The following is a 144,179-nucleotide window of genomic DNA, read 5'->3' as shown; positions in this document are numbered from 1 at the left end:
AGAAGAAAGAAAAATACAAATTTGGTTGCAGTGGAGACAGTAAGAGAAACTTTCCCAGTGCCACCCCTCTCTCAAGGAAACACTGACATGGACTGATTTATCAGGAAGTGACCTCTCCCACAGGGAAATAGGAAAGTGGTGAGTGACAGCTTAACTATACCAGTTGGGTGGAATTCAGCTGAAGAAACCCATTTCTCCCCCATCAATACCCACAGTACTAAGGTGGAAGCTCTAAAACGGGGGTGGGGTGGGGTGTAGGGGGATAAGGGGTGGCGGGGGAGGGAACATATTGAGAAAGAGGCAGATATGAATTTCAAACAGTGTTAGATTGTGCTCAGCAGAAAGTCCACCCACAAGCCTCTGGGAGTACCACCTCTGGAGATCTCTCTATTAGGTTCGGGGGCACCCCAATGCATGAAGTGCTAAACTCACACCTCCCCCTTATCTGCAACCAGCTCTTTGTGCATGATCAGGAATCCACCTGGGAGAACAAGGGAGCTGGCTAAGAAAACAGGCCAAGGTTGGTGGGCAAGGGGCAGACCACAAACTGGAACTATAGTGCCACCTGATGGAAAAGATGAGAGGTTTCCAATATCCAGCAGGGTGAATTATAAGAACCAGAGTAGACATAAAAGCTTAAAAATTCATCCACGAGAGGGAACAAGAAAAGTGAGGCAGATACCCTTTCACAGAGAGAGAGAAGAAAAAAGAAAAACCCTCAGATAATAACAACACCATAGAACATAACACTCCATCTGTTGAAGGAAAAGGGCAGAGTTAAAGGTGTCTGCTACTTCCAATGCAAAAGCATAAGCACATAACTAGAAAGAATATGAAAAATCAAGGTAATATAGCATCACAAAAAGAAAATGATAATTCTTTTTATTTTTTTTAAAGATTTTATTTATTTATTCAACAGAGAGAGAGATAGCCAGAGAGGGAACACAAGCAGGGGGAGTGGGAGAGGGAGAAGCAGGCTTCCCGCTGAGCAGGAAGCCCGATGCGGGGCTCGATCCCAGGACCCCGGGATCATGACCTGAGCCGAAGGCAGACGCTTAACGACTGAGCCACCCAGGCGCCCCGAAAATGATAATTCTTAAGCAAACAAATTCAATGACACAAAATATTGTGATCTAACTGATAAAAAATTCAAAATAGTTGTTATGGTCTTGAATGAAACACTTCCACTTAGATATTTGGACTTTTTTCTGTTGTAAACCTTCAATTAATGTCTATCTTCTACCAAAAAATTGTAAGTTCTATGACAGCAGAAGCCATGTTGCTTTTGTCACCCTTATATCACCCAGCACCTACAATGTATGTGATGCATAACTATGTAAAAATGAAATAAAAATCGAATTACCTTTAAAATATGTATATGAATATATTATTAAAATTAATTTCACTTTTTTCCTCTTATCTTTTTAATGTGGCTATTAGAAAATATTAAGGGGAGTTAGGTAGGGGGAGATGGGTGAAATAGGTGATGAGCACTGAGTGATGTATAAAAGTGTTGAATCCTTATATTGTACACCTGAAACTAATATAACACTGTATGCTAGCTATACTGGAATTAAGATTAAAAAAAGAAAAATAAATTTAACAAAGAAAATTAAATAACCTTAATTCTTTTTAAAGGCTGTTATGAAGAAACTCAACAAGCTACAAGAAAACTCCAAAAAACAATTCAATGAAATCAGGAATAAAGTATATTAACAAAATGAGTTCTTAAACAAAGATATTAAAATTATTTGAAAGAACCACACAGCAATTCTGGAGCGGAAGAATTCTATGAATGAGATGACAAATGTAATACAAAGTGCCTGTAGCAGGGCAGACCAGGAGGAAGAAAACATAAATGACTTGGAGAATAGGAATTTTGAAATAACACAAATAGAAGAAAAAAGGGAACTAAGATTTTAAAAGAGTAAAGAAAGCCTACAAGAGCTATGGAATTCCATCAGAAAGACAAAATAATAATAATTTGGGTTCCAGAAGGAGAAGAGAGGGGAAGTGGGCAGAGAGTCTATTTAAAGAAATAACAGCTGAGGGGACTTCCGGGAAAGATGGCAGAGTAGGAGGATTCTAAGCTCACCTCTTCCCTCAAATACAACTATATAACACCCACATCAGTGTAAATAACCCAGAAAACAACCTAAAGACTGGCAGAACAGATTCTCCACAGCTAAATGTAGAGAATAGGCCACATCTTAGAGGGTAGGAAGGGTGGAGATGTGGTAGGGAGCTAAACAGTCCCATGGGACTGTCTGCAGGAGGGAGGGATGCTGCAGGTTCAGAGAGGGGAGAAGAGCAACACCACAGGGGGCCCACACGGGGAAGATGAATCCCCATAATATTTGCCTTTGAAAACCATAGGGGTCTAATAATCAGTGGGGCTTAACACCTGGAACTTTAAAAATCAGTGGGTTCAGCTCTGAGAGAGCTGGGAAGTCAGAGTCCCTGCCCTTGAAGAGATAGCACGACAAACAGCCCCCCACTAAGATGCAGCAGACCTGCCCCCCCTCCAATATGCCTTTGGCTAGAGCCCATCCAAAGCAGTGCCACAAGCCCGGCAGTGTGCAAACAGCTCTGACAGGGGTCAGCACCACTCCAAAGTGACTCCTGCCCTGGGAGAGGGAAAGATAACCACCCAGCAATCCAACTTTGGCCCCAGCAGTGGGTTGGGGGCAGACATCTGCTCTGACTGCAGGACCTGCCCATCAACAAATGCTTCTCAAGGTACAATACAGGGAAAGCACCTTGCAGTTTGGTGCTACTTCATCTCTGGAAAATGCCTGGTCTGACACAACTCAAGCCCAAGGTGGCTCAGACTGACCCACTAATGACATAGGGACCAGACCCTGCCCACAACAGGCAAAGATAGCCATTGCAGATGACTGGACTGAAGGCAAATGCAGTTCAGCCACACACTGGGTGGCTCCACACATAGGAGACACCCCTGAAGCACCAAGTTCTGGTGAAGGGGACATTCCACTGTAGGGCACTACAGGAACTCTTCATAGAGCCACTACTTTCAAGAGCAGGAACATTGCTGACTTTCCTAACACACAGAAACAGACACAGACATTTAGACAGAATGAGGATACAAAGGAATATGTCCCAAATGAAAGAACAGAACAAAATCACAGCAAGAATGCTAAATGAAATGGAGATAATAATATGCTTGATAGGGAATTTAAAATAATGGTCATAAAGATACTTACTGGACTTGAGAAAAGAGTGAAGACCTCAGTGAGACCCTCAACAAAGACATAGAAAACATTAAAAAAAAATCAAAGATGAAGAACTCAATAACTGAAATTAAAAATACACTAGATGGAATAAATAGTAGACTAGAGAAAGCAGAAGAACCAATCAGTGAACCTGGAGGACAGAGTAATGGAAAGCAATCAAGTTGAGCAAGAGACAGAAAAAGTAATAATAAAAAATGAAAACAGACTAAGGGAACTCTGTGACACCATCAAGCATAATAACATTCACATTACAGGGGCCCAGAAGGAGAAAAGACAGAAAAGGGGGCAATTTATTTGAAGAAATGATAACTGAAAATTTCCCTAAACCGGGAAAGAAAACAGAAATCCAGATATAGGAGGCACAGAGAGCCCCAAACAAAATCCACACCAAGAAACATAGTAATTAAAATGGCAGAAAGTAATGATAGAGAATTTTAAAAGCAGCAAGAGAAAAGAAAATAGCTACATACAAGGGAAACCCCATAATCCTATCAGCTGATTTTTCAGCTGAAACTTTGCAGGCCAGAGAGAGTGCCATGACACATTCAAAAGGGAAAAACCTGAAGCCAAGAATACTCTAACCAGTAAAGCTCGCATTCAGAATAGAAGGAGAGATAAAGAGTTTCCTAGACAAACAAAAGTTAAAGGAGTTCATCACCACTAAACCAGCCCTATAAGAAATGTTGAAGGGAACTCTTTGAGTGAAAAGGAAAGACCATAAGTAGGAGTAAGAAAAGTAGAAAGCACAAAAGCAGTGAAAGGCAGTAAAAAAAAAAAAAAAAAAAAAAAAGTAAGTATATCTATAAAAATCAGTCAAGGGATTCACAAAATAAAAGGATGTAAACTATGACACCATATACCTAAAATATTGCGGGAGAGGAGTAAAGAATGGGTTTGAACTTAAGCAACCATCAACTTAATTTAGACTGTTATACGCATAAGATGTTATACATAAACCTAATGATAACCACAAATCAAAAACTGGCAATAGATATGCAAAAAATAAAGAGAAAGGAATCCAAGTATATCACTAAAGAAAGCCAGCAAACTGTGACAGAAGAAAGCAAGAGAATAGAGGAACAGAGAAAAAATACAAAAACAACCATAAAACAAGTAACAAAATGGCAATAAGTACATACCTATCAATAATTATTTTGAACATAAACGGACTAAATGCTCCCATCACAAGATATAAGGTGACTGAATGGATACAAAAGCAAGACCCATCTATATGCTGCCTACAAGAGACTCATTTCAGAAACTAAAGACACATGCATATTGAAAGTGAAGGGATAGAAAAGCACTTACCACACAAGTGGAAGTGAAAAGAAAGCCAGGATAGCAATACTTATATCAGACAAAACAGACTTTAAACAAAGACAGTAACAAGAGACAAAGAAGGACAGTATATATCATAAAGGAAACAATCCAAAAAGAAGATACAACAATTGTAAATATTTATTCACCCAGCATGGGAGCACCCAAATACATAAAGCAGCTAATAACAAACATAAAGGAAGTAATCAATAGTAATATAATAATAGTAGGGAACTGTAACACCCTACTTGCATCAATAAATAGATCATCCAAAATCAACAAGGAAACAGTGGCTTTGAATAACACATTATACCGGACGGATTTAACAGACATATTCAGAACATTCCATCCTAAAACAGCAGTATACAAACTCTTTTCAAGGACACATGGAACAGTCTCCAGAATGGATCACATAATAGGCCACAAAACAAGTCTTAACAAATTCAAAAAGATCTTAGTTATACGATGCATCTTTTCTGACCACAACCCTATGAAGCTAGAAATCAACCACAAGAAGAAATCTGGAAACAATATAAATATATGAAGGTTAAATAACATGCTACTAAACAATGAATGAATCAACCAATAATCAAAGAGGAGATCCAAAAACACATGGAGAAAATGAAAAAGGAAAACACAACAGTCCCAAATCTTTGGGATGCAACAAAACTGTTCTAAGAGGGAACTTTATGGCAATACAGGCCTACCTCAAGAAGCAAGAAAAATCTCAAATAAACAACCTAAACTTACACCTAAGGAGTGAGGAAAAGAGGAACAAACAAAACCCAAAACCAATAGAAGAAAATAATAAAGATTAGAGCAGAAATAAATGAAATAAAAACTAAAAAACAGTATAGCAGATCAATGGAATGAGGAGCTGGTTCTTTATTAGGATAGTGTATTAACCACTCAACTATAGTTCAAATATTAAAAGAAAATAGTAGTAAAGTTAACTATAGCTACTATAAATTATTAACAAAACACAACATAAGAAGAGGGAAATTGTGACATCATTAATACAAACACAAAGAGTAAAAGGCTGAAGCCTTTATAGGTGATTGAAGATAAGTTGTTATCAGTCTAAAATGTTATCAGTCTTATCTATAAGATGTTTTATGTAAATTCCATAGTAACCACAAAACAAAAACTTAGAGTAGATTCACAAAAGACAAAGAAAGGGGAAACAGTATACCACCATGAAAACCAATTGACAAAAGTGGGCAGAAACAAAGAAAAAGAAACAATGGAAATATAAAACACTCAGAAAGTAGTTAATAAAATGGCATTAATAAGTGCTTATATATCAGTAATTATTCTAAATGTAAATGGATTGAATTCACTAATCAAAAGACACAAAGTGACTGGATGTATTTAAAGAAAGCAAGACCCAACTATAATCTACTAACTATAAGAGACCCACTTCAGAATTAAGGATGCATTTAGACTCAAAGTGAAAAAATAGAAAAAGATATTCTATGAACAAAAGAATCAAAACAATAAAATACCTAGTAAATTTAACCAGGGGAGTGAAGTACCTGTAGAATGAAAACTGTAACACTCTACTGAAAGAAACTGAAGAAGACAAAACAAATACAAGGACATCATGTGTTTATGGACTGGAAAAATTAATATTGTTAAAATGTCCATGCCAGCCAGAGCCAACTACAGATTCAGTACAATCCCTATAAAAACCCCAATGGCAATGTTCACAGAGAAAAAAAATCCTAAAATTCATATGGAACCAGAAAAGACCCCAAAGAGCAAAAACAGAAGAAGAAGAAGAAGAAGAAGAAGAAGAAGAAGAAGAAGAAGAAGAAGAAGAAGAAGAAGAAGAAGGAGGAGGAAGAAGAAGGAAGAAGAAGGAAGAAGAAGGAAGAAGAAGGAAGAAGAAGAAGAAGAAGAAGAAGAAGAAGAAGAAGAAGAAGAAGAAGAAAGAAGGAAGAAGAAGGAAGAAAGAAGAAGAAGAAGAAGAAGAAGAAGAAGAGGAAGAAGAAGGAAGAAGAAGGAAGAAGAAGAAGAAGAAGAAGAAGAAGAAGAAGAAGAAGAAGAAGAAGAAGAAGAAGAAGAAGAAGGAGGAGGAGGAGGAGGAGGAGGAGGAGGAGGAGGAAGAAGGAAGAAGAAGGAAGAAGAAGGAAGAAGAAGGAAGAAGGAAGAAGAAGAAGAAGAAGGAGGAGGAGGAGGAAGAAGGAGGAAGAAGGAAGAAGAAGGAAGAAGGAAGAAGAAGGAAGAAGGAAGAAGAAAGAAGAAGAAGAAGAAGAAGAAGAAGAAGAAGAAGAAGAAGAAGAAGAAGAAGAAGAAGGAGAAAAGAAAGAAGAAGAAGAAGAAGAAGAAGAAGAAGAAGAAGAAGAAGAAGAAGAAGAAGAAGAAGAAAAGAAGAAAGAAGAAGAAGAAGAAGAAGAAGAAGAAGAAGAAGAAGAAGAAGAAGAAGAAGACGACGACGACGACGACACCCGGAAACATCACACTTCCTGCTTTCAAACTGTTACTACAAAGCTATAATAATTAAAATATTATGGTTCTAGCATAAAAACAGACAGACCAGTGGAAGCAAATAGAGAGCCCAGAATTAAATCCCTACATAGACAGTCAATTAATATTGATAGGGGAATCAAGTACACTAATGAAGAAAGGATAGCCTCTTCAACAAATGGTGCTGGGAAACCTGGAAAGCCACATACAGAAAAATGAAATTAGACTCCCACCATCACCACTCACAAAAATTAACTCAAAATGAATCAAAGACTTAAACATAAGACTTGAAACTAAACCCCTAGAAGAAAACATGAGGAAGAAGATCCTTGACACTGGTCTTGGCAATGATTTTTTGGATAAGAAATGAAGAACACAGGCAACAGGGACAAAAAAAAATTAATGAAGTGGGATTGCATCAAATTTAAAAGTTTCTGCACTGCAAGAGAGACAATTGATAAAATGAAAAGGTAACCTACAAAACAGAAGAAAATATTTGCAAACCATATATCAGATAAAGGGTTAATATCCAAAATTCATAAAGAAATCTTATATTTCAATAACAAAAATATAAAATATCCAATTTAAAAAGTGGGTGAAGGAACTAAATAGACATTTTTCCAAAGAAGACATCCAAATGGCCAACTTATACCTGAAAATTGCTCAACATCACTAATCATTAGGGAAATGCAAATCAAAACCACAATAAGCTCACCTCACACCTCTAAATATAGCTATCATCAAGAAGACATGAGATAACAAGTGTTGGTAAAGATGTGGAGAAAAGAAAACTCTTGTGCACTGTTAGTAGGATTATAAACTTGTTCAACCACTAAAGAAAATAGTATGGAGTTTCCTCAGAAATTAGAAATATCATATGATCCAGTGATTCCTCTACTGGATATTTACCCAAAGAAAACAAAACCACTAACTCAAAAAGATATATGCACTCCATTACTGACAATAGCCAAGATATGGAAGCAACCCCAGTGTCCATCAATAGATGAATGGATTGAAAAGATGTGGTATGTGTGCGTGTACACACACACACACACACACACAATGGATATTAGCCATAAAAAAGAATGGGATTCTTAATCTCAGGAAACAAACTGAGGGTTGCTGGAGTGGGGGGTGGGAGGGATGGGGTGGCTGGGTGATGGACATTGGGGAGGGTATGTGCTATGGTGAGCGCTGTGAATTGTGTAAGACTGTTGAATCACAGACCTGTACCCCGAAATAAATAATACATTATATGTTAATAAAAAAAAAAAAGATAGTGGGAAGGTAAAAATGAAGGGGGGGGAAATCAGAGGGGGAGACGAACCATGAGAGACTATGGACTCTGAGAAACAAACTGAGGGTTCTAGAGGGGAGGGGGGTGGGGGGATGGGTTAGCCTAGTGATGGGTATTAAAGAGGGCACATATTGAATGGAGGACTGGGTGTTATATGCAAACAATGAATCATGGAACACTACATTAAAAACTAATGATATAATGTATGGTGATTAACATAATAAAATTTAAAAAAATGTTTTGGGGAATTCAGATGTAAGCTATAAGTTTTCATACAGTAGTTTGTCAGTAAGTTTTTAGTGACTGAAATAAACATTTTAATCCAAATGGTTCTGCCTTAGTTTCATTATTATTTTAAACTTATTTGAGGTTTACCTCTTTCCTTATCTATGGTGAAGGTACTGCACTAGAAGACCTTAAGAGCTCATCTACATTAATTAGCTATGAATCTATTTCTATTTTCAGTCATCATCGAGTGAACATTCTTAACAACTACCGTATTATAAAAACTAAGACCAAACTGATTATGGAATACAATTACTTTATTTGATTAATGAATCAGAAGACATTTTGGATATTATAATAAGCTTTCCAATGAAAACAAACCCAATTAAAAAAAAAAAGAAAGAATGGGGCCTTGCCATTTGCAAGAACATGGATGGACCTAGAGGGTATTATACTAAGTGAAATAAGTGAGACAGAGAAAGACAAATGCCATATGATTTCACTTATATGTAGAATCTAAAAAACAAAACAAAAATACAGAAACAGATCCATAAATACAGAGAACAAATTGGTGGTTGCCAGGGAGGAGGGCAGTGAGAGATGGGCAAAATGGGTGAATGGGAATGGGAAATACCTCATGGAGATAAAATGTACAGCATAGGGAATATAGTCAGTGGTAATGTAATAACACTGTAGGGTGACAGGACAGATGGTAACTACATTTGTGGTGAACATAGCACAACATATAGAGTTGTCAAGTCACTGTTGTACACCTGAAACTAATGTAACATTTAAAAAGATACTGTTAAAATAATGCAAACATAAGGTACAGAATGGGAGAAAATATCAGAAGCTCATGTATCTGATAAAGGACTATCCAGAACCCAAAAATAAAATACTTAAAACTCAATAATAAGAAAACAAAAGGTTGAAGGTTGCTAAGAGTATATCTTAAAAGTTCTCATCACAGAAAAAAAATTGTAAGTATGTTTGGTGACAGATGTTGACTAGACTTATTGTAGCAGTCATTTTGCAATATACACAAATATCGAATCATTGTGTGGTACACTTGAAACTCACATGTTATAGGTCAATTATACCCCAATTTTTTAAAACGTAAAGAACTTAATTTTTTAATTGTAAAATATTTGGCCAAACATTTTAATAAATAATATATATATAAATATAAAACATATATAAAGATAAACTAAGTATATTTTACGTAATAATAAGAATAAAGAAGATAGAACTAGGATATCAGCAACATGGTGGACTAGGAGGTCCAACCCAAACTTCTCACAAAAACAATCATTTAACAACTACTCACAGATTAATGAAGATCTGGGAGGGATCTGAGTACAATTAAGAAGCTGCAGTAACCCAGTGAAACACAAAAACACAGGTTGGCTGCATAGTGAAGTTTAGGAAGCATTTTACCTGGCCACTTCATCTGCCAAGCCAGTATAACTTGGCACCAAGAGATTGCCTCAGCCATGACTTTCCTCTGCAGGGGAAAGGGAGAACAGGAGAACTCGAGCAGCCTTAGCCACTGAGGACCCTGGCAGCTCTTGATGTTGCTATACCTATCTGAAATCTTCATTGTCAAATAATTCCTCAGTCTTTACTGATGCTGACCCCAGCTGACAGAGCTACCCAGAGCCAGAACCACTACTGCACTCCTGAACCCAGGGACTGCTATGCATCCCCAGGGTCAGAGATATCATACCCCATCCCTCAGCTCTGGTGCTTCATACACACACTATGGACCTGGAAATACTGCACTTACCCCTGAAACAGACAACTTCCCCCTCACCCCCCACCTCCAGAACTGGTGCCCTCATGCACTCCTGGAAGCAGTGTCTTCAGACCTAGTACTGGACCCAGTACTGACCCACTGTCATGCACACCACCTAGCCAAGGCCCTCATGGTCACTTGCAGGGGGTCTTTTCCTTACCAAAGCCAGTCCACAAAGTCTGAAAGAGGTGACTGTTACTTCAAAAGTAGAGACACCAACACAAGGCTACAGAAACTTGAAAAAACATTAAAAGGAAACACGATGTCACCAAATGAACACAATAAATTTCCAGTAACTGACCATAGAGAAATAGATTGCCTAAGAATTCAAAATAATTGATTTAAAGAAGCTCAGTGAGCTACAAGCGTACATGGAAAGGCAACTGAATGAAATCAGGAAAACAATACGTGAACAAAATAAGTTCAGCAAAGAGAGAGAAGTCCTAAAAAGGAACTAAACAAAAATTCTAGAGATGAATGAAACAAAAATGCAATAGAGCTCTTCAACAGCAGTGAATCAAACAGAAGAGAGAATCAGTGAACTAAAGGATATATTTGAAATTATCCAGTCAGAGGAGAAAAAAAAATTAAAAGAGGGAAGAAAGCCTATAGGATTTATCAGACATTAGTAAGAAAAACAATATACAAATTATGGGAGTCCCACAATGAGAAGGGAGAAAAAGGGCAGCTGCTTATTATAGAAATAATTACCCCCCCAAAAAAGTCCCAAATCTGGGGAAGAAAGCAGATATCCAGATTAAATAAGCCCAAAAGATGCCAAGTAGGTTGAACACAAAGAGGTCTGTAATGAAACATATTGTAATTACATTGTCAAAAGTCAAAGACAAAGAGAATGTTAAAAGCAGCAAGAAAAGAAATGGCTCATCACATATAAGGGACCCCTGCCCCCATAAGACAATCAGCAGGTCTCTAAACAGAAATTTTGCAGGCCAGGAGAGGGGAGGAAGATATATTCAGAGTACTTGGCAAAGCCATCTTTTAAAAATGAAGAAGAGATAAGTCTTGCCCAAACCAACAAAACTGAGGAAGTTTGTCACCATTAGACCTGCCTTACAAGAAATGCTTAAGCGAGGTCTTCAAATTGAAGTGAAAATACACTAAAGAGCAATGCAAAAGCATATGAAAGCATAAATCTCACGGGTAAGATAATTATATGAACAAATACAGAATACTATAACTTTGTAATGATAGTATGTAAATTACTTTTACCTCAAATATAAAAATTAAAGGATAAAAATATATTAGTGAATACACAATATAAAAAGAAAGACTCTCTGAATAGAAGAACACAAAATGTGTTGGGAGGAGAGAAAAAAATGTAGTGTTTTCGTATAAAAATTAAAATAGATGGTTATAATGACAAAATTTTTATGCAAATCTTGAGGTAATCACTAAGAAAAAAACCTATAATATATACACAAAAGATACAGAGAAAAGAATCAAAGCAAATCACCACACAAAAAATATCATCAAACAACAAAGGAAGCTAGTAAGAGAGGAAGAGAGGAACAAAACCTCTCTAAAACAGACAGAAAACAATTAATAAAATGGCAATAGTAAGTTTCTACCTAACAAAATTATTCCTTTGAATGTAAATAGATTAAACTCCTCAACCAGAAGACAATGGATAAAAAACAAACAAACCGGGTTGTCAACGTCTAGTACGTTGGGGTCCCTGGGTAAGGGTCTACGAAATCACCAGGACACAGGGGATGCAGAGCAAAGGCAGCACTTGAAACTGCATACTGCCGTTTATTTCTCACGTAGCTATATACTTGCAGAGATCAGATAAACATAACAATGTATACTTAAAGTATCAAGCCAACATCCGTGAAGTGAAATATACACGAAATTCAATAAGAACAAAATACATCCTGTTTATGCTTGCAGAATAAAGAATTCTCTTAGCCATCCTTCCTTTGGAGACAACATGTTCTTTGTCTTTAGAAAGAACACTTCTGATTAGAAAGACACACTTTAAGCGAGGCAAGAGCCACTTCCTGCTGATCCAGGCATTTAGAACTTGCAACATGAGATAAGGGGAAGAGAACATTTTCTCCTCCTGGCCTAGGCCTGCCTGGCCGACCTTAACCTCAGTGCAGTCCTCAAATGACCCTGGCCTGCAAGGGGCCTACAAGCCTACATCATCTCACCGGGTGCCTGGGTGGCTCAGTTGGTTAAGCGACTGCCTTCGGCTCAGGTCATGATCCTGGAGTCCCAGGATCGAGTCCCATATCGGGCTCCTTGCTCAGCAGGGGGTCTGCTTCTGCCTCTGACCCTCCCCCCTTTCATGTGCTCTCTCTCTCTCATTCTCTCTCTCAAATAAATAAATAAAATCTTTAAAAAAACAAACAAACAAAAAAAAAAACCAACAAATAAACAAAAAAAGATTCAGTGCTATGCTATCAGAGACTCACTTCAGATTTAAGGACACATATAAGCTAAGAGTAAAGAGGTGGCTTAAGATATCCTATGCAAATGGTAACCAAAAGAAAGCAGGGGTTACTATATTTATATTAGACAAAATAGAGAGTCAAAAACTGTCTCTAGGGACAAAAAGGGTCAATTCAATAAGAAGATATAACAAATACACACACACACACACACACACCACCAGAGCTCCTAAATACATAAAGCCAATATTGACAGATCCGAAGGGAGAAAAGAACAGCCACACAGTAACAGTAGGCAACTACAATCACCTACTTTCAATAATGAAGAGGACATCCCTACAGAAAATTAATTATTAAACAGTTTATTTGAATAACATTATAGACCAAATAGACCTAAGAGACATATATAGAACCTTCTACCCCAAACCAGCAGAACACACAGACTTCTCAAGTGCACAAAGAACATTCTCCAGGACAGATCACACGTTAGGTCACAAAACAAGTTTTAACAAATTTAAGAACATCAACATCATTCCAAGTATATTTTCTGACCACAATTTAATAAAACTAGAAATTAAGAAAATAGGAAAATTTTAAAATGTGTGGACACTAAACAACATACTGTCAAACAACCATTAGGTCAAAGAGGAAATCAAAAAGGCATTTTAAATATATCTCAAGATTGATGCAAATTAAAGCACAACATACCAAAATATGGGGTGTGCCTCAAATGCAGTATTAAGAGGAAGTTATATAACAATAAATGCCTACATTAAAAAAGAAATATCTTGAATAAATAATCTAACCCTACACCTCAAGGAACTAGAAAAAGAACAACTAAGCCCAAAATTAGAAGAAGGAAGGAAATCATAAACATTAGAACAGAAATAAAAGAGAATGGAAAAACAATAGAAAAAAATAACAGAAATAAGACTGTTTTTTGAAAAAATAAACTCAGTGATCTTTTAGCCATGTAGGTAAAAAAAGAGAGAAGATGCAAAAAAAATCAGAAAAGAGGAGACATTATAATAGATGCCTCGGGAAAAAACGATCATAAAAGACTATTATAAACAATTATATGCCAACAATTAGATATTCTAGAAGAAATGGATATATTCCTAGACACATACGACCTATCAAAAATGAACCAAGAACCAAGAAGAAATAAGAAAGCCTGAGAAGACCAATAACAAATAAGGAAATTGAATCAGTAATCAAATAACCACCCCGAAAAAAAAAGCCTAGGACCAGATGGTTTCACATGTGAATTCTACCAGATATTCAAAGAAGAATTAATACCAATCCTTCTTCAGTTCTTCCAAAATATAGAAAGAGAGAACACCCAATTCATTTTATAAGGCCAGCATCAACCTGACACTAAAGTCAAACAAAAAAATCACAAGAAAACTAGAGGCCAATATCCCTGATGAACACAGATGCAAAAATCCTTAATAAAATACTAGGAAACGAAATTCGGTAGTACATTAAAAGGACCAAATGTGATGACCAAATGGGATTTATGCCTGGGATTCAAGATTGGTTCAAAGTATGCAATCAATCAATGAGATATACCACATTAATAGAATGAAAGAAAAAGGCTATATGATCATCTCAATAGACAAAGTATTTGACAAAATTCAACATCTATTCATGATAAAAACTCTCAACAAAATAGGTATATAAGGAATTTACCTGCACATGATAAAGCCGTATATGAAAATCCCACAGTGAATATAATCAATGTGGAAAAACTGAAAGCTCTTCCTCTAAGACTTGGTACAAGGAAAAGATACCTCCTCTTACTACTTCATAGCACTGAAAGTCCTAGCCAGACCAATTAGACAAGAAAAAGAAAGAAAAGTTATCTGAATCTAAAAAGAAGTAAAATTATGTTTGCAGATGACACAATCATAGATGTAGGAAACCCTAAAGACAACGATAACAATAACAGGAGCACCTGGGTGGATCAGTCAGTTAAGCATCTGACTCCAGGTTTCAGCTCAGGTCACGATCTCAGGTGAGTTAGATTGAGCCCTGCTTTGGCTCCGCACTCAGTGCGGAGTCTGCCTGAGATTCTCTCTCTCCCTCTGCCCCTCCCCCCACTCTTGCTTGCTCTCTCTCCCTCTAAAAATAAATAAAATCTTTTTAAAAAATAACAACAAAAACTGTTAGAATGAATAAAGCAATCAGTAAAGTTGTGGACTACAAAATCAGCATACCAAAATCAGTCATATTTCTATATACAAACAATGAATTGTCTGAAAAGAAAATTAAGAAAATCTCATTACAATAGCAACAAAAAGAATAAAATACTTAGAAATAAACTTAGAGGTGAGAGACTTGTACACTGAAAATTAAAAACACTGATGAAGAAAATTAAAGAAGACACAGGTAAATGGAAAGACATCCTATGTTCTTGGATTGAAAGAATATTATTAAAATGTCCATAGTACTCAAAGTGATCTAAAGACTCAATGCATTCCTACCAAAATGCCAATGCCACTCTTTACAGAAATAGAAAAAAAAAATCCTAAAATTCATATGAAGCCACAAAAGACCTTGGATAGCCAAAGCAATCTTGGAGGAAAACAAAACAAAACAATAACAGCAACAACAACAACAAAACAAAGAGGGGGGACACAGTTCCAGATTTCAAAATATATTACAAAGCTACAGTGACCAAGACAGTATTGCACTGGCATGAAAACAAGAAAACAGACCAATGGAACAGAATAGAGAGCCCAGAAATCAATTCTTAGTTACAAGTATAATACAAACTAGCACCAAAATATCATTAATGATCATTTGTAATCCACACATATGGTCAACTGATCTTCAGTAAGTGTGCCAAAAACACACAATGGGGAAAGAATAGTTACTTCAATAAACAGTGCTGGGAAAACTGGATATCCACAAGCAGAAGGATGGAAGTGGTTCCTTATATCACACCATACACAAGAAATCAAATCAAAATGGATTAAAGATTTAAATGTAAGAACTGAAGCCAAAAAACGAGAATAAAACATAGGCAAAAAGCTTCCTGACATTGGTCTGGCAATGTTTTTTTGGATATGACACCAAAAGCAAAGGAAACAAAAGCAAAAAGAGACAAGTGGGATTACATCAAACTAAATATCTTCTATACAGAACAGGAAATAATCAACAAAGTGAAAGGCAACCTACGGAATGGGAGACAGTATATGCCAACCATATATCCAATAAGGAGTTAATGTCAAAATTTTATAAGAACTCATAATTCAATAGCAAAATTAAAATTGGGCAAAGGACCTGAATAGGCATTTCTCAAAAGAAGACATACAAATAGTCAATAGGTATATCAAAAGGTGCTCAACATCACTAATCATCAGAGAAATGCAAGTCAAAACCACAGTGAGATATCTCACACCTGTTAGAATAGCTGTTAACAAAAACAAAACATAATAAGTGTTGGAGATGATGTAGAGAAAGAGGATCCCCTGTACACTGATGGGAATATAAACTCATACAGCCTTATGTAAAACAGTATGGAGAGTCCTCAAAAAATTAAATAGAATTACCATATGATCCAGCAATCCCACTTCTGGATATATATTCAAAGAAAATGAAATCAGTATCTCAAAGAGATATCTGTGCTCTCATTCATTGAAGCACTATTCACAATAGCCTCAATACAGAAACAACCTAAATGTTCATCCATGGATGAATGGATAAGGAAAGTTACAATTACACACATACACACATACAGACACACAAGAATATGATTCAACCTTAAAAAAAGGAAACCCTGTTATTTGTGATAGCATGGATAAATGTGGAGGACACTACACTAAGTGAAATAAGCCAGACAGAAAGATAAATACTGCATGATCTCATGTATATGTGAAATCTAATATAGTCCAACTCATAGAAGCAGAGAGTAGAATGGTGGTTCTCAAGAGCTGGAGGGAGGTGAAAATGGGGAGATGTTCAAGGGGTGCAAAGTTTTGGTTATGCAAGACCAATAAGTTTTGAAGATATATCTTCAAAGGGACTATAATTAATACTGAACAGTATACTTGAAATCTGCTGAAAGAGTAGATCTTAAATATCCTCACCACAAAAAAGGAAGGAAGAATTGAAAGGAAGAAAGGACAGAAGGAAGGAAAGAAGAAAAGAAGGAAGGGAGGGAGGGAGGCAGGAAATAGTAACTATGTGAGGGGATGGACATGTTAATTAGCTTGATTGTGGTGATTATTTTGCAACGTATATGCTTATCAAAACATCAAATTGCACACCTTAAATATATACAATTTCTATTTGTCAAATATATCTCAATAAAGCTGAAGGGGGGAATAAAATGAGTTGTAAAGAAAAAACTGTTTAAAAAGAAGAAAATAAAGAGGTTGTATTAAAGGAACTTCACCAGGGGTGCAACTTCAAGCATAGAATCTAATTGTATTTTAGATTCAAATGCCTCACCAATTTTTTTTAACTATAAATATGGCATGTAAGCTCATGTTAAACATCATTAGTTACTAGGAAAATACAAACTAGCACCAAAATATCATTGCATGATAATTTGTAATAAAATACCTGACTCCAATTTTGATGTTTGATTGCTAAGAGCTTTCAAGCCCATCTTTTCCTCTTCCCTACAACTGGGAAAGTGAATTTAAAGACAAAAACCCAAACAAGACAGGTGTTCCCAGAATTAGTGCCAGCAGGAAGTTTACACGACACAACCACAGCCCATCTAGAGAAACCTTCACCCCAACTCCACCCCTTAACATGCACTAAAACCCCAAGCCACTCTCCTTTTCTTACCCTCTCAAGCTAATTTTAAAGCAGCTTAGGAAGCCTGCCCGGGTCTCCTCAGAAAGTCTTATTATGTGATAATCCTTTTCCTACCTCCTTGTTCTGTCTGTGTGTGACACCATCAATTGTGAAATCCAAACCAAACTTTAGCTGGGGGTCCATCCTACCAGTACCAGATGACCAAAACACCATTAGAGTGGCTAACATTAGAAAGCCTGACTATATTAAATGTTGGTGTGGATGAGGAAGAAGTGGAGCCAACACATATATGAGAAAGGAATATACAACTGATTTGGAAAATAATTTGTCAGTTTTTTACTAAGCCAAATAGACATTGACCATATGACCCAGCAACTCTACTCTTAGGTATTTGCCCAAGAGAAAAGAAAGCATACATTCAAATAAAGATTTGTACATGGAATGTTCATAGCAGCTTTATTTATAATAGTCCCAAACTGGAAATGACCCAAATAGTTCATAACATGGAATACTATTCAGTAATTTTAAAAAAGGGGGAACCCTCTTACACTGTTGGGAATGCAAGCTGGTACAGCCACTTTGGAGAACAGTGTGGAGATTCCTCAAAAAGTTAAAAATAGAGCTACCCTATGACCCAGCAATTGCACTACTGGGTATTTACCCCAAAGATATAGATGTAGTGAAAAGAAGGGCCATATGCACCCCAACGTTCACAGCAGCAATATCTACAATAGCCAAACTGTGGAAAGAGCTGAGATGCCCTTCAATAGATGAATGGATAAAGAAGATGTGGTCCAGATATACAATGGAATATTACTCAGCCATCAGAAAGGATGAATACCTACCATCTGTATCAACATGGATGGGACTAGAGGAGATTATGCTAAGTGAAATAAGTCAAGCAGAGAAAGGCAATTATCGTATGGTTTCACTCATATGTGGAACATAAGGAATAGCATGGAGGACATTAGGAGAAGGAAGGGAAAAATGAAGGGGCGGATATCAGAGGGGGAGAGGAACCATGAGAGACTATGGATTCTGGGAAACAATCTGAGGGTTTTAGAGGGGAGGGAGGTGGGGAGATGGGTGAGCCCGGTGATGGGTATCAAGGAGGGTATGTACTGCATGGAGCACTGGGGTGTTATATGAAAACAATGAATCATGGATCACCACATCAAAAACTAATGATGTGTTTATTGTATGGTGACTAACAATAAAAAAAAGTTTATGAAAAAAAATTAAAAAACTGAACAGGTAATAAATGTAAAAATATGGATGAATCTCAAAAAAAATGTGCAGATTAAAAGATGATGAGTACATACTGTAATTTCCCATTTATATATCTTCTACTTGCAAATATCTACAGTGATAGAAAGCAGGAAATGGTTGCCTGGAGACCAGGTCGGGAATGGAACAAAGGTGCTGGTTGGGTGGGGGGGAGACACAGGAGGAAGGGATTGCAAGGATGCAACATGGAACTTTTGGAAATGATAAATATATCCAGTATCTTGATTTTGGTGATGGGTTCATGTCTATATCAAAACTTATGAAACTTTACACTTAAGATGTGTGCAGTGTTTTATATGGAAATTGTTCCTCAAATAAAAAAAAAAGATTGAAAATTTCACCTTGAATACTTGTTGACAGAAAAGAGTTCTAAGGATTGTGCTTTGGGGCATTTCTTGGATGTCCCCCAACAATCATTCTAGGTATTCTCTTCAATTTTCTCCTGTTTTTGTTCTTTTTCTGAATCCTGTCTTCCTCTTTCTTGGTTTGCTCCCTTATGTTATGGAAGACATCCTTCAGGAGTACTGTGAGAAAGGACACTTCCATAAAATTACCTCAACAGTATGTATGTGACAGCTTGGGTAGGCACAGAATTTCGGGTTAGAATTCCTTTTCCATCAGAACTTGGAAGGCATTGGCTATTACCTTGTTTCCCTTTTTGCTGTTAAAAAGATCAAAGCTATTCTTATTCCTGATAATATTCCTTTGTAGGTATACATTGTTTTTTGTACTGATCTTTCCTTTTCTTCACTCCCTCCATCTCTCAGGAGGCCTGTAGGATTTTCTAATTGCTTCCATCAAAGTTTATGATAATGTGCTTTAGGATGAGATGGGTTTATCCATTTTGTAAACACCTTTAACCTGAAAACTCATGTCCTTCAACTTTGGCAAATTTTCCTAATGATTTTTTTCCCCTTTTTTTCCCTTTCAATGGACATTCTAGTCTTCAGGTTTTGGACCTACAGCTTTTGCTCCTTTAATTTTACCTTTTCTTTCTTGTTTTTTTTTTTTTTTTTTTTAATCTTTCTGAGCAATTTCCTTAACTCTACGTACCAACCCTTATATTGAGTTTTAAAATTCTATTATATTTCAATTTTTAAGACTTTTTTTTGAGTGTTTATATGTATATGTATCATTTTGTTCTTTCATGGATGCATACATACCCTTCTTTCTACAGGCCTGTTAGGGAAAGTTTCTCTGAGGTGTTCTTCCTCCTGGGTGGGGGTATGTTCTATAAATCAGTTTTGGTTTCTCCCACTTAGAAGTGTTTCTCAGATACCTTGTGTATTATTTTCCTATTGCCGAACAAATTACTGCAAACTTACTGGCTTAAAACAGCACAATTGTGGAGGTCAGAAGTCTAAAACAAGGGTGGCAGCAGGGCTGCATTCCTTGTGGAGATCTAGAAGAAAATGTTTCCTTGTCTTTTCCAGCTTCTAGAGGCTACGTACACACCTTGGCTCATGGCCCCCCCTTCCACCATCCTCAAAGCCAGCAGTGTATCATCTTTAAATACCTCTGATTGCATCATCACATCTTCTTCCCTCCACCTGGCCCTTCTGTCTCCCTTTAGTAAGTGATTATATTGGACCAACCTTGTGATTATATTAGGTCCAACCAGATAATTCAGAGTAATCTTCCCATTTCAAGACCTTTAATTTAACCACATCAGCAAAGTCCCTTTACCATGTAAAGGAACATAATCAGTTTCTGGAGATTAGAATGTAGACACGGGGCCATTATTTGGCCTACCACATCTAATAACCTTTGTTTACTGGTGAGTCCACCCAGTCTTCATCCTTTCACTGCTGGTCCTGAACACAGGTACTTACAATGTAAGATAATGATTAAACTTTCACACACACACACACACACACCCACATACCCACAAAAGACAGAGATTTTTCCAAATATATTAATTTTCTGTTACTGTATAACAAATGACCACCAATTTAGCAGTTTAAAACAATGTATTTATTTTCTCACAGTTTCTGTGGCTCAGCAGTCAGAGACTGATTTAACCGGTCTTCTGCTCAGGGTCTCAGAAGGCTCAATAAAGTCAAGACGTTGTCCAGGATGTGGTCTCACCTGAGGCTTGGGGATCCTCTTAAAAGTTTATTCATTCATTATCTCACAGTCTCTTCTTGTCTGGAACTGAGGTTCCTGATTTCTTGCTGGTTGTTGGCAGGGATAGCTTTCAGCTCTCAGAAGTCATTTTTAGGCCCCAGCCATGTGGCCCTCCACAACATAGCAGCTTACTTCTTCAAAGCCAGCAGGAACCTCTCTCCAGTCGGCTAAAGGATCTTAGATCATATAACATAATCACAGGCATGATGCAACCATCACCTTTGGCATTTAATGCAACCCAACCAAGAGAGTGACTAGTCCATCCTATTCACGGGTCTGATCACACTCAAGGGCACAGGGCGATACAGGGTGTATTCTCCAGGGGGTGGGAATCTTGGGAGCCACAGCAGAATTCTGCCTACAACATCATGTATTAATTTTGAATTTTTCTTTTAGAAAAAGAAGTTTAAAGATTTAAATGGAAGCTGAGCTCTTAAATTCTTCTTGGTATTTTTGTATCTTAACACATTTAAAACCAGGGCTAAAATGTGTGTGTGGTGGGGGTTGGGGGGAGAAAGTAATTTACCGATTACCAAATATATGCTGACTAGGGTGCTAGATTCCTTTACTTTATAGTTTACTTCCTGTCTGAGAAAAGAACAGCATTTGAACCACAGGGGCACTAAAAAAAGCATGTAGTCAAATCAATTATTAGCATGTTCTTAAGGCTTTTAAGTATAGAGAAGAAAATTAGACAATGATAGTAACTGTCATTAAGTTGAAAGGCTAAAACTAGTACTTCCAAATTTTCCTAAATGAGTGACTGAGCATGCTTTTGATGGTTTTGGAAAACAAATACTCCACATTACCCGGCATAATGAACTTTTTTTTTTTTTTTAAAGCAAAACAGATTTTAGTTGCACAGAATTAAAAACAGACTGTAGCTTATGTAACCAAACTTAATGGCCTAAAATATCTTCTCCTAAATCACGCTGGACAGATTTTATTAATCTATGAATAAAATTTACTCCAGGATGGCACTGCACATATTTAATCATAGTCAAATCTTTCTTCATCTAGAAGATCAAATACAGCTAATATTGCTTGGAAAATAAAAACTACAAAGGACTTCAGAATTAAGAAACATTTTAAACCACATTTAAATTCAAATATTGCTAACCCGACTTTCATCCTGAAGCACCAAGGGGAAGTTTGAAGTACGGTCTTTGTGCAGAGCAATCAAGATAAAAACATCAAATAATTTCAGTTTTCAAAATGGTTTTATTAAATATTTAAAGACCTGTATGAAAGTCTTTGGTAATACAGTAAGTAATGTTAGAATATACGCAGCAAATCATAAACACAAGTTGAAAACCAACTCAAAATAATGATGGCTATTTTTAATAGTTCTGTTACTACACAAACCCAGGCTGATGAGATAGCTGAAAAACAACAAATATGAAACGGCCAAACATCAGAGAAATAACTGACTCATAATAATATAGAACACCTAAATTATTTCACTGATGTAAAAATGCACTGAAATGTTTGTGTTCACGAATAAAATATCATGATAATAACATATGCTTGAAGTTCAAAAGAAAATTTCTTCTTATAAAATCATAAAAATTTTAAGAAGCATTTTGGCCAAAAATACCTCATTCTTGGTCTCAATCCAGAGAAATATTTTGGAAAATTGGAAGAAAAACTATTTCATAGTTGTTTGAGGTGTCTCAAGACGGTTGGAAAAAGAAGATATTTTCCCCATTCTTATTTGGGCATTTTGCACGCATTCACACATGGCATAAATTTAAACTTTGAACTGGCATGTACAAAATCCTGTATGAGGAAATCACAGTCCAGAAATAAAAGCAATTTCTGAAACACAGCACGAAAGAATATTTGCAGTGCCCTGTTTCCTTACTAGTGAATTTAGGCATTCACTGCAGACAGGTGTCACACTGTTACCCAAAGACCAAATCAACACATGTTGGTAAGTGAGACAGCATTTGGAAGCTCCTTACAAGGAAGCAAATGAAATGAAATGAAGAGTATATATCATTTCTATAAGGTTAAATATATATATATTTAATAAATATATATATACACATATATATATACACACACACACACATATGGGGATGGGAAGCTGGAATCACAAAGAATTCAATGTAATGGCACACTAGGTAATAAACACCAACTCTGAACACTAAAAAGGGTGGGTAAAACCGAGGGCAATTACTTGAAAGCATCCAAATGCCAACAAGCCAGTGAAAAATTACAGGACAGTGGAAAAGTAAACGTACACAGGTAAGCCCAGCATCTGGGGCTACTATTCTCATAGGGACATCTGCTGATGAGGCAAGCTGAGCAGGGCTTTCAAAAGACTCACAGGAAAGGGGACAAAAAGTTCAGGGCTTATCAAGGAGAAAGGACTCTGGTAAAGGCTTCTGGCTTTGGATGGGGACACACTCTGAGAGTAAAGAGTAACTAGAATCAGGAACTGAATCCAACTTCAAAATCTCAAGCCCTTTCTTGATTTAAGGTGATTCAAGATCCTAAGTACCCCTACCTGCCTTCTGAAAGCAAAACTAAATCAATTCTGAAGGAAGACACCAATCTCCCGGAAATAATCTCTCCTCTCTCTCACATACATTCAATGTCAACACACAAAATAACAAGTAGGTGTACTAGGAGAGAAATCAACATCATGAAAAACAGAACCACAGCGCAGCAGATATCCAATTATCACACACAGACTTTAAAGTGACTGCTTAATACAAGAAAATCAGACAAGACTGAGAATTTTCTCAGAAAATTAGAAAAAAATTTTCCAAGTACCAAGTAGATATTCTAGAACTGGAAAAAAAAAACCTACTAAAGATGATAATTCAGTGAATGGGTTTAAAAAATTAGATATAGCTTAAGAAAAAAAATAGTAAACTTTAACACAGTTTCAGAAAGAAATATCCAGAATGAAGATGGGGAAAATGAGAGAAAATACAGAATAAAATATGGTTGAAAGTTTTCTAAAACTGACAAAAATTATTTTTAGGTCATTAAGTTAATGCTGAACAACTCCACAGTACATAATTATATGTGCTGACATATCCACACAATCCATAATGTGGGAAACTTCTTAAGACAAACCATTATCTTCAATAAATTGCAAGTAAGGAGAGAGATGAAACAGAAACCTAAAGGTTAAAGAGACTTCAGAACCAGACCAACCAATCACAGTATGTGGACAGTAATTGGATCCTGACTCAAATAATCGTCCTTGGGAAAAAAACAACTGTAAGATCTGTCAGACAACTTGAACACTAATTGGATGTGATGATATCAGAACAAGTATCTTTTGGAGATACATATTTACAGATGAAATAGAATGATTGAAATTTGCTTAATACAAACAGGGCAAGTAACAGGGTTATAAATTAAACACAATTTGCCATAAGTGTTGAAATAAGTGATAGATTCATGCAAATTCATTGTACTTTTCAGTTTTTGTTCAAAATTTTCCATAATAAAGTTTTATAGACTTATTTTGGTACTCTTGATCATCTTTACTATTTACATGTGCATTTTAGTTGGTTCTGTGATCTTTGTCTTTGCTTTTGCCTATTACTTAGAGATTTGTAGACCTTATTATGTATTGGAAAAATTAGCCCTTTCTCATTAGTTGCCAGAATTCTTCATTTTGTTTATGGTTGTTTTGTGGCATAGCTTTCTGTTTTAAAGTGGTCAAATTTATCAATATATTCTTTTATCAGTGTATGTCATACTTAAAAAGACATACTTCCCTACTTCACATTTATAATGTTCATCCACGGTTTCTTTTAGTACTTTCTGATTTCACTTTTTCCGCCTCTATATTTAAAGTCTAACTCATCTGGAACTTATAAGAGTGAGAATGGGACCAAATTATTTTTTTTTCCATAGCTATCAGCTGTCCCAACACAAATTACTGAATAATCCATGTTTCTACTGATTTGAAATGCTGCGCTTAGGTTACTGAATTCTGTTTCTGGGCTATTTCATTGACTTGTCTATCGCAAACCAGTAGCATTCTGTTTCACTTACTTACATCTTACATTGTAATAGTTATTTACCAAATTAAAAAATTTCTCCTAGCTATTCTTGTATGATTATTCGAGATATACTTCTGATGATTTTCACATTTAAAAATCCTCATAGAATAAATATGAGTAAAACTGCTACCCTTATACTAAGCCTTTCTAGTCAAGAACAAAAACCATTTTTTTCCAGTAATTCAAACCTCTCATATCTCTTAGTAAGCAATGTGTCTTGATTTATGGTGTCTGGTACATAGTAAACATGGTTACTGAATGAATGACTCTATTGAACCAGTATTTGGGGATTGAGTATCATTATCAGAAAAGCCTGAAAACTTTAAGAAATCAGTGGAGCTTATGAACAGAATACCTTTTGGATGTTACAGAAAAATCCTAACGAATTAAAACCTTTAATCGGTATCTTTTTTGTACACCTGTACAAAAATTTTCATGGATATTCAGAATGACCTTAAAGCTCTGTACAATTCCAAGGTATCCTGGGCGCCTGGGTGGCTCAGTTGGTTAAGCGACTGCCTTCGGCTCAGGTCATGATCCTGGAGTCCCTGGATTAAGTCCCGCATCAGGCTTCCTGCTCGGCAGGGAGTCTGCTTCATCCTCTGACCCTATCCCCTCTCAGGTGTTCTCTCTCTTTCATTCTCTCTCTCTCAAATAAATAAATAAAATCTTAAAAAAAAAAAAATCTTATAAATTCCAAGGTATCCTCAGAACCACAACAAACACATACACATAATTTCATATTCACTTACCGTAACATGTACTCTCTTAAATCCTACTCATTTGAAAATTAACAGTTTAAATGGGTAGCTAAAGAAGGAAATCATTAGTTTAAAAAACAAGCTAATAGACTATTGCATTAAATTAGGAGAGGTAATCAAGACATGAACTAAGCTAATGGCAACAGAAAGAGAAAAAGATTAACCAAATAAAGGGGAAAAAACAGACTCTAAAAGGATCCCAGCATTTGAGCTGTGGTGGCAGAGAATAATAGCACTAACCACAGAAATAGGCAAATTATGAGGTTAGTCAATTTTAAGGAAGATGATAATTTTAACTTAACGCAGGCTGAATTGGAGGTGAGGAGCGACAAGGCAAAGTCCAGTGCACAATCAAGACCAAGTACTAGCAGGTGGGGCTGAGACAATGATTTGACAGTCATGCCCAGAAGTGATGATGAAGCTATAGAAATCAGTGTTATCTGAAAACTGTTTATTTGAACCCATCTTACTGGTTAACAAAAGATAAATGAAGTGCTACTGCTCACCCTTATTCTAAGTGTAGTTACTTCTTTAAAAAAAAAAAAAAGGTAAATGATGGTGTGTCTGGGTGGCTCAGCCGGTTAAGCGTCTGCCTTCAGCTCAGGTCATGATCCCAGGGTCCCAGGATCAAGTCACGCATCTGGCCACTAGTGTGCTCTCTCTCTCAAATAATCTTAAAAAAAAAAAAAGGTGAATGAGTAAAATATAAAAATATGCAAAAGGTATTATGGTTCTCTTTTTAAAAAACTCAATTACATAAAGTTAAAGGAATCCAGTCAATATTGATAACTGAATTTTATAATCAGTAATGCCAAGCAATCAAGCAGGGAAACTCCAAAGATATTTACTGTTGGGTCTATTAGAGAATGGGAAAGAAGGGGATGTGAAGGAACATTATCACATAAATCATTAACAAACAGCCCTTCTAAATCACCAAAATTAATTGTTAACGAAGAATAGCAAGTTGAAGCTTGGCTCAAACACTGGCATCCTTTAAGACTCTTGTTTTCCCCCCTTTGTTTGGTTTAATCTTTTTCTATTTCTGTTGCCATTAGCTTAGTTCATGTCTTGATTACCTCTCCTAATTTAGGTGAAGCTTGTGTGAGTTTTACATTGTTATGTGTATTTATAGAATTACAAAACACATCTTAGATGGAATAAAAAAAACAAAAAACAAAAAAGAGTCTTTAAGTTTCAGATTCCATCTCATGACATCAGTCAGCTTCATAATCCACCTTTTACTGTTAAACTTTGGGACACAGAACATGTCAAATGCTATTTTACACCACGCTCCAAGTCCATGTGTAAACTCAGCAAAGATTAATTAAAACCCTAATCATTAAGCTGCACTAATCTAAGCCAAATACCAGTAATTTTGTAACAGGAAAAGCTTAAAAAATGTAAGACTTTCATTGTACCTAACAATTTAATAAGTTAAAGAATTCTGGTAACCCAGAACATAATACAGACCTGATCTGTAATCTTTTTGTTAATTTGAAGCCATTTTATTTGACAGCATCCATCACAGTAAGTTTTCAATTTATAACCTGTATTTTTTTGTTAATTTTGCCTTGGCCTATTCCAAATTAGGTATTTTGCCACGCTATACTGGCTTCAAAGTGTAACATTTACTAATCAAGTTGAATCTTTCCAATACCCACTTTTAAAATGTTTTAGCACTACACGTTAACAGCTTCGAAACTTTACCAAAGGGGCAAGATAAGTTTAAGTGCATTTATCTAAGAGTAGACAGAAAAAGTGAATAATGCCTTTAATCTAGCTTTAACTCCACTGAGTTCTTAAAGGTGGGTGGGATACACATACCACAGATAACATATAACAGTGTATTTTTAAATAACTTGTGGTGATTTTATAAATCCTGTATTATACATATTACAGATTAAAGATTCTATCTAAAATAGACATATTCTGGGAGTTGCTCCATGGGAATTCCAGAGGAACATTGTAATGTTTATATTCTTTGGAATATATATCCACAAGTAACTGAACTCTGCATGAAACCAAAATAAGCCTTTCAAGTATTTAAAATAAATTTTCCAACTTCATCCTGAGGTGAAAGTGATTTCAGGTTATGCTTTCATTCCAAGTATATATTGCAAAGAATTTCTCATTAATAAGGCTTTACATGAAATTGTGTGTCATGACCTGGTATTTCCTGAATGATAACTTTAAAAACTACTTAAACCTTACTTCCTTATTAAATATTAAGAAGAAAGACTCCTCTGAGGTATATGGGGGTCAGCTTCTGGACCTTTATGGAAAATTTAACAGCCAAATTTTATCTACCCTTAATGATGAGATCCATGGAACTCAAATTTGCAAAAAAGGAGCAGTGATCTAAAACTATCTGGTATGAACAGACTGTCTAAAAGCACTGCCTTAGTTTTTATTATTTTTACACAAAAACCTTCAATAGCTTACCACTGAAAATACACTCAACTTCCTTAAATTGCCATTGACAGTCCTTCATGATCTCACTCAACCTTAACTCTTGTTGAGTATCATGGTAAAAACTATATCCCAACCCACCCAAACTGCCAGTTCTCCAAATACACTTCCCTCTTACTGACTCTTCCTCAGGCTGTCCTCTTTTTTCCAGAATAAGCCCTATGCCCCTCTCTCCGTCTACCTATCCTTTCAAGGTCTACCTACGCTATTCATCAATGAAGCTTTCTCCGATCATCTAAGGCAAAAATGGTTTATTCATTTCTATGGTGTTTTGAATGTTGCACTCCTACAAGATTTCCTGAAGGGACTGAATGGAGACCCGAGGACAGCTACTCACCAACCGAATGCCAAACTCTGGCAAGTGCAGAGTTGCTACGTGGACAAGCTGTGACTGCTAGGTTGCTTTTCCTGCTGGCTTTGCTGCGGATGTTCCCTGGGTTGGCTTAAATGACACATGCAAATGTAGCTTTTCCCTACTGTGGTACCAGCAAGCTGTAAGTAACTGAATAGAGCTGTACTTTAAAGGCCAAGAAATTTCTAGGAACATGACGTAACTTGAAACAATTCTAATTCTGTTCTCACCTGAGCACAGCCCGTGAGCAAAAGGAAGAGGCACGTAGTAAATGAAAGCAGGAAGTCCTACTTCAACTGTATTTTCTCTTCTCTATGATCCCTAGAGATTTGTGAATGAAGTAAGATTATAGATTTTTTTCCTAGAATGCCTCTCGCCAATTCTCTAATTTCCTAAGGATTGGTAGTAACTCCAGGAATTATACTGGTGGGCCATAAAATCCGGAACGATGTAGAAGTGAAATCGATCTGATCTGGGTAGGCTTACATCCAAATTCTTTCACACACTGAGCAAAACTCATTGTAGATAAAGGCTACTCAATGGAAGCTTAGTTAACAAACAGCTAGGAAAGAAACACCTTGAACAAAACTTTTTCCCGACCTATTTCCCGACCTTAAAATCAGTTTTAAGTAAGAAGTGGCAATGACAAGTTAAGTGTAGATTATCTCTAATATGTAATAAAAACCACATTTTAAAAATTTGGGAAGTGAAAAAGAAGTTACGAGAAAAGAGTACATTTGTTTGTAGTCTATGTTCATTTGACTAGAACTAAAAATTTTAGATTAAAATATCTTTGTAGATTAAAATCCATCACATAATTAAACCTCAGCCTGAAAAGTAACACAAACCTACAGGGTCCAAGTTGTTCTATAGATTACAAAAAAAAAAAAAAAAAAGAAAATGCCAACACATATTTCATATGCCTAAATGATCATTTTTGACTTAACATCAACCTAAAAAAGAAACCCTCCAATCAAATATCTGGAACAAAAAATCACCTCATTTAGGGGCACCTGGGTGGCTCAGTCTTTGAGCATCTGCCTTCGGCTCAGGTCCTGATTGGTATCGAGCCCCGCATAAGGCGCCCTGCTCTGCGGGAAGCCTGCTTCTCCCTCTCCTACTCCCCCTGCTTGTGTTCCCTCTCTCGCTGTGTCTCTCTCTGTCAAATAAATAAAATCTTTTTTAAAAATAAATAAATAAATAATAAAAGAACTGTCTAGAAGAACACTGCTACTTGTTTGTATAAAAGAACGCCATATATGTATGAAAGAATACGGATACTTGTATGTTGGTTTCAGATGTGAAATCAAAACAGCAGGGCCACATGAGCGTAGAACTCTGCTGCTTCGTAACAATTCTATTAGTGAGTCCCCCAAAATATCCCAAGCAGAGCTCATTAGTTTCTGACCTAAAATTTAGATGGGAAGCTATTTTGAAAACCACTATAAACTGTAAATCTGAATTCTGAGTAGCAAGAATAACTTATATACCACAAAAGATAAAAAATAAAAGTAACACATATAACGCGCCAGACTCCTGACCTAGCACTTTCCGATGTACCCCATGTAATCTTCACAAAAATCTGTGAAGTAGGCACTATTATTGCCCCCCTTTTACAGAGAAAACAACGGGGGCCCTGAGAGGCTGAGTAATTTACTAGGAAACCAGTCTGGCTCAAGTCCCCTGTTTTCAAGCACTATTTTCTTGGCTTCTAAAACAAAAGTTACTCCACAGGGAATGTATGGAAATTATATTTCAATATGTATCTATTTTGAACAGGAAGAAAGGAGGTTTCAAAAGATAAGAAAAAGAATACTGGGAATATCATATAGTAGAAGCAGGGTTTTATTTTTGAAAGCAGAAAAAGTACCTAGCATTCTAGAATACAATGTACCAATATTTTTATATATCTGGCTTAGAATACTAGAATGTGGTGAATGAAGTGTCTGCATTCCTATCTTTTAAAAACATTAACGTTTTTGCAAATCTGTTTTAATTTATATATGAAATAAAACAGGAAAACCTGTTTTAATTTATATGTGAATAAGAGTACTTTGCTTGAAGAATACAAAAAATACATACTAAGAGTACTAGCAAATTCTGAAGGTTTATTGTATTCACTGACTACGTGTGTACATACCCAGAAGTTCCTTTAAACGATTTCCACCCAGGGCCTCATGTAGATATCAATAATGGCTTGACTCTAAAACTGATTCTTACCACTTGCTTTGTATAGTTTATTTAAAGTACATTCCAATCCTCTGTCACCTATTCCTTGTGGCAGTGGATCTGAGGCTTATCACACCGAACACATCCCAGAACTTCAGACCAGAAAGAGGCCCAGTGAGAAGATCATGAAAACAGATACCCCATGCCAGTGGGTACCTGTGAGAGTTTCAGACCAGTTCTTCCAGGCGGTCGAAAGAGCAATGTTCTCAGGGAAAACCAGTTCTTCAAGCAAAGGAATAGCCACTAAGCCTGAGTACTAACTGTTCTCTTCCCATTGGTGTGTGTGTCATTTTCTGGACTGCTACTTTTTATAGATTCCAGCAAATTTTTAATTCGCTCACTTGCAGGCTTCTTCCTTTTCTTCTTGGCAAGAGACACACTGCTTAGCACTGAAGGCTGCAGCAGCGTTGCCAGCCCCCAGGGCTGATTACTTGATGGGGAAGGGCGGTCTTTATCTTCCTGACTTAAAATCCAGGCACTTTCTCGGGCCAGATCTACAAATTTTTGTAGTTGGCTTTGATTTACGTTTTTGCTGATGTTGAGAGACGTTTCAAAAGGATTCTGAATGTGCAATGGAGAAGACTCTGGTTTGTTCTGTTCCCTTCCCTATAGATGATTGTAAGGAAGAAAAAATGTATAAATATATGAAAGGCTCAGCTATAGGAATGATATAGTTTAACGAAATGTCAAAAACAGGGCAAATCCCAGCATTTACAGAGTAAAGAACTGCTTTCCTAAGAGAATTGGGTATGTATGCATATTATGTACTTATGTGTGTGTGTGTGTGTGTGTGTGTGTACTTCTGGCTGATTTTTTTACCACTGTAGTTCTGTGATTATTCTTTAGAGAAAAATAAATTAGGTTTATGAGCTACGGATGATGATGCTCAGATGAGAGGTATCTAGGCTAAGTCAATCAACAGAAGTATTTTTAAAGTATCAACTTTGACCTAAGAAGATAAAGCAAGGAAGGGAAAAAAAACGAAAAATAGCAGAAAATAAAATGAAGACACACTTATTTTTGAGACTTGCTAAAAACATAATAGAAGCACACAAAATTAGAATCCTTAAATTAAATACAGTAATTAATGTTTCCCAAGAATAAAGTCAGAAAGGAAGAGAAGGAACAAAGGATTATTCATTATTCATTTTAAAACACTGAAAGTTTCCTATTACATTCCTAAAGATCCAACTTACATAAGGCCCTGACAGGTAAGACCACGTCTCATAGAAATAAAAAGAAAAGCTAAAGTTGTGATTTATATGACCATATCACATGTATTACTAAAATATTAACAAAACAAATGTCCAAGATTCGCCAGTATGAGCAGCACCTCTTTATTCCCTAACTTCTGTCATGCCCTGCCCAGCAAGGGTCCTGCCTGTCCAGCAACTCTGACGTCTAGGCTAAGAGGACAGAAAGGATAAAGAACTTCATGTGATCAGTGACCTTCTTCTCATATGGAATCTAATGCCATATTAGCTTGCATCCCAGGGCTCTGTGTCCCCTCCTTCTCCCTTCCCCACACTTTGTTGTTGTTGTTGTTAAACAAAATCTCCATGAACAGGATTAAGAGGCAAGGATGAAAAAAGGAAGAGTTGAATAAAACAACAAAAAAGAGTATCTGATTACGTGTTTTATGTAGCCAATCTTACAACGGTTGTAACCAAGTACCCAAATGCTAAGCAGAATAGACCCAAACAGAGAGCTATCTCAAGTATCCCCCACTTGGTCACAAATTTTGCCTAGAATTCTGCTCTGGATTTGCTTTTTTTTTTTTTTAATGTCTATTATTCCAGCTACTCATATGAACCAAAATCATAACTTCATTTGCCTAAACAAATTTAGAGCTCAAATTGAGAGAATTACTAAAATCTATAGGGCTGTGTATCCTACTTCTTCCATGAACACAAAAGCAGTTTAACAAGAACTGTATATAAAATTATGTTTTCCAGAAAAATTTTCAGAAGAGTCCACATTTTGAAGGATGCTGTATTAGATGCTGAAAGAGTTGTCTTCTGCTCTTCCAAATAACTAGATGAATGATCTGATATGCAGCTCCTCTAGGCATCAATTTCCTTATTAGTATCTATTACTGTGGAGTTGAAATACACTAACATGTTAAAAATGCTCTGAAAACTAAATACTAATATAGCAGAAGACTAGATACTTTGTCATCAAATATTATTTACCTGTCGAATATTTATGGAATTTTTATTGAAAGCGAAATTGCCAAAATATTCAAAAAATTCTTTCAGTAGTGATTCTGCAAGAAAATAAAACAAGGAAAATAAGAGGAAGGCCTGTTTCAATTAAAAACAAACGAACAAAGGGAAAAAAAAAAACACCTACCTAGTGTTTCTGTGTTTCCTGAAGGTTTAATTCTATTCAAGTCACGAATAAATGTACAGTTGTGGCCTTCTATTATACATTTATCTTCTGCATCTTCAAAAAACAGAAATGGAAAATATTTCACATTTCAAAGATATTGCCTACTTCAGAAAAGGAATCTATAATTAACTAAATCAAAGTTACAGACTAATGTGTCCTATTATTAGTCAGTGTTATAGATATTTACAGTTAATAGGATTTAAAACTCCTTACCAAAAAGATTTGAGACTAATTACAGTAGAGCAAAATTAGCGTTACATTTTTTTTAGCATACTAAAATCATCTATCAAAAACCCAACAATTCTTAATCTTTTGAAGTCATCAGTTTTTCAGTTATAAATGAAAATGTAGATGGTTCCCATCTTTCACCAATTCAAATCTTGGCAGTATCCTTGATCAAAATACTTAATTTCCTCTCCATTTCCATCCTTATCACCCTGTCATGCATATATTTGCAACAAGCCATCCACGACACAAACTGAATGCTCTAAGAGTTTTGAAGAATTTCTGGTAATTTCTAAAATGCAGTACTCTAGCAACTAGAATTCACTACCACAAAGTAAACGGCACCCTGGACTTAAGCATTCACCTTTTCTAATAGTATTTGTATCTTCAGAAGGAATCATTCCCCTCACGATAAATACACAGCCAGCATGAAATTCCTCACCCATGCTAATCTACCTTCCACTGTACAATAAGCAGACAAATTCTCACTCCTCGAAAATCAAATTAACAGCCAATTCATCTGAAAGCATTTCCTAACTCCAAGTTGGCCATCCTCCGTTAGTTATTTCACACTCCATGAGCACTTATCTGACTTCCTTGTGATTGTGTATGCATGCTGCCCACTCCCCTACCCCAGCCTGGGATTACAAATGTCCCATTCACTACTCCCCCTCTCCACATCAGTCTAGCCACAAGTGTCTAGCATACAGCAGGCACATAACCAGTAATCCGAATGATCAATTACATTTTGAATGTTACAATCCCCAGCAGGGGGATTAAATACAGAAATCAGAAAGAGATAAATAAGGGTCCCTCAAATTTTTGTCTCCCTTTTTTTGTGGTTTTTGTATTTTTTGTTAAGATCTGGGTTACTAATATAATTTCTCAAAAATTACTCCAGATCCTAACATATTAATTTTATGTATTTTTTAAAAGATTTACTTAGAGAGGGAGAGAAAGAACATGCGCATGGTGAGAGGCAGAGGGAGAGGGGAAGCGGACTCTGTGTTGAGTACAGCCTGATGTGGGGCTCAATCCCAGGACCCTGAGATCATGACCTGAGTGGAAACCAAGAGTCGGATGCTTAAGCAACTGAGCCACCCAGGCACCCCACATATTAATTTTAATAGCAAATTTTATGTCCTCTATTATATAACTTCTAGTACCCCGAAGAACTTATACCCAGTTACACTTAGATCTATTTTTTTTTTTTTTTAAGATCTTATTTAATTTGAGAGAGGGAGAGAGAAAGAGCGTGAGACAGCATGTGCAGGAGTAAGGGGAAGGGAAGAGGGACAACCTTGATTTCTGACCATGGAGCCTGACACTGCTCAATCTCAGGACCCTGAGATCATGACCTGAGCTGAAGTGAGACGCTTAACCGACTGAGCCACTGAGGCACTCCACACTTAGATCTATTTTTTAGGAGACCCAGACACGTGTTACTCTTTCAAATTGTCAACAGTTATATTTCTTGTGACACAGTGCCAGTCACATATATTGATGTTCTTTTAGCTGCTGTGTCTTTTTTCAGGAACTTATTTCCAATTAAAGCATTACTACCATAGAAATTTGAGATCCACGTTAAAATATTTCTAGAACTGCAGAATAATGAAAACCTGAGGCTGTCTCTGTGACTGCTGCTCTTGACTAAAAGTTGTTACAGAAGTATTAAAACTTGAAGGAAAAAAAAAAGTATCCTCTGATTTAAGATAGGGCCATCTTTGTTTCTTCAAAATCCCTAAGGCATTCAAACCTAGCAGCTTGGCTGTCAAGTCCTTCCCCTCCTATCCTCTCTCCCCCATTTGTCTACTATAACACCCAGACAACATCCACACCGTCCAATATAATAACCACCACCACATGGGGCTATTAAAATAAAAAATTCAGTTCCTCGACCACACTAATCATACTTCAAGTGCCTAACAGCCACAAGTGACCAGTGCCTACCCTACTATGTATAATATGGATATAGAACACTTCTATCATCATAGAAAGTTCTACTGGATAGTGCTGCAATAGAAAAATGATTCTCAACCTATTCAGACATATGAACCCTATTGCTATCAGTTTAAACCTGCGGCACTCTTTTCTTAAAAGTATTGTTATGAAACCATGACAAAAATTTGTAAGTAAACACAAACTCTCAGTCGCGAGGAAGAGAGCCAGGTAAGCACCTTAATTAACTCATACTGGAGCTTGAGAACACATTCCTTCACCTTCACCTTAAGTGAACTTAGAAACTATGAAAAAGTAAGGTTATATATTTACTAAATTTGATTTCCTTGCTTCCTTTGGAAACCTCAGAGCCTCATGATTGGTACATCCATTACTCTTTTTCAGCAGAGTACACATGACAAATGAAATTCACTAAGTAATGTTCTCACAGACACAGCCAGATTGATAACTTACCCACATTTTTCCAGGGAACTGATAGCCACGCTAGAGTAATTCATAATTAGTCACAGAGATCACTATTGGCATTCTTAATAGATTACTCAGGGGCTGCAGTACAGATAATCATGTCTATGGGCTGTATAATTATTTAGGTTAATCTTTCTGGTCAAAAGAACAAAATCTACACTGTGCCAGCTACATATATGTCTAGTAAGTCACTTGAAGTTGATAGGCACATATGTAAGGGGCATAACAGGAATAAAGTTCATATGAAGGCTTACTATTTTTTTCTTTGATAACAAATCTTTTATGATGTCCCATTTTTATAAGAGGAGCTTACTGGAACAAAACTTGAATAGCTAAAAATCATATAACTATATTCAGCTTCTATTATAACTATCCAGTATGCCATGGATCAATAGTAATTAAATGGGAGAAGCAAACAGAAAAGCCAACTGAGATTACAGATCTCTGCTGTACTAATTAATGCAGACTGTTTAATACGGGGGGGGGGGGGTGCTATACACTTAGACACATCGCCATTTTGTTTCCTTCTAACCCACCCCAGCCAGAATGCTTTCTGAAATGCACATCCAAGCAACTGCCTCTCAAGTACTTGGATCTAACCTTGTGAAAAATGTAAGTGTTATGGTTATATCCACGTTTCAAAGGAGCTTTATTTATTGCCTCATAGCTCACTCAACTCCAGAATGTGACTCAGATAATATTCTCCACATATACACATCTATAATACAGATTGTTCCCTATTAATCACTTACGCTCATCAACAGACAGGGTAAAGTTCTACCTGCTTCTCCCACCATGCCATATGCTCCAATAACACTTCAGCCTCTCCAGGACGGAGCCTATATACTGATTAAGAGCACATGCTATGGGGTAAAGATGATGAAATGAACACAACCACCTACCTTCACCCCCTCCCAAACCACCAATGAAATGACAGTAAAATGACATAAAATCTTAAAGATGGAGAACAGAAGAAATAAGAACAACAAAAATTTTTCAGTTGAAGAACAGATGGACAAGTAGCTAAGATTCAGGAGATCTGAAAAGACTGACTCCTAAACTAGCAGTAAAGAAAGCCAAGAATAAACCCATCTACAGGGCAGAGCTCCCAACAACTCAGGAACTGCAAGCACCAGGTCTAACTGGAAGCACCAAGACTGGAAGCCTGATGGTTGAAGAAGCAGTTAGATTCCCCCAGATCTCTTTTTCCCTGACAGAAACCTTAGGCTTACTTTGGAGAGGGTAAAAGAAAGTATAGCTACACAGAAGATAGGAGACACAGCTGAGGGTAGGAAAATTGTTCTAAAAGCAACAGTAAGTGAACAAAAGCATAGTAAATGTCAAAGCGACAGCATGCTAGTAACGGGGTCTTTACTTCCAGAAAAATATTAAAAGAGTCATTACTGGGGAATCTGAATAGCTCAAGAAGAATGACCTAGAGATAGTGACATAAAAAGTGCCCACCAATAAAACAGTCCAGCTACATTACCCTACAATAAAGCTCACAGTCAACAAGCCCCACCTAAGCTCAGAGATTCAAATGAACTTTTTAGTTCCTAACTCAAACATGACCAGAAAATCAAAGACTATCAGATACCTGAAGAAGGCCTCTAACATGACAATAAACTTAAAATGAAAAATTAAATAAAATGAAAAAAAAATATTTAGAAAAACAGAGGCTACATAATAAGAATTAATTAATAGAGTATTTGGTGACTGACTGTTTTGACAAAAGATTTAGACAACTAGTAGCAAGCTGGAGATTCAAGTAACATTAAGTACATAAAAAACTAAGCAAGCAAGAAAATAAGTAGTATTAAAAACTATAAACTCCAAAGAGTAGAAAAAGTTGGGCAGGAAAGGAAATTAATTTTAGTTTACTCCATGGATTAGAAAGGAATAGGATTTATACAGTCATAACAGTATAAAGAGCACGTAGCAAAATTAAGCCATAGCCATATTCAGAATATGAGGGGTGTAAGAGATATATGTATGGTGAGGATAAAAGGTAACTCCTCTTCTTCCATAAAGGGAAGTCATACATAATGTCTAAAACTAAAAATCAAGAAACATGGTCATCATTTTGCAACATATACAAATACTGAATCATCACGCTCTATACATAAAATATAATGTTGTATATGCCTATTACACTCCCCAGATAAATACAGAAATTAAGACAATTTATTCTGAAAATATATTTTATAACGGCAAACAGATCAGCTAAAAGAGTTAGAAGTGGTTGCCTACAGAGCAAGGCAAAAGGAACAGAAGGCACAGGCTCAGAGTGTGAGTTACCGTTACCAAGTTTGTAGAATATTTTACTCTTTACCTACTATGTGCCTCTGTACTTTGATAGAACTGAACTTTAAAAATCAGTTCTTTTCACCAAACACCATTAAGAGAGTGAAAAGGGAACCACAGTATGTATTTATTTGAGATATAAAGATATACACATAAATCCATAACATGTGACAAAGGACTCATGTGGAATATAGAAATTCCTACAAATGAATCTGAAAAAGAAAGGCCAAGAGAAAAATAGGCAAAAGACTTAAAGAAACATCACAAGAATTACCCAAATGACTGATGCAGATATGAAAAAGTGCTCAACTTCATTAGTCATTAGGGAAAAGAAAACCAGAACATGCCATGATGCCACTACCCATACATTTAGAACAGCTACCATAAAAAAAATTGATAATACCACGTGTTGGCAAAGATATAGAGCAATTAGAACTTGTCCATAATGCCTGTGGGAGTTTACACTTTGGAAAACTGTTTGGCAGTGTCTACTGAAGCTGAATATACCCAAATCCCAAGACTCAGAAATTCTATTCCTAGTTTATACTTGACAGATAGGAGTGCCTGTGCTCACCAAAAGAAATATGCTAGAATGATATTAGCTATTACGTGTAATGGTCCCAAACTACAAATCATTTACATGCCCATCAAAAGTAGAAGTAAAAATCTTTTTTGGTATGTTCATGGAAAATAGTACTGTGCCACAATGAAAATGAGTGGTCCACAAATACACGAACAGTAGGAATGAATCTTCTAAACATAATGTTGAGAGGGAAGAAACCAGACGCAAAACAATACACACTGTATGAGACATAAACAGGTAAAATGAATCCATGCTGTTGAAAGGGGGGGTGGGAAGGGCGTGGAGGGACCCGAAGGGAAGACAGCTAGTGCTTCTGCGGTATTCATTCAGTCAGGGTGGTGTTTCCATGGGTGTGTTCCGTTTGTGAAAATATACATATACACACATGTACTTCTAGGTGTATTATATTTCAGTTACCTTAAGAAATTTGGAAAACCTCTCAACGTTTTCTCACCTATAAAATGAAAACAGTAAATGTGCCTCATAAGATTTGCTGGGAGGACTGAATGAAATGGTGTATAAGACTTTCTAGCCCATGCCTGGCACTGAGTTAGCACCCAATAAATTGTTACTGTGTCACAATTAAAATTCTCTTCCATTCTGGGGTTTATGCATCAACACTGCCAAAGATACTACACCCAGTCATTTCTTCCTCAAACCTTTAATTCATCACAGGAAGGAAGCACAGGGATCCTAAACAAAAAGCTGTAATCAAACAACTGTTTATGAAAGGAAAATGCCACAGAAAGCACCAAGCGCAGAAGTAAATGTAACAAAGGTGGCAAAGCCAAAACAGGAGAGAACACACAATAAGAGACACAGTGGGGAAAGGAGCAGAGATTATAAGAAAACATAAAGAAACAGAAATTCAAGAGTAACCAAATTACGAAAGTTGCCATCATGCTCAGTACAAAAGGCTTTCAACTGTAAAACGTTCAGCCAATCCTCTGAAATCTATTTACTGAACTTCTCCTATGGACCCAATACTATGCCAGGAACAGAAGATGCAGAAATGAGTCAAAGGCCGCCTGCCCTAGAAAGGCTTGGCCAACACAGGCAGGGAAAACAAGTCGGCAACGTGACAGCCATTCCAACACACGTGTGTACCAGGTGCGTGGAGGCCAACAGAGTGCCACCTCCCAGGAGGAAGGCAGGAGGGAGCCAGCCAGGAATGACCTAACAAATGGGATCTTGGACTGGGTTTGTCTTCTCTTCCCTGGCATAACCCTGAAGAGCTTCCCTCCATGGGAGAAGAGGAGGTAGTGAGAAGAAGGCAATTTCAGGCAAAGACCAAGATGTAAACAAGAACAAAATATTTGAGGATCAGCAAAATGCTGAGCCTCCAGATTTGCACACAGAAGTGAATGTAAGAGAAGACGAGGAAAAGGAAGATCAAAGAGACCCTAAATACAACTCTATAATGTTTGGATTTATTCTAGGTTCCAACCAGGTTTATAAAGCCCTAGAAGTGCTAGAAGGTGTTCCAGAAATCCATGCCACCTTCTATTAATAAGCAAGCAAGCAAGCAAGCGAGTAAATATTTTTCTTTTTTAAAAAAGACAAATTGAGAGCCTCTATCTGAATATCAAGGGAGAGGTACAACTTAGAAGAACAAAATGATTGTACGCAAGACTTAACTCAGCCAATCAACCATAGAGCACCCAAGATGGTTTTATTGTTTCCAAGTTTAACACTGTTTTTATTCTTAGTCAGATCCTGTTGAATATATACCAATGTGGAACCACTGGTTAAAATCAGAAGTATAAAAAACATGGAATTTGAAAAATACCTAAATGAACAGAAAAAAAATATTTTGATAAATTCTTAAAATAATCTTCACCACATCCTTAATATAAATTCATTTATGAAAAATTCTTTTATAAGAAATTCAAGGTATTGTCAGAACTTCAAAAATCAAAGATAATGCTATCAAATTTGCTTTTTCATTTATTGGCAATTCACACCCACAATGTGCTATGTGTAGCGAAGTAACTGCAAAAAACAACCTGAAAATTTCTCTTAAGCTAATGAAAAAATATCGTAAACAACCAATTTGGTATTTTAAAATATAAAATTAAAGAATTCCAAAACTAGTTGTGTCTGTTTTGATGCCATCAGATGTGAATAAAGTTAAATTGTTTTAAAAAATAGATTTGAAATAAAAACTCAACATGTCATTTTAAGTTTGTCCATCAATCACATTCTTTTTCTAAAATAATTAGCAGAGGGGGGCGCCTGGGTGGCTCAGTCGTTAAGCGTCTGCCTTCAGCTCAGGTCATGATCCCAGGGTCCTGGGATCGAGTCCCACATCGGGCTCCCTGCTCGACAGGAAGCCTGCTTCTCCCTCTCCCACTCCCCCTGCTTGTGTTCCTGCTCTCGCTGTCTCTCTCTCTGTCAAGTGAATAAATAAAATCTTAAAAAAAAAAAAATAAAATAAAATAAAATAATTAGCAGAAATTATTTTAAAAAGATTCTAGGAGGTTACTGAAGGATTTCAATAGAGAATAATATAATGAGATATGAAATTTTGACAATCGCTAGTTACAAATAGACTGGTGGGAAACAAATGGAGGTAAGGAGAGAAAGTAGTATAGATGCTCCCAAGAAGGGAATGTCAAGGGCCCAAATCTGGCAGGAGTGGCAGTGTGCGTGAGACTGGAAAACAGCAACAAGATGTCAGGAATAGTTTGCCGCCAACATCAACTTGTCTTCATTCTTCCTCCTTTTTATAGCTTCTGCTTTCCTTAGCTTCTAAACTCCAAAAGTTCATGATTTTTCCCCAAAACGGTCTCTGTGAGGGCAGTCTTAAGCACCAGCACACACAGCAAAGGTTGAACAGGAAATGCTATTTACAGGTTGTTTATTGTGAGGAAATACCCACATTTTCTGTCTGTCTGTATGTGGGTCTGTCTTAGGCCTCTACCAGAATGTGAGTTACCTAAGAATATCATCCATATCTCCTCACTGCACCAAAAATAACACCCAATGTAGAATGAGCAACCAATAAATATTCAGTGAATGAATGACACCAAACAATGAATGAGCACAGCCATGGATGTTGCCCCTTCACTGCAACCGAGATACATGACCACTACCCTACCTTCTGAAAACTTCCTACTCTCCATTATCCTATCACACAGAGCTTTTTTAAAGCTTAGTTTCAAGCTATACTAGTACTTAACAGTGTTCACAGGAAGGGATTACTTCTAATTTGGATAATGAGAGAAGGTGGCACAGAAGAGAGAATTGAAAGAAGTCACAGTCCAGGCAGAAAAACCAATAGTGTGAACAAAAGAGCTAAGACGGAATGTGATGAGGGGTATCACGGTACTGAGCGCAATGTGGGAACGCATGAGAAAAGGATGGGAAGTCAGGTATGGCTACATAAGTGAAGATCTTCAATACCGGGGCGCCTGGGTGGCTCAGTCGTTAAGCGTCTGCCTTCAGCTCAGGTCATGATCCCAGGGTCCTGGGATCGAGCCCCGCATCGGGCTCCCTGCTCGGCGGCAGGAAGCCCGCTTCTCCCTCTCCCACTCCCCCTGCTTGTGCTCCCTCTCTCGCTGTGTCTCTCTCTGTCAAATAAATAAATAAAATCTTAAAAAAAAAAAAAAAAAGATCTCCAATACCAAGCTAAGTAAGCGGAGATTTATTCCATAGGGCATAAAATCCCCTTTAAGGTTATTTTAAACTGGGAAGATTCAGAGATCTACTTTAGAAGTATTATTTGGCAGCAGTACACAGGATGGATAGAAGATACAGTGTCTACATTTTGAGCGTATCCCTTATTTACCTTCTTTTTAGAATTTAGAACTGTTAATACTTTAGTATCTCCTACAGCAGTCTACCAAAATGTCAATTCATTTATGACATTAATTAAATAATATACTGATTTTAAAATAATTCACCTAAGATTGCTTGTAAACTTTTAACTAAAAAACACATTTAGGATCTTTAAAGCATTATAAAACAGTTTTCAGCATCTTTAAAAAAAAAATCTGGAAATAAATTCAGATTTGGAAAGCCATCACTGAACCTGTGATCCACTCAAAAGAGCTCTATCTGGGATGTTTTTTCTTCCCCCAAGGTCATTCCAGGCTCGGTCAACTAAGAGAGAGGCTCCAAATGTCTCATGATAGCTGTAAACAACCTTGCCAACTGACACAAATAGGACAGAACTCTAAAGGCCTCAGCATTGCAAATCATCTGCTCTCATGACCCCTAGTGGGCATTAAAAAAAATAAAAAACACTTAAATTTTAGATTCACAAAACTTTAAAAAAATACAGAAGACAAATTTTATGACTAATAAACAAACACACATGTCTTTGACAATACATGGTAATTATATTCATTTAAAATGTCAGAAAGAGAAAATAGACTGCTTCCAGTCTTACCTGCTAGAGTTTTTAGGTAGTCAAGTGTTGGAAGAATAGGGGGTGATCTCCTCTGGAGAAAAAAGATTACCATCATTGTAAGAGAGAAATTTGTAATCCAAGAGCCAGGAATACTACTCGTTAACGAATGTGCTCGAGCCCAGCATCGAATACTGAACACCAAGGCTCTCACTCTTGAGTCCAGAGTACCATATATATAAAGGAGTTCAGAACTTTTCAAGGCAATCCTTCAAAAGAAAAAAAAAAAAAAAAGAATTTTCAAACCCCCAAATTATGGCTCCAGAGTAGAGTAAAATACATACCTGGGAACATACATAAATATCTTACTATGTCTAAGCATATTCAGAACACCATGATCAGATAATCAAAAGCATTATGTATTTGCAATATAATATTTAATGTGAATGGTTGAATATCAAATACATTCATTAACATTAAAACATTCTTTTAAATGTTGACAGTTATTATGTAGTTGTAAAACTTAGATTTTTTAAATCAAAGTTCCTAAACATGACTTAATAAGGGAAACACAATATATATGTGCTCTTCAGTAACTATCGATAAAGACACTGACACATTTGTAAATGAGAGGCTCTACACCTCACGTTCACACCTTAGTTATCTAGTCCTTTGGCAAGCAAGGAAAATATTCTACTTATTTTATCAAGAGAGTATCTATATCTTAAAATTCAGCCAAAATTACATAAGTCTAACATTTATAAAAACCAAAACCCATGAAGATAAAATACCTTTTAAAGAAATCAAACTTCAGAACCTATTTTCAGTAAGTTTTCTAGTTATAATTTTATAATGCAAAAAATTATTAATCAGAAATATTTTAAAATTAAGCTCCTACTGATCAAAACATGTCTTGTAATTTCCCAAAGATCTGACAGAGGGCACAAAACCATTAACAGTATCAACTTCAAACTATAAAGTTTCATCATGGCATTTACTTCCTGAGTTTAAAGAGAACAGAAGAAATGGCAAATTAGAAATTCAAGGTGATTAAATGTTTTATATAAATGAATCTAAATTAAGCTGAAAATAAATATCAAATAGTGCAAGATATTTTATATAAAGAAACAATGCAGGAGTTTATAAAAACCTGAAGGACAGACAGTGAGACAAATTTTTAAAAACCTGTCCCAACAAGACAATAAATATACTACTACTACAAAGATGTCATTTTGTTCTATTTTACATACTATAAGAAAAATGTAATAACGATAGGAAGTATATTATGTATTTTTATTTATTTTTACTCTGAACTACTTGAGAGAAATCCCAAAGCACTCAGCACTGACTTGTTAGTGAACACGAGTTGAAGCAAAACTGCTCTGGAATGTATTTTCTAAATCTGTTTTGAGTAATGATTATTAATCTAAGAAATAATATAGTGAAATCTAATGCATGCAATGAGAATACTAGAGTTATGAAATAAACTCAACTGAGAAGTTTCCCCACCTGAGAACACAAGAAAAGGAATCAAAGTATAAAAGAACCTGTCATTCACACCCCATTTTTTTTTTTTTAAGGAAGCAGGTTGCTAGGATAATAAAATGAAAATATGCTAAAGGGAAAAACTATGCAGTCTGAAGCTGCGTACACCACTTTCTGACCTAAGCAAACATCATACAGGTTTAGGACCCAAAGTTGACGCTATCTGGAGACGATTCAGAGGTCAAACTCAAGGTGCTACTTTATTTTCTAAATATACTTGGAAGACTACATACAGAAGTTCTACTACAGTGCTTTCATGTTGTTATCAGGCTACATAAGTTAAGAATGATGAAACAGTTCTCCTCAGAAGATGATGTTATTTAGGTATGGTAACACTTTAAACACAATATCCTAACATTTTATTCATGAAGACCAAAAAAATCAAAAGATACGTATGAGAAAATATTTCCAATTTTTAAATCTAAGTGTTCAAAATTTTTAAAAGTTATTATTATTAAAGCATGTATAAGAGTCCAAAGCCACTGTTTCTGTACAAGAAAAACTATGTTAATACCTTATAATATTCACATTTAAGATGATAAAATTAAGAGATCATACCTATTATTAGTAGTCAAATCACACTGAAATCCAGAGGCTTGGTGTGAGAACCTCACAAGAGGACACCGAGCATTTAAGATTTTTTGTACACCCACACAACCAGGGCCAAAGTGGTCAAGGCATTCTCCTATCACAGACAGGATCTTCTGAGTTGCAATTCTTTCTGAAGGAACATTTTTCACTTGAAATTCCATCAGAAAATTTCCTGAGGTCTGAGTAATAAAAACATTTGTAAATGGGAGCTTTTTATAAGAAGGAATTTCTTAAACTTTCTAGAAGGACGCTCTAAGTCATTTTGGCACAACAAAAACCAAAAAACAAGGAACACACACTCAAAAAGTTCTTCATGAAATCACAGCCAACAACAGACTTAAAAAATCTCCAGTTGTCTTTTGTTTCTCCAAAGTACTAAACTAAAAAATCACTAGCTTTTTATAATTAACTTATACGCCACTATGTATTATATATCACAAGTATTACATGTAGAACCACTGACTCTATAAATTCAGTGACCATACATCTGCCTTTTCCTAGTTAGCCATTACATTTTAATAGACGTTATAAGCCCACAGTAGTTAGAATAGGGAAGTACATGTACAAATCAAATCAAACAGCAAATCAATAGAAGAAAACAGAGTATAATCAGACTTTAACTATATATAGGAATTTAATATAATGGACTCCAAAAATCACCAGGGTAAAATTACTATTTAACAAATGAGTCAAGTGGTCATTGAAAAAAATAAACTAGATCCTGACTTTAGCTCTGAAACCAAAGTAAATTCAACATAAATCAAAGATTTACACACAAAAAGTTTTATCAGTAAAGTACTAGAAGACAATGAATGTTTTTACAAGTAGTGAAGGATTTTCTAAGCATGACACAAAATTCCAGAATACACAAAAGAGAAATATGATTGAAACCATCTCAAGGTAAAGCATATATTCACTACTAGATAAAAGACAAAAGTAAAACAATAATACATATGTCACATAAATGACTAATTTCCCAAATTTATGAAGCGTTTATACAAATGAAAAGGAGAAAAACTCACCCAATTCTAAAAACAGGCAAAAAAAACTTGAATAAGAAATAACAAAAGAAATAAAAATGGCTAAGAAATACAATAGAAGATGCTCTTGTTTTCTAGAAACTAAAGAAGAAATTAAAACAACATTGGGACTTTTCATTTATCAGTCTGCCAAAGACAAAAAGGCTGCCAGGATCACTATCGATGGGTGCAGGGAAACATGTATATACTGTCAGTGGGAGTGTAAACTAGGACATATTTGGTAGACAACTTCAGTATCTACTGAAACTGTAAATGTATACTTGGACCAGCTACTAAAATTCTAGGAAATTATCCTAAAAAAAACACTTGCATTGATGAGCCGATTTACAAAGCTGTTCACTCACTGTAGCATTATTTGTGTGGTATACACCCTTTGGGAATTCTAGTTAGCTTAATAAGGCTACCTACCCGCAACCACCGCATTTTCCAGAACCCATTCCTAAGCCCTAACAATGTTTATCATAGAAATCCACCCCCTTACTCCCAGCTGAGTGGACCAGGCATGGCAGCTGACGTAAGCACTAGACGACTGTACCATATATTCATCCAGAGATCTCTTCTGGGAATTGGAACTGAGGTTCAGAGTCAACCATGTGGCTGAAATATGTATCTCAGAAGCTTTGGAGCAGGCACATTCTACATCACAAGGACAAAAATGTAAAGAAAATCAGTGGGGGTGCAGAAAGTGGAATGAAGGGGAGAAAGAAAAATAAAGCAACTAAGTGGAAAGAAACCGAATACTTCATGGGCTCTTGATACGTACACTTCCTACGTCTAGTTCTTTCCTAAGACTCATCCACATTCCTGGCTCTGGGTTCAATGAAGCTAGTTTGAGTTGGTTTCTGTGAACAACCAAAGAGTATTAACTAATACAGTTGACAATAAAGAAGGGGGGAAAATACACCACCCTGTCTAACAAATAAAGGACTGGTTAAGTAAATTACGGTACATTCATTCGGTGCTCTGCAGCCACTGAAAAGGATGCAGTAGACTGAATTGCCATGACAATATTAACTGGAGAAAAAAAAAAAAGATCAAATTATAATCTGTAAAGATTAAGGGGTTTTTGTTATAAAAAAGAATTTCTACATGTAAAGGAAAAAGTCCAGAACAAAACGCATTAAACAATTCACAGTAGTTACCTCTGGAGGTGGTGGGACCATCAAAGATATTTACATTACACATTTTTGTAACTATTACTATATAATCATAAAAGAAAACTTTATGGGGCGCCTGGGTGGCTCAGTCGTTAAGCGTCTGCCTTCAGCTCAGGTCATGGTCCCAGGGTCCTGGGATCAAGCCCTACATCGGGCTCTCTGCTCGGTGAGAAGCCTGTTTCTCCCTCTCCCACTCCCCCTGCTTGTGTTCCCTCTCTCGCTGTGTCTCTCTCTGTCAAATAAATAAATAAAATCTTTAAAAAAAGAAAACTTTATATAGATGACATGTATACAAACAATCTCCACAAATAAATATGTTGTTTTCTCTACTTATTCTGTAATCCAGACAGATTTTTGTATTTAAAGGATTTCCTTTAAAAACATTAAAACTTCAAAAATCTAGCTTAGCCTCTTTGTTAAAACATCTTTATAACTTTTGGTTCCCTAGTCTATTTGATTTTAAAATTAAAGCACATACCAATTTACATGGGAAGCAGGAACCCAAACAAGAGTAACCAACAAATACAGCATAGAGCTCCTCAACAGAAAACCAAAGAAAGAGAAACATCTTCTGTCAGGATTAAACAGTACCAGGAGAAAGAGACAGATCTGGGGTCAAACAATCTCAGGATGGCAAAAGAAGAGCAACTGGGAGAGTGGTATCAGACCAGACGTTGGAGGAGCCATGCTGAACTCAGATGCATGGGAAGGGTTAGGAATACACAGAAGAAAGGGGATAATGAGATTTTTTAATTAAATACTATAAATGAGAGAAAAATAAAATCACTGAAGTAACAAGTGAAAATGACACCAGGGAAAAATAGATCTGAGTAAAGGAATCAGGGCCAAGAAATTGGAGAAACTGTGAACTATAAGTGGGAATGTGCCAGTTATTGAAGCTATTCACCAAATATTCTGCATCACCTTTCTGGTATTTAGTAGGATTATCAGGTTCCTGTCCGAGTTAAGTGCAATCACGTGATGACCTGCTTTCACCAATGAAATATGAACAGAGGCTTCACAAGCCACTTCCAGGCAGAGCTTTAAGAACCAGCAGTCAGTTCTCTACTGTGCCTTTCCACTGCCTTCAGCGGTAGAAGCACAGGCGCGCGTGGTGAAAGTTCGTCAGCCTGGGAGCTTGAGTGCCCCCTGCCGACCTGCTTTGGCCACACAGCCTCTGGCAAGAGAGAGGGAGATGTGCTAAATCACTGAGATTTGGGAGCTGTTTATCACCAAGGCATAACCTGGCCTAAACCGGCCAATGTAAGAAACAAGAGATCCAGAACCACATGAGGTAATTCTACTTACATAAATGCACTCTGCAAGGAAATAAAACACTGCAATTACGGAAGACGCAGATTATGAAAACCATACCTATTGTGAGCAAAACGAAGATCCTCCCCAAAATTACACTTCTCTAACAAATAAAACTTAGAGAAATTCTTCAGACACCTAATCAATAAACATTTACTAATTTTGCTGTACCTCTGGCACTATGTTTCAGATAAATTTTTAAAACATTCCTGCATGTTCTTCCTAACTGCTCAGGGATTATGCCAATATCTAATAAAAATAAAACACAGGGTAAGCACCTTGTCCACAGCAATGATTTAGACAACAGAATAGGACTTAGCCACCAATTTTTATTTCTGTTACCTAAATCCTGTCAGATTTAAACCCTTTAGAAAAAGAAAAACTAAAGAAAAGAGCAAAGGCAGATTTTAGCTTAAAATTTTGTGCTAAAATGATCTTTGTGGTAAGTTAGGTGGTACATTTCACTTGTAAGCATCTTTCACACATTAAGAAACTTACACAAGTTTACAAGTGTAGTTGGTAAATAACTTTCACTTATTCATTAGCAAAACATCTGTTTAGTGCCTGTGGTGTAAGGATATTCTACATAGTGCCAAAAGATATACAAGAGTCTAACACCCTCTTCCTAACTCCCCTCAGTTCGGGTCGAATAAAGCAAACACCCGGAACTATAGAGCAAGGTGGTGTGCCAAAGGAGACACACACCAAGAGGAAAGAGGAAGGAGAGTTCACAAGTGCACAAAGCAAACAGGCTCTTTTATGAAGCTGATGAATTTAAAAGTGCTTCTGGGGGCACCTTTTCCTTCTCCCTCCACTACCCCTCCCACTCCTGGGAGCACACGTTCTCTCTAATAAAATCTTTAAACAAAAGTGCTTCTGTTTTTCATTATAATTCATTTTTAATGTTTCTATTAGCAAAGCTGTTACAATCTTAAACAAGCACATATTTCAAAGTATACATTTTTAACACATTTCATTAGTTAAACCTACATACCAAATAATGTCAAATTATTTAGTGAGACTGGAGCACTGTCTTTTATTTATTTATTTTAAAAGATTTTATTTATGTGAGAGAGAGAAAATGAGTTGGGGGGAGGGGCAGAGGGAGAAGCAGACTCCCTGCTGAGCAGAGAGCCCAATGTAGGGCTTGATCCCAGGACCCTGAGATTAAGACCTGAGCCAAAGTCAGTCGCTTAACCGACTGAACTAGCCAGGAGCCTCTGGAGTACTGTCTTTTAAAATATCTTTTCGGAACGCCTCTATATTTCAGAAATCTAAGAGCCAACTAAAAGTTTCCAACTCCTCTACTTTCAAAGAAAAAGCTGTGTTTCCTATTTGCGTAATAATTAACTAGTAATACTGTTGCTGATAGTGATCAACATTTGACACTTATTACATGCCAAGCACCATCCTAAGTGTCATGTGTATTAACTCAGTTGGCCCCTCCAGTGCTCCATGAGATAGGTGTTATAGCACTATCCCAATCTCATGGCTAGAAAAATGTCAGCACAGAGAAGACAAATAAATTACCAAGGATCATACAACTGGTAAGTAAAAGAATTACTCTTCTGCAGTCTGGCTCTAGAGCACAAGCTTTAACCATTACAATACATTATTATGCACCTTGATTGTTTTGCAAAGTCTTTTTACCTACCTTAGGAATAACCCAGCGCAATTTAAGTGTCCCTGCCAGGAATTTAATACATATTAGTCTTAGTAGAGGAATGATCCATTTCATTTTGATGTATTTTGCATTCCTTAGCCAGTTTTAATTCAGTAAGTATATACTGAGCATATTAAGTTATGTCAGGCACTATGTGGGATAAGACAATGAACAGACACGGCTTCTGCCCTGCCCTAGCTTATGATATAGTGGGAGGAATATATCAGCCACTAACTAAACATAACACAGAAGAACTGTGGAGAGAGAGAAACATGAGCAAGATACTGTGAGAGTTTAAAAGGAACTGTGTGACTTTGGTTTGAGGATATACGTAAAGGGAGAGAGAAAAAATAACTTAAAACAGAATTAAGATAGCAAATGTCAGGAAAACTAAAATGCCACTAATTAACATATGAAACATATATAAGAACTTTTATAAAAACTTACAAAGAATATTTGCAAAGAATGAAAAAAGTTTTGTTTTCAAAATGGCAGGCTGAAGGGCCACCTGGACATCCACGTAGACAGGACATCCACGTAGACAGGATTACTAGTTCGAAATACGTAAGACAGAGTCATAAAAATCTACATTTTATAAACACACAGAAGCCTTTCCAAAGTTTTAATTAAATTAAAGCATCCTTTATACTGTTTGGCAGGATGGCAGAGATATTGGTTAACTTTACCAGTTCGACATGCATATTTATAAGTACTAAATGGAATATATAATTTCCAAACTGTAAGAGGAAAAAGTGGAATGAGGCAGGAATAAAGCAGCAATCCACAGGAATAAAAGGTACAGCAGAGAGAATACAGTCAGTGGTACTGTAACAACATTGTATAGTGCCAGATGCTACAAGACAGACACCTGTGGTGAGGACAGCATAACATATAAACGTTTCCAATATGGCACACCTGAAACTAATGTAATAATATGTCAACTAGACTTCAGTTTTGCTTTTTTTTTAAAGCAGCAATCCAGTAAGAGTAAGGGAAAGGGAATGAAAAGCAAAGAAAAAGTACAGAAAAAAACATAAATAAAAAATAAGATAGTAGAAATGAATCCAAAAATCATCAGTAATAATGAACAAATACATTGACTTCAAAGACTCAAAGCTCAGAATTAAAGCACAAAATTCAGTGATCTGCTATTCATCAGAGAGACACCCGAAGTATAACAGCATATTTAAGGTCAAAATGAAGATACAGACGAAGATACGTGAAGCAAATAACCAGTGGTTATCTTGACAGACAAAAAAGAATTTAAGGAAAAAGCGTATGTAGAGATAAAGGACATAATTGAATGATAAATGAACAGTAAGAAGACATAATAATCATATACCTATATACCCACATGTAGCTAACATAGCCTTTGAATAAAACAGAGATCAAACGAATTCCTAGGAAAACTTAACAAGACCAAAAATCATGAGATTTCAAAGTATTTCAATGACCAGATCACACAGATAAAAAAATTAGTTAAGATACAGACAATTTGAATAACACAATAAATAACCTTGGCCTAAGGGAAAAACTTCAGAACTCTTGGAAAAAATTATTCATTTTACTGCGTATGTGTAGAATATTTACAAAAAATGATCGTATATTTTATCAATACAAAGAAAGACTTTATAATTCCAAAAAATCAATGTCAAATAGATCACATTCTTTAGCCACAATGTTTATTAAAGTTTAGAAACCAACAGTTATAATTTTATTAAGTCCAAATATTACTTTTAAAATATCTTAACTTTAGTGATCTAAAGAAATATAATTACCTTGTTGGTGTTGAGTTTTCCAATTTCATCTAGATCCAAAAACATGTCCAAATCACATCCTAATTTCCCAAAACTGTTCACTGAGGAGCCAAAGGGTCTCACTGTACAGTCCTGAAAATATGCAGCTGCTAGGTCTTCAATAAGAGAACAGGTGAGATATCGGAGCTTAATGTCCTCCTCCGTTAACTGGAACTCCTTCAGGAGAGTGTTCAGCTGATCATCCATCTAGCTGGCCAGAACAAAACCAACAAAATACAGAAAATGTACAGGTCATATAAAATAACTGTCATTTTACTTCCAGAGATCTGATGGCTTTGGAGACCTACCATAAAAACATATCCCTTTTCCTTCAACCATAAAAATTGGTTAGATTTTTTTAGGGGCGCCTGGGTGGCTCAGTCGGTTAAGCTGCTGCCTTCGGCTCACGTCATGATCCCAGGGTCCTGGGATCGAGCCCCGCATCGGGTTCCCTGATTAGCCGATAGCCTGCTTCTCCCTCTCCCTCTGCCCGCCTCTCTGCCTACTTGTACTCTCTCTCTCTGTCAAATAAATAAATAAAATCTTAAAAAAAAAAAAAAGATTTTTTAAAATATCCCTTTAAAAAGAACTGAGGAATGATAACATTGGCAAAATCAAAGTTGGCCAGAACTAAAATCACTACTTTACAATTAAAGTATTGTTTTAGGAAAATGAAAATAGTCAAATAAAATGCTCCAGAAAGAGATCAAAGCAACCACAAAGCTAGACATTTTTTTTTTATCACATTTTAAATGAAGTTGGGGGGAAGGAAGAAGCAATGTTAAAGACAAGAAACACTAGAAATAAGCAATGCTTTAGGTAATGAAGGCCCAAGATCCCTCAACTCCTCAGAATAATAATCCTGTATCTTCACCAGAAAACTGGTGTTAAAAGCATCACATTTCGAAACTGTGCAAGTATTTAAAATAAAAATCATAGCCTCAAATGCCCTTATTTGGAAATAATATTGAAATTAACTGAACTAAGCATTCAACTCAAGAAAAATAAGTAAAAGAAAAGAAGGAAATGTAGGTTAGAAAATCAAACCAAAAAATACCATTTTGATAAAAATCATGAACTGATTCTTTGAAAGGACTACTAAACTAGCTAAACCTTTGACAAGCCTTTGTAGAAAAACTAAAACTAATATAAACAATGTTAGGGCAGCAAAACAGATTAAATCAGAAATGAGATTTTTTTTTTTTGGAGATATTTTTAAATTTACAGAAAAATGCCAGGTACAACTATATGTCATTACGTTGACTGGAAAAAGAAAACCTGAACAGTTCAAAGGCTGAAAACTCTGGAAGAAGGTGGTTACTTGGGAGGAGTATAATGGGGGTGTGGGGGCGGGCATCGGGGAAGGATTACTTTCACTTTACACTCAACATATTCTGTAGTCTATTTTATGATAAGAACCTATAATATACAAACTAATGTCATATATACACACACATATTTTTAGAAATTGGGGAAGTATACCTAAAAACTTACACTTTCTGCATAACAAAGTAATTCAGAAAGCTTCTTGTTTGAAGGAGGGGAATGATTACTGCTTTGTATACAGGACTGTTCTGAAGTCTGGCTTGATGGATTCTTCATCTTTAAATTGAAGAAACGCGACTTGAATGGAATTGCAGCCTCTGTCTCCATACTCGGAGTTCGAGTTACATTCTGTAGTGAAGTGACACTTTCCTTTTGAGAAAACTCTACAACTGCATAAAGACCCTATGCCAAAATCATAAGGAAAAGCAGAAGACATCTCAGAAGGATATATTTTACATATTTACATAGTGTTTCAGTTCAAATTTCCAAACGATTATCATAATACTAAAAAAGATTCATTACAAATGAAACACTTCTAACACAAGCCCTGGTTTTAATCATTATAAGCAGACTAAGAAAAGGAACACCATAAAGTGATACTAGTCAACAGAAGCTGAAAACGATGAAATAGAAAATCATAAGGCAAAACAAAAATCCCCTCCCCCCAGCCTTTATCCCTAAGATAACAGACGAAAGTATTCAAATAATGGAATCAGTCAGTTATAAGTTACTTAGAATTCTGTAGTAATGCCATAAGGATGTCTATTCTCATACAAAAAAAAAATCATTAAAGAAATTTAAAGAAAGATGTAAGATATCAAAAGAGAATCTAACTTTACCATATTGCAAATAACAAATGGGACCTTTACCTTTCAAAAGCATGAATGTCAGACTGTTTTCAAATACTTACAAAGCTCTCATAGAAGAAATGACTATTAATACGTCCATGTTGGGATAAATATTTCAGAAACTTTTTTTCACTGATTTTATTTGGGCAATGTATTAGAACAGTTCGCTGTGCCTGTTCTCGTCTTTCTTTCTGCACCTCAGAGAATTTCTTTTTGGGAGTCCTGTCTTCAGAGCCTGTGAATGAGACAAAAACATTTGCGGCACACACACACACACACACACACACACCCCGATATAAAATTTAAAGCATATTTCAATAAGGTATATAAAGATTTTATAGCTGACTAAATAAATCCAAATCTCATCTTCTTCTTTACCTATGTAAGAATGAAGCTATACTACTTTTGATTTTCATTTAACCATTCTCTTGTAATTATCATTAATGCTGTCCACTTTCCCAGTTTTGATTTACTGTATTCAATGCACAGCGCTGAAAAGAGAGAGATCCACAAAATTATAAAAGCAAAATCAGGAATGTAAAATCACTCGTTAACACCTCCCCAAATAAATACGCACATACAAAATCTGTATAAGCTGTAACATTCCAGAGCCTAAAAGAAATTATTATAAGCCTGAGTGTAACGAGAATGAGTTTAGAACTTTAATGTATTAAAGTAAGTTATTATAGTTTTTCTTTGTCGTGGGCTTTGATCTGGCTGAAACAATTAACAATGAGTTACCAACTACCGTGCTGTGTATCACAGGGAAATCAAAGAATTTAAAATCGAGTTGCTGCCCATAAAAGTTCATGATAATTTTACTAATGACATACATGATTATTTCTTTTTTCAAAAAAAACCACTCCAGGGGGCGCCTGGGTGGCTCAGTCGGTTAAGCGACTGCCTTCGGCTCAGGTCATGATCCCAGGGTGCTGGGATCAAGTCCCGCATCGGGCTGTCTGCTCAGCAGAGAGTCTGCTTCTCCCTCTCACTCTCCCTCTGTGCTCGCCCTCCCTACCTCTCTCTCTCTGTCTCTCAAATAAATAAAATCTTTGGGGAAAAAAAAAAACAACAAACACTCCAGGGGTTGGGGGTTTTACAATCACAGGAAATGAAGACAAGAGCTGTGAAAGTCAAGAATTAGATATTAATAAATCAATTGACCACAAAGGAAAGATCAACAACTAAGTATAAAGCCAAACAATGAGTTTTAGCAACTCATTTTTCCTCCAATATATTTAACTTCTAGTTGGGTGGCTTAAAAGTGTTTCCAGAAGTCTGGAATGGTAGATTCTAGAGATTATAAACCACCAAGTCTGATATCAATACTCTAAAGAAATTCCAAAGAGAATAAATAGTACAGAAAATAGAATCGGTATGTGGAAATTGGCAGATGCTTTTAGACTCCTCTTCTTTCAAAAGGTTATAAAACTGATGGATCAAGGAATACTACAAACTACAAAACAACAAACACACTTAATTTATCTTAATTTCCGCAAACTCCAATACATCCTTGCAGACCAGACAGACAAATGCGCGTTAAGGCCAGTAAGGGCTTGCGGAACCCTAAACTGTGTTCATTAGTACAGACCCAGAGGCAGTCTCTAATGGCACACCACAGAACTCTTGGCCCTGACACAGTCCCCATGTCCAACAATTGATCAAACAGGTACTGAGTACCTTTCCTGCATTTACTGTACTAGATACTGAAAACACATCTCTTAAATAGGGGTCCACATCTCCATCCTGAATGCCAACTCTTTAACATCCATCTCTTATTTCAAGGCCTAATGCCTAAACTGGTCTCATTCACACTAGTCTTTTCCTTCTCAAGCAATTCTTTGCTGCCGAAGTGACCTTTATAAATTAATCTTTTTAAAAAGTCTTATTTTTTGCCCTCCTTGCTTCAAACCCTTCAGTAGCTTCCCTACTGCATTCAAGATCAAGTCTAAACGTGACAGCGTGGGCATGTATAGTTATCGGCATTTTGTCCCACCGCTCCTCTTCAACGTCAGTTTCTACCATTTCCTCCTTTTGCACTGTTCACTTAAGGTATTCCATACACAATACTACCACATACTGTGAACTTTTAAAATCTTCCTGTCTCTGAATGGAATGCCCGCTTTCTTATTTTCTGCCTCGAAAACTCCCATTCACCCTCCCAGAGATGTGTGAAGACTTTTGACTTTCCAGGACAGACTCTCCTCTATCTCTCTATTACCTTACTTCAACATCTGTGAAAGAAGGTAATTCTTGGTATTGTATTTATTTAACAATATGGAAAAATATGTCTTCCATATTGAGGACAGAGACTATCATTATTCACTTCGATCTCAGTCTATTGACAGTCCTCCCAATTTTTTCCTTTTTTTTTTTTTTTTTGATCCAGGCTTTGCCTAGACCACCTCACCCACTTTTCCCTTTGTAATTACTACCTATATTTTCTTATCTCTAGTTTTCACTGAGTCTAGACTGATGTCCAAGTGCTTACTGTAAAAGTAAAGCCAAATTGTTAAATTTTATAAAGTAAAAGTATAAATCCTTCCCTAGTTCTCTGCCCCTAATAACACCCAACTATTAAGTTTGGTATTTATGTTCCCAGGTATTTTTAAGGCATATATAAATATACACATTTGTATTTCTCCACAAAGAACTATTTTTTACATAATTAAAAATTACTGAAATCATACTATACATTCTGTTTTATAATATGCTTCTAAAGACTTAATACATTGGTGATATCTCTGTTTCTATATGTTTACCTCATTATTTAAGCAACTGTGTAAGTATTCTTGTTAATTCATCATAGGTTAGTCAATCCTCTACTGATAAATATTTGGGTGGTTTTCCTTTCTTCACTATTACAACAATACTGCAGTATCATCTGCATACAATGTCTTTGCACCTTTTTGCAAGTATATCCCTGCAGTTGATCACTAGGGAGGAAAGACTGAATTTAAGATTGACAGAGAAATCTGATAAAAGATGAAGAAATGTGCTTGAGAAGATAGGAGAGGTAGAATCCAAAGTATTAATAGTTCTGGCCTTGAACAACAGTAGGTAAAAATGGACAAGACAAAGTTGTGAAGGAGGGGACAAAGAATTCAGGTAGTTTATTATCTCACAAAAAGCTTATCAAATCTACCAATGACACAAAGTTCAGAGTAAAAAGTAGTGAGTGCTAATATTTTACGACCAACACAATTTATGGCATTGATGACATAATCTGGTTAAGCATAAACTTAACACAAAAAATAAGACTAAATACTGTCCTGCATCTAAAATTAAAAACAACATAAAGATACAATGACATAACGGGGAAGAAAATTAATCTAGGAGTAGTTGCATATAAGAGGCCCAAAGTTTAATTTGATCAATGCTCAGAATTAGTCAAAGAAATGTCTTAATTTCTGGGATATGGATAGGGAGAGAATAAACATATATAAAACTCCAAACTTGGGGCTCCTGGGTGGCTCAGTTGTTAGGCGTCTGCCTTCGGCTCAGGTCATGATCCCAGGATCCTGGGATTGAGCCCCGCATCAGGCTCCCTGCTCCGCAGGAAGCCTGCTTCTCCCTCTCCCACTCCCCTTGCTTGTGTTCCCTCTCTCAATGTGTCTCTCTGTCAAATAAATAAATGAAATCTTTAAAAAACAAAACAAACTCCAAACTTTATTAAAACAAATGTTTTCAAAAATCCAAATTCAAGGGATAACAGAACTTCTTTACTATTTACTGGCAAGGCCACATATGCAGTATATGTTCTACTCTGGACATAATGGATATAAAGGATTTTAAAGAACCAGAGAGGGGCTCCTGGGAGGCTCAGTAGGTTAAGCGTCTGCCTTTGACTCAGGTCATGATCTCAGGGTCCTGGGATCGAGTCCCGTATTGGGCTCCCTGCTCGACGGGGAACCTGCTTCTTCCTCTCCTGTTTCCCCTGCATGTGCACTCTCTCTCTCTGTCAAATAAATAAAATCTTAAAAAAAAAAAAAAAAAAGAAACAAACAGAGAACATCTGGAGAGGGGTAGTAAAAGGTCTAGAAACTGACAGAGAATTACTGTAATAAAGAATTACTGTAAATACAGCCTAGAAAAAAAACTAATGAGAACCCAAATGCTGTCTTCAAATATAACAGTGAGCTGTCTTCAAATATAACAGTGAGCCCTCCATTCGTGCAGCACTTCAGTTTTCCAAGCACCTTCACATACACACTCTATTTAGAATCTCACAATAATTTTTGAGATACAGTGGGTCTATAACTGGTGGAAAAACGGCACAAAATCAAACATCTATAAGCTAAGTAGCCACTTATAGAATTAATCTGTTGTCTGATTGCCTAGCATCTGTCCCCCTTGTTCGAGTTACAACACATCCTGCTTGTAGAAAGCCGCTATATGAAGTTGTAGGGGGGCAGTCAATACAGTTATCCTACCTGTGACACTGACCCTCACCCCATTAGATAGGCTAAGATTATTAGACTATTTTGGATAGCTCCTCTGGGTCCAAAGGGTGGGGGGGCAGGGTGTGATCAATCAAAAGTTCTTTCTTCAAATTCAGGTAAAAGATGATCTTATTCTTCCTTCTGGCGAAGGCTACAAACATGTAAACATGAAGCTGCTGTGGCCATGCCTCTGTGTAGAAGAATCTGAGATAAGGGGGCAACCAAACAACAATACCCCACATTGACCACATCTATCCACCTTAACGCATCTAGCTCTCTCTGACGTTTGGTTACATGGGTTGGTATATCCTCCCCCCTCTACTTAAGCTAATTCAAGTTAGCTTCTGTCACCTGTACCCCAAAGAGTGCTGAATAATACACTGCATATTCTTACTCTTAAAATTGGGGGTCTTTTCCACTACCCAAATGAAAGCTATGTCAAAGCTAAGCTTACTTAGCTCATTACAAACATTTTCCAACCATTAGAGCCTGACCAAAAAATGGATTTGGTTGATTTATGAAATACTGTGTTCCTTGTTACTAGAAAATATTACTAGAAATGTTTTCCAACAAGTTCTCATACTAAATGGAAACCTCAACTGGAAATTTCTCAAGTTTCTTCCAATTATAAAATGTTATGCTTCTGAGTATAAAGTGCAGTTACCTTCTTCTCTTTTAAAAAATGGAAAATAAATTCAGACGAAGATCTTGTTAGGCACCCCAAAAGTCCCTGAATATTTAGCCAATTATGATACAAAATGAAGCACATTTCCTAGGAAAAACAACAAAGCTGTATGAACAAAGAGTATAGTCTTGGAATCAGGTTTTTTCCTTATCTTTGCTACTTCATAGATGGGTAAGTTTCAACTCGCCACTTGGACTAGCCTTTTTCCTCACCTATAAACTGCAGTAATAACTCCTTCCGTACCAACTTTACAGTTTTATTTCTCAAAGAGCTTAAGAAAAAACTCCCAAATCTAAACCACTATACAGATGTCAAATTACAATAGCTTCTTTGACAGAATCCTTACTTAAATTTTCAGTTACTTGAGCATTTTTAACAGAAGCAGTTTCTACCAAATACAATCCGATCAGTATGTCAGTGAAATGAATTCTCACTCCCTGTCAATATGAACCTTTATTTATACAGTCTGATGAGAAGAGCAATCCCACCATTTATTTTAGGGGAAAACATTTTACTTGATTAGCCTACTACAAAAATATTCCCAGAAATAATTTCATCTCTTAAAACTATAGCCCCAAGAGGGGCGCCTGGGTGGCTCAGTTGGTTGGGTGACTGCCTTCGGCTCAGGTCATGATCCTGGAGTCCCTGGATCGAGTCCCGCATCGGGCTCCCTGCTCGGCGAGGAGCCTGCTTCTCCCTCTAACCCTCCCCCTCTCATGTACTCTCTCTCTCTCATTCTCGCTCTCTCAAATAAATAAATCTTAAAAAAAAAAAAAAACTATAGCCCCAAGAAATGGCAGAAATCAACATATTGCTTAATAATTTGATTCGAGGTCTAAATGAACTCAGCTTTGTAACCTTGCACAAGTTACTTAGTTCTTTGAGCCTCTCTGTACACCTGTTAAGTGGAGACAGATGATACAGTCTTTGCTAGGTTGTTTTAAAAATTGTAAATAAGATACATGCAGCTTCTGGGTCACAAGAGGGGTTCAGTAATAGTGGGCTTCTCAATACACAAAGAAGCATATAAATTTAGAACGTTTACGGGGCAGCAGCCTGTTCCGGTGAATGCAAATCTGTTACCTGGTTACCAAAATGGCCAAAAGAATAAAGCAAACGGCAGTAAGGTCCACAGGCAGAATACTACATTTGGGAGCCGCGAATATTGTTATTCATTAATGCTTCACTACTCGTCCTCCATCAACAACTTATAAAATCAGATACATTTGTAAATTCAGCAACTGACCGATGTGTGGCATCACTGTTTTCATTGGGAACGTTGTTCTGCCAAATTATAAAATATTAGCAAGCCGTTCTCTTAGCCTGAATTTCACAAATATTTAAATACTTTCATTTCTGTACACGGGCGTCCTCAAAGAAACATCACCCACCCCACTACCACCACGAGCAAGGAGCGGCCCTGCGTTCCCCTGATGAGATTAGAGGAGGACGGGACACGGCCTCACCCTATTGCCAAAGGCTCCAGGCACAAGCCACGCGCTCGCCCACGATCCCAGTCTCTTTCCCTTTCCCTCGCCCGCGGTGGGTCGCCGATACAGAGCAAACCGAGAACACGGCGCCATCACCTGTCTCCACGTTCCTCGAGGACTGCTCTTCTCTCTTAACGTCTGCTGCCACAGTTCCTGAGCAACTGAGAAGCCTGTGAGTAGGACGCAGGACTTGACTTCTCTGAGCACATAGGGGTAAACAGGCCAACATCCCCACGCCGCGAGCCGCCATTGTCAAAGTAACACGAGCGGGAAGACGAAAGGGCACAGACTCCCGCGCATGCGCGCTGGAGCGAAAGGAATGGGAAGCCTAGAGGGTCAAACTAGGTGAAAGCTGCCGACTAAAGGTGCCTTTGCTTTTGGACCTGTTTCTTTTCCGCTCTCCCACAGTTCTCTAAAAGACCCCTCCCCAATAGAACGAGCCCACCACCTGCCCTTTAAAATAGTCCTGAAAACAGAACCAGAGAGCAAGGTCATGAGGAAGGAGCACGGACTTGGGAATCTCTACCTAGAGTATAATAAATGCCAACACTTTTTCTGTAACAGACACTGTTGTGAGTGCTCTACTTGTAATTGACTCTTAATCCTTAATCCTCGCGGAGCAGGGACCCTGATGCGGACCTCAATCCCAGGACCCCGGGATCATGACCTAAGCCGAAGGCAGAGGCTTAATGACTGAGCCACCCAGGCGCCCCAGTACTTCATTCTTTCCTGTGACCAAAAATAACATTCCATTATATGTGCTAAAAGATAAACTGAGGCATATTAAAAATTTTAAGAGATTATTTGAGGAAAAAAACAATTCAAATCAGGCAACATCCGATCTAGCAGATAGAAAGGACTCTTAAAGCCTGAAGACTTGAAAATAAAAACAAAAGACTTTTATAGGCAGAGGAGAGCAGGAACAAGGAAGTTAAACTAAGCAAAAAGCCTGTTGGTTATTGCAAAGTTACTTTCCTTTAGGGGATGTCCCAGTCCTATCAGGCAAATTAATTAGCTAGTGCTGATCCGGTGATTCCTGACTGACTGGCTTAAGATGCCATTTCGGGGAGAGTTGAAACAAATTAAGTCTTGGTTTGATTACATGGGGTTTAAACAAGTAACTGTTGGGGGCCTGTTGTCTTATTTTTAACAATGGATATGCTGCATATGGTTATCCATTTCTGCTGTTTCTACCTTTTGGCTATTATAAAAAATGCTACTATGAACATTCATGTATCAGTTTTTGTGTGAACATATGCTTTCACTTCTCTTGGGCATATACCTATGAGTGGAAGTGCTGGGCCATATGGTAACTCTGTTTAATCTTTGGAGGAAATGTCAGCCTCTTTTCCAAAACAGCTGCACCATTTTCATTCCCACTAGTAGTGTAAGAAGTTTCCAATTTCTGCACATTCTTGCCAATATTTGTTATTTTCTGTTTTTTGTTTTGTTTTAAGATTTTATTTATTTACTAGAAAGAGAGAATGGGAGAGAGAGAGACAGCATGAGAGGGGGGAGGGTCAGAGGGAGAAGCAGACTGCCTGCAGAGCAGGGAGCCCCATGTGGGACTCGATCCCGGGACTCCAGGATCATGACCTGAGCCGAAGGCAGTCGCTTAACCAACTGAGCCACCCAGGCGCTCCTTCTGTGTTTTTTTTTTTAATAGCCACACTGATGGGTATGAGTAGTATCTCACTTTTGATTTGCATTTGATGAATGATGAGATCTTTTCATGTGATTATTGGTCATTTGTGTATTTGAAGAAATATCTATTCGGATCCTTTGCCCATTTTTAATTGGATTTTTACTACTGTTTTAAGAGTTCTTTATATATTCTGGATATAAGTCCTTATCAGATATATTATCTGCAAACAGTTGATCCTATTCTGTGGGTTGAACTTCACTTTTTTGATGGTGTCCTTTAAAACACACAAGTTAATTTTTATGAAATCTAATTTCTTTTTTTTCTTTTGTTGCTTGTGTTTTAGTGTCATATCTAAGAAACATTGCCTAACCTGAGGTTTGAAGATTTACCCCTACGTTTGCTTCTAAGATGTTAATATTTTTAGTTCTTACATTTAGGTCTTTGATCAATTTTGAGTAAATTTTTATATATGGTATGAGGTAGGCGTCCAATTTCATGGTTTTGCTTGTGGATATTCAAATTGTCCCAGTACTATTTGTTTAAAAAACTCTACTTTGCCCATTAAATGGTATTGGCATATTTGTTTAAGTCAGTTGATCATAGATATCTGGGCTTATTTCTGGATTCTAAATTCTATTTCATTGATCTATATGTCTATCCTTACACCGGTACCACACTACCTTGATCAATGTAGCTTTGTAGTAAGTTTTAAAATCAGAAAGTATGAGTTTTCCAAACTTGTTCTTCTTTTCCAAGATTGTTTTGGCTATATCAGGTCCCTAGATTTCCATATGAATTTATGATCAGCTTCTCAGTTGCTGCCCAAAAGGCAGCTGGGATTTTGATAGGAATTGTGTTGAATCTGTAGATCAATTTCAGGAGTATTGTCATCTTAACAACATTAAATCTAAAACATGAACATGGAAGGCCCTTCTATTTATTTAGTTCTCCTTTAATTTCTTTCAACAATGTTTTCCAGTTTTCAGTGTATGAATCTTATATTTATTAAATTTATTTCTAAGTATTTTATTCTTTATGATGCTACTATAAATGAAATTGTTTTCTTAATTTTGTTTATGGATTATTCATTGCAAGTAGATAGAACATTCGATAGAATGTTCATTGCAATAGAAACACAACTGATTTTTGTATGTTAATAGTGTATCCAGTAACCTTGATAACTCAGTTTTAGTTCTAATAGTTTTTTGGTAGCTGCATTAGATTTTTCTATATATAACTTCATGCCATCTGCAAAGAGATAGTTTAACTTCTTCCTTTACAGTTTGGAAGCTTTTATTTCATTTACTTACCTAATAACTCTGGCTAGAACCTCCAGTACAATGTTGAATAGAGGTGGTAAGAATGCACATCCTGTATTGTTCCTGTTCTTAGTGGAAAAGCATCCTTATAGTTTATGTTATTAGTTGTGGGTGTCTTGTAGATCCTTTTACCAGGTTGAGGAAGTTCCCTTCCCTTACTGTTTGTTAAGCATTTTTATCAATGAAAGTGTGTTGGATTATTTTTATGTTTTGTTTTGTTTTTTTTCCTGCATCTATCAAGATGATCTTATGCTTTTGTCTTGCATTCTTTTAATATGGTGTATTACATTAATTAATCTTCAGGTATTAAACCAATTTTGCATTCCTGCAATAATCCCACTGGTCATGGTGTATAATCCTTTTTACATGTTGCTGCATTCAGCTTACCTATATTTTTGCTCTAATCTCTTAACTGGTTTGCCTCTTTCTACTGTACTCCATATAGTCTGTTCTCAGCCCTCTGGCTACAGTGTTGTGATTATGTCATTCTTTTCAAAATGCTCCAGGGACTTCTTTCCCACTCCAGAGTAAAAGCTAAAATCTTACAAGATCTGATATAAATGAGCCTCCCAATTCTTCTAGATCACATTTCCTGGCACTCTGTGCCTCATCTACTCTGCTCTTCCTATACTAGACTCTTTGATATTTCTCAGAAATCCAAGAAAATTTGCACCTCAGGGCATTAGCACTTGCTGTATTCTCTTCCTTGGTTGTTTTCCTCCCATATGGCTTATCCCCTTACTTCCTTCAGGTCTCTGTTCAAACGTTGCCTCACTAGAGAAGCATTTTTTAATCACTTTATAAAATAACAATGCTTTTACCCCCAAGTATGGCATAGTATTCCCCATTCTCCTTACCTACTCTTTCTTGATAGCATATTTTACCATCTGACATTATATATATGTTTCTATGCTTACTTTGCTTACTATCTGTCTTTCCTCAAGTACAGCATAAGCCCAAGTAAGTATATTTATTGGACAAGTATTATTGATTTATTACTATGGGCAATGTTCTAAGTGCTGGAGATAAAATGAAAAAAAAAAATCCAGATAAAATCCCTGCCCTATGGAGCTTATCTTTTAGTAGGGAGAGACATTCAATAAACAAATATAATTAAAATATGGAGTATGTCAGTAGTGATGAGTACATAGAGAAAGATTTTGCAAGAAATATGGAGGTTACTAATATTCTTGGTAAAAGTAGTTTTAATGGAAGATGGATATGAAAATGCAATTGGAATTGGTTCAAGTATGAATGAGAGGAGAAAACTTAAAACAGATGGTACAGAAAATTATTTTAGGGATTTTACTACTAAGGTGAATAGAGAGATGGGGTATGAAGAAAGAACATATTTGTACATTGATCCAAACAATCCCAGTAGAGATAGAAAATAGGTATTATGGGAGACAGAAGAGAAAATTGCTGAGCTATGTCCTTTAGTAGTTCTTGAGAGAGGATGTAGTCTAGTTCCCTAGTGAAGGGACTGGACCAGGAATATGGACTATATGGAGATGATGTAGGTAGGTGGTATGTTTGTTAAATGAATGATTCACTGTTGATCATAATAGTAAAGTACTTGCCCCAGGAAATTCCAGCAAGTGGCCTCACATCGTGGAGCTTTCCCTGATCTCCTTTGTAAACTGAGATCATCTTTGTATGTGATATAGTCAACTAGGTTACAGTCCACAGTATTAAATCTGGGTTCAAGTGCTGACTTGTTCTCATTTTCTGAAGACTGGTGCAACAATTCTTTTACTTGGAAGCATTTTAATGTGATGTATCAAAAACCAACTCAAATTATGTAAGTTTAAAAAATACATTCATGACTTTTACCAACATTTCCACTTCTAGGAATTTACCCTATAGATATACATGCACAAGTGTACAAGGTTATATATACAAGGAGGTTCACTGCAGCATTAATTGTAAAAGCAAAAAAATGGAAATAACTCCAACATCAATCATTGGTTACATCAACTAGGGTACAGACATACCATGAAACTCTCTTCCTTTATTACAAAGAGTGAGTTACTTTGTCTAGAGGGTACCTCTGGCTTGAAAAGATTTCAAATTTTTACATCATAGAATTCTAATTATATACAATTCTTTTACAATAAACATGTGTCAACATATTAACTTTACTGTTAAAAAATCCCATATAGGACACTTCAAAGATATGGTAATGTTTTATTTTTTAAACTGTGTGGTGGGGCCACGGGTGTTCATTGTATTAGAATTCTTCTTACCATACACATATTTGTAAATACCATTTTGTATCTATTCAATATTTAATAAAACATTATACCCATGATATCTGATTATTTTCTTGTTAATGATTTCTCTTTTGAAAAGGCTAGTGCAATTAAATCTTTGTCAAAGAGTTGGGGGTTCTACTAGCTGAGGTCAGTTCATTCAGCTTTCTCTATGTCTATCAAGAATTGCCCACATAGATTCTCTCGAACATGGGAAGAAAGAAATCAAACTTCTGGATGTCACTGAATATTTGTTACAGACGGTAGCCTTAATTTTTTGGTTTATAAGGTTTACTGACTGCTAAGGACTGAATTGTGTCCTCCAAAAAAGATATGTTCAAGTCCTAGCCCCCTGTACCTCAGAATATGACCTTATTTGGAAATAAGGTTATTGCAGATGTAATTAGTTAAGACGAAGTCATACTGGAGTCGCGGGGGCCCCTCATCCAACTGAGCCACCCAGGCGCCCCAGTCGCGTGGGCCCCTAATCCAATGCGACTGGTATCCTTATAAGAATATGGCCATGTGAAGATAGAGACATAGAAAGGATGCCATACGTTGACAAGGCAGAGACTGCAGTTGTGTGGCTGCAAGCCAAAGAATGCCAAAGATTTCCAGCAAACCACAGAAGCTAGGGAGAGACAAGGAAGGATTCCCCTACAGGTTTCAGAGGGAACATGGCCTCGCCAACACTTGAGTTTGGATCTCTAGCCTTCAAGACTGTGGGACAATACATTTCTGTTATTTCAAGCCACCTCAATGGTGCCATTTTGCTAAGAGCAGGACTAGCAAACTAATAAGCCTGCCCTTTATTTAGAGTTATAATCAATTTTATTTAGAGTTATTTATTTAGAGTTATAATCAATATTATTGTGACATCAGACCATAGTCATCAATCAGATTGAATGCACTTCACATCACGAAGCCAACAGACCCTTCTCTCGTTTGAGAGATCCTGTGAAATATAGCATTGGAAATGTCTGGAAGGACACTCTCCAAACTGTCAGCAGTGACAGTTCCCTATAAGGAAGGAAATCAGAGGCTTAGGTGCATAGAAATGAGGGACTTTTAACATATTGCCATCTTAAAAAACAAATATATTTGTTGCATCATTAAAAAGAAAAAAGATTCCTATGCAGATTGGGAAGTCAAAAGGAAAGGAGCAAAATATTGTGTGTACATTTCACATGCTACTAAAATACTTATTGTAAGTTGAGCTAGTCTTTGATAAAAAGTGAACATGTGTGATTTAGGGCTCAGAGACCATATATATTGTTTGTGACCATGTAATTATTGAAACACTGTCTTGGGGAACCTGGGTGGCTCAGTCGTTAAGCGTCTGCCTTCGGCTCAGGTCATGATCCCAGGATCCTGGGATCGAGCCCCGCGTCGGGCTCCCTGCTCAGCGGGAAGCCTGTTTCTCCCTCTCCCACTCCCCCTGCTTGTGTTCCCTCTCTCATTGTGTCTCTCTCTGTCAAATACATAAATAAAATCTTTAAAAAAAAAAAAAGAAAAAGAAACACTGTCTTTCACTCTCAAAAGTGTTCCAGTTGGACAATAAATTATATGGTTACCTTACCTCTTTTCAGATCCTAGTTTCCCGTTCGAGTCACCAAGAAGGATTTTCGTGTTCAAAGCCAAATACATCAGCTAAGAACAGCTCAGCAAACAGGGAAAATTTTACTAGCAGAGAAAAGCAAACTCAGGAGAGCAAACACTGGGACTTTTGAAAGGTATGCACCAATGCAATTTTTCAATTTCTGTGAAATTGTATCTTTTATCTTTAAGATCAAGGAAATTTTGCATTCTCTAAATATTTATATATTTGGAACAATAGAAAAATAATGCTTTTCTCACCATACAGCTGAATTACTTTATTTTTCCTTTCAAATAATCTTTAAGTAAAATTGGATTGGCAGTCCATGGATCTTATGCTCTCCCCCATCCCCAAATGCCTGAGATTCCTGCCTTCTCATCTGAGAGGTACAGCTCTAATCCTGGAGACTTCTTGAGCTCCTTTATTAAATGCCTGGGTGTTCAGTAGAAGACTTAACTGAACGTTTCACTGCTTTCTAGTTCAATCACATCATCTAATAAGGGGAGACCCCTCTGGATAAATGGCTCTTAGTAAATGAAGTGGTTGACTTTGCCCAACCTTTTATTTCACGTGAGCGAGGAAAACTCACAAACCCCTTTCACTTGCTTTAGACTAATACACGTAGAAAAACTGACTTAGTTATCAGGTAAACAGAGATATATATTTTATTCATTCATTCATTCATTCATTCAGTTAATCAGTCAGTCCAAAGAGCACATCTCATAGCTCTGCACCTCCAGGCTTGGCCTAGCACCTGGCACGAGGGCAGTCCCTGAATATAAACTGAAGATCAGGCACAAGTGTCAAGAGAGAAAAAGAGCACGGACCTGGGAGTCAGGAGGCTGGATTCTAGTCCGACCTCTACCAGGAACCTGCTCTGCATGTCCTTAAGGAAAGGCATTCAACATCTTGCTTTTGTCCCTTGTGTCTGCTAAACTGCAGAAAGAGGAACACAGGATCTTCTGTTTCATCATAACACAAAGACTTAGAATTCAGACCTATTCCCTTAAAATTATGTGCCAGTACTATAAGGTTATACAAGACTTATATCAAAAGTTTCTTGGGGCGCCTGGGTGAGCTCAGTGGGTTAAGTGTCGGACTCTTGATTCCAGCTCAGGTCACGATCTCAGGGTCCCGAGATCGAGCCCCACATCCAGCTCCGTGCTGAGTGTGGAGCCTGCTTGAGATTCACTCTCTTCCTCTCCCTCTGCCCCTTCCCCTGCTTGTGCACTCTCTCTCCCAAAACAAACAAACAAACAAAAATAAAAATAAAAAAACAAAGAGTTTCTTATAGCAAGTGTTTCTGCCCTCATGGAGTCCATTCTCTGCTGAGGAAAACAGACTAGTCAGTAGATGACTTCAGTCTAGCGGTAAAACGCTAAAAGGGATAAAGAAGTAGAAAGCAGATGTTCCCCAAAAGGTATGGTGCAGTGAAGAGGGAAGGAGGGAGCCAGTGTAACTGACAAGAGTGGTAAACACACAGGCACACACACTCAAGGTTGTGAGCAATTTGACATTAGGGACTGTGACTTATTCATCTTGTTTCTCCAGCAGTAAGAACACGGTAGGTTCACAAATCATTGAATTATGAACAAAAAAATTTTAAACATACTTATGCTGACAAAGGACATATATTCATAAGCTTGCTTGTCGCTTCTCATTTCAACCAATCTGATCATCTTTTTTCTTCCATTTGCTCCCTTAAAGAAAGCAGACGTTTTATTATAATTTTATATGCTTTAAAACTTAAAGAATTTATTAATATTCTACCAATTTGGAGTTAAGATAGTTTGGACAGAGATTAGACTACAGTTACCTTTCTGTTATATGAAACCAGGATTTGTAGTGAAAATTAAAATGCAACTCTGAGTTTCTTTTAGGTACTTAAAGAACAACTTTTTAGTGTCCTTCAGATAGTTTGGCAATACTTATCAGAATTGCAAATGCATGAAACCTTTGATTCAACAATTCTACTTTTATAAATGTATTGTATATACTTCCTTGATCTTGGAGCTACTTTCTTATAGCAAGAGATAACAAAATAACCTAAATTAATGAGGAGGATCTTTATTTTCTGATCTGAAACTATCTTCAAGATACATTGTGTAAATTGCTAAGTAAAACAAACAAAGGGTAGGACACAGTATGCACACACACACTTGGCTTGTATGTGTACAAACTATTTGTGGAAAGATACAAAAAAAACTGGTAGCTTTGATTGACTTTGGAGATGGAACCAACTGTGAGAAGGGTATTATTTATACCTTTTGTTCCTTTAAATTTTTAAATATTTAAAAAACATGTTGTAATTCTGAATTTTATTTTAAAGATTTAAAACACTTCTTAATTAAAAATGTAAGATGCTTTCAGATCTACCATTTGCTTCAAAGGAGAGAAATTGAATACCTAATTATCAGGGGAGCCACGGAGAATTACTTTTCATCGTCTACATTTTTGCCCCTTTTAAATTTTGTACCATGCATATTTAGGGGAAAAAAAGGAAGTACCTTTGAACATGTTAGAACTTCCATGTCACTTTGTTAATTAAGTGATTATATAAATTCCTAAATACAGTCAAACTAAACTTAAAAATCATATAAACCTTCATAATTATATATTCTAAATTTATTATAATTCAAACCGACCATCTACATTCATATCTTTGGGGTTTTATGGTTTTGCTACTGATAGTAATTTTTCAAAACTGTCACTTATAGCTCTATACTTCTAGATATTAATATACTTAAGATAGTAAAAGCTTATTCTAAAATCATATGTCTCTTATTTAACCTTTAGGAGTAAATTGTAGAAGCCACAGAATTAAGGTTGACATGATGTTCTCTGAAATAAAATTAATGAAATAGTAAATCTATTACCTGACAAGCCAGCTGTTGAATATATTCAACGTGCTCATTGTATGATCACTTCTGATTGTCTTTCTAATCTCTACGCATCCCATTTGTCCAGAAGTTCAAGCCCAGAGGCCTTTCATGAATAATAGCTTGGGTATTAGTATGCCAATCCCAACCATTCACTAAAATTCAGTTTTAGAGTTTACCAGGATTTATATGGCCCAAATAAAATTGCCAAAGTGATTTTTCATGGTTATATTATGCAGAGAGATAAGCTGTTCCTATGATGTATCCATGAAATGATGTTGAACTCTTCATCAGTTCATATTATGAGATCATCTTTCAATATTTAAAGCAATCGCTTAGGCCCTCATATTCAGATTGGCAACACTCACTGTTTCCTGAGTCTGTCTATCTTGGATCACTCACGAATCCTAGGCTCAGGCTTCTCCCTTCCAAATAGACAGTCCTGTCAACATCACCAGAAGAACTGATGAATCTGATCATTTCTGACTACACAGAATTTTCTGCTGCTGCTATTTCCATTATGGCCACAGGGGGACACTGTTGAGAACTGGTGGTCATACTCATCCAAAGCTAGGATGCCGCCATATAATGCTACCAGTATCTCAATGTCTTAATAAAAATAGCTTACACTTAATTGGAACTCACTATGGGCCTATGCTGTATTATGTCTAATCACATCATCTTATTTAAATCTCACAATATGCCTGTGACTGTTATTATTATCCTTCTTTTATAGATGCAAAAACAGATGTAGAAAGATTAAGTAAAATGACCAAGATCACAAAGTAGTAACTCTAACCCAGGCTTTTGTTTGTTTGGTTTTGGTTTTCCTTTTTTTTCTTCTAACCCAGGTTTGACTAACTTTCTAGTCACCATGATTATAAGTCCATCCCCTCAATATGTTCATGCTTGTTGACCTTGTAATTCCACTTCTAGGATTAGAGAGGCACATAAAAGTTTATGTTAAATGCAGTATATAATGTAGGGATATTATTGGAGACAATCTAAAGGTTCAACAAGGAGACACTAGTTAATTTATAATCCATCCACAGATTAGAATATTAATAGATTAATTTATTAAGTGAATTAAGCTAGTCATGGTTCTAAACATTTTGTTTCTTGACTCAGTTAACCCCCCACAAAACCCTAGAATAGAGCTATTATTATCATATTTCATCTAGTCTAAGATACCATCATTATAAAACACTCCCTTATTTTATGCGCCACTAACAAAAATGCTGCCAATTAATCTAGGATACAATGCTTTCTCATCGTCATTGTGAAGTACACTTTGATTTCAGAGATTTTAAAATTTGGGGAAAATGTTTATCTTAGATTTGATCAAATAAGCTATTATCATGTCTCATTTTATGGGTGAGGAAACTGAGGCACAGCGAAATTAAATAATTTGCCTGAGGTTAAAAAAAAAAAAAAGGCTGTAAGTAAAGGTAGAATAGTGATCGGGGTGACCCACAGTCCCAGTTTGGTCGATCACTGTGTGTCTCTCTCCTCCTCTGTCTGAAGGAAAAATATAATATTTTAACAATATTAAAAAAAAAAAAAAAAACCAGGGATGCCTGGGTGGCTGAGTTGCTCAAGTGTCTGCCTTCGGCTCAGGTCATGATCCCAGGGTCCCGGCATCAAGTCCTGTGTGAGGCTCTTGCTAAGCAGGCACCTGCTTCACCCTCTGCCTGCCACTCCCCCTGCTTGTGCTCTCTCTCTCTCTAACAAATAAATAAAATCTTAAAAAAATAAAAAATAACCACCACCACCCCAAAAAAACCTACCAAGATCCTCAAAGAGAGTAATTCAGGCACCTTAGAATACATAGAGGACTTTTGGACAAGCCTGAAATCATAGGAAACATTTCCATCAGGGCTGTAAGAACGCCTTCTATTTGGTGAATTACCTAGAGCTCTGAGCTACAGAGTTGCCTTCAGGGAAAGAGCTCTGTATCTTCTTCACTACCCTCTGAAATGTTTTATGTAAATGAGTAGCATTGACAACTTTTCTCTTTCCTGTAAGATTTTTTTTTTTTTTCTAAGTGATCACTGTTCTTTTGGGAACATGAATGGTCAATTAGATTTAACCTCACATACCAGGGCTTGCAAACAAATGTTTTGAAAATGTGTGAACACCAGCTTTTGTGACTGCAGTTTGACTTCGTATATTCTAGCCTGAGTGTTTTTTCTCTTTTTGGGAGGCTAGGCTTTCTAAAGTTGGTCCAGGGACCTGACTCTTTCCTGAGAAGCATTTGACGAGATATTACAGTACAAGAGTTCTGGGCTTTACCTGCCCACTTATTGAATCAGACTATGCAGGGGTGGGATTCAGGAATTCGCCTCTTTTACAAGCTGTTCGGTGTGCTATAACTGGGGAACCTCCCCCGAAGACGATCACCATGTGTGTGTGATCCCATGGAAGTCTACACTTTTCTGAAGAAGTTGTTTTACCCCATGAAAAACACGTCACGTGATCTAGTCATTGCTAGAGTTACTTTTCTCCCCAGAGAAGAGGTTAGTGCTTTTTTGCCGTATTCAGAATAATAATTATAATGATGATGATGATAATAATAATAGCTATATTTGTTAAATTTGCTTATACTTTTTTTTTTTACTTAGGTTACAGAGTTCTATGGATTCACGTATATGTGAATTTTGATTGTGGAGCCAACTTTAATATTGAGTTCTATGATTTTAGACCCTAACAGGCCCACATACTCAGACACATAGTCACCAGTGTAGAGATACTCATTTCCCTTCTTGCCACATTTAATACTAACTCATATCTTCTTTTCCTTAAAAAAGGAAAGGAAGAAAGAAGAAAGAAAAGATCCTTTGAAGAGGCAAGAGGGAAGGGAGATGGTTTTGCCATGTTTCTTTCCTCTGGGTGTTGCTCCCTCTCAGGGCCTGGGTCACTGGTCCCTTTGCCCACCCCTCTGGAAATGCCACTGCCACCAAGCTATAGGAAGACTGTCTTCTTATGGGCAGAAACATCTTCCCCGGGGCTGCAAGACAGAAGAAACCAGCCTCTAGTGGAAGACTGGTATCTGGGAACAGAATGATCCTACCCCTCTGGATGGAGCCAGCATTTTCTCCCCAGATCAAGCCACTTCTGCTTGGTCTGCGGCCACCCAGCTGGGTTAGAAAAAGAGAAGCCTGCCTGATGAGCCTCATAGCTAAAGGCTCCAAGACATCAAAAATTAAGCTTATTCCAGGGGCGCCCATGTGGCTCAGTCGGTTAAGCATCAGCCTTTGACTCAGGTCATGGTCCTGGGATTTTGGGATTGAGCCCCACATCAGGCTCTCTGCTCATATACCTCTCCCTCTGCTCCTCCCCCTACTTGTGCTCTCTCTCCCTCAAATAAATAAATAAATAAATAAATAAAATCTTTAAAAAAAATTAGGCTTATTCCAGTCTGTTCCAGTGTTCTAAAAAATAAGTACTCCATGCAGTTCCCTGAAACATAGAATAAGCCTTTAAATTGACCTTTCCAAAGAGACAGTTAAGACCTTCCTAAAACCTCTACAAGCTATGGAAAACTTTCAGTAATTTCTTAGTTGGGTTTTTCTTTAAAAATGTCCTGCTTCTTATCAGTTTTAGATATTTTTCCAAGAACCCCAGGGAGATTTGCAGTGGGATAATCCAGTTTACATGGTAAAAATGAAACCACAACCACGTAGCTTATGATGCAACAAATAAAGTATAATAAAAGAAGCACTGAAGAACACCGGAAGGTTTGGTATCTTAAGAAGAAAAACCACAGCAAGATGGCTTTGACCCGCTGACATCATTCCTCAGGTTTCTCCATGCACTGACCCGGGGTTTCTGTTTCTAATCAGAACCCTATTCAGGTGAAAGAAAAACCCAACCACCACCAAATTCTACTCTACACCCCATGCCTAGAAGATGTGAAATTTTATCACTGGATGTGCCATTTTTCCCCTGTACTCTCTTACTACTTTCTCCATTCAAACATTGGAATAATAGCCATAGTTACTAAGCATCCTCACTTCCTAAATAAGGCAACTACAGCTCAGAAGGATTAAGCAGCTTTTCCAAATCACACAAGTGAAAGGAGGAAAAAAAAAGACGTCTGGACATCACATAACACTAAAACATGTTCTTTCTTTTGCCCTAGACTTGCATCAGGAAAAAAAAAAAGATCATGCAGGTGATTATATTTGATTACAGTGTATTTATGGGAACTACATAGAGCAACATTTCTTTATATTACTCTCCTCTAAAAGGAGCTGTGTGTTACAATGATAAGAGACAGGATCTGTGGGTCAAAAAAGCTAGCCTCTGAACATGGTTCTGTTATTTGCCAGTAACGTGACTCTGGCTAAGTCACTCCCTTGACCTCATTTTCATCATTTATAAGTTGAAGGTGTTGGATGAAATCACCTCTAGGATCTTTGCTTACTTTGAGAATCTATCCATGTCAACTAATAATACAACTGAAGCATGGACTTAAGTGACAAACAGCTATTCCTACACAGCAACTCTGGATGTGTACCAGGTTGCATTAGACATCATTCTCTTTATGTGAGGGCTACATTCTCAGAAAAGTCCTACGCAAGGTCTAGTCCATAAGCATCCCTCACACCCTCTAACTTCCTCCACTCTGTTCGTTTCCTACAGGGCGCTTGTCACAAACTATACTCCTGTATGTGCCTCTTTCTCACCGAGCTGTAGGCTCCCCGAAGGCCACTGAGTTTGTTCACTGCTATTTCCCAGAAGCCAGAACTGCATAAACACACACTCAAGGATGTTCACATAATAATTGATTTAACTTTTCTCCTAATGTCAAAGCTGTGGGTTGTTATCAGCCTTTGAAATTGTAAAAAGTCAGTCATTAAAAAGTAAAATGAAAACAAAGTAGCTTTTGTTTTCCTTTCCATAAAACAAAAAACAAAACAAACAAAAAAAACCAAAAACCAAGTCTCCATGAATTTAAGTGATTAGCACTGGGTCACATGGACAGAAAGTGACAAAGCAGAGGTTTGAATCTCAAAAGTGCTCTTTCTACTTGCCCAGTATTTCCCAGTAACATTCTCCTGGAGTTTTCTGAAATTCAGGGCCGTCATCTACTGAATGAGACTTCCCCAGGTAATTCCTATAGGCCAACGTGGAGCCCGGATTCCAAACCCAGCCAGGGTCAGCAGGGGAGTTCAGATTAGGAGTGAAAGTGTCTCCTCCCACTGCCCACTGCTGGGTGGCCAGGTTCACTGTGCCCTGTGCCCCAGGGGCCTGATGGCCACTGATGCCCTTCTCCCCTTCCTAGCTCTGCTGTTAGAATGGGGATGGAGCTGGACAGGAAAGCCTCCACTCACAGCAGGTGGATGCCTGTCATCAGCCTACATCATTGAAGATTTTGCTACTTGGGTGGAAATGAGGTATTTAGATGTATCATGGAATATTAGGAAAGCGAGGGTAGGGTGCAAAAACAAAGTCACTAACCTCAAATGTGTCGAAAGTACCTGAAAACATTAAATTTATCTATAGGCCATGGTGCGCTGCTAACTATTTAACAACCAGCCTTCTCAAAACCCTGCCCCGGTTTGTAGCATTTGCTGGTTTCCGTGGTGTGACTACCCCCACCGTGGCCTATTTTAAGCTACCAATCGGAGGCCACCGACTGCAGAGTTGCAAAGTGTAGTATTTCCACCACACACCCACATAATAGACGTGAGTAACCTCGGGAGCCTGGGAAATGATAAAATGCAACAAAATAATCAGAGGTAAGTTTTCAGTATTTATTTTAGTATTTATTACCTTCGTCTTCAATATCTATTTTACTTACTTGTGATTCCATACAATTTTATTTTTCATAATGACTGTTTAGCAAGCAGCTCTCACAGATCCTGCAAAGTTCAACACTGGCTCCGTGAGCTGGTAAAAACGGGCTCCATCCATCATGTTACTGCCTGTAGGGGTCTGGGCAAAGGACTCTTGTTTTGGGGGACAGTGCTGGCCTGGGGACTATGTGCCAGAGGTGGGTGGGTGAGTGGGAACAGTGCTCACCCACCTTAAGAACATCTTAGACCCCAGCAGCACCTACACAAGCCTACGTTCCACCAGCACCGGGGTGAGAGGCTCAGGAAGTCCCTCTGGGTTCCTGCAGACCCCAAGAGGAATTAAAGCCAGTTTACCGTAAGGATAAGCAAAACTGGTGTTCTACTTTGGAGGCTTCCTGGGGCTCAGCCTTCCCCCTCATCTTGACTCCTGGAATATTACTGAAATTCCTTCGAACCTCTCCACTCCCAATGAGAGAGCAAAGATTAAAAATATAAACACCTGGCTGAGGTATGCCTGAAATCCACTCACATCATGAGGAAGGGGGCCAGAGGTGAGAGGAAAGGAGAGGTCAGGATGGGAAAGCAATCCGGGGCATTTCACAATTGGCCTATGGTCAGTCCTGTTTTCCTCCAATGCCAGACACGCACTGAGCTGCTTTTGCCTTGGGAGGCACCCACGTGCGGGGTGGTGCAGGAAGTTATTGTTTGGGCTTGGGGTCAGACAGGCATGGATTAGAATCCAGTTTCCTTGGACACACTACTTAAGCTCTTTAAACACAGGTAAACCCCCGCCTCCCCCACCTCCCGCAAAAGGAGACACTAGAGCCCACCTCAGGACTGTTGTGAAGTAATCTGGCTAAAGGGAGTGCCTGGGTCATGGTAAATCCTTAAAACATAGTAGCTATCACTGTTATTTTAATATGGTCCAAGTGTACAGTGATGCTTGGTTATTATGAAATGCATCCATCAGAGCATCTTGATACTAAGAAAAAAAGTTGTGATGAACAGTAATCCATGGCTTTAATTAAGAAAGGAAAGAGTCAACCCCCTCCTCCAACACACACACACTAAAAAGATGGAGTCTGGGGGCACCTGGGTGGCTTAATGGGTTAAGCGTCTGCATTTGGTTCAGGTCATGATCCTGGGATGGAGCCCCGTGTCAGGCTCCCTGCTCAGCTGGGAGCCTGCTTCTCCCTCTCCCGCTGTCCCACCTGCCCAACGCCCCCCCCCCACTGTGCTCTCTCTTGCTCTGCTCTCTCTCTCTCAAACAAATAAATACAGTCTTTAAAAAATAAAAAATTAAAAAAATTAAAAGATGGAATCTGTTGGCAATTGTTTCTAGCACTGTAACATAACCGTAAGGGCAAACCGCAAAATGTGCTTGACTCACTTGCCTTAAAACAAATCACATGAAGATAAGCACGCCATGACTTTTATAGGCTGCTGAAATAATGCGACCTGTTGCCCCACATGTTGTGTGTGAAGAATACCATCTCAAAGGAGAAGAGTTAAGGTCATTATTTGGGGAGGGTGTGCTATTCTAGTGTGATTTTTTCCCCCTACTATCCATTTACATTTGCAGTTATCTATTTTTTATTTTTTAATTCCAGCATATATTTTTTAAAGATTTTATTTATTTATTTGACAGAGAGAGAGAGACAGAGAGAGCAGGAACACAAGCAGGGGGAGCGGGAGACGGAGAAGCAGGCTTCCTGCTGAGCAGGGAGCCCAATGCCGGGCTCCATCCCAGGACCCCAGGATCATGACCCGAGCTGAAGGCAGATGCTTAACGACTGAGCCACCGAGGCACCCAATTCCAGCATATTTAAAGAAAAAAATTTAATTGCAGTATAACTCGCGTGCAGTGTTACATTAGCATCAAGCATACAAGGCAGTGATTCAGCAATTCTGTGCATCACTCAGTGCCTGTCACTGTACTTAAGTTTTTGCAGCAATGCCTCCCCTCAGCAAACAATACCTTGCCAATACTTACTTCCCTCCCATCCTGGGCAGTCCCTTTTCCATGCACCACTGGCACGTGATTGCACAGTATTGGGGTGGGGGGCTGAGGTTAATCAGGAGTGATAGGAGGTACCTGAGGTTGTACATGAATAAACTCCACAAATTCATGTGGGACTGCTCCAGGCAATTTGGGGGAGCCCCACTGCTGGGCCTTTCTCCTTCTCTGAAAATGTGAAAAATGAAAGCACTTGCCCAGGGGCACCTGGGTGGCTCAGTCGTTGAGCGTCTGCCTTCGGCTCGGGTTGTGATCCCGGGGTCCTGGGATCGAGCCCCGCATCGGACTCCCTGCTCTGCGGGAAGCCTGCTTCTCCCTCTCCCACTCCCCCGCTTGTGTTCCCTCTCCTGCTGTGTGTCTCTCTGTCAAATAAATAAATAAAATCTTAAAAAAAAAAAAAGAATAAATTGGTGATTTAAAAAAAAAAAGAAAGCACTTGCCCAGGCCCCAGGCCAGAGCCTTGCACAGTTTCTGGGGGGCAGCCTGAGCCGTGTGGCAATTTTGGAAGCCCAAGATTAAGAAATGCTGTACCAGGCAGGACTTTCTATTTAGGAGGTGGAAGAGAGAAGCATAGAGTAGTTTCTGTTTTCAGAGGGTGGCTCAAGGACCTCAAATTTGAGGAAGTCATAGCACAGAGTAATTAATAAAAACATCATAGAGATCACACAGAGCATTGCAATTTAGGCACTTTGAAAGACCTACGTTTTAGCTCTCTGCACATGAGAACAGGAGATCTCTGATTTGCATACAGGCCCAATTGACACACAGCCCTCCTAGATAAACAGTGGCCACAGTCGAGAGTATTCCGGAACTTCCCCTCCCTTCCCAAGGCTTCCAGGGGATTTTTCTCCCCTTCCCCCCACGTGAGGATTCCATCTCTGCCTCAGGCCCCATTTCCCTTGTTCAGTTGCTGTTCCCACTTTGCATAGTGCTGACAAAAGTTTATGAGTACAGTGTCACAAAAGGTGAGGCGAAGGCAAAAGGAAGGAGGAGGACAGAGAAATTGTCCCTTTCATCCTTGGCTGCACCCCTCAGCCAACAGTCCTAGGGAGCATCTGAAGTGTCGAGGGCTGCAGGAGCTGAGGGCATAGTCTTGCACACAGATGTTCTAGGAGGGCATTATAGAGACTCACCCTTATTCCTTAAGGCAATCAGGTGGGGCCAGGGGCTCTAGGGCCTGTCCCCTCTGCAATCTCATCTGGGATGGGTGCCGCTAGGGCAGAGCAGAATTTAATGATATACCATGTGGTCTCTACAGATCTAAGGGACATCCCTAATCCACCTCCAAATGTTGAGTGAGGCCAAGCAGGTCCATCAGCCAGCAGCTGCCATGACCCAGGCCCTGCTGGAGGAAAGGGTTTGTTTCAGGTACCAGAGGAGCATGGCCCAAGGTCACGGAGAATTAGCAGTGGGGGTGAGGCACGAGGGAGGCCTGGTGGTCCCTGAGCAGGGGGAGTCTGCCCTGAATCTCTTCCTCCACTGGATACTTCATCCTCTGGGCTAATGTGTCCTTTTAGTGTTGTCCAAGCTAACTGCTATAACAGTGCATGCATGTTCTGCAAATTAAAGCTTTGTCATTTTGAAAGACTTAAATATGAAAAAGTCTGATTGTAATTGAAACCCACGTACATTAGCATAAGAAACTTAAGTGTGCCCGTGAAAGAAAAGAGCTACTGGATTTTCTAAACAGCATTTCAACTTTAAAAAATTTTAAAGATTATAATAATGATTCTAAATTTATTACCCACATGTCTACCTGTACAGTGTCTCATCTGAAGGTTATTATCACAAGTTTGGACAGATCATTATTCAAATATCTTAACTGGTAAATATGTGTAATTGTTACAACAAACACCTGCAGAAAAAAGTTATGCTCATGAAATCAGCCTCAAGTTCCTCTTAACTTTAAAAATATCTTATTTAGGGGTGCCTGGGTGGCTCAGTCAGTTAGTGTCTAACTCTTGATTTCCACTCAGGTCATGATCTACGGGTTTTGAGATTGAGCCCCTGCTTAAGATTCTCCCTCTGCAAGCCCCCCATTGTGCATGCTCTCTCTCTCTCTCTCTCTCTAAACAAAACAAAACGAAACTTATTTAAAGCTTTATTCAAATTCAGTAATTATCATCTTAAAATACTTCAAATACTTCATATTTTACTGTTATTTAAGAAAGCAAAACACATTTTTCACCAAGCTACATACAGGTATCTCCCAGCTTATTCCAGTTTATTCCAATATTCTCTAAGCATCATTTTTTTTAAAGATTTTATTTATTTATTTGACAGAGAGAGATAGCGAGAGAAGGAACACAAGCAGGGGGAGTGGGAGAGGGAGAAGCAGGCTTCCCACAGAGCAGGGAGCCTGATGCGGTGCTCGATCCCAGGACCCTGGGATCATGACCTTAGCTGAACGCAGACGCTTAAAGACTGAGCCACCCAGGCGCCCCTAAGCATCATATTTTATGAACACAAAAAAACATTGGAAAGCAGCGTCTCATATTCTGTTCATTAGTGTAGAGCCCCATTTGGGGTTACATAAGATCAATGTTCTGCCCCCTGACCTACCCATTATTAATTATTTTGTTTCCATGAGTAAATGAGTTCTGATTTGCAAACTACAGTTTACAAACCCACTATTATGCCAAGCTCTAGGTGGAGAAAACCTCAAGTAAACTGCAACCGGTTGCAACTCAACTTTAAAGGGCATCTTGTTGGCTGCCAACAGCTTCCAAAGAGCTGTTTTGTAATGTACATCATAATGGCTTCTTGAGTAACTCCCCTATGGTTGTGCACTGGCGCTGTCTCAGGTGGTTTCTCCTTGGCAAGCTGAAACCTCACTTTCCCAGCAAGCTCCTAAAAAAGCAGGATTGCTTTTTGCAAGTCTGTTGCAACAGTCCTGACCAAGAAAAAGGCAAGCAGTCTGCAAACTTTTTCATGCCTGTTCACTCGTTCTCCAATGTCCAGCCTCTTCCAGGACACCAGATCCAATCTTTGTTAGACTTTCAAAAATGCTTTTAAGTCAAACTTCCTCTTAATTCACGCCCCCCCCCCCCCCCCCCCGCCCCAGATGAAATCTGTTCTCCTATATGTCATGAACAGCCAGAGCACCCTGCTGGGGCAGCCATCTCACCAGCTCCCTAAAATGCAGCTGTATTTGGGAGCCCTCTCTGTAGGAAGTAAGGCTAATACTTAGTTCCCAGAAGATGAGGTGTGGTTTTAATGAGCTCATTCAACGGGGTGGAAGCGGGAGTGGTTCCATGTTTCTATTTTTAAAATACTTATAAAGATCATCCCTTGTTGCTCAAAGACAACAGAGGAAGGAGAGAAGTCTCTCACGTTACCATTAGAGATAACAAGGGCGACAACCTGGTTCCCAGAAAAAAAGCTACAGCCCTTTAGACTTCAGTTTTCTGCACACGTTGCCTCTCCCCAGTCAGAGCGGCAAAGGCAAAGTTGGTCCCTCCCTCCACGACCAGAAAAGCCCCGGCGCCCAGAAGGGCTTCTCCTCCGGCCGCTGGGGACCCCTTCACCGCCCGAGACCACCTGGACGGTTCCAGGGGTTGGCACGCATCCCGCGTTATTCATGTCACTGCATTCCGGGAACTAAAATAATGGGGGGGGGGGGTAGGGATTTAGTGCGGACATAGTCCGTCAGCCCTGGCTGTTTATTTGCTGGTTCGGCTCACTTTTACTGATGGGCTCAGCTACTTGTCAATCACTTTTTCAGCCTCATCCCTGCCTGACCGGAAGCACAAAGAAATGATAGGAGTTAAGGTCCTACGAAGGCCTTGCTTCTCACCTACGCTAGCCTAGGTCCGTCAGCAGTTTTCAATAGGACTCCTCTGGATCGGAACAGCAACTCACTTTCCACAGAAGAAACGTGGAAAGCTCTAGAGCGGGTCCGACGCCGTTTTGAAAGCGCGGGGGTAGAATGAGAGTGGGTACTGGAAAAGACCGGGCGTGGACTCAGAGTCGTGGGGCTTTTGAATGTGGGCTCTCTGCCTGGGACGCCCAACATCCTGGTCGGTAAGACCCAGAGAATATCCACCTTACATTCTCTCTCTTTCTCCGGGCCGTCTTGCAAAATGTCTGGTTTATGGTGGGTGCTTGATACTAGGGAAGTACTGAGAGGCGAGGGGGTAGTGAGTTGCGACTCAGGTATTGGGAATGCCCTGCAGAGTGGATTTCGTGGACAGAGGCGCTATTTGCCCTAGAACTCGCTTCCCGCTTCACTTGGAGGAAACAATTTCCACTCTGCAAGGAAGAGTACTATGAGCACACTTTGATCTTCCCAAGCTGTACAGAAAACCCCAGACTCGCAGCCGGGGTTAGGAGGGGGCGATCAGTACAGGTACATTTCGTAATGGGACGGCGCCGCCAAACAACCCGTTCCAAGAAAGGCTGCAGAGAACGAAACCAGGTTTTGCTGGCGGAGGACACCGGCCCCTCTCCAGGTGCTACACCACCAGGCTCTGGCCCACCTTGCGGCAACCTCTGCCAAATCTTTATACGGGGGGCCGTGCGTGCGGACCACGGATCCTGGCACTCACCGTGCGTGGCCGTGAACCGAAACCTGGCAGGGCGAACGGCGCTACCCGCCGTCGGGTGCACGGACCCGGTTCTGAGAGAAGGCCGGAAGCCCCTGCGCCTCGGTCCTCCGGAGCGTGCGGGTGGGCGCAGGAAAGGGCCAGGGCCGCGCGCCCTCCCCGCCGCGGCCCAGGTCACCGGAGTAGCGCGGAGGGCGCCAGCACATTAGGGACACGATCTTCTTTCCGGGACTAGGAAGGGGTGCAGAGGCGCGGTCGCGGGGCGCCTTACACCACCAGGCTGTCGGGTCCCCAGGTCCGAGGGAAAATCCCTAGGTGTCCCAGGCCCTGGACTGGAGCCGCGGCTGCCGTCCCGGGGCCCCTCGGGTGGCGTGGCGAGTAGCCACTCCAGCCCTCGGCCGGCGCCCCTCCCAGCGCCGCGCTCCGCTCCTCCCTCGTCCAGCCTTCCGCTCCGCCCGGGCGCCCCGAGGACAAACAGCGGGGGGGGGGGGGGGGGGACGGGACGACGGAATTTCCCAGAGAGGGGGCTCCGGCTTCCCCGCAACGCGGCAGCCTGTTTCTGTTTACGGAGTGAAAGGGGAAATGGAAAAGGCGGGGAGGCGGCGGCTGGCGTCCGCTGCGCCGCCCCTCGGCCGGCTCAGACGCCGTGAGTCAGGGGCGGACAAGGGCGGCCCGGGAGGACAGCCTGGGCTGGAGGTCCCGCGCTCACTGGTGCGCTCGGCTCGGGACGACGCGCCACGCTCCGGGATCGGTCGCCCTGGCTCCAGCTGCCGCTGCCGCCGGACCTCGCCGTCCGCGCGCGCTCGACTCCGGGGGGGTGGGCCACCGGAGGCGCACCGAGCCGTCCGGGGGCCGCGGCTGCAGCGCTCCGCCCGCCAGGTAACCCTCCGTTCGGCGACTTCTGGGTGTCTTTGTGGTGGCAGCCCTCCAGGGAGCCCCGACGGCCGAGCGCGGGTGCCCCAGGCCGAGGGGCGAGCTCCCGGGCTCCCGGAGGTGGGGGCGTACCCGCCGGTACGCGCTACTGCGCTTCCGCGGTTCTCTCCCGTCGCGGCTGCCGCGGGCACAGCTGGAAAGCACCTTGCGCAAGGGTCTCACGGGGTGCAGACTCCGACTCCTCCCCCTTCCTCCTCCTTCCCGGATCCCTAACGCGCGAGCAGTGCGGGTCTGGGCAGTGCGCGGGGACACAGAGACCCTCTGTCACCGCGCCTCCCGCCGAATACACCGCCCGGCCTGCTGCACTCTCCCCGCCGACGCCGGTGAGTGCGCCTCGGAGGCTGGGGACCCGGCTGCCGCCCGCCCAAATCGTGGGGGCTCTTTATAGTTTACAAGCCCTTGGTAGGCTTCCCCGGCTTTAAAGAATAGGAGGAGGGGAGTGGGGGCGGCGGTTGACGGAGCAGAGAACTTTTTGAATAGCTGAAACTTAATTTCATGCTTATGTAACCCGGATGCTATTCTGTGACTAAAGGGTCGTTATAGAAGAACGTGAGTGCTGGGCTTTCGGTCTAAGAAGAAATGTTGAGGGGAGGGTCGTAATGTGATATCAGGACTCCAAAATTCTTTTAGTTCTGGGCGGAGAACGACGATTAGAAAGAAGAACGGCGTGCACAGAGATTGCCCCAAAAGTTAATAAGGAAGGCCAGGAGCTGCCTTTAAGAGAAACGGCTATTTCACTTTTGGAAAGACATTTTGGCACGGAATAAAGAACTCCTACTAAAAACAGGGAAAGAAACACGACTACAGTTGCATTAGGTATCTGTGGCCTGTGTCTCATGTATTTGCCAAGTAGAATATAATCTGAATCCAGCAGACGCCCCCAACTCTCTGATGGATTGAGGTTTGTATGCAGTACTTGCGACGGCTGGCCCTTAAGGCCTTTTTCTTACAAGGAAAATTGGATAGTTGAGGTGTCTAGAGGTTCTGAAGCAGAGTGGCTGTGCTCCTATATAGCTAGAATGTGTAATTCTGGGGCTTTTGGAGAAAAAATATAATAAGAGATATGCCCTGAGGGGCAACGTACTATTTTGGCAGTAAAATCTTTTAAATGGGAAGTAACCAAAGGTATAATTATCCTTTGTTAGGCAGAGGTTTATATCTATAATCTTGGCCTTTTTTCGTTCACACTTGCTAGGAATTTCTCCACTTTTGTTTATGTAAATGGAAGTAGCCAAGAGTGTAACAATGAATAAGAATAGGATTTCCTCTTGGTGTTATTGCTGATTTCTGAAATAACTCGAAGCAAATCATTTTGACAATATCTGCCCATTTCTCCATTTCTAAGATGGTTGTAGTTGTCTACTCCATTGTCAAGTGGGGATTTTAGGAGGATTTTTATAGTAAACTACGTGGGGAAGAGTCTTTATTGGTAAAGTAGAATACCTTCACAATCCAGTTTTTCTAGATGGCTACTGATCTGTATAACTCGGAAATCACTAGCATGCTGTCTGCTTAATGAAGACCTGAAAGTGCTGAGGCTTTTTGCAGGGGCATTTAGCAGGCTGACTGGTCATCAGGGTTGCTGGGGTATACTGATTTGCGTGACAGGAGCCCTGCTGTTGCTAAGGAATTACCCCTGGCATCAGTGTCTTACACTGCCCTCCCTCCCCTCTCCCCTCTCCCCTCTCCCCTCTCCTCCACCCTTCCTCCCTTCCTCCGCCTCTCCCTCAGCACATAACTTAGGGGTGTGTGTGTTCAGACCTCTTAGGCTTCACACATAAATGCTCCAGACTTTCTGCAGAACTTGAAAATCAAAACCTGTCTTTACTCACTGGATCAGCTGACTGACTTGTAAACTGTGTGGACTTTTTTTCTTTCTTTCTTGAGTCATGTTACTCCTGGGAACTTTATTTTCTCTCCAGCCAGCCATTAGCTAAGTCCTGGAGCCTTGGAACTTTTCAGCCACTGGGGTCCTCCATCTGGCTGGTTTTGTTTTAACTTCCTTTTCTCAGTAAATTCTACAAGCAGAAACTGCAACTGAATGAAATGGCCCATTGAAATCAGAGTCGAATGTTCCTCCGTGAACCTAAGCAATTCCTTTCCTAACTCAAGACTCCAGGAGCCTGAATCAGTCTTCCTCAAAGACACAGGAGATCTGTGAGGGGAGCTTCCTTCGCTCTCTAGATGTGACCGTGGCTAACAGCTATCAAAGCATTTCAGAGGTTTTTGCTTTTTTGTCTTTGTCTCTTGTTCTAGATACAGCATTTAAAACCTTACTGTGAAGAAACCCAGGGAACAGGTAGCCGCATCCCATTTGCAGATAAGAAAGGAGGCCTAAGCAGTATCTGCAAAGCCGGGACTTCTCTGTGTTGTGCACATACCAGCAACTGCAGAAGGCAGAGCTCTTTGACTCTGCACCAAACACCTTACACACCTGAACTTCTTTAAACCTCACAACCGCCCTATGAGGTAGGTGCTGTTATGCCTCCATTTCACAGACAGGGGAAGTAGAGGTGCAGAGTGGGTAAGGTGCCTGCCTAGGAACGTGTAGGCTGTGAAGAAAGGGCTGGGAGTCCAGCCCAAGCAGCCTGAGTCCAGGTGGAATATCAGACTGCAGGGTGCGAGATAGCATGCTTTCTGCAGAGAATGCTTGCACATCAGAAAATGGTCATCAAGTAAGTGAATAGCGTCCCTGGATTGCCTTGGTCTTTTCTCAAATGAAATTGGCTCAGAGACCAAAAGTGGAGTGGTAGTCACGAGAGCTATAGGTGCTCCCCCCAACCCCCCAGGTGGAACATTTCCTGGAGCTTTGTACTTGAGCTCCTCAGATGGAGGCCTGTGGCTTTTAGCACTGAGTATTGAATGTGTTAAAGGTTTGTGCTTTCAGGAACCAGAAGCATCTTTCAGAGAGGCTTTCAGGAGCACAATAGTTTAAGTAGATGTTCATGCCTCTAAATTCTCTTAGATGTCTTAAATCCTTTGATCTTTAATCCTCTGGAATGGAATTGTTCTAAAATCCTGAGCAACAGCATCATTTTTTTTTTTTTAATCCTGGGTTTACCTTCTTTTTCTCATTTACAGATCCCAAGATGTAGCACCTGATTTTCATACAAGAACTAAAATACAGTATTGGCTAATGTAGTTAGCTTAGCTGGCCTTACCTGTGTCTTGCTTAGGATAGATTCGGCTGTCCTGGCCTCTTTGTAATACCACAGCTTCTAGAGGGTGATTGATCTAAATATTACATTAACTTTCTTGGGTCATTGAGATACATGCTTTGTACAATTAAAGAATTCTGGTCTCAAGAGGAGACAGCTGATTCACAGCTAAAAGAATGTTCCCCTTTCTCATAGGTCGCTGGCAGGAGGATTTGAGGCTTGTGGTCCCCAGTCTAAATGAGCTGTTTATTTGCATCGGAATTATTCCTGAAACTTGATCTATCATCATCAGTTTGCTTAGATTCTAATCCATTTTACAGGCTTTTGGCTCCACGGCCTGAATTTTATTTGCCAAGTTGGCTCCTGAATTTGATAAGATAGTTCTTTTTCTTTCTTTAAGAAAAAAAAAAAAAGGTTTTTTTTAAGATTTTGTTTATTTATTTCAGAGAAAGCATGAGTGGTGGGGAGGGGCAGAGGCAGAGGGAGAAGCAGACTCCCCACTGAACAGGGAGCCTGATGTGGGACTGGATCCCAGGACCCTGGGATCATGACCTGAGCTGAAGGCAGCTGCTTACCTGACTGAGCCACCCAGGTGCTCCAATAAGATAGTTCTTTTTCTTTAAAGTCACCAGGGCATGGAAGCCACAGAGGTCTGTATGGGGAGGGTTGCTCTCTTGGAGGAACAGTAGGGTTGGAAGCTGTCAAGGGCCAGGAGCCTCAGCTCCTCAGATTTCTGAGCCGCGCTTATTCGTGTTTATGTTTAGTGAAATTTTCAGTGGCTGTAACTCATGCCACCAGCTCAGTGAGTGAGTGAGTAAGGAGTAAGCTCTCTGGATCTCAAGTTTCCCTTCTGCAAAGTGAACGGCCGGACTTAAAGGTTATCTAAGGTCCCTTTCTTCACCATCTGTCAACTTGAATTTACATACACTGTTGACACAGAGCCCTCATTTTATAAACCGAGGCATATGGAAGCTGTTCCCAATCCTTTGATGTCATTTTCCCATTGATCTTAAAGGCAAATACAAATATGGTAACTGTTTGTCTTTTCTTTTGCAGACTCTCTAGAAAGCATAACAGTGATGGAGTACATGAGCACTGGAAGTGACAATAAAGAAGAGATCGATTTATTAATTAAACACTTGAATGTGTCCGATGTAATAGACATTATGGAAAATCTTTACACAAGTGAAGAGCCAGCAGTTTATGAACCCAGTCTCATGACCATGTGTCAAGATAGTAATCAAAATGAGGAGCGTTCAGAATCTCTGCTGCTCAGTGGCCAAGAGGTGCCTTGGCTGTCATCGGTCAGTTATGGAACTGTGGAGGATTTGCTTGCCTTTGCAAACCACATATCCAACACTGCAAAGCGTTTTTATGGACACCGACCTCAGGAATCTGGGATTTTATTAAATATGGTATGTTTTTTTCCTGATCAGTTGAGTGCTGTGTGTTCAGCTTTACTCTTGCAGCTTCGTGTAAGGCAGAGGGGCAGCTAAACTTGGTTTAGACTGGCTATCATGTACGACTTTTAAAAACATAGTATCTGTAAGAATCATCTCCATGTTAAAGATGCAAAAAAGGTCTTCATTCAAAGTTCCATTTAATCTTTTCCATGTGTCAGTGACAGTCGTACAAATAGGTCATTAAGAAGAATGTCTTTTAACTTAACAATTCATTAGAAAGCTCATTCATCAGGTAGGCAGAAGAAGACTTAATGAGAATTCTTCATCTGAGGGGAATCAATACTTTATCTTTAATTAATATTTTTGAAAACTGGATTTTTTTGCTCCTCTCTTGTCACATCTTGGAATGTCACAATATTAATACTGGTTAACTTCAGTTCTTGCAGAAATATAGTTTGCAGGCAGGCAATAAGTAGCAATGCACAGATTCACTCTCTTTAGTGAACTGGCAAAGTATGAATGACAAATGAGATATTTCCTTAGTCAGACCAAGTATGCAAATAATCCAAAATACTGTGACAACACGTTGTCACAATAGTTGATCAGATGATGTGTTTGGGTGTGCCTGGGATTCTGGCAGTCTTAGTGTGTCAGAGGTGAATGTAGGTGTTGGCTAGGGGTCATCTAATCTTTTAAAAAGGACATTTTACAAAGGAGTAGGTAGTAACTTGCAAAATGTGCATATTGACGGAAGTGACTCCTTTTCCTTTGGTGCTAGTTGTGTGTGGCAAAATGGCTAATGTAGGGGGAGGGCCAGTGTTGAATGACTGGAGTCTGGACAGAGTACTTAACTTTTTTTTTTTTAAGTAGTACATTCATTCAATTGAAAACAACACAGTAATTTAGGTCAGCTATGTAGTAAATTGTTTTGTTAGAAACCAGTTGTGTTTAGCTCCAGCTCAGTTTGGAGCAAGATTACTTTTTGCATAGTTGCATGACTTGCTTTGGTCTGGATATACCAAACTGTGTTTAATAGTTGACTAAGTACTTTACCTTGAGAATATTATTTCTTCTTATACATGGAAGTAATATCGAACTAGGAGCACTACCTAATTTTCTTAACATTAGGACTACCTAATTTTCTTAACATTGTCATAAACAAAATATTTTTGCTTATAAATATGTAGAAACTTGCATTCATTTCTCCTGGCCCATCAGACTGAAGAGAGGTAGGCCATAGAACTTTATTGGGAATGTACAGAAGAGAGTTCAGGAAAATTATAAGGAATACAAAGAAATAGCTTCCTAAAGGTTTTGGAGTGGGAAAAAAAAAAAAAAAGCCAATGCAGAAAAGGAGAGAAACAAAGACATTACAAGGAAGTGCAAATTTTATCAGCAAAGGCTAGGAGTAAAATGTTGTCAGTCCCCGCTGTGGAGTCTATGCTCAATAAGTGAACAAATGCGTATTCAGGAGAAAATTTAAGAATAAGACATATCATAAAAGCAGAGATCTTTAAAACTTTAAAAAGATTTTTAATTTAAAAATGATCAAGAATATAAAGCAAGAAGATTTAAAACCAGAGTGGAATAACAGGAGAACCTCAAAATCTGCAGGAATGCAGACCATGCCTCACTGGGAAAATCATCCCAGTGGTCAATGACTCTCGGGGCTGTAGTGGACTTTTCTGTCACTAAGTTAAGAATCGTATTCATCCTATGACTGCTAGTAACCAATGCCAGGTCCGTGCTTTATAAATAATGGCATAGGAATCATGACTTGCCATGCTTGATCTTTGGCAGTTTGAGACAAGATGATGAAGGAGGCACGGTTTGCTTTTGGCTCCCACTCATCCTTATATGGTGCTCTCCTTGGAACCATCCTGTGTTTGAGATCTTTGACTTCTTGAGGCCCTCCCCCTAAGACCCTATCAAAACTTTTCCATTCTGGGCTTCACTTGCTTTAATAAATGATCACTCATTATCTAACAGACAGACAGGCTGGTTCCAAGGTAAATTTCATCTATAAAGTGTATCTGCATATAGACCAAATGCCTTCATTCAAGTATTCATCCATTCACTTGCTAGACATAGGTCAGCTATCGACAATGTATCAAGTACTTTTCCAGGTGCTACAGATCCAGTATGGAAGAGTCTGGGTTCTCTGGTAGCTTACTGCCTGGTGAAGGCCCGAGGTAAGTAGAACAGGTGATTATAATGCCGTGTGCTTCTTCCCGATACAACTACACCCTGATTGCTGTGGGGATGCTCAGGCAGGACACCTCACGTGGCCACAAGGGAAGAGAGACTGCCAGAGATGCTTCTAAAAGGAACTGATGCCTAAACTGTTGAGTTGGAATCCGCCAGATAAAGGGGATGGAGAGTAGAGAGTGTTCCAGATGAGAATAGCATGTCCAAAGGCCCAGGGGCATAGAGACATGGTGTGTTCCTGGCAGCCAACAACCATAAAGCCCATGGAGTTAATTAGACAGGGTGGAGGATCAGGAATTACAAAAATATCCTGCAACAGAGGCACGTAAACTGTTGGTCTGCGCGTGTATGCAAATGTGTGCTCTTTTTCTAAAAATATTTGATAAAGATTCTACCGACATCCAGCAGGACCTGGGGAAGAAACTTTAGGAGACCAACCTAGGCGTTGCTTGGTATGAGAGTGCTATGAGTTATTTACACTCTAGACCAATTCATAACCTGAGTGGGGAATGAATAACTGAAAATGGGTTGCAAAGACTGAACTCATTGGTGATTAGATGGGGAGCCGAAGGGCCCCAAAGCGTTCGCTCATAGATACGGGTGTGAGATGTGGGAATGCTGTTCCTCAGGGGTTAGTCATGGAGTCCTGGCTTCTCAGGGTTGGAAAAACCTTAAAGATACTTGAGTCAAGCCCTCTGTCTGATGCTTACATCACTCTGGTCATCATATCCAGTAATTGTTGGAACATTTTGGTCTGTGCCTGAAAATCTCCTTTGACAAAGTTTATCACAGACTGGGGCATTTAATTTCATATTTAGCCAATTCTGATTGTAGGAAAGTCCTCCCTCGTAATGCATTAAAGTCCGTCTCTGACTCTCCTTAGCCCTAGTCCTACTTTTTGGCCATAAAAAAGGTATAGATGTCGAGTAGTGTGAGGATGAAGGCCCATGAATTACAGTGCCTGGGTATGTATTTCAGCTCTGAGATGGATTAGCTGTGTGACTTTGGGCTAGTAACCCCTCCACGGCTCAGTTTACTCATCTGTAAAATGGGTCACATCATAGCACTCACTCTGTGGGGCTGTTGTGTGGGACAAATAAGGAATGCACAGGACCTGTTTACACAGAGTGAGTGTTGAAAGAGTGCAAGCCCTTGTGGTAGTTGCTGTTGCAAATAATTGTTACTCTCTTTCTTTAGGACAGTCTTTCCAATACTTTAAAACTTGCATGTTCCCCACATCTTCTCGCTTTTGTCACAAACACTTCTCATTGTGTCTGCTACTTGTCACTTACTGGAGGGTTACTTTCATCCTCAACCTGGGCTGCACCCTCAGAACTCAAGCCCGGGTCAGTGCCTGCCTTACAGCCCTGAACTTGAACATGGCAGTCCATTGAGTAGGAAAGAGCCACCTTTGCCTTTGTTCTAGATAATATGCCTCTAGATAATAGCCCAAGGTTGTATTTGTGTCCTAGCAGCCATATCCTACAGGTTCTTTATGGAATTTATTCCTATTAAAGTACTTAAGAATTTTTCTCAAGGCCTGCTGCTGGGCCCAGCATTGTTTAGTGTCACTAGTCTGGAGAAGGAACTCAAAAGCATGCTTATAATGTCTGCACTTGATGGTGGCTTTGGTTAAGCTGAAGAATTGGCAGACATGAGCAGCATAGAGTTCCATAGGATTATTTGGTAGGGTCCCTAAAAAAAGGAGAAGGGGGGAAAAAAAAACCATTGCAAACCCAAAGAGGGAAGGTCTAGGGCCAGGAGAAGAACCGGGGACTTTGCAGAAGTGCTGACTAGTCTGTGCTCGCCTATCACACTGAATGTGTCAGGGCCTATCATCAAAGGAGAACCTGCCTTTGGAGGCATGTCCCCGGAACATGGGAGCTTGTAAAACAGGGATGAAGGAACGTGCAGTATTCTATCTAAAGAGGCGAAGGCTGAGGTGCTCAGTGACTCATAAATGTAGGCTTTTAGTAACTGGCTTTTGATCCTGGCTGAGCTTTAATTCCTGTCTTCTGGAAGATAGAAGGCACACAGGAGCTCTGGCTTTGGGGTCAGACAGACCTGAGTTCCAATCCTGACTTTGTCATGGCCTAATGAGTTACTTAACCTCTTGAAACCAGTTTCCTCATCTGTAAAGTGGAGATAAAAATAGTACTTACCTCCCAGGATGGCTGGGAGATCTAGATGAGAGCTGAGCACAGTGCCCTCCTTATAATTAGCACTCATTGCATGGCTGCAATGAGTCTTCTTCATCCCTTGGGTCAAACTGGGCTATCACAGATTGAGCTGGACAAGAGTAAAACTTGCACGAATGAAACCCTGAGTGGATAGCTGGAGCCGAAAGTGAAACAGGAAACGTAAATACTTAATAACAAGAACGAGGCAATGAGCAAGTACGGTTGAGTGCCGTGGGTATGGTTCTGTCTACATGTGGCAAGGGACTGCATTTATCATGTCCTTAGCATGTTGTAAAAAGAGGACTTCAGTAACTTGAGGTGACACACTTCTTGAAAGGAGGTCATATTTCAAACAAGGCAAGACCCTGGGCTGTGGTGCTTCTTCATTTTCCTGCTAGGGCTCCACTCGGGGGCTGGCTCAGGGGAGTGCTCAGGAAATACTTCATTTTAAATGTAGTGACTTCACATCTCGAAGGATTGGAGTCATCCTCTTCATTCCCTGACTAAGAGCACATGCATCCATTTGTGGGGTACAGCTAAGATGAGTGGTAATGGAGTCTGAATGAATAACCCTGGGATTATTACAACTATTCTCTTGGCAGTGGCCTGCTGAGGGGCCCGCGCATCTGCCGATGAATCAGGTGTTCATTCTTTTCCCATGTGGTCCGCATTCCCCTTCAGCCTCTTCTGCACTTGAAATAACTTAATGTCATTTGGATAGTTTCACACTTCCTGAATTCATAATCTGAAGTCGTGAAGTTGCTAATTACACAGAGGCAAACCTTGTATTTTTGAGACCCTGTTCCCCTCAAGAGAACATGGTAAACATATTGTAGGCATGTGCTCCAGGTCATAACTCAAAATAACATATCTTATTAATTTATTTTCATATTTATCATTATAATTCTTCCTCCTTTTATTTATTTATTTATTTATTTATTTTTACTCTTAAAATTGAGATATACTTTATATGCAGTGAAATACACAGACCTTAAATGTCTGGTTTGTTGAGATTTGACGAAAGCATCCACACTGCTCCCAGGATATATGTCTTTTAATTTTTGAGTCAACTGGTTTTGAAAACACTTGTTCCCAGTGTTGGCCTGTTCAGGAGCTCTCGGAGGTTAAGGGTCATCTCTCTCGTTCACAGCTGCCCTCCTCGGCACCAAACACAGTGCCTGGTGCTTTTTATGCACTCAGTAAATACTAAGTGAGCAAGTAGATGAGAAGTAATTCTGTCCCTTGTTGATTTATGCAGCACTGTCAACTCATAGCTCTGGCATAACACCTTATTTTCCAGAATCCTCTACCATCATCAGTTTATTTCCATGCTCTCTCTCCGTATGCGTCATGTGTGAGTAATAGCTATGCGGACTAACAGGTTAGCACATTATAATTGGAAACGAGTCAACTTGCAGGCACAGTTTATATTTATGCAATCTTTATTTTCAGCCTTTTGGTCACAATAGTCGTGTTCCCTTAGATAAATAATTTTTAAAATGTTGACAATTAATTACTCACCAGGAGGTGGAATACGATCAGGTCTGACCAGGGACATGTTTCTGTTACATGCTTTCTCTGGCTTGCTGAAGCTCTAAGTATAGTCTCCCTACACTGTTAGGATTACGTAACAGTGACATTAATTTCAAACACTGCGTAGGAATGCAGTTTAAAGTAACCAGTTTCTAAAGGTGTGTCTTTTTGATCTAAAGTAGCCAGTTTCTAAAGGGTGTGTCTTAGAAAAGGAGTCTGCTGGAATTCTCACCCTCCTGCCTGTTTGTTTTGTTGTAGGTAATCACTCCCCAGAATGGACGCTATCAAATAGACTCTGATGTTCTCCTCATCCCTTGGAAGCTGACTTATAGGAATATTGGCTCTGATTTCATACCTCGGGGGGCCTTTGGAAAAGTGTACTTAGCACAAGATATAAAGACTAAGAAAAGAATGGCGTGTAAATTGGTATGTACTTTATAACCAGATATCCTGTGCCGTATGTATGTTTAGCATTGTGGCTCTTGTTTGCTTGCATTACTCAAAGGTTGTTGCCATTTGATTGGATCTTATGTAAGGGTGCCCTGTCCGAAAACATCCTTCTTCTTCTTCTTTTTTTTTTTTTTGGACTTGCTTGCTCCCTGGGGTTCAGTCCCTAAGTCTGTTTAAGTGCATAGTTTGTTTTAATCTAGTTTGCATTGATAAAAAAGAAAACACTGCTGGCTTCTATAGCAGGACCTTGGATAACGTCATCCCTCTGCGGTAGGGTGGAGTGGAGGGGAGCTCTCCTGCAGGAGCAAATCTGTGTGCTGCTCCTTTAATCCCACCCACAGGGAAGGGAACCAGGCAGGGAAGCCAAGCTGGGAAAGCCACAAGGCTTCTCAAGACTGTAGATTAAAGGATTGAATATAAATAGACCAATTATTGCAAAGACCCTGTCTCTTCTTAAGTAGCCATTGCTGAGGCATCCCTGCTTTGGAAGACTGCCGAAGCTGGACACGTACACACCCTGTGACCCAGCAATTCTACTCCTATAGGCACACACCCAAGAGGCATGTGCACTTGCTCACCAAAAGCTATGCACTAGACTGTTCATCATAGCACTCTTTGTAATAGTCCCAAACTGGAAATTCTCCAGATGTCACAGTGTGGTATATTTACACAGTGGGATACTGTACAGTGAAGAGAGCAAATGGTTTACAACTGTAATAATGTGGATGAATCTCATCACCATATGTTAAGCCCAAACAGCCAGATACCAAGTAAGAGCTACTCTATGATATTCCACTTCTATACAGGCCAAAAATAGGCTAAACAAATCCGTGCTGTTGGAAGTCAGGATAGTGGGTGCCCTTGAGGGGCAGTGACTGGCAGAGGTCAGGAAAGGGTTTCTGGGGGGCTGGTAGAGTTCTGTTTCTTGATCTACATGGTGGTGACATGGGTGTGTTCAGTTGAAAATTCCTTGAGTTTGATACATAACCAGTTTTATGCATTTTGGTATGTCTGTTTCACTTTAAAAGTTTTTAAGAGTGCTCAAAAACTAATGATGTACTGTATGGTGATGAAGATAACATAATAAAATAAAAAAGTGATCCATATCCATAAAAAAAAATAAAGTTTTTAAGAGTTCAATAAAATAAACTCCTTTTTGATTTGCCGAATCTGGCCATAGTCTATCTTATTGTAATTAAAAAAAAAAAAAGACCAACAGTATATTGGCCTCATTTGTTCCTTCATAAAGATTTGCTAGAGTATCTGTTATCAAAAGAAAAGGAGATATTATAATAAGCCATTTGAGGCTTGCATTTAGAAGAGACACGTTCCAATTCTTTTAAGAGACTCTAGTGACATTTTAGAAAGGTCTTAGAACCAAAATGTCCTATTTTACAGTTTCATCACAAAAGGCATGAAAAAATAGCTTTGCAGGTTTGTTTTCCCTAGAGTACTTACATTTAATTTTTAAGCTGTATTTTTTTCTTAAAAGGAAAACCACGTAAGATGATTAACAACACTTAGAAGATTCAAAAGAATGTAGGTTGAAGAATGAGATCTCTTTCCTTGAGGCAACTACTGTGAATGAGTTCTTATACATCTTTCCAGAAAATTTCTATGGACATGTGTCATGTATAGCTTAAGAGATTTTTACAAATGGGAGCATAATACATGTACTTGCGCATCTTGCTTTCTTCATCCGACACTGTATTTTGGAGACATTACGTATCTATCTGCACTGAAAGATCTACTTTTTTCTTTATTAATGACTTTTGATTTTCCTTAGAATAGATTTTAAATGCATTGCCAGAGCATGAACTGTGGGTCCAAAGACATTATATTATTTCATAACAAGTGGAAATATTGAAAAGACAACCTAAAATCTAGGTGCCATAGAAAGTACATGCAAGATAGATGGGAAATTATCTCTCTTTTGATTCAATTGTAAATAATTCTTTGGTTGGATTGCTACATTCTAAATGAAAATAATATTTTACATTTTGTTCTTATTTTCTTATTTTGAACTGTTTACCTAAAGCTGACGTCATGTAAAAGCAGGTTTGAACATTATTTTAACTTGGCAGTATAACTTCATGCAGATCATGATCTCCTTGAAGGCATTTATCTGCCCTCTGGATTGTGAGTTGACCTATCTTGTATATATTTTTGTCTAGAATCTTACTGGTATTTTTGTGTTCTAGATCCCAGTAGATCAATTTAAGCCATCTGATGTGGAAATCCAGGCCTGCTTCCGGCACGAGAACATCGCTGAGTTATATGGTGCGGTGCTCTGGGGTGAAACTGTGCACCTCTTTATGGAAGCAGGCGAGGGAGGGTCTGTTCTTGAGAAACTGGAGAGCTGTGGACCAATGAGAGAATTTGAAATTATTTGGGTGACAAAGCATGTTCTCAAAGGACTCGATTTTCTACACTCAAAGAAAGTAATTCATCATGATATTAAACGTGAGTTACATTTGGATGTGTAACCTCTTTGGCTGAGAGATGAGTTGGACAGGAGGCAGATGGGCTCCTCTCTTCAGTCTAAAGATCCTCGGTGGTGGGGAGGAGAGTTGCCCTCGAGGGCTTTTCACCTTCCTCCCCTGTGCTCCTGCAACATGTTTTAGCACCAAATGGGATCACTAAAGCTTTCAAAGTCATGAGGAAGGATGATTATCCAATTGTGGAAGATTATGGCCACACGTCTATTAAGTACTGGCTATGCCCTTGTTCATAAGGCTTTAAAAAATAGTAATGTACTTTAAACACACACAGAGTTACATAGTTCTTGAGAAACAAATAGCTTTTTAATTCTGAACACCATTTTGGTAATAATTCATTAAACAAGCCTTCACTGACTGCTTTCTAGGAGTAAGAGATGGTGGGAAATGCACAACAAAGACCCACTATCAACCCTTAATATTTAATGCTACATTGAACTAACAAAACCTTTACTTTAAAAAAAATGGGTATTTTATTTTTTCATTTTAGGAAAGTGGCATGATAATAATATGCTTATATCTTAGGATTTGAAAGTCCAGCTCTCGAGCATTATTTTATTTTTCCAGCTTTATTGAAATATAACTGGCATAACATTGTGTAAGCCTAAGGTATATGATGGAATGATTTGCTATATGTATATATTGCAAAAAGATTACCCCATTAGGCTTAGTTAACACATCCATCACCTCACATAGTTAAAACCGTGTGTGTGTGGTGAGAACTTTTAAAATCTACTCTCTCAGCTACTTTCAAATATATAATACAGCATTATTAACTATAGTCACCATGCTGTGTATTACATCCCCCAAAACTTGTTCATCTTATCACTGGCAGTTTGTACGCTTTGACTGCCTTCACCCATTTCCCCCACCCCCGTACCCCTGGCAACTGCGATCTGTTCTCTCTTTCTATGAGTTCATTTGTTTTAGATTGCACGGACTAGTGAGATTCGTACAGTATTCATCTTTGTCTGACTTATCTCAGTGATTTCACTTAGATCTTCAAGGTTTCATCCATGTTGTTGCAAAAGGCAGAATTCTATCCTTTTTTGTGGCTGAATAATATTCTATTATATATGCATATACACACACGTCATATTTTCTTTATCCACTCATCCATCGTGGACCCTTAGGTTGCTTCCATGACTTGGCCATTGTATCTTGAGCGTTGTTAGTGTGTTCAACCATTTACTCCCACATTGGCTGCACTCTTGGCACATATGAAATGATTTTCACTTGAATTCTCACCTGGATTTATCCTCCTCTTTTGAATATAATATAGTCATCTCAGTAGGGAGCACATTTCAGTCTATTCTGATTTGGGACTCATCGTTTCAGATGATGTTTTTATTTTATTTATGGGTATACAGACAATTTTATACTAAAAAATGTCCTCTTTTTTTAGCTAGCAACATTGTCTTCATGTCTACAAAAGCTGTTTTGGTGGATTTTGGCCTAAGTGTTCAAATGACTGAAGATATCTATTTTCCTAAGGACCTTCGTGGAACAGAGGTAATTCTATTCCCACAGGAAAAGTCAATACCTTTTTAAGAGTAAAATTTAAAAATGTTCTGGTGTTATTGCAGAAAGGACAAAAAAGGGGAGGAAAAACATTGCATCAAATGTTATTATCATTGAAACATATTTAATGAGCAGTTGCTCTGTGCCAAGTACTAATTTTAGCATTTTATTTATTTATTTATTTATTTATTTATTTTAAAGATTTTATTTATTTATTTGACAGAGAGAGGCAGCAAGAGAGGGAACACAAGCAGGGGGAGTGGGAGAGGGAGAAGCAGGCTTCCTGCTGAGCAGGGAGCCTGATGCGGGGCTCGATCTCAGGACCCTGGGATCATGACCTGAGCTGAAGGCAGACGCTTAACGACTGAGCCACCCAGGTGCCCCTAATTTTAGCATTTTAAATTAATTATATTATTTAATCCTTGTTACAATGCTATTATTAGTAAATACTGTTATTGTAGGCAAATACTATTATTTACAATAAGGGAATAAGCTTGAAGAAGTTAAAATAAATTGCCCAAAGTTACTCAGCTAGTGACAGATCTGGGACTTAAACCAATTTTTTTTGGAGTCTAAATTCTAACTACTATGTAACTTTTTAATATAACTAATGTATATATTCTTAGTATAACATATATATATATATATATATATATTCTTGGTATAACTAAGTATTATTGTTTCGGTTCAATTATAGTCATAATTGTCATAGTCATTAATAATATATATTGAGGAACAACAATATTTTAGGCTTATCTTTAATTCTAGAGAGCCTATAATAAACATCAATATAGCACAAATAAATTGTATTTAGAGATATAAACTAGCTCTAATACTTATTTCATTTGTGAAGCAAAAGCAAAACTAAACCACAAACTTTTCTGAATGTAAGTGAGGTTGTGAGGAATGCATTCATGGGTTTTCAAATAATATATTTAATTTAACATATACATGATTGGGCTGAAGAGTGGATTCATGTGGAAGCATCTATTGAGCATCGTTATGCGTCAGGCTGTTGTAGGTATCAGGAGCACTGGCCAGGGGTCAACAAGGACTGTGGACTTGGTGGTACTGCAGCAACCCCCACTCTTCGCTGAGAGGACCTATTTTAAATTTACCTGAATTATTAAAAGAGCAACAGTTTAGTTCATAGTAGATTATGATGGGCGTGGGGTTGGATGAAACTGGGAAGGTAAATGGGAGTGGAAGCTGCCTCCCTGGCCCATGCTTAACTATCAGACCCTCCCAGCCCCATGCCCTCTCTCTGCTCTAAGTGCCCGCAGCAAATGGAGAGAGGGCACTTGGCTGCGCATTTGCCTTAAGATTACTAGGTCAGGGGTCGGCTCGGCTCATGACCTCAGGGTCCTGGGATCGGGTCCCAAGTTGGGCTCTGCGCTCAGTGAGGAGTCTGCTTGTCCCCCTCTGCCCCTCTGCCCTCTCAATTAAATAAATAAAATCTTCTAAAAAAAAAAAAAAAAAAGATTACCAGGTCAGTCTTAGTGTTCAACCAAATGACAGCCCTTAGTCTAGCTCGTAGATATATTGCACTGAACCCAATTGCAGTGCAAAAACAAGCAAACAAATAATCATCGTCTGAAACCAAGATTGTATTAGTTTTTCCTTAATTCTCTCAAAGCAACAACTCTCCTGGGAAGCAGAAGAAATTGCTGGTATTACTGAAGTTATTCTGTAAAAAAACTTGAGGAAGGATCCTTGATAGTTGTCTTTGAGCAGAATGATATTTAGAAGAGAAAACTGTAGACTTCTTTAAAAGAATGTTTTAGTCCCCAGATCTTAAGAATACTTCACCGAAGCACAAAATCTAATAAGACTTAATGCTTATGACATGTTTTTTTTGGAGAATGTTTCAGCATATTTTGGCATTAGTCAGAAGTTCAGATATGTGACATTCTACCCTTTTTCCTGGAGCCAGTTTGAGAAACAAACTATTTATGGTATTAAAGATAGAAAATACCTTTCTCTTCCCGGCAGTGTGATCAGATTGAACATTTTGCAATGGCTGGACAAAGAAATGTCTTCCCTGGGATTCTCTAACAGAAAGAGAGTGTGTGCTTGAACATGAGATAATAACATAGTGTTTACTCTAAATAGTATTTTGGATTGAGTTATTTTCAGCAAATGTAAATTGCTTTTTACAAAGCACTAAACTGACTTTGATGTTGAGAGTTATAAACTTCCTTCAAATCAGCCTGCATTTACTATCTGTATGGTGCTCACCAGTCAAAGTTTGATAATGGTGTGAAATCACCATTGAAAGCTTTCAGCGAGCTTATTTTAACTCTTCCTAGTTAAAGAGCCAATAACATGTTGTTAGTCAAAATCAACCATGTAGACTTACTTTCCTTTGGAACTTGATCACTTGACTGCTGAATAGCTGTAGATGATTGCTGATCCCTGCAGTGTAGCTGGTCTGTGTTTGATCTCTCCCAGCATTCATATTCAGAACATTATACTGTAACCATAAAATATAAGCACAGGGTTAATCTGGCATATATTTAACTTACTGTTTTTTAATTACATCGTACAGAGAAAAATAATGAATGTAAATAGCTAATTAGAATTACCTTTTTTTTTTAAGAGAGGGAGGGAGTGGGGATAGAGGGGGAGATGGAGAGGGAGAGAGAGAGAATCTTAAGTAGGCTCCATACCCAGCACAGAGCTTAACGTGGGGCTTGATCTCACGACCCTGAGATCATGACCTGAGCTGAAATCAAGAGTCGGTTGCTTAATCAACTGAGCCACCTAGAATTACTTTTATAGCGTGATTCTTTTTTAAAAGTTCTTATTTTCTTCTGAGTCTGTATTTGGGCTTACTTGATGTAAGTTAACGTGTCATCATCACCTCACGCGTGCGCTCGCGCACACACACACGTGACACATTTCTAATAAATGTGTTGAGAGGTGAAGGCCTCGACCCCCGGACATATAGGTTCCCTTGCTCCAGTGCCCATGCCTGAGGCTGTGCAGGTCTCAGAGAGCCTTCATGGTTCCCACCGGGTCTGTTTCATGCTTGCAGTCAGCCAGCCTGAAGAGTTCTCGAACACCATGCCCCGTTGCTCTGGCTCAGGTATGGGCTGCGGAAGCAGGAGCTCTGAGCCATGGAACACTGGGGGATCTGCCTGGGGGGGGGAGCAGCTACGTCACCAGGTGGAGAGAATGCTGCATCCCCAAATGTGACATCCCCGGGGGCCTCCAGAGCCCTGTATACAGAGCCGCTGTGGGTTACCCCAACAGTAAATACTTTGCCTGATCTTTGCTTAGGAGGGCAAACAAGGGGAGAGGAGATAGACATCCTCTATGGACAGATAATCCTTCCCACTGCATGTGTTTAACTTTGTAATTATATTTAGTAAGAAAGTCTGTGGGGATCCAAATGCTCTGCCTTCACTTCAGGAAATGTTTGAGAACAAGGAGCTCAGTTTAGCCTGTTCGTTGAGACAGACAGACAGAATGAGCAAGGGAACAAAAGCAAGCCAGCCAGGAAGTGTGTTGTAGGATAGTGTTGAATATGGTTGGGATGGGGAAACTGGGAAATTTTCCCAGTTTTTGTAAGCCAGTTTTTTTTTTTTTTTTTAACTTACTGTCTCTGAAATATATTCCAGGAACACTTACCCCTTTCTCCATATTCAGATGATGGGCAGCATAAACATTTCTTTTTTTTTTTTTTTTTTAATTTTATTTATTTATTTGAGAGAGAGAGAATGAGAGAGAGCACATGAGAGGGGGGAGGGTCAGAGGGAGAAGCAGACTCCCTGCCGAGCAGGGAGCCTGATGCGGGACTCGATCCAGGGACTCCAGGATCATGACCTGAGCCGAAGGCAGTCGCTTAACCAACTGAGCCACCCAGGTGCCCAGCATAAACATTTCTTAATGTTAAATATTGATAATTAAGATTTTAACTACGGTATCTGTATCAGCCATAAATACAGATCATTGGTCACCAGCATTTGCTTGCTTTTTCTTTCTTTTTTAAATTTATAAGCAGAGACTTCTTAGAAGAACTGTTTCTGAAACTAGCCCTGCTTTTCCAGCCTGAAACCAATTTTAAAATGGCATGCATTTAATACTTAGTCACAGGGCTACGTGGTGGTAGAAATAAGAAGTAGTTTGTATAAATGACCAATTAGGACCACTTTTACAACATTACACTCAAAGTGCTTCTCTTCCATGTGATTGGTGTTAATACCCAATGGATCTCTGCCACCTTTTATCACGGCAGATAAGTAGAGGTTTGGCAATTTAATGACAAACGTGAAGACATGTATTTGTAGTATCCATTTAAATATTGAAAGGAATTTTTTTTTTTAAGATTTTATTTATTTATTTTTGTGCTCGTGCGTGAGAGAGCATGCGTGTGTGGGCGCATGAGTGGGGGGGAGGGGCAGAGGGAGAAGCACGCTCCCCAGTGAGCAGGGAGCCCGATACAGAACTTGATCTCAGAACCCTGGGATCATGACCTGAGCTGAAGGCAGACACTTAACTGACTGAGCCACCCAGGCCCCCAGAACTGGTGTTTTAATAGAGAAGTTAAGCCTCGGTCAGTGCCTTCCAGAACCTTGATGAGTGGGTGTCCCAGATGGGTTCTTGGCTGCAGGCCCATGGCTGCCAGGTCTACCTGTGTGTTCAGTATGTGGAAAAAGAGTGTTCTTCATTAGGCTGCAGGGACACCTCAGGCCAAAGCTGCCTGACCCCCCTCCACCCCCAAGGGTGTCCCTCTCCCTAGCTTCAGGGAGCACAGCCGTGACATGCTCTTCTGGAGGGCTGAAACGTGCAGTAAATATGGTAAAGGTGGATGAGCCAGCTTCCAGAAATGGATGAGGGAAATGGACACCCCAGGAAATGGGGGAGAGTCAGACTGATGTTTTCTCCTTCTGTTTTAGATTTACATGAGCCCAGAGGTGATCCTATGCAGAGGCCATTCAACCAAAGCAGATATCTACAGCCTGGGAGCCACACTCATCCATATGCAGACGGGCACCCCGCCTTGGGTGAAGCGCTACCCTCGCTCAGCCTATCCCTCCTACCTGTACATAGTAAGTGGGGGTCAGCCAGGGCTGAGGGTGCAGGGGAGGTCCACCTGCTCAGGAGAGCTGCTGTCCCTCTTGTAACACACCCGAGTGGGATGATGTGAACTAGTAACTCAGGAGGCGAAGCTGAAAGTTCTTCCTACATGGAGGAAAGTCCCATTCCCGCAAAGAAGGCATTGCTATTGCAGTGGGAATTGGCTGAAATGTGCGTGGGGCATAAATTATATGCTGTTCTGTTATTCATGACTCATAAAATGCCACTTAGGAGAGTCTGAGTAGCGTAGATCTCTGAGCCAAAGAAACTGTGTATATGTGCTTTGAACACTCGTAGAAGAGAGATGAGATTATAGATCCCCAAGCCAGCATGCCACTTCCATTTTACCACTGAGAGATCACAGAGCGGATCCTTCCCCTTTACAGCACAGTGACCCTTGAACTTCATGCACCCAAAGGATGGGTTTAACTCGGGGTGATTACAGAATTAAAGGGAAACTCGTGTAAGGGCATGACTGTATTCGCTGCAGGGCATGTAGTGGGAAACAAATAACTTTCCAGGTCTTGTTCACTAGAACACTTGAACTGTTGAGGGTGTCTTTTCATACCGTTGGTGCTAAGAGAGCTGGTGTGTTGCTAGATCCACAAGCAGGCGCCTCCGTTGGAAGATATTTCGGATGATTGCAGCCCTGGCATGAGATTGCTGATAGAAGCCGCCTTGGAGAGGAACCCCAATCACCGCCCGAGGGCAGCAGACCTACTCAAACACGACGCCCTGAACCCCCCCAGAGAGGATCAGCCACGCTGTCAGAGTCTGGACTCTGCCCTCTTTGAGCGGAAGAGGCTGCTGAGTAGGAAGGAGTTGGAGCTTCCTGAGAACATTGCGGGTATGGACACCTGCTGTGTGCCGTGCCCCTTGCTTCCCTTCTTTCTCTGTCTACCTCAGACTGCCGACGTTGTTCACGAAAGCAGTGGAAAGAAAATGCAGTGACTTCTTGAGTGCCATAAGTTGTCTAAGAAGTCTCAGCAAGAATGTTATTTAGCAAAAGCATTAAAAAAAAATTGGCTAAATGACCAGCAAATCCTAACATGTTTCAGCACAAATGTAGGTAACAACAGTCCTTGAGAATCGCCTCTGACTTGCTTTTTTGCACTAGGGAGTATCATTTGCCTTTAAAAACAAATCAAGCCTGGCAGTCTTGCTTGTTGGTTCTGAACAGGGTTCTATTTCATGCAATTACGGTAAGCCACGCCAGTCCTTGGTTGGAGACATCAGGGCACTGCTCCTGTATAGATAAAATATTGAGTTTGAAGTCAACTTGCATTTTTGTCTTCCTCTGCTTAAAATCTCCTTGCCAGCTATGAATCTTTCCCACTTAGCAAAGTCAGTACACATTCCAGGAACATTAAATATGCACGGAGAGGGTTTCTATTTTTATTACTGAAATCTGTGGCATTCTTAATCCATTTAGGTCCAAACCCAGATGTCAAGCCTGGAATGTTTATTTGCATTTCATCCTCTTCTTGTCTGACTTTTCTGTATTTAAAGAGAGCCATCTGGGGTGTTGGAAAACATGCCAGAATTTCTAGCTAATTTCTTGTCCTCATTGACTCTTTTTCGAAACCTTTCGTCTATGTCATATTACATAAACTAGCCCACAGTCTGTAACTCTAAGTCTGTAGGTTTTTAATTAAACGATAGCTTGAATGCTGTTTGATTAGGGCCAAGTGTTCGTTGTTGTTTTTTTTTTCCCCAGAAAAAAACAAGTATTTATTGTTGAGCATGTCACCTGGTCATTAATTTTAGTTTTTTCAATGTTTCCCTTTCCAGATTCATCATGCACAGGAAGCACTGAGGAATCTGAGATGCTAAAGAGGCAGCGTTCTCTCTACATAGACCTTGGGGCCCTGGCTGGCTATTTCAACCTTGTACGGGGTCCACCAACACTAGAATATGGCTGATCGGTGGCATCATTTGCTCTAAATAATTAAGACTCATCACTGGGCTCCTGGAAGCTGGTTCTGCTGACTCCACACCGGGGCTCTGTATAGGGAATCGGCCTCTGTATAGGGAAGCGGATATGGGCTCCCTGTGACTCATGAATGTGACTCCACGTGGCTCCCATGGGTTTGATTCGTGAAGCTGCCTTGGTAGCCCCCAGTCTAAAGGTTCTCATGTCTCAGGTGGTGTAACTCAAAGGAAATTGAGAGTTCGTAGAAGGATCATTTCTGGTGACTGATTCCATTCACTGTGCACTTTGCTCAAAATGTTAAAAATACCGAGGATATCACGAGGATAATGTCTTAGCCTGAAATTACTATTCTTGGTTCTAATTTAAGGATGAGAACTTCATTTAACTCAGAATAATTGTTTTGTATATATTGGTGTATATTATATGATAACTCCTTGAGCCTTTGTAGGTAGGTTCTAGTATAAATTAAAGTCATTGTATTTTGGGTGAATAGAACAACTTGAATATTATAGCAATAAGCTGGACTAGTGTCTTAAAAATGGCTGATTATTTAGGAGCCATCTGACAGCAGACCACTAATGACAGGTTCTGTTATGTTCCTATGGAAACATTTTGTACTGTATATGCTATGCTTAAAACATTTAAAACATGATGTTTTGAATGTGGATAAAACTGTGTAAACCACATAATTTCTGTACATCCCAAAGGATGAGAATGTGACCTTTAAGAAAAATGGAAACATTTCTAAATTCTTAATGATGCTACTTTTGTAACTCTTCTGACTCTACTTTCTTCTAAGCATTTGTGTATTAAAATAGCATACTGTGTATGTTTTATATCAAATGCGTCCATGAATCTTTCTTACCTATACATATATTTTTACCATTGTTAATATGTGAGTATTCCCACTTAAAGTATGTTTTTACATCATGCAAATGAAACCAACACTTTTATCCAGTATAATTGATCAAATCAACCAAATAAACTCAGTATTTTACCTTAATTCTTGGAAAGAGTGTGATTCTCAACTGGGACTGGGGGTGGGTTATGGGGTTTGGGATATAGGTTGGAGGAGAACGTGTATCCTGAGGAAGCAAAGAACACCTGAGAGGTTTGCAAATTATTTATAAGCCCCTCTTCTATTGTTGCAGCCTTAAGCCATTGTTGTCTGGATTACGCCATGTCCCTCCCGTGCATGGGGCAGAAAAAGAATCGTCAGTCACTGGTTCAGGCTAAGTGTGGTTCTGTTTTGCATCTTGTTTTTATACATTTATACTACCTTTGAATACATGCTTGTCGGTGCTGTGTCTGTTGTTTGTCAAGTTAATAACTAATTTGTCTTGGGGGCGCCTGGGTGGTTCAGTTGGTTAAGCGTCAGGACAGTGGTTTATAGCTCAGGTCCTGATCTCATGGGTTGTGAAATGGAGCCCCGCATCGGGCTCCACACTCAGCGTGGAGCCTCGTTAAGATTCTCTCTCTCCCTCTCCCTCTGACCGCCACCCTGGCTGTTTGTGCACTCTCTCTCTCAAAAAACAAAATGAAATGAAATAAATAAAATAACTAACTTGCCTTGTATAAGGTAAATTTTAATCCTGAACACAAATTCTGATGAAAATTGTTGGATGGGAGTTGGATTCACTCATTCTCTGAGCAAACCGTATGACGCACTTCTATGTGTGTTACCTAAAGCCATCCTTGGAATCCTCACAACACATGCATGAAAGATGGACCATTGCCTCCGGGTTTTTTTCAGAGGGGGAAGTGAAGCACAGTGAGGTAGGTCACTTTATGCTTCAGATCACAGAGCAGGTAAAGAGACAGAGCTGGTCGTGGAAGCCAGGCCTTTCTACTTCTAGTTCGCCTTTTCTTCCTCTTTGTGCTCCTGGCAGGTGATAGACCATCGTAGGTGATGGATTGTCTTGCTGCAGAAAGCCCTGTGCTCTCGCTGGGATTCAGATCTCCAAATAAGGGCAGAGGTGGCTTCACCACCAACCTAATGAAGCTTCAGCCTCAGGGCCCCTCGCTTGCCTGGGCGCCCCCATGGCCCTGTGCCTGCTTCTATATTATCCTACATCAGGTCCAACAAAACCTGGACCTGTCCCTGGGCCAAGGTGTACAACCTTTGATGATTTTCATGAAAAACCGAAACAGTCAATATGAATTGTCTAGTTAACAAATTCCACTGGGAGAAAAAGCATGCCTTTTAAATAAACTGGAGCTCTCATGGAAAGATCTGGGAATGTTTGCCAAAAGATCATCAGGGGCGGTGGGGGCCGAGAAAGCGGTCTTGAGGGCTAGCAGGGCACGTTCAGGGCTGGCATCTGTGCACGGGGCACCTGCGGAGCTGTTGACCTAAGAAGCCAAGAGCTGCAGCCTGGGGTGGGCCAGCAGACAGAGTCAGATTAAGAGAAGAAGGCCCTGAGTTGGCCCTGAGGGAATCCATCATTTGCTTCCTGAGAAGGCAAGCAGGGGGGCTGTCAGGCTTGAGTGTAGCTGGGACAGAATGATCACACCCTGAAACCTACTTCTTGCCCCCTTGATAAATCATGCCTCAGGCAACAAGGCTTCCGATTATGTGCGGACATTGAAACGCTTCATGGAAGACAGACTGGACCTTTCCCGCTTGGGTCTGGAGATCATCGTGTCTAAGCCCCTTGTTGGATAGGGTGGTCTATAGATAAACTTGCTGGTCCTCACGTGGCACATGCTGGAGCCATGCCTTCTGATTATCACTCCCCACCTTGTGCTTGCCTGGGGGTCTGCACAATAACCTGAAACAGGTCAGGAAGACTGCCTCCCAGGAATTTGCTGGCCCTAGTGGCGAGTTGCCCAGCCTTGGACAGACAGCTCTCATCGGGGGTCAGCCAGCGCATCCACACCTCTGGAGTGAAGTTTCCACCAGGTGTCTGCCACTGTGCCAAGCGCCGCAGTCGGACTTGAAGTCCGCGGCACGGATTCCCGTCAGCCCCTGTGTTCCTCCCTAGTGCATGCCCGTTATCAGACCGACCGAGCCAATCCATCTTTTCTTGATAGCAGATGTCGGTCTCGTACCTCAATACGAAAGCCAGTGGTTGTGTACAGACTTGCTGTGATTTCAAATCCATGTTTAGAAAGCTCCTTATGGACAACGTTGTTTGTGGTTTGAACTTGTTTTGAGTAACTTGTTTTGATCAAACGGTTTTGAAATTGGATATTAGGACTTTGTTCTCAAACTCTCACACCTGGAGCGGAAAGGACCATTGTGTTACAGACACCACAGTAATGGCTGTGGTGTCCTCACTCGATGGACTTTTAAGCTGCAAAACCAAGAGCTTTGACCAGCAATTCGAGAGGCATCCGGCTAGATAAGACTCCTCTTTGCTGATCTAAAGAGCTCTCCAGAGATCTTGAGACGCCTGCTTCTGCCGTGGCTGGGATATTCTCGGTCAGGAGGGCTGACAGTCTCAGGGAGAAGAGGGGACATCTATTCCTACCTTGGCGAGCCCACTCCTTGTAGCCCGTGGTGCAAACCGTGGAACAGTCTCTGGACCAATAACCCTCAGAGCAGCCCACCTTGCCTTCCAACGATGGCGCCATCGCCCGCCAGCTCCAGGCCCCAGCAGTGAGGGACCTACGCCGGCAGCTGATAGCCGGCTTTTAGTTGGAAGGACTGACTACTCCACTGAGAGCCAACGTGTACAAAGGTACCCCTCAACGAAATTTGGACTTTATTTCTTTCACCTTCCCTTTGCCTGGAACAATAGTGTAATTTATCTGTCATTGGTTTGGAGTGTGTTATTCCTTTATTGGCTTATTAAGAGGCATTATCTGGTATGCTATTGGCTTGTGAAATATTATTATTATCAATTTTAATTCCCGTAATGAGTCTGTGTCAAATAAATTATTGGCAAAGAATCTCAGTCTCTGAGCTTAATTTGCCCTGAACAAAACACCGGTGTTTTCTGAAGGGCCTGGGGGGATTTTTTTTTGTAGGTCTGCAGTGTGATTGGGAGTAAAGACTGCTTGACGCCACAGGTCCACGGCCAACCCCTCAAGGGCAGCCAGGAGGGAATGCACCCAGGGGAGAGCAGACCTCGTTAGTGGAGAGCAGGCCAGCTCTGGTGGAGAGCTGAAGCCTTATTGGAGACCTACGTTGTGCCAAGAACTGTGCTGGCCCCTGCAGGGTAGAGAAGTAGGAGAGGGCCCAGCCCCTCAAGTATCCAGTCCCCGCTGAAAGGACACGCCTTCTATGTTGCAACTGTTAGGAGACTATTTTGACGCACGTCCCCGCTGTTTCAACAAAGACTTCTTTGGCCAAGCATTTACTTGCAGTTTTACCTTCTGCCTGTGAGCTAGATTTTTAAATGTCGATCTAATCTCAAATGCACAAGAAAACCATGATTACAATAACATGGTTTCAAAGCGCACCCGGGGCCAGAGAGAGGAGAGATGCAAAGTAGCTATGGACAAAGCACTTTTGTACTCATCTGTATGCACCCTCAGTGGGGTTTTTGATGGGCTCTCGGGAGGGCGTGCAGGACAGAGCGAAGAGGGAGAGAGCATGGGACAGCCAGCAATCCTGCTCCCTACTCTGCTGCTCCCTACTCAGCTGCTCCTCAACAGCTGGAGCTTGGCTCGTCCCTCTACACGGACTACAATCTCCCCCCATGTTACCCATAGTTAACCCAGATGTGGGGAATCTGTTTTGTCTCCCTCCAGAATCAGTTAGACGTGACCGCTCGGAGTGATCCCATCTGAGAACAGAGCGCATGCTTCACTTATTTTCAGGGTTAGTTTAAAGTTCTGGGTACTTAGGAAATTCAGAGATACCTGTTGCATCCAAAATGCCATGAGATAAAAGCTGGTTATGGGGCTGCCCAGCGCGCAGTAGCTGGTTTCAGGAGATCCCGTTCATTCTGGTGAGCAGACTACGGAAGCCCACTGGAAGCGCGGATCAGAGAGGCGTCAGCTAGAGAGCACAGCATCCTCTCATCACAGCTCCGCGGGGAGGTGCCCTGAGCCCGCCTATCACTGTCTCATTGCACGAATACCACTAACGATTACGGGAGTTACAGCATTGCTGTACCCATGTTGGCTCTTATTATTTTCTTTAACTCATGCTAGATTTTCTCTCTGTGTGGAACATGCGAGTCCTTGCCAGGGCCAGCGAGCCAAAAAGGCCCAGTTGTTTCTCTCTTAATTAAGTTACATAGGAAAGGAAGAGAATGAACGAGGTAATTAATTCAGATTTTCTCACTGAAACCCAAAGTTTCTTTTCTCGTCTGGCCGGCAGGCAAGAGCAAACAGAAAAGATTTGGCAAGTGCTTTCATCACTCACCATTTCAGCCTGACCTCTCGAGCCTGACACCCACTCCCCTCCCAATTCCCCAGGCCAGCTCTCCAGAAGAAATTGCTGCTAGCGGGCGCCTGGGTGGCTCAGTTGGTTAAGCGACTGCCTTCGGCTCAGGTCATGATCCTGGAGTCCCGGGATCGAGTCCCACATCGGGCTCCCTGCTCGGCAGGGAGTCTGCTTCTCCCTCTGACCCTCCCCCCTCTCATGTGCTCTCTCTCTCATTGTCTCTCTCGCAAATAAATAATAATAAAAAATCTTAAAAAAATATATATATATATAAAAAAAGAAATTGCTGCTAGCAAAGATATTCTATGCATATACAAACATGTGATTCTGCAACACCCTTCTTTGTAAAACAACAATAAAATGTACACCTGCTAGCATGATTTATACATAGCTTTAGGTCTTGTTTTTTTGACAGAATATTTCCCATTATGGAAGGAAGTGTTTTATAATAAGAGTAATCTTACTTAACGCAAGTCTTACATCTGTCTTACACAAAGCTTTTACCAACCACTTCTTCCGTAAAGCGGGAGGCTCGAATCTGGCTCTCCTTCTGCTTTTCTTTCCTCCTCTGGGAATGAGGCATGGAACTAGATGACCTCTCAGTTTGCTTTCAGACATTAAAATCTTTAAAATTTAGTTTAGGGACACCTGGGTGGCTCAACCAGTTAAGCATCTGACTCTTGATTTCGGCCCAGGTCATGATCGCTGGGTCGTGAGGTTGAGCCCTGCGTCGGGCGTGGAGCCTGCTTGGGATTTCCTCTCTCTCTCTGCCTCCCCCTGCCTCCCTCCACCCCCTAGCCCCATACTCTCTCTGGGTTTTGTTTTGTTGTTGTTTTTTTTTTTTTACTTTATAGGAAGGGAAATGGAATGGTAACAAGTTTACGGATCTAAGGTCTGAATCTAATTGTGCACAGAGCAGGGATGGGGATCAAAGTCCTTCTCTTCTACATCAGGACCTTGACACAAGAGCACACAGCAGTCTGCCATTCACGGCTGCCTTCAGGCTATCGAAGGCCCAGGGAATCCTAGAGCCGAATGAAGCAAGATAGCAGTTTATACTCATGTAAGCTTTGGGGTGTGGGGAATTGATAGGAACTACGTGGCTAGACTGATCAAGTTTCCTTTGTCCTGACACCAAGAGGCTGGATCTTATCTCTGGTTGATGTCATGGGATGTGATCTATGTGGATGAGAATAGGTTCTGGCGTAAAGGACGCAGGAGAGAAAAGGTTCTACACATGGAGGCAGATTCAAGGTGATGGTGACAGGGGAATAACTGATGGTGTTTGGTATAGAAAACAAAGCCAAGAGCTGCTCATTAAAGTTAACGATGACAAAGGGTGTTGCTAAGTGCGAGCTGCGTGCTCAAGATCTGGGGATGTAGCTGTAGCTATAGTCATATTCTAATGAATACCTCTGTGGGAATCAAACTCCTTCCATGTAAATCACACTGTAGTTTTGGCATCTAACCAGATTCTAGTCACCAATTCGATGTAGAGGGTGGTTTCCCCATACCACCACCAATTCTGAGATACCTGCTGTGTTCCCTATAATTCAACTCGATTCTGACACCGCCTTCCTGGAGACAGTATCAGATCCCACAGGCTAAGGGTTCAGTTCCACGAAACTGCCCCCCCGCCCCCACAAACACACTTCAGATGCCAATCACAAGTCTGAGTTGTCACCCAGACTGCTGACTCACTGGCTATCCTTCAGAGGTCCCCATGACTTCCTCCTTGGGTTTGATTGATAGAGTGACTCAAAAAACTCAGAGAAATATTTTATTTACTAGATTGCCAGTGTATTACAAAGGATATTAAAGGATAGGAATCAACAGCCAGATACATATGGCGAGATTCTGAACAAAGGAGCTTTAATCCTCATGGAGTTTGGGGCCTGGCGTGGTGGTACCTCACGTGTCCTGGGTCACCAACATGGAAGCTCTCCAAACCCCATCCTTTGGGGTTTTTATAGAGGCTTTATTACAGAAGTTCAATTGGTTAAATCATTGGCCATTGGTGATTGATTCAGCCCTCAGCCCCTCTCCCCTCCTGAAGGTTAGGGGAGTGGGACTGAAACTTCCAATCCTCTAATCACATGGTGGATTTCTTGGTATCTGGTCTCCATCCTTAGGTGCTTTCCAAAAGTGACCTCATTAACATAAACTCAGGTGCGATCAAGAAGAGTTCATTATGAAGATCAAGACCCCTTTAATCACTTTTATAAATTCCAAGTGTTTTACGATGGGACACGGGGACAAAGACCAAATATATATTTCTTATTATAAATAACAGTATTACAACATTATTATTTCTGTTTAGAATCAATAGAATCACAGAATCAATCAAATCAATTGTGAATTCAGCAAGTGATGCCAAATGTCCTAAAAGCAAAGCTCTTCCAAACTAACCTTAACCTTAGAGTTGGCAGGTATGGCGGGGAGTGCTAGTCTCTTTTGTCACGTAGCTCGGTGGCTGAGACTCAGAAGGCCGAGGCCAGAGTGGATCCTGTTTGCCTCCTGTAAGCCAGAGCCCTGGCCTGGGCAGGGGAAGGCTGCGTTCAGGATTTCCAAAGTCTGTTTCCTTAGATGTGGCCAACCTGTCACTGAGCCATTGTTATGTGAGGTTTCATACTGTCAAGCAAGGGAATAGCCTCAGAAGAAATGAGCCTGACATTTACTGAGTGCAGGCATTGCGGCTGACATTTGGGACATTATGTATATTACTAAACCAGGGAACCGAGACTCTGGGAGTTTGAGTGAGTCATGTGAGGATATATTCCCAGTACATGGCAGACCTGAGATTTGAACCCAGGTCCGTGTGATTCCAAAGTTCATGCCCTTCTCACTACACTCAACTGCTTCCCCATGTCACTGGGGGAAGAAATTACCTACCAAACCTCATTAAGGTAAGAATCCAAATCCCCTGACTGCTACCTTATGCCTACCTCTAGAAATAGTTACTTGAATTATTGTAATATTTGTTACTGGGACACAACCTCTTCTCCAGTACAAACAGAACTGTATAGAATGTGGTCTTAGCTCCTAAAAAATTTACAGTCTGGCTGTCCAATTAGACCAAAACCCATAAACAAAGTCACTCCATGTAATTCAGGACATAATGGCATGGCACAGAGTTGTGTAGAGTACACAGAGAATATAAAGTTGAAGGAGGAAGAGCTGTGATGAGAGCAGGAAAGGGTCTGCTTCAGTTAGGGTCTTTCTTAGACAGGGCTCCCCAGAAGAGAGAGCATGAGCCCAAGTTTACGTGCTGATGTTTTATAGGATGTACAATCCTAGAGCCGTGAGAGGGAGGGAGGAGGGAAGAGAAGGAAGAAGGAAATGAGACAGGAAAGGATGGGAAGCAAATGAACAGTAATACTACTGAACAGGCCACAGCTTTAGGAAAAGACACACAGCTGGTTGCTTCATCACACCAAATATCTTCAGAGGGGCCGTATAGAAAGAACACTGTGTCCCAGAACAGCCTCCTGATGGGATGAAGAGAGAGAGACTCATTCTCTCCCCCTCCTATCTCCTCTTTCATTGGTTGAGCTTCCTGCATGAATGTTAGCCTCCCTACAATCTGGGTTGTGTCTCCAGACACCTTGGCGCAGTTCCTGGGAAGCCAGTTTCCATGTGCTGTAGCTTATCACTTCATCCAAATCCATAAGTGACGGGAGGGCCTGTCAGGCCTGGGCATCTAACTGCTGGGGCTCCCACCGGAGCCTGAGCAACAGAGACCATGTTGGCACTTTGGTGGAGACTTGGAGATGGTAAGCAAACCAAGGGCACTGGAGACAAGCGGGGTCAAGCGCATCTGAGGAGGTGTGTAAATTGCATCTGATACAGTGTTCCATGAGAAGAGAGATGGGGCATTCAAGAGATAGGATATTCTGGAGTATCCTATTCAAGAGATAAGGTAATCCGAGAAAACTGTATTCACAGTGACACTCTTCCAGAGATAGCAATGTAGGGGAAGCTCGGGGGAATATTCGATAGCTTCAGGCTAGTAGCAGCAGAACTGTCACCAATGCCAGGCTGGAGGGAATTAGGGGAGAGAGAAGTTACTGAACTCAGAAAGACAGTCATGCAGAAGAAGTCGCCTTGAAAGGCGCAGTGACCTTTGGTCAATGGACATGGCCAACCCCAGGGCAATAGCACAAAGGAGTTAGAAGGTATCTATCTGTTCCCATCAGAAACCAGAGAGTAAGAGTCTACTGAGGTAGCCATGGGGGGTCACCCCCTGGGCTAAAAACTGGTGGAGAATGAGGAGGTCCGATCTGGAGGGGCATTTGGCAGATCTCTGGCACAGGGTCTCAGAGAGCACCTAGTTTAGGTCTTTCTCACTCCAGCCGTTTTTTCTTTCTTTTTTAATTAGGTGAGAGATGATATAGCTTGCTGGAGGCTATAGCCCTGGGAGAGACCTATGAGTAGGATATGGCTGGGCGTAGGGAAGCTTACCACAGGCAAAGAAAGCGGAGTGAACAAATGCCCAGGGGCAGGAATGAGCAAGACAAGTTTGTGGAGCACCAGTGGGGTCATCCTGACCCAACAGAAGTTGAAGGATTGTGAGAAATACTGGCAAATGGGTGGGATCATCCTTTGAAGGGCACTGAGAACAGGCAGGTCCATTTCCCCTTGGTGTGGCCGGAAAGAGGTTGTTATTGAAGGTTTTGAGATGAAAGCAGCACTCAGGCACTTCAGCCGAGGCAGAAACAATAAATCCATTTCAAAAGAAAGGGGAATTGGATCCAGGGAGTCTGGCTGGGAAACTGTTATATATTTACTTAATACTTAATGCAAGCCTGGATCTGAATATGGTAGAGGATATATCATAAGACGTGCTTCAAAGGGAAAATGGGTAGGAGTTGTGTATTGCTGGATGTGAGGTGAAGGAAAGGAATGAGCCCGTGAACATAAATGTTTAAGTCTGGGGGACTGAAATTACATGGCTCTTGACCGAGAGAGGAAAGTGAGTTGGGTGGTCCTCTAGGGCAAGGGTGGGGACTGAGGTGATGACCGGCTCAGCTGGGACGTGTTGAGATTGGGAAACCCACCACTTAATCATCTCTTCATCTTGACATGTGCAACCAGGGTTATTATCAAGGAAAGGACAGAACGGTGGTGCACCGAGCCTGGGGCAGTGGGAGCTGCCCTCCAGAGCTCAGGGGACAAGGACATGTGTTGTCTATAGGGAACTCACAGACAATCATGAAATCAACTAGAAGTCAATGTGCTTTTGATTATTACTATGCCCTAGTCAGTGATAAAACGCTGCTTCCTGAAAGAACTCTTTTGTTGCTCTAAATTCTAAACAATTGACTTTTAACAATACAGACATGCTTAAAGTTACCACATTTTAATTACGCGTTCCTTTTTTTTAAACTAGTTATTTTTTCTAAAAACTGTGATAAAATATACCACATTAAATATAAAATTTACCATTTTAACCACTTTTAAGAGTACAGGTCAGTGGCATTAAGCATTTCAAGGTTGTGTGACCTTCACCACCAGCCATCCGCAGAACTTTTTTCATCTTGTAAAACTGAAACTCTGTCCCCATTAAACAGTAACATTAAACAAAGTTCCTGTTGCCCCTCCCCACCGGCCCCTGGTGACCACCATTCTGCTTTCTGTCTCTATGAATTTTACTACCCTAAGTGCCTCCCAAGAGTGGAACCATTACTTATCTTTCACTAACATCAGGTGGTAGCTACTTTGGGGAACTAGTTATAAAGTTACCCCCACAGAGAACTCAGCCACATGTATGCGTTTCAAGAGTAAGTTTTTAATGTCACAGAATGAAGTTCACCCAGGTGTGGTTGGAGTCTCTAGCCCCGTGATCTCACAGATCCCTATGTTTATTTTATTTTATTTTTTAAAGATTTTATTTATTTATTTGTGAGAGAGAAAATGAGAGACAGAGAGCACGAGAGGAAGGAGGGTCAGAGGGAGAAGCAGACTCCCCGCTGAGCAGGGAGCCCGATGCGAGACTCGATCCCGGGACTCCAGGATCATGGCCTGAGCCGAAGGCAGTCGCTTAACCGACTGAGCCACCCATGTGCCCCAGATCCCTATGTTTAAACAGGAGATTCACAATGAACAATGATTGATAGCCCAGTGGTTTTAGAGAAGAAGCAACAGAATTTATATCATTTTAATTCAGTCACTCTATGTGACCATTTGGAATTCTTATTTGTGTTTTAAAATTTAAAATGGTAAAATAGAGTGCACACTGTGAGGCAAAGTATTTTTGGTTGGTAAGCGTAAAATTTGGTTCATACAGGACATATTTTAAATTTAAATAACATCTTTAAAATTAAAATCATTGTGTGGTTCCTACTTGTTGGTTTCATTTTTTTATTGAACTGTCATTGACACATAGTGTTACATTAGTAATTGTCGGGTTTAAAGCTAAAAAATAGATCAAAAACCTTTTTTGGGGGAGGGCAATACCATTTGAAGAATAACCTGGTGCAGAGGAAAAATGAGCCTCTCACAATAAAGATGGTTCCTTCTCTGCTGTTCCACAAAAAGGAGAAAAGTATGAAACAGAGAGTTGACATCTGACAACTTCATGGTTTTGTAAGTATCTCCCAAGTACCCAAACTGCAGAGAATATAGGTGGTTTACTACAATTTTAAAAATGTGTTTTGTTTCTGTTGAAGACTGCTTGCTGATGAGATTAAAAAAATGGAACATTCAATTTTGTGTCTGGCTTTAAAACCTGAAGAAATTTGATCTTCAAGTCCGTGAAAGCGAGATAGCTGCATCACATCTCTCTTGCTACAGAAAACCCTGGCAACGGAATGCAAACTCTTAAAAATTATGATCAGATCTATCAAGTGAAAATAGATGAGGAAAGAGAAAAGTGTGAGAAATCTTATATCATCATTTGAACCTAATTCTGTTTTTAGCCCAGCTGAACTTCTCTGTGGTTAAGGAGCAGATACATCATTCTGAATCAAAGGAAATTTGCTGGACTGGTGGATATTTCCAGTCTCAAACTGCAGTCCAGTTTTGAAGGAACATTTTGTCAAAATTAAGCATACTATTCTCTTAGAGGAGAGTTTTATTTCATGCACATTTCCAAAATATTCAAAATTCATTTATTCAACTGAGAAATTACATCAAATTGAAAATAGTGGTAGAGGTTTAAAAAAGCAGAATACAGGGGCACCTGGGTGGCTCAGTCGTTGAGCGTCTGCCTTCGGCTCAGGTCATGATCCCAGGGTCCGGGGATCGAGCCCCGCATCGGGCTCCCTGCTCAGCGGGAAGCCTGCTTCTCCTTCTCCCACTCCCCCTGTTTGTGTTCCCTCTCTTGTTGTGTCTCTCTCTGTCAAATAAATAAATAAAATCTTAAAAAAAAAAAAAAAAAAGCAGAATACACTGGCATTCTTTTTCTTGCACTCCTGATATTTCTCACAGTTATTTAATATTTGAAGTGATTAGGTGTGTCCTTATGGAAGATCGTCAATTAAAATAATCAGTTTTGGACATCTTTTGTATTTCAGGGAAGATTGCTGCCAAATGCATCAAAGAAATCTTGGAACAATTGGATATGGCTGAACATACCGAATTTGGTGCCGGTGTCCAACAAAGACCAAAGAGATAGATCATGTTCTTATTTGTGTCTTCTGCAAATCATTCTCACTTTTGGACATGTTTATTTCATGTGTGATTTTTTTGGAATTATGGGAAATTGTGTTTATTCTTTGTCATCCCACCTCATCAATTAAAAATGACCATAGATTGTAGGTAACAAACCCAAAGCCTTTCCCAGAGAAATGGAGTGTTCAGTATGAAGCTGTGCAGACCACAAAGACTAATTAGGAAAAAGTAATCCCAACTCTGAAGTTGGGAGGATCAGCTTAGATTTTATGGAGAAGACCTTTGACTCTGCAGCCACAAAATATTGAACAAGGACTGTTGACATAGAAAATAGAATTAAATTTTGAAGAAGAATATGGAGAAATGACAAAAGATGCTGGCCTTCCATTGCCAGAAGAAACCCAAAGTGCAATGTTTGAATGCCCCAGTTGTTGTCCCCAAGAACTAGACACTAAAGGAATAGGTCAGGGGTGCCTGGGTGGCTCAGTTGGTTAAGTGTCTGCCTTCAGCTCAGGTCATGATCCCAGGGTCCTGGGATTGAGCCTTGCATCGAGCTCCCTGATCAGCTGGGGGGTCTGCTCCTCCCTCTCCCTCTACCTGCCGCTCCCCTGTTTCTGCTCTCTCTCTCTCTGTCAAATAAATAAATAAAATCTTTTTTAAAAATTTAAAAATAAAGGAATAGGTCAAATAATGTCAGTGTTCACGCTCTGATTTTTGCAGAAGAAGGAAAACTGTGGAAGTTTTTAGCAAATATAGAGAAAACTCTACAGTGAATTTTCTGGAGAAAATATTTACAAGATAATGGAAATTTTTTTAATGCGAAGACTTTTGAAAGCCACTGGGATCAACCCCCAAGAAACGAAAACATTGACAGTATTCCGATTTCTTATTGTGAAGTGCCATTTATATGAATCTCTGTTAACTATATTCTTTTTGTAACTATGTGTATATCTGTTGTCTCATGTGGAAGAAACACTTTGTAATTAAAATTCATAAACATTGCTCTTCAATCAATCAACTTCACTTCTGTAAGTGAAGAAAGATGTACACATCTGACCTTGCTATAGAGTGTACTGCACATGCATATGCAGAGAAGATTGACCAAAGATCAGTCTGTCATCGACAGATTTGCATGAGTAACAGCTGGAAACCAGAAACTATAATTTATTCTTTACTGCAACAGAAAAGAAATAGTTTTTTCCTCTCTCAAAAACACATTCATGCAATTAAAAATATCAATCTTTCACATTCTTCTCTCTTTTTAAAATTTTTGCTTTTTTAAAAATTAGTTTCACAGGTAGGATTTAGTGATTCATCAGCTGCATATAACACCTAGTGCTCATTACATCAAGTGCCCTCCTTAATGCCCACCACCCAATTACCCCATCCTTCCACCCACGTCCCCTCCAGCAACCCTCAGTTTGTTGCCTAGAGTTCAGCGTCTCTTATGGTTTGCCTCCCTCTCAGTTTTCATCTTATTTTATTTTTCCTTCCCTTCCCCTATGGTCATCTGTTTTGTTTCTTAAATTCCACATATGAGTGAAATCATATGGTGTTTGTCTTTCTCTGACTGACTTCTTTCACTCAGCATAATATCCTTTAGTTCCATCCACGTTGTTGCAAATGGCAACATTTCATTCTTTTTGATGGTTGAGTAATATTCCATTGTACATATACACCACATCTTCTTTATCCATTCCTCTGTCAATGGACATCTGGGCCCTTTCCGGTTTGGCTATTGTGGACTTTGCTGCTATAAACATTGGGGTGCAGATGGCCCTTCAGATCACTACATTTTATCCTTTGGATAAATACCTAGTAGTGCAATTGCTGGGTCATAGGGTAGTTCTATTTCTAACTTTTTGAGGAACCTCCATACTCTTTTCCAGAGTGGCTGCACCAGCTTGCATTCCCACCAACATTGTAGGAGGGTTCCCCTTTCTCTGCATCCTCACCAACATCTGTTGTTTCCTGACTTGTTAATTTTAGCCATTCTGACTGGTGTGAGGTGGTATCTCATTGATTTGTATTTCCCTGATGACAAGGGATATGGAGCATTTTTTCATGTGTCTGTTGGCCACTTGTATGCTTTCTTTGGAGAAATATCTGTTCAGTCTTCTGCCCACTTCTTGACTGGATTTTTTGTTTTTTGGTGTAGAGTTTGATAAGTTCCTTATAGACTTTGGATACTAGCCCTTTATCTTTTAAATGTAGTATTTCTGTTTATTTATTTATTTATTTTTACTGGCATGGTTATATAGTTGAAGTTCAGTAAGAAACTATTTTCATTGTCTGGGCTTATTTTCTGGTCACAACTATAATTTACTTCATTTTATGATTACAATCGAAAGCAATTTTGTCCTATAGAGGAGGTGAGTATTAAAGAGTGATCTACTCCAGGGGTCATGGTAGGTCTGCCACTGTGATAGAGTCATCTTTGCAAGTTATACAAAGAGGTCCTTTTTTGTAAGGTATTCAGAACAGAGAATAACTTCTTAACTCTTTAGTTTGTTTTCTTTTTAAGATTTTATTTATTTATTTTAGAGAATGAGAGAGAGAGAGCATGAGCAAGGGGAGGGGCAGAGGGAGATAGAGAGAGAGAATCCTCAAGCAGACTCCCTGCTGAGCATGGAGCCTGATACGGGGCCTGATCTCATGGCCCTGAGATCACGAACTGAGTCAAAATCAAGAGTGGGATACTCAACCAACTGAGCCACCCAGACACCCCTAACTTCTCAACTCTTGATTGAATTTTGACACTAGGGCTGGGACTTAGATCCTGTTTCACTATAGCCAGATTGTGGTAGGTGAGAGGGTGTATCACAAAGTTTACACATAGTAGGTGCTTTAATAAACATCTCTTGAACACATGAGTGAATGGAAAAGTGAATGAAGAAGTGAATGAAGCACCCTTCTATCTGGCAATCCCTGTTCTTCATAAAGGAACATGTGGAATCTTAATAGGGCTTGGAAGGGATTTGAAAATACCCTCAAAAGATACCAAGGATGAGATAGTTTATTAGTGAAGGGGCTCCAGAAGTTTTATAACCTTTGGCATGGCTTTTAATATCTTGGTTGTACACAGCCTAGTTAGCAAAAAATTATGAACTATAAAAAAACCCAAAAAATTATGAACCATAAAAACCAAAAAATTATGAACCATTTCCTTAATGAATTAAAATTTAACTTGAGAGGAAGCTAAGTGGTCAAGAAAGGGCAAAATAACAGAAAGTTTGCATGAGTAGGAAATAACATGGAGGGGAGGGATCCCACTGTACCTAAATAGTTATAGCCAACACATGTTTTGGCTCTTTGACACCCAAACTGGAGAAGTGAGGTTTCGTAATTTACAACACTGGTGTGAAACTTAGTAAGACTTTTAGTTCAAAGCTTTAATTGTGGATTCCTCACGTTAGACCTAAAATAGCCCAACTACTCAAGAAGGGTGGTATTTGCTTCCTTCCCCTTCTACTCTCACTGATGGTAATTAAGAACTAAACTGGGATAACTAAAAAAAGGTCCCCCCCCCCAAAAAAGAGGAAGTGTGTGAAAAGGGTTGGTGTGAGTTTTCAGTACATCTTCGGTCCGTGTGTACACTGTCAATTTATCACTATACTTTCTCCCTACTCCAACTCCTGACTCCTTTCAAAAGCACATGCAGGGGCGCTTGGGTGGCTCAGTCGGTTAAGCATCTACTTTGGCTCAGGTCATGATCCCAGGGTCCTGGGATCGAGCCCCACGACCAGCTCTCTGCTTGGCGGGGAGCCTGCTTCTCCCTCTGCCTGACACTCCCCCTGCTTCTGCTCTCTGACAAGTAAGTAAAATCTTAAAAAGAAAACAACTATATCTTCTAAACAACAGGAAGGACATACCACACAACAAAATGTTAATATTTTATTTATTTATTTTTAAAGATTTTATTTATTTGACACAGAGAGAGACAAAACGAGAGAGGGAACACAAGCAGGGGGAGTGGGAGAGGGAGAAGCAGACTCCCCACCGAGCAGGGAGCCCGATGTGGGGCTCGATCCCAGGACCCTGGGATCATGACCTGAGCCGAAGGCAGACGCTTAACGACTGAGCCACCCAGGCGCCCCAAACCTTTAAAAATTCTTGAAAGGAAATTTCAGTGTTTCTTTTTTTTTTTTTAAAGATTTTATTTATTTATTTGAGAGAGAGAGAATGAGAGACAGAGAGCATGAGAGGGAGGAGGGTCAGAGGGAGAAGCAGGCTCTCCACCGAGCAGGGAGCCCGATGCGGGGCTCGATCCCAGGACCCCGGGATCATGACCTGAGCCAAAGGCAGACGCTCAACGACTGAGCCACCCAGGTGCCCCTAAAATGTTAATATTTTAATTGCTACATTTTGATTGCAACTATGTGTTATTTTTACAATGACAAAGAATCACGCTTTGTGATTTTTAAAATGCAACAAAAAAGAGGAAACTCTGAATTCAACCATGCAGTTGAGAGTAGTGTTTCAGGCGTAGTGCCAACAACTGGGATTTGACTTAAAAAAAAACCAAAAAACACCTGGGGTAACCTTGGGGTGAAGGGAAGTTTACATTTGTATAAACTACCCATGTGCTGGCTGCAGCAAAGGTGGGCCCAGAGTGAGAAGGGAAATAAAACACAGGGCTGGTAGCACGTGCCCAGAGGGTAGGCCGGATGCCAGACAGCAGAGCCTGCCAGAACGTTTTTAGGCAGGACTGAGGGATGTCCCAGAGGATGCTGAAGAAAGGCGAAGGGAAGCTGGGGAATGACCTGGAGAAGCCACAGGACACTGCCTGGAGCCGATCAGCCCCACGGGCACAAGGATGGCCTTGCTTGGTTTAGATCCCTAAAGAGGGAAACAGGGAGGGACAGAGGGGAATCTGAGCGAGTTGAGTGGTGGTGGTGTGTGCGTGTATGTGTGTGGTGGGGACTGTGTGTGTGTGTATCACAAGGCACATGGGCAACAGGGCCCTCAGAAAAGACCCCTGGAGAAATTCAAAGAAGGGTACATGCAGCTTGACAAAAGGGAACACCAGATTCTATCTACCAAAAAAAGTGCAAGGTGCCAGAAGGAAGGGTGTCAAAGGTGAAGAACACTTGGGACGGGAGCAAAGATGAGTAAATCACCATGAGGTGACACTCAGTGAGGAGCCCGGCAGGCGAGGGCAGGAACTGGAGGGGTGAGCCAGGGCGAGGAAGTCAGGGCTTGTTTGTTGTGCTGGAGGAGTCTGGGTGGAGGGGAGTGTCGGGGATGGTTTCTGGCTTGTTTGGTGGCAGGCCGGGGCAATCATGTAATGACAGCTTATAGGGACCTTCCTAAAATAACAACCTCAGCAGCAGCTGACAACAACAAATAAAGTAAAACAACAACACAAAAGGAAGCTTGCCTGGGTTCTTCTGAGGGTGTGTTTCACGCTGGGCGGGAGAAGGCACGCCCTCGGGGGTGCGGGTATGAGAAGTGGGGCGATGAGAAGTGGGACTTCCACAGCTGAGGTGGGCAGTGCCAGGGGTCCAGGAGACTCATCGTCCAGGAGCCTCTGGACCTCTCTGCCTGGCAAATCCATCCTCCTGGAAATGCCCCTCCACCCTTCTCGCTCCAGCTCTGGCTGATTCGCTTAGGTATGCAAAGTCGGATCTTGGGACTGGATACCCAATGCCGTGATCTTAATGTTGACCTCTGGGTCAAAAGCACTAATGCATGTCAAACATTCACCAACGACATCAGTTAAACAAAATTAGTTCTTCCTTCCCCAGGTATCAACAAAACTTGGCAGAAGAATCTGAGAATGTAAGCGACATCACCAGTGTCCATACACTACCAATAAACCTATTTCTTGCAGAGGCCTTAATAACCAAGCAGTTAGGAAGTCTCTCCCCTGTGTCCAAGCAGAGATCTCATCGATCCTCCTGAGAGGAGACTGAGAGGAGATATGCCTACACGCGCTGGGTCCTCTCAGGGGTTCCTGGTTGTCCTGCCCCAAGTTCATACATAGGAATTGATGGAACTATTCCCATGGCCATACACACACGCACACACACACACACAACACACACATACACCCCACCAAGGTGCAAAACTTGGGAGCTCAGAAACCACATTTCCTGGCATATGGTAATGCTAACCATCAAAGAGAGACACTCAAGCTGATGCCTCCAAATAGGACCAGAGCTACAGATGGAGTCCAGGTGGCACTCAGATCTCTGGTTCTAAGCTTTCCTCCAGCCCCGCTGCATCCCTGTCCTTCCTACTTAGATCCTTGAATCAATAAATTCCCCTTTGGGGCTAAACTAGCTTGCCTTGGGGGTCTATCCCTTACCGTTGACATGGTGAGGTTACTGAAACACATGTGGCACTTGCCAGAAGGTATCTTATCTGGCTGCCGAGGAAGAAGGGCACAGACCTCACAGCAGAAGCAGGCTGGTTACGGTCTGGGGATTCGTGAGCCACAAGTTCTTGCTCGTGACTTTGGGAATGTCCTGCTGGATGTTGCTGCAGGTGCCTGGAAAGCTGGGGCAAGATGGATAAGGGAAGTAGCATAAAAACTTGGGGGAGGGGAAGGGGAAAGTGGGGGGGAAGACCAGGCAGCAGATGCCCCTGTTATTGCAACTACAACTTCAATGACTATGACCGTGAATATGACAGTGGGTTTAGCCACCCATTTGGGGAGCTTGTCATTCAGAGGAGGAATCTGGCTGATCTGGGGGACAGTCTGAGACGTGCAAGACGTGACTCAAGAAACCATACACTCAGGAGTAGTGACTCAAATCTGCAGGATTAGGACATACACGCATCTCATAAAAGAAAATTCTATGAAATCTCAGCAGTTTGGCAGGTCATAGGTCTACAAACACTGGGTTGACCATAAAACCCCATTTGGGACAGTCCTGGTTTACACCTCTTGTTTTGGTGTGCTGACTGACAGCACCCTCTTTCGTACTCAAAGTATCCTGGTTTGAGGGGCGCCTGGGTGGCTCAGTTGGTTAAGTGACTGCCTTCGGCTCAGGTCATGATCCTGGAGCCCCGGGATCCAGTCCCGCATCGGGCGCTCTGCTCAGCAGGGAGTCTGCTTCTCCCTCTGACCCTCCCCTCCCTCATGTGCTCTCTCTCAAATAAATAAAATCTTTAAAAAAAAAAAAAAAAGTATCCTGGTTTGAATGATAAATTCTGTGGTGGCCCCAGCAAACAGCTAACTTGCCAGTGTGTCACGATGGAAGTGAGGGTTGGGTTTCAAGGTCCCAACATGGCAGTTAATGGTAACTTCTGCGCAAAGGAATGCAGGGAAGCCACAGGGAACAGTGAGAGGGCAGGGGAGGAGGGAAGGAGCAGCTTTGGGAAGAAAGGGGAAAAAAATGAAGCTACTGCCCACTGTTGGTCAGAAAAAAGAGGAAGGTAGAAAGAATAAACAAAATGATATGGGACAAAATCAGCAGCCAGAAGAAAATTGTTGAGGACAGAACAGGTGGAGCCACTGAGGAGATATGATGAGCTCAGAACCACAAGGACACGTGATCCTGGGCACAGCGTGGATGACCTTGGAGAATACTGAAGTGTCACAGATGGAGATGAATGAGTCATGGGGGTAGAACCAGACGGGGCAGAATCCCGGGGATGAGTAATTTGCTGCAGGCAGTTGGGTCGGCGTGTGTCACTGCCAGGGACCAGAGTGGTGCAGAGCTGAGGACAAACAGGTTCGGGACTAACTAAGGTCAAGGACAGAAAACAGACACCGTGAGCCCTCCGAGCAGGCTGTTGCTCTGAGTTCTCCGGAGGATTCAAGCTTTTTACTCTGAGAAATCCAGGGTGACTGGGCAACTCTGGCTCTGGGATAGACATTGAATCCTAAAAAGACGAACATCTAAGACCCACCCCTTAACTCGGGCAGGCAATGTAAAGGAGATCCCTGGGAGTTAGGCATCTTGCAGTGTCCACACCGAATTTAAATTCAAGAGGTAAAGCTGCAGTGGCCTGATTCTCAGGGCAGGGCTTAGGTGTATTTTGAAGAACTCACCGGCCCATGCGATGCTACCAAGAAGCCCCCTCTTTTGGAAATTAACCATGTACACTAGAATAGTAAAGGGCTTCACAAACCTTGAAGTGAAAAAGCAATTTAACCCAGGACTTTTGGAACTTATTTGACTCTGGTACCCACTTTTTTTTTTTTTTTTAATGTAACACAGCTTCTTTTTGAGACACACATCTAAGAAAATGCTTTGGAAATGAGACCCATCTAGGCTTTGACTGCTTAGAACAGACCCGATTTCTCCAGGGCTGAGGGTCCCTCTTTGCCTTTGCCTCCAGGAGCCTTTGCACTATGGGTGTGAGCCAACAGCCATGCTCTTTTGGTTGATAGGAGTTTCAAGTGGGAGATGCCAGTGTGTGTGTGTGTGTGTGTGTCTGTCTGTTTTGTTGGGTTTTATAGTCCTTATGTTGTGCCTTCTCCATCCACCACTCCAGGTCTGCCCCCACCTCCTCCCCTGCCCTCCACTAAGAGGGCTGACCTGTACAACCACATTAGCGTGCTGGGGATCCCTTGTCATCCTCCCTCCTGGCTACTAGTTGTATCTGGATGAGAAGGGCCAGTAGGATAGGAGGAGAAGCATGAGGTTAGGCACTTAGTTCCTTGGTTCTCCTCTGTAACAAGATCCCAGGTGCTGCCATATGGCCCTCTCTTCCTCTCTCTCCTGGCTCTGGTGACCCCTTCCTCCATGCTCCTTGGGCCTTGGGATGGTAATGGAGCCCCCACTGCTCCTCGCCCAGTGGATTGCACTATACCTTCTGGTTTCTCCTCACTCTCCCACATCTGACAAGCAGTCCCTTTACTAAATTCTCCTCAATTTAAGTTCATCATTGCTTCCCGTGGGGACCTTGCTGATATGGTCCTCTTTTGCGGAGACTTTGGATTCATTATTCACTCATTTATTTGGCAGATGCTGATGGAAGCCTGTAGGGAGCCAGGCACTGCCCTGGGCGCAGGGCTACAATGGTGAACAAGACAGAGCAGAGCCCTGCCGGCATGAAGCTGGGTGCGGGAAAGACAATGACATCACTACATGACTGACCACAGGCGGCCCTGAGTACTAGGAAGGGAATAAGCATGGCTCTATTAGAATACGGGTACACCTGTCCCGCCCAGAAGGCCAGGGAAGTCCTCTCTGAAGAGACCTGAGGAACCAAGTGGTGGAAAGCCAAAGGACAATTTTCCAGGCAGAGGACATAATAAGCACCGGGTCCCTGGGGTGGGAGAGACTTTGGCGTGTTGGCCATGCTGTTCTGCTGTTTTCCATGATGGGAAATCTGTTATGGCAGCATCTGCACAGCACTCTGCCTGGAGGAAAAGGAGCCAGCACGACATGGCAGGCAGCGAACAGGTCGTGAGGGGTGAAGCCTTCACATGGCTGCCATGCTTTACCGGGGACCACACAGCTCTAGACCACCTTCTCCTCTGCCCTCCTCCACAAACCGTTCCGTCCTGAGGGGGCTTGGCCACCAGGGGTCCATGTCACTCTCGGCCTCTCGAACTCCGTGTGGTCCCCGCCCCCCCACCATGTGCCAGTGCCCGCGGGCCTTGCACCTTGACCTGCTCCAGATGCAAGAATCGCCCCTGGATGGCTGCGCTCTTGCTGATGAAGGTGGGGGTCATTTTTAGCCCCCCCAGGGGTAGGACATCACAGACAGCTGTTCTCACTTTATTGGGGACTCACCCAACAAAAGAGCTGCTGTCCTTGTTGTGGACATCAAGCATCTGCTCATCCACTTCCTTCACGTGCATGTGGCCCCTGACACGGAGGCCACGGTCAGGCGGCAGCCATGGGACTCCTGGCGTCCGATGTGCTGGATGAGCTGGGGCACGTCAGGGGCTTCTACTGCTGGTTACGCCAGGCTGGCAAGAAATGGCAGGGGCCCCAGTGGTGGTCCTGTCAGGAGGAGTCAGGGTGGGTAGCGGCCAGGTTACCCACGGCTACCAACTCTAGGGAGACGAGCCCTTGGTTTACCTTCTCTGCGCCCACCCGCCTCCACCCCATCCTGGAGACCTCAATGGGTCCCTCCAGCCCAGACTCCCCCCGCCCAAGCTCCATTCACCCCCATCTGGATCATCATACAAGTCAGGGCTGGATCAGGAGGAAACTTTTCTCCTATTCTCCTGGGCCCACTCCTTCTCCCACATCTTTGGGACTCTCATTACTATGCACCCCGTTCGTTGCCTTTGCTGGAATTCTGAGAGCTCTTCTGCATTGTCCCCTCTTTGCACCTTCCACTTGCTCACTGAATCCTGTACCTTCTATGTCTGAATTGTGTCCCCCACTCCCACATTGCAGCCTTTGTAACGTGCCTCACACTCCCCTCTGCTTCCTTGCTCCTCCTGCCTAGGGACTCTGGACATGCCTCGTCACTCTACTACTTAAGCATAAGGGCTCTACATCCTTTTCACATAAAATTAAAATTCCTTAACCCTGCACATCATGCACAATCACCTTGCCTTGGCACTTCTCCAGGCCCATTTCCTAACCTCCTCCCCCCCTCATGCCCTACCCATTCCGGCCCTACTCCTGGCAACCCCGGGCGCTGAGCACACAGCCCACTCTGACAAATGTCCTTCCCACCTTCCAGCCCCATCTCTGCCTGCTTAACCAGTGGGGATTTAGGTTCTCGGGAATCAGCTCAAGTGTCAACTTCTCCAGGAAGGGTCCCTGCCACCTTCAGTCTCTCCTCCAGGCAGGGTTATTCCTTGTGCTATGTGACAAAGACTGGTTGATTCCTCTGTCACCCTCCACTGTGAGTCCCTTGAAGAAAGACTGCGCCTTTCATTTCTGTTTCCCCTGAATTTATTACCATGCCAAGTACATGCTGTGTGTTCAGTGAATTCATAAAGAAATGAAGGTTTCCATAGGGAGTGAGGAAAACAACAGTGAGAAATAGACACGCGGGACGTGGCGCGGACGCAGAGGAAAGAAGAAAGGACAGAAACATCAAACAAGGACCTAGGCAAAGAGGGAGGGAAGTGGAAAGAGGACCGTGAATGTACCATGAGGGCTAGAGGCGCGGGCTGCAGGGATCGAGACGCGAGAAACAGTACGGGAAACATTGTCGCTTACTGAACAGTGGGAATTCGAATAAATCAGTGGGTGAAGACTTCAGTGGGGTTAGTGAAGACAGCATCTTCATTCCATGTGTATAAAAGCAGACAGGAAAAGTCTGTTTCCTTTAGACGCCCAAACTACTATGGAAGACCAAGGAGTTGTGATCCTAGTGTATGATGTAATCAGCCACGTACAGTTAGAGCACTTATAAATGAAATGGCAACAGAAATATTTGCAATAATAAGTGATCTAGAGAGAAGTGAGCTCCATCCCAGTGCCTTCCGTATAAGATACGTTTTAACCTGCTTGTTCTGCTGACTTTCTTTAACCCCCACCTCCAGTTAAACTGGAAGCCGGAAGCAGCCCAGCCTGTGTTGAACAGGTGCCGATTTCTTATGAACTTTATTTGGAATTTCTGGTCATTTGGACATGAAAGCTACCCTGTGAGGAAATCTAACTGTGTGGGAATGAATTAATTCAGTAGAAACACTGAAGCACTAGGGAAAGAAGGAAGGAACGTTTATTTGCTGAACACTTAGTAAGTGACCAGAACCATGCGGAACCATGCGAGAGGCTCTACTGTTTTTTTCATCTGGCATCTTTCCTTTGCCATATTGTTTTCAAACCTAGGCCATCTTCGGAATATGCTTTAATGATTCAAGAAAACACACCCATGATCTCAGATTTTCCCTTGCAGTGGGAGGAAAGTGTGTGGCATAGAGATGGGGCTGGTTCCAGGCACATCTGTGAAGTTAGGAGGTTTTCCCCTAGTAAGACACCACCTCTCCCTCCTATCTGACCTCTGTCCCCTCTGGCCTTCCTTGCTTCACAGTACCATGTAGTAGACTTATTCATGGTAAAGTACCAGCGAGTGAGCCAGGTCTATTTCCCGGGTATTTATAATTTGAATGAAAACTGGAGAGAGGGCAGCGCTTGACTAAGAGAACAAATGACAGGTGGCGAAATTCCAGGCATTGTAAAGAAGACTGTGCTGTAGGAAGGACGGGGGAAGAGTTATCCTTCCCAAGCCCTTCAAAGCACACGGTGTAGGCAGCCGGATCCCCACCCACCTGCAACGTCGATCCACCACGAAGGAGGTGCTGTGTGGTCTTGTTGTACCTCAGATCTCCCAGGCACCTCTAGGACCTCTAGGTACCGAAGAGACAGAGTGAGAGCAGATCTCCCTGGCCGCCTGATGTAAGTAAGCCAGTTGGTCAGTCAAGGCCCACAGCCAGGTCTCAGCCGAGGGTGCCCCGGGTGTCTAGGGGAATCACTCTAGCATGCAGTTCTGTTTGCAGGGCCGAGGAGAGAAATTTCCCCAGACCTCACTGACCACTGTTTATCTCCTTGAGCACACTACAGGTACCTCACCTTTACCACTTCCTTCCCACACCTTCCCTTGCCTTCCCTGCCAATCGAAAAACATTACAGTATTCGTACCTAAGTCTTTGGAGAGATGAGTTTTCCTAATCCAGAAAACAGTGTTGATTCGAAACGACTGCATTTAGAATTAGAATTAGAGGTATTTTGAACTCAAGAGAACAGTTTAGCACCTTTTTTAAAAGTCTTATGGCAACAAAACCCTGAAAAGTAAATAACACGAAAAGATCACTGAATTCCAGAGCAAAAAGAGACCTTAGAAAGGATGTAGTAGAATTCTGTTAATGCAGAGCTGCTGAGACAATCTTGCAAGAAGGGAAGCTGATGGTCTAAAAGACCCAGAGCTGCCAGGAGTCAAAACCAAAAGGAAAGCCTCAGGTTTATCTGACAACGGACCCTGTCCTACTTCTATGACAACAGGGTCCAAAAGACGGAAGAGAGAGGCCCATCATATCATAGTTTATAGTGCGAGGATGAGGCTGGATGGATTCAAATTGGAGATATTTTTCAAAGTGAGATGTAAGAAGTTTAAGGTGGTCAGTAATAGGAAAACCATGAAGCTTTCAGCCTGGTGAATTTATCTTCAAAATTTACCAGAATCTTCAATGGAAGCCCATTTGGCTGGAGAATATAAATTCTTTTTTTTTTTTTAAAGATTTTATTTATTTATTTCAGAGAGAGAGAATGAGAGACAGAGAGCACAAGAGGGAAGAGGGCAGAGGGAGAAGCAGACCCCCTGCTGAGCGGGGAGCCTGATGTGGGACTCAACCCCGGGACTCCAGGATCATGACCTGAGCCGAGGGGGGTCGCTTAACCAACTGAGCCACCCAGGCGCCCCGAGAATATAAATTCTTATGGGAAGAACACCGTCATCCAAGGGCGTTGTGTGCAGTTCCCGACATCAGAATGTGGACTTTGAGCTCTTGCTGAGCAGTGGGCTATGATATCTAATGTCTATGACATGCTGATATCCTAATCCAGAATTTTTGAAAGATAGTACTCTAGTTGGATTTGAACACAAGTATTCAGTTGGAAAACAATGTTGTATAGAACAAAGAATTTCAATCTTTGAAATTGGACAAACATGAATCCATAACTCACTCCAGTGGGAACTTGAACTGTCTGAATCTCCAAGTCCTCACCTGTAAAGTGGGATTCAGAGTATTTACCCCACGGGTGTGAAGATAAGGTGAGATAATACATACAAAGTAAGTGGAATATAGTAAATGTCAATGCAAGATAATTCTCCAGCCTTTCAACATTTTAAGGAGTAGAAGGCGGCAAAGGAGAGATTGGATGAAACAGGCAATTGAAAATACATTCTTATCTGGAGTGCAAGCCAGTACTCAGTGCTGAGAGGAGATGAATAAGACAAGCAGGAACAGAGTACAGGGGAGACAACACAATTTTTAAGGTAATTTCCCTTAATTTATTATTCCCTTTGATAGAGACCAGTCTTGGTGATGTTCTAATCTAGACTACATTAGATTTGATTTTACACAGTGGGTGGGGCTAGACTTGCTTTCAAAATGAGAAAAAAAAATTGGCCTTTCTAGTCTTTATTTGTAACAGCTCCAATTTTGCTCATAATATGAGAATGCTCATGGTAAGAGAAGCTTAACAAAGCGTTCAAAGCCAGATATCCAATTTTAATCCCTATGCACTTGAGATCCACCGTGAGTTAATGAGCACACTCTCAACAGATATTGTAGCTTAAGGAAGTGTTGAGATCTTAAAGAATCCATTTATCAAAGGAAGTAAAGAAGGAAGAGGGAGCAAAGAAAAGAAGGAAGGAGGGAAAAACATCAAGCAGGCAAGCCAGGAAAGAAGGAAGATGGCCTGTTTAATTTGTCCACGTGGAATTAATGAAGTGGTCCAATGAGAAGGGAATGGGAGAAAAAAGCCCTGGGGAGAGAAATGGGAGGTGGAAATGAAGAATAGGTAGGCTTTGCTCAGGAAACAGCTGCAGCCGGAATGATCAAGCAACCTCTGCAGCTAGAAATGGATGGCTAAGGGGGTCCCCATGTTTCTGATGCATCGCCCTAAGCACGGTGTCGTGTAGTATTTTTCACACTTTGGGGTTGTCTTAGTCTGCTAGAGTGACCAGAACAAAATACCGTAGACTGAGTGGCTTAAACAGCAGAAATCTATTTTCTCATTGTTTTGGGGGCTGGAAGTCTGAGATCAGGGTGCCAGCACGGTTGGTGTCTAGTCAAAGCTTTCTTCCTGGCTTGCAGAGGGGTGTGTTCTCACCTTCTAGCCGTGTGCTCACACGGCCTTTCCTATGTGTGTGTTTGTTGGGGGAGAGATGGGGGAGAGATCTCTTCTTCTTATAAGGCCACCAGTCCTATCGAATTGGAGCTCCACTCTGATGACCTCATTTAACCTTAATTACCATGTAAATACCCTATCTCTAAATACAGTTGCATTGGGGGTTAGGGCTGCAACATCTGAATTTTGGGGTGTGTGTGTGGTGGTGGGGAGGACACAATCAGTACATTGCATGAGTTATGAAGTCAATTCAGTGGTTTGCAATGAACATTTACAAAAATTTAAATAGAAAAAACAAGAACAAAGTGCACTGCACACAAAGCCGCCAGGTATGGTTGTCAGGTTGTGCACTACACACTTTAAGGATGTCATTTGCATTTTAGTTTATGTGGATGACAGCCCTAGTGTATTTTGTGCACCACCCACAGGTCATAAGGTGGTGGGTCTGATAAGTAATGATAAGTATCATATGAAACTTTTCTTCATATGCATGGGTATGAGTGTGTGTGTGTGTGTGCTGTAAGTGTGTTTCTTACTAGGAATCGTAGTCAAAAACGTTTGAAACTTGTTATGGTGGTCATGTCATTTTTTGGTTGTCCGTCATTGGAACACCCTTTCTGGTATTGAGGAATGCCCAATTGTATGACTCGAGGAAGACAAGACCCTACAGAATGCAAATGGAAAAACATATTCTGTAGCCTCTCTCCCTGGAGTCCAGAGTAAGATCTCATTAGCCAGCTAGCACAACTGGATGTTCTTACCTAAAACCTTGAATTTTGAAGGGTTGACGCAGAGACTCAGGGCAGGTAGAGATTACTACGGTGGCAGGATGGGGTTGAGTGGCAGAAGGATGGCCAATCAAAGATGGAAAGTGACTGGGATCTGGTAGCAAAGGCCAGTGGCAGCATTCTAAGCAGCCTGACCTGTGGTATGCTCAGCCACCTGGCCTCCTTTGGCCGCTACCTGTTTTCTGTGCCCAAGCCATTCACTATGCTTCCAATAAGTTTGGCATAAATTTACCAGAGACAATTTTTATCATTTGCCATCAAGGATTGTGATCAAAATACACAGATTTTTCCAGGTAGCTGAACTTTGGGTGTGATTCACCCATCCCCTTCGCCTACATTTTCAAGCCACAGAAATAATGGAATGCAAATGAAGAAGTAAAGAAATAAATGAGAAGAGAAAAATATATATATTCCTTTATTTTTTTTCCAAAGCATTATTTAACAAGCATTGTTTTGGGAAAACAAAATAAAAGAAGTAAGCATTTCCTTTTAATTGCAGCATATGACCATACAAATGTGGCCTATGTGGTCAAAACCATTTTTCTGTGATTTTTCTGATACCCTATTTTTACTCCTACGAGTCAGCATTTATTAGTATGAAGCAGTCTTCCCCTGAGGCATTTACTATTTATTTACTATGCACAACAATCAGGACAATACGCAGAATCTATGCAGAATATACCCAGATGCCCCTTCCAAAGACCAGAAGCTTGTGCCCACTCAGCTGTGTTGATTTTTTTTTTTCTGAAGGAAAATGTTATAATGCCTTCCAATCAGGTTTTTTAAAATGTTGTTTTATTAAGACAGTGTGTAGAGAAAACAGCAATCGATAAGGCTTTTTCCACAAAAGACTTATTATTTTCACACATTTCAAGTAGGTATTCCAATTTGGCATACTATTATTCGGTTACCCTTTCAAGAGGGCTTGTGTTTCTATTTTATGTTTTACCTGAGTAGAAAAACATCTCATTTCTCATACTTAGGAAGTGGTTTCAGCAGTTGGAAAAACCTCAGTCACAGAGGGTGATAAGTACAGATGGCAGAATGGGAGGTTCTGACAATATACACCCCAGGCTTCCCACTGATGGGAGGAACCATCCAGAAATGACACATGTCAGTGGCTAGGGTAAAGCAATGTGAGCATTTGCATCAATCTGACCAAATAGGTGACAAAAAAACAAAGAAATCACACAGGTTAGTTTTCATGCATCAAAAAACAAGCCCGTTGGTTACAACAGTTCTTCACCTATGAAGTTGGGTGTCAAACTCTCAGAAGTTTAACTAATTTCCAATTTGTCACAATGTCTTTTTTTCTTGTATTTTTTTTTCTTTTTCTGCATCATTTCAACCTTCTTCTTGCGCCCCAGGCTTTGTGACCAGCATCATGCTTGAGAGAGAGCGTGAGAGTCGTGAGAGAGAGAGAGGGAGAGAGTGTGTACAGAGGCAGAGGGAGAAGCAGATTCCCCACTGAGCAGGGAGCCCGACGTGGGGCTCGATCCCAGGACCCTGAGATCATCACCTGAGCCAAAGGCAGCCACTTAACTGACTGAGCCACCCAAGTGCCCCTAGGCCAGATCTCTCTGTTAAACCCATGACCTGTGATTCTAATTGTTTGCTTGACGTCTTGACTTAGATTCAGGCAAACTTAAGCCCATCGTCACCAAAACTGAAATTATCTCTGGTCCCACATCTGCCTCTCCTCAGTATATGCTTCGTGTGCTTTCCTAGCAATTCACAGCCAACCCCCCCAAAGCCTCAAGGAAGACAACTGGCCATCATTCGGGACTGCACCCTCTTTCTCACCCTGCTGCTCTTCTCATCTCCCTCCAACACATTCTCAGCACCCTCGACCGTGACCTTAAACATGAATGTGAGACATCCTCCCACGGGAAAACTTTCAGAGTCTTCCCATGGCTCCTAAGATAAGGTCCTGAGATAATGCGGCTGACAAGGCCCTGTGTGTCCCCATCTGTGTGTCCAGGCTCCTCGCGTGCCTTTCTCCTCACTGCTCAGCCCACTCCAGCCATGCTGACCTCTAGTCCCTCTATTTCAGGCACAGCATAGGCTGCTGGTTCTAGCCCCCAGGCCTTTCCCACCCACCTCCCATGGCTCACTCTTTCCTCTCTTTCACCGTCTGCTTAGGTCCTTCCCCTTGCTTCACACTTAGTTTCCTTGCAATGCCTTCTTTTGTTTTGCAATGTATTTTTTGATGAAAGTTATAGTTGTGCATAGTTTAAGAGTTAAATTGTTCTTTATGGTTTTTAACCCCCCAAAAAACCCAGTTCCCTGAACTACCCCCTTCCATTATCTGCTCTTCAGGGACAACTCCTTTCAACGATTCTGATTCTTTTCGTAACATTCACCTTATTTCACCATGTAACATACTTGCTGCTTCTTTATTTTCTTATTGTAGGCATTATCTATTATTTTCTCAATATTAAAGGTGAAGATATATTTTTTATTTTTTTAAAGATTTTATTTATTTGAGAGAGAGAGAGAGAGCGCACAAGCAGGGGGGAGGGGCAGAGGGAGAGGGAGAAGCAGACTCCCCGCTGAGCATGAAGCCCCACATGGGGCTCAATCCCAGGACCCTGAGATCATGACTTGAGCTGAAGGCAGACGTTTAACCGACTGAGTCACCCAGGTGCCCAAAGGTGAAGATTTAATTCTTTTTCACACCCAACCACCTACCACATTCTTGGACACTTCCCATCTCTCTGTTTTTCCAACAGAGGGGGGCTAATTGTCTATGTATTTATCACTGATTATCCCCAGCTTGCCTCCATTTGTGTTAATATTGCTCAATAAAATCAAACATATTGGGTATTTGAATAATTTTGTCTTCTTGATGGATCTTTCCCAGGAGCTTCCGAACCTGTGTTTTGGATTTGTGTTAGTTTGGGTCCTTGAGGAAGTAGACATGAAGATGGTATTTGAAGAGTGAGAGATTTTGGGGGAGAAATACCTGTGGAAAGATAGAGGGTGAAGGCAGGGGGAGGCAGAGAGAGCCTTCAGAGCGGGATGCAGTTCTGACATCTGGGAAAGGAAAGAGGGAAGGAAAAGCCTCAGGCTTCAGGGCAGCTCTGAGGAAATCCCGGCATGGCTGGTTGAGAGCCTCACTAGAGGAATCCCATGTTGGGCAAAAATGCTCAGGTGTTGGCGGGAGCAGCGTGGGGAAAGCACAGCCCAGCATGGCAGCTGGAGGCTGTCCCTGACCATTCCCTTTCCAGCAGGTGCCCTCCTGAAGGAAGCGCTGAGGGGCTCACCCACATCATCCCAGACTGGTTGATCTCTAGGTCCTCTGCTCAACGTTGTGCCTTCTGCTCCACAGAACCACAAGAAGAGGCTGGAGATCTTGAGAGTACCTTTCACCATCAAGAGGTTTCCTACCATCAGTACGTTTCTTACCTACTGATTTCATGAGAGTACTTTCCTCAGAGCTTCCTGAGAGACAGTGCATGGGAGACAAAGTTGTAAGAACCTGTATTTTGGAAAATGTCTTGATTCTACTCCCATGCTTGATTGATAGTTGCCTGAGTATAGAAGCCTAGATAAGAAATGATTTCCCTTCGACATTTTGCAGGCATTTTGTTCTATTTTATCCTATCTTCTAGTGTGGTTCTTGACAACTTTCAAATCATGCAGATTCTTGATCCTTGACTGCAGTATTCTGAAACTTCATGGCCACATGTCTCAGCACATGATTCTGGACTTCTAGACTCTTAATTTGGAAACCAGTTTTCAGATTTGGGAGATGTATATGCATAAGTTTTTTAATATTATTCTCCTATTTGGGCACCTGGGTGGCTCAGTTGGTTAAGCGACTGCCTTCGGCTCAGGTCATGATCCTGGAGTCCCTGGATCAAGTCCCGCATCGGGCTCCCTGCTCGGCAGGGAGTCTGCTTCGTCCTCTGACCCTATCCCCTCTCATGTGTTCTCTCTCTCTCATTCTCTTTCTCTCAAATAAATAAATAAAATCTTAAAAAAAAATTATTCTCCTATTCATTTTTTCAGTGAGCTTCTTCTGGACTCTTCATTAGATTTTACAATTTTCGTGTGTGTGTGTTTCCTTCTACTTTTACTTTTTAATTTCTGGGATATTTCCTCAATTTTAACTTTAAAACTTTGCAGAGATTAAAATTTTTTTTTCTCTGATTATATTTTTATTTTAAAGCACCTTGTTCTTAGAAAAACCTTTTTGAAAACATTGTTCTTATTTCATGGAGAGAATATCTTGTCTTATTTTATTCTGAAGAAATTGATGGTAGTTTCTTTTTTAAGTTTTCTTCTCTTTTTCCTTTATGTTTTCTTGTTGATTCATTTGCTTTGACCTCTATTTTTCCTATTCAAAGCCTTCTTCAAATGTCTGCCACTCCTTGGCCATCCACTCATAGTTAGCAGTTGGGCGCTCAGAGCTGACTGGCTGTGCTGGGCATCTGGGCCTGGTTTTTAACTGTGGGGTGCACTTTAGCATGATCAAGATATGCTATTTCATTGGGAAAAACTCACTCTTTGTACCAGTATTTGTATCTCTAGGTCTTTCCTTTTGAAGTGGATTTTGGATTGTCTGGTCTGCTGTCCAGGTGGTTTAAGTCTGGCTGTCAGCCTCTGGGAGCTGAGTGTGGTCAGGGTCTCAATATTTCGCACGTCTTCACTGAATCCTTCTTTCCTTGGAACCTAAGCATCACCTTCAATGATGCTTGGTTTCCCCCAGCCCCGATGCCCTCTGTTCTACCCTTTCCAGAAAATATACCTCCAGGCTTGCACCAGGAAAGGAGGGACAGTCTCAGAAGTAAGGGATTAGATGTGGAGATTTTACTGCTACTTAAACAGACTTTTAACCAACTCTCTGGTGTTCAGTCTTTCTGGAAGTATCAGATGATGCTGTTTCTTCAGCATTCTGGAGGTCTACCATTTATATCGGGTTCTTTCTTGACTTTTCCCAATATTGGGTTAGTGTTCAATTTCTTGGTTCTGCAAAGTCTGTTGCCATATAACTTTCCAATTCCTCCCATTTGTTTTGGTCTTTATGGTTTATGCTTTTATTATTTTTTTATTTTTTATTTATTTTTTTAAATTTTATTTATTTATTTGACAGAGAGACACAGCAGGAGAGGGAACACAAGCAGGGGGAGTGGGAGACGGAGAAGCAGGCCTCCCGCTGAGCAGGGAGCCCGATGCGGGGCTCGATCCCAGGATCCTGGGATCATAACCTGAGCTGAAGGCAGACGCCCAATGCCTGAGCCACCCAGGCGCCCCTATGGTTTATGCTTTTAAAAAATCCTTTCCTATATATTAGTGGAACTTCAGGAGAACATGGAGATTGAAACGTGTGCTCAGCTCACCATCTTTAAATGGAAGTCATTAAGGTACTCTTCCAGCACAATTAATCTCTCCTTTGTTATAACAACATCACTCTATAACTTCTCTTAAGTCTCCCAAAATCTTTATACATTAAATTTTTTTTGATATGTGTGTAGGTTTTATTTTCTACCAAGTCATTTCACAATAGTAAAGGAAGCATTTGGTGTAAGGTGGAGAACTACTGAAATATAGTATGTAGAATATGCTGTATTTATTATCTATGCTCTGCCACTAAATGATGACTCCTTATGTTAAGCATTAGCTGAACACACAGATAATTCAGCAAATAATCATTCATAACAATTTACTCCTCAGCCTGGAAACCTTCTTTATGGCTCTGAAAAAGTAAAAGTTCCATATTCCTTCTTCGTCATATGCTATCTGTTCTTGTTTGTATTTGTCAGACAAGACAAATGTCCCTCTAATATTCTATATGCATGGTGTTAGGTTGCCCAGATACATAAAGTACGCAAAACTCAGTGTGTAGAGTGTGTAGTGGTCTACACTTTGGTTAAAAACCAGGTTTTATAATGGGAGAGATATGGCTTTAAAGTTGACTTCACTCTCTGAGGAACTTGGATCATCAGACTCTCACATGGAAAATGAGGATACCAGGTCACTCATTCAATCCCTTGTTTGGAGATTTAAGGAGATGTGGTTGGAAAATTCATTCTGGTTCCTTTGGAGCAGAGATACATTTGGTATATGTGTTTTTGTTTCGTCATTAGTGCTCTGTTCTTCAAAACAAACAAGATCTAGATTGTTACTTAAGAGTGTATTTAAAAAATAAATTTGTGGTCTGCAGCATCTAAACATCAAGATACCTTTCATGCAGATGGCGCTGAAGGTGAAGAAGGAAGCCCCTGTCCCTCCCACCCCCACACCACTACACCCCCCCAAGCTGAAGCCAAAGCAAAGGCTTTGAAGGCCAGGAAAGCAGTGCTCAAAGGCATCCATAGTCCCAAAAACAAGACCCGCACATCACCTACACTCTGATGACCCAAGACATGCGTCTGCGAAGGCAGCCCAAATATCCTTGAAAAAGCACCCCCAGGGTAAAGAAACTTGACCACGAAGCCATCATCAAGTTCCCCCAGACTACCTAGTCAGCCCTGAAGAAAATAGAAGACAACAACACACTTGTGTTCATTGTGGATGTCAAGGCCAACAAGCACCAGATCAAACAGGCTGTGAAGAAGTTTTGTGACATTGCCATGGTCAAGGTCAATACCTTGATCAGGCCTAGTAGACAGAAGAAGTTCAACTGGCTCCTGACTATGATACTTTAGATGTTGCCAACCAAATTGGGATCATGTAAACTGAGTCCAGTTGGCTAAGTCTAAATACAAATTTTTTCACCATAAAAAAATAAACTTCAATTCCAAATCCTCATTAAATGTTTATTGACCCTTTGTACCTCCACCAGACAAGAGGTCCTCAGCTGGTTCCACAGCCCAGGAGAACCAGAACACAGCAGCAAGCAAATGTTTGCTAAGCTCAAGTGAGAAAAAATGTCTGATTTGATCCTATGGAATAACAGTAACAATGAAACTGAAATTTAGGCTATTAGTTTTTTGGGGGTGGGAATGACGTAGGGATAGCTTGGACATTTCATTTTAAGGAAACCAGCAGGGCATGACCCTGTAAGGATTGGAAGCAAAAGTCAATGATGCAAGCAAGCTCATGCCACTCACACACAAGATTCATTATCATTGTAGACTTTCCAGCAATGTCTTTGCTTTGATTCCCCCCACCCCCACTCAGTTGTCTCTTCCTGGAAGATACACATCTTACCTTAGATCCTTTTCATAGGAGAAACTACATTTCATCTGCCTCATTGGAGTTGGTAATCTTACTGTAGCTTTAAAAGTATCTCCAGATACTGCAGATTTTTCTGGCTTATATCCGGGGAAAAGCTAGGCCAAAGTAAAAAAAAATGTTAAAAATCATAGCCAAAAACACTCAGCAGGCTGACTGAATATTTAGCTCTTATTTTAAAAAATAACCATGACTTTTCAAAGGACTCTTTTTAGTTAAATCTGCAATACAGGAAATAATTCACTAGAACATACTAACCCTTAAATTGCTTTGAAATGCGCTTAGTAGATATTTGATTGTTTAGAAATATGTTTTAAGTATTTCATGCAAAACTAATTCAAGGAAGCACATATGCTTAAGAGGACATATGCTCTTAAGGAGCATAAGTGAAGTAAACATGTTTTCCTTGGGTACACTGAAAAAATTAATACACGCATTTTTTTCAATGTGCAGAAAGAACACTTTGTGCAAAGGGTGACTTAAATATTCTGGTCGAGAGGCTTCACAGTCTTGGACTCAGATGGGTGGTTTTGTGAGTTCGCAGGAGTGAAGATGGCAGGAAACACCATAGCCTTCTCCTCGCATTCCCTGCCCACAAGTAGAATAGTGGACAATGTTTCACAGAACGATGACAACACACGTTTTCCCTGAAACTGCAGGAAATGTAATTTCAGTACTCATATTTTTTTTTTCTGCAGCCTCTTGAGATTCCTTTATCTATTGCATTTTTTTCTTCCCTCTTGAGGCCGCTCTCAGACGGATGTTCCCCATGTTGCATTGTGTCATGTCTAGCATCTCCAAACAAACCCATTCCTCCCATGGGATGTGCCAGGCCACGAGGCTTGGGGTGGGGTAGGGCCGAGCTGGAGAGGAGTGGTTTTCAGAAATTCAGAATTTCCTATCGGGGCTCTCATTTTCTCTAGAGCACATCTCATCTGCTCGGACTGAAGTTGATTACCACAGTATGAATTGCCAGTACAGTCATTCACAAGATGAGTCCTCTAGATACTCACAGGTCATTTGCAGGGAGTTCAGGAGTTGATACTGTTTACTCTCCTTCGGGAAACACTGCTCACTATTCATTTGTTTTCTTTGGAACATCATTTTTGGGTAGAGAGGGAGACATGTAACTTACATCCGTACAATGGTTTTTACTTTTCCAGGCTTTCCTTTTGCTGAGAGCAACACAGACCCTGTATTGGAAGGAGACTTGTCCTTGAAGTCAGAGTTGAAGATCTCTTACCAGCAAATGTTTGAGCTGACTGCTCAGAACTTTAGTTTGTTACTTCATAACATCTGCAGAGTCATAGTTAGTCAAGGGCCATCTGGAAGTTTAAATAGCTTTGTACATTGCAGGGCACTATTTATGTATAAATGCTTATCGTGAACAGACTAGGTGCTTGAAAGATATTAGTTGGGTGTATTATGCAAGCTAGCAGTTACCTTCCGCGTTCAGTATTTCTTATTAGGGAGTCACTTGCCATCAGATAAGGGCCCTGAGTTTAAATAATTTATCTTCTGGTTTGAGCTGGACTGCCTGGGTTTAAACTCTGGCTCTGTCACTTACTATCCCTGGGACTCAAGGCCAGTTGCAGTCTGGTCTATAAGAGGGAGTAGTAACAATATTCTATTAATGTTGACAGAGCTGACTTGCTTGGCCCCACTTTTTTCTTTTTTTTTTTTTTTAAGATTTTATTTATTTATTTGACAGAGAGAGAGAGCACATGCAGGGGGAGCGGCAGGCAGACGGAGAGGGGGAAGCAGGCTCCCCGCTGAGCAGGAAGCCTGATGCGGGGTTCGATCCCAGGACCTTGGGATCATGAACTGAGCCGAAGCAGATGCTTAACGAACTCAGCCACCCAGGCACCCCAGCCATAACTTTTTCAACGTGTGAAGCACAAGTATAAGAACCCCATTGAATTTGCTGATAAAATGATATATGTGGGATTTACTTTGAAATAACCCAGAGGATGGAGTGGGGCAGCAGGTGGGGGGTAAAGATAAAATAAGATTGTCCATGAATTCATTAACTGCTGAAGCTGAGTGATCAGTACATGGCAGTTTGTTTTATTATTTTCTCTGATTCTATATAATTTTAAAATGTCCCATAATAAAAAAGTTAATACAAAGAAACAAGATTCCTTCAAAATAATTTGGACTGGAAAAATTTGGAAATTAGCTTCTGAAATCCCGTCTGGTGTTGTCGGTGACTTTTTTTGTTTTAAAGGAAAAAGCCCCTCGGTTACTTGAGATTAGTGGGGGAAACATCAGCTCAGAGATTCTCAGGAGTAGCTGTGGACTGACTCACTGTCCCCCCGCCATGCCATAGTGAGGTTTCTCTCTAGTGGACAGGGTATTCCCCTGTCCCATGCTGGCTTACGGTGACTCATACACCAAATCAGAGTTTCACATCTAAGTGTTATGGGCATTGATTATCAAAGTTGGAACTCAAAGGCCTGGTTGCAGTGAGGATAGGCTATTGAATACCCTTCTTTAAAGGTCAGAACTTTCCTCCAGAAAAGATTCCTCTCCATCTGGAAGCCTCTGCATGATGTCACCGTAGATACAAACTCTTTAAAAGGGGACGTTTCCTAAGAGTACACTCAGCT

The 144,179-nt window shown here is 40.4% G+C and overlaps 2 protein-coding genes and 1 long non-coding RNA gene across 6 annotated transcripts; 2 read left to right on the top strand and 1 right to left on the bottom strand.

Annotated features, from left to right (window-relative positions):
* Nucleotides 1-28,376: 28,376 nt before the first annotated feature.
* On the bottom strand, nucleotides 28,377-61,225 carry MTPAP (mitochondrial poly(A) polymerase). Its single transcript, XM_045874237.3, has 9 exons — nucleotides 61,072-61,225; nucleotides 54,421-54,593; nucleotides 53,679-53,912; nucleotides 52,167-52,391; nucleotides 45,182-45,393; nucleotides 43,121-43,347; nucleotides 33,153-33,245; nucleotides 32,993-33,066; nucleotides 28,377-31,406 (listed from the first exon to the last, which is right to left on the bottom strand). Exons 1-9 carry the CDS (start codon nucleotides 61,223-61,225, stop codon nucleotides 31,044-31,046), a joined length of 1,755 nt encoding a protein of 584 aa, XP_045730193.1. The 3' UTR covers nucleotides 28,377-31,043.
* LOC135364476 (uncharacterized) lies at nucleotides 61,012-74,502 on the top strand. The gene is made up of 3 exons (XR_010411662.1): nucleotides 61,012-61,147; nucleotides 67,781-67,924; nucleotides 73,475-74,502. It is a non-coding gene; the product is annotated as an uncharacterized LOC135364476 (long non-coding RNA).
* Nucleotides 74,503-82,164: 7,662 nt separating this feature from the next.
* Nucleotides 82,165-106,771, top strand: MAP3K8 (mitogen-activated protein kinase kinase kinase 8). Of its 4 annotated transcripts, none has more exons than XM_045874241.3 (9): nucleotides 82,165-82,508; nucleotides 86,219-86,431; nucleotides 88,177-88,535; nucleotides 94,703-94,870; nucleotides 97,096-97,357; nucleotides 98,798-98,904; nucleotides 103,815-103,967; nucleotides 104,596-104,842; nucleotides 105,787-106,771. In XM_045874241.3, the coding sequence occupies exons 3-9, from the start codon at nucleotides 88,200-88,202 to the stop codon at nucleotides 105,915-105,917; spliced, it is 1,404 nt and encodes a 467-aa protein (XP_045730197.1). In that variant the 5' UTR covers nucleotides 82,165-82,508; nucleotides 86,219-86,431; nucleotides 88,177-88,199; the 3' UTR covers nucleotides 105,918-106,771. The 4 variants fall into 4 exon arrangements, with proteins under 4 accessions (XP_045730197.1, XP_045730194.1, XP_045730196.1 ...); XM_045874238.3 differs by lacking the exon at nucleotides 82,165-82,508 and adding an exon at nucleotides 83,545-83,908; XM_045874240.3 differs by lacking the exon at nucleotides 82,165-82,508 and adding an exon at nucleotides 83,953-84,285.
* The last annotated feature ends 37,408 nt before the right edge of the window (nucleotides 106,772-144,179 follow it).

Source organism: Mirounga angustirostris, unplaced genomic scaffold (genome assembly GCF_029215605.1).
Source record: "Mirounga angustirostris isolate CCGP_5_RB_7025 unplaced genomic scaffold, mMirAng1.0.hap1 SCAF_5, whole genome shotgun sequence".
NCBI classification, from domain to species: Eukaryota; Metazoa; Chordata; class Mammalia; order Carnivora; family Phocidae; genus Mirounga; species Mirounga angustirostris.
This window is presented reverse-complemented; position numbering and strand designations above follow the sequence as displayed.

What these genes read in the sequence shown, in the direction of transcription:
- MAP3K8 (XM_045874241.3), top strand. Translation starts at nt 88,200, where the DNA reads ATGGAGTACATGAGCACTGGAAGTGACAATAAAGAAGAGATCGATTTA. An exon ending in AAAGAATGGCGTGTAAATTG is followed by an intron (nt 94,871 to 97,095) that starts GTATGTACTTTA and finishes TTTGTGTTCTAG; the next exon opens with ATCCCAGTAGATCAATTTAA. An exon ending in ATCCCTCCTACCTGTACATA is followed by an intron (nt 103,968 to 104,595) that starts GTAAGTGGGGGT and finishes GTGTGTTGCTAG; the next exon opens with ATCCACAAGCAGGCGCCTCC.
- MTPAP (XM_045874237.3), bottom strand. Translation starts at nt 61,225, where the DNA reads ATGGCGGCTCGCGGCGTGGGGATGTTGGCCTGTTTACCCCTATGTGCT. An exon ending in TACTTTGTTATGCAGAAAGT is followed by an intron (nt 52,392 to 53,678) that starts GTAAGTTTTTAG and finishes CTGGCCAGCTAG; the next exon opens with ATGGATGATCAGCTGAACAC. An exon ending in GAAAACTCAACACCAACAAG is followed by an intron (nt 45,394 to 52,166) that starts GTAATTATATTT and finishes TTTATTACTCAG; the next exon opens with ACCTCAGGAAATTTTCTGAT.